Genomic DNA, 111,235 nt, shown 5'->3' with positions numbered 1-111,235 from the left:
ATATACTTTTAGGCCAGGCACCGTGGCTCACGCCTGTAATCTCAGCACTTTGGGAGGCCAAGGCGAGTGGATGGCTTGAGCCCAGGAGTTCTAGACCAGCCTGGGCAACGTGGCGAAACCCTGTCTCTACAAAAATCAGCCGGGCGTGAAAGCGCGCCTGTGGTCCCAGCTACTCAGGAAGCTGAGGTGGGAGAACCACCTGAGCCTGGGAAGCCAAGGCTGCAGTGAGCTGTAAGAGTGACACCCCTCTCAAGAAAAAAAAAAAAAGAATACATACTTTTACTCTTCAGCTCTAGTTATGTTTCTAGATTCAACAGTTTGCAATTCTCTGGGCCTTATACTTGTTTATTAACTTTTTTGGGACAGAGTTCTCGCTATGTTGCCCAGGCTGGTCTCGAACTCTGGGCTCAAATGATCCTCCCGCCTCAGCTTGTCAAGTAACTGAGATTTACAGGTGTGTGCCACCACTCCCAGCTGAACTTTTATTCATTTTAACATCATCTGATATTGCATCTTTTTACACAATAAACGTAAGAATATACTTAATATTAATTCCTGAAGCATCTCTTACACAGCAGTGACTTTCTAAGTTACTCATACAACTGTGAAAGGGCCTCTTAGTAACACCATGCTTGGGAAACTGCATAAAACTGTAGAAACTGAATAAAATATAATCTAGCTAAATCAACATAGGATTTAAATCAGACTTCTGAGAATTGGTTCTATTTCTTTGTAAGTACAGTATGTGGATCTTGTTGAACTTTGATCCACTCTTGAAAAGCAAAACTCGATTTACAGAATTTTTGTTTCTGTTTTTCTACCAGAAGTTATAAAGACTGTGGGGTTTAAATAGAATTGGCTGATGGAAAACATAATTCCTGATCATTCAATGTTATAATCAGGATAGAAATTTTTTATAGGGACTAAGAATTTCCAATAATCCTCAAAGTTGTAAGTACTTGTTTCAGTCAGCATGTAACTGGGAAAACACAACTCCAAATCTTTCAGGTAGAAGGAATACAGGGAGTTGGTTTTGCGGGTAATGGAATCAAGGCTAAGCAGCAAAAAGGGATGTTGAAGCAACCCAGAGATTAGCAAGAGTGGGAAGTGTTACCACCACTCAGATGGAAAGGACAGCAGGAGGAACTGGTGCTACCAGAGTCTTGAAGCTAGAGACAAAGATGATACTGCCACTGCCAGGGACACTCGAAGCAGAAGGGGAGTGGGGCAAAGGGTGAGAAATACCATGTTTCTCCTCTCTCGTTCTGCTCTCTGATCTTCTGTTGCCTCCCTGGAAACCAGAGTTTGTGGGTACATGGGAAACGTAGATCCCAGTGAAGCAGAACAGGGAGAGAGTGGAGAAATGAACTTGAGAGCTAATAGGCAATTGGCCAACAGTACTTATGAGGGAAACCATTGATTTGGCTTGCAGTAAAGGACGAAATATTTACTAGATAGAAATCTCAAATCTCTGCCTCATTAAATTTTTAATGGCAATATTGTGACAAGCAAAGAATTTAAAACTTCTTACCATGGAAATCTCTTACATTTTCTTTTCAAAAGTCTTTTTTTTTTAAATTCAAATACTTATTCAAGAAAGAATTCAATAAATATTAAACATCTACAAAATGCTGGACACTTTTACTAAACAGCAATATACCAGTGAATGAGACAATATTCTCAGGAAGTCCACAGTCCTTTGGGAACATAAACACAGAAGTAATTAGAGTTGTGTAAGTGCTTTTTGGGGAAGGTACTACAGAAGCTCATAGGAGGGCATTTTAGCTAAAGTGACTGCTAGTTTGGGTCCTTTGAAAAGCAGACACCAAGATGAAATTAGACATGTGGCAGTCATGGCCCCTACTAATGTGTCCATGTCCTAATCCCAGGAACCTGTGAATGTTACCTTATGTGATGAGAGATTTTTGCAACTGTGATTAAACCAAAGGTGTTGAGATCGGGGGAATTACCCCGAATTATCTGGGTGGGCACAATAGAATCACACAAGTCAGAGCAGGAGATGGGACCACAGAAGCAGAAGCTGGAGCAGTGCTGTGCCATGAGGGAAGGAAGCAGGAAGCCTCTAGAATCTGGGAAGGCAACAGATTCTCCCCTAGAGACTCCGGAATGAGTGTAGCGCTGCCAATCCATTTTAAACTTCTGACCTCTAGAACTGTCAGATAATAAATGTGCGTTGTTTTAAGCCACTGAGTTTGTGGTAATTTGTCACAGCCGTGATAGGAAATTAATACCACCTGCAACAGATGTTTTGCGGGGAAGAGTCTGGGAGGGAAAAATAGGGAGGCAGTAGAGATGGCTGGGAGAGCTGTCCAAGATGTAAGTCTGACCAATGTGGAAGAGAGGGAGGAAGACAAGAAGGCATAATAGGGAATGTCTTAGACTGCAGTGTCATTCTAAGTAAGTTTCAGTCAGGCTGATGGGGAGTGCTCCAGCCAAAGCCATTAATCACAAAAGGCCTTTGTCTCCCAGGAATGGGCCTGACTTGCAATCCCTGCTGCCAGGGGTAGGGATAGGATGAGGCAGGTATGGTAGGTAGGATAATGTTCCCCCAAAGATGCCTACATCCTAAGGCCCAGAACCTGTTAATAGGTTACGTGGCTAAAGGGAACTACGATTGCAGACAGAATTAAGATTGCTTACAACTGACTGTAGAGAGGGAAGCTATCCCAGATTATCTCACTATGCCCAGTGTAATCACAGGGGTCTTTAAAAAGTAGAAGATAGAATCAAAGACAGAACCAGAGAAATGGCAGAATGAGGATTCAGCCCCAAATTGCTGACTTTGAAGATGGACAAACAGGGCCATGAGCCAAGGAATGTGAATAGTCTCTAAAAAACTGGAAAGGCCAGGGAAACAGATTCCCATCTGGAGCCTCCAGATCGGAATGGAGCACTGCCAAAACCTTGATTTTAGCACAGTAAGACTGATTTCAAACTTCTGGACCAGAACTTCAAAATAATAAATTTGTGTTGCTTAAGCCACTAAGTTTGTGGCAATTTGTTACAGCAGCCATTGGAAATACAGCAAGCAAGGAGCCTAAGGCACAAAATTTAAGAAAGCACTCACAGGGTGAAGTCATCACTCATGGTGACACCCATGGTGATGGTTGATTTTGTGTGTCAACTGTACTGGGCCACAGGTGCCCAGATACTTGGTCAAACATTATTCTGAATGCCTGTAGTCCCAGCACTTTGGGAGTCCGAGGTCAGGAGTTCTAGACCAGCCTGGCCAACATGGTGAAACCCCATCTCTACTAAAAATACAAAAATTAGCTGGGCTTGGTGATGGGAGCCTGTAATCCCAGCTACTTGGGAGGCTGAGGCAGGAGAATCACTTGAACCCGGGAGGCGGAGGTTACAGTGAGCTGAGATCATGCCACTGCACTCCAGCCTGGGCGACAGAGCAAGACTCCATCTCAAACAAACAAAAAATAACATTATTCTGAGTGTCTCTGTGAGGATGTGTATTAGGGTTCTCCAGAGGGAGAGAACTAATGAGTATATGAAATGGAGTTTACTAGGGAGAATTGGCTCACACTATCACAAGGTGAAGTCCTGCAGTAGGCCATCTGCAAGCTGAGGAAGAAAGAAGCCAGCAGTTGCTCCATCCAAGTCCAAAAGCCTCAAAAGCAGCAAAGCCAACAGCGCAACCCTCAGTCTGTGGCTGAAGGCCCAAAAGTCCCCAGGAGGCCCTTGTGCAACTCCCAGAGTCCGAAGGCCGAAGAACCTAGAGTCTGATGTCCAAGGGCAGGAGGAGTGGAAGGAAGCATCCAGCATGGAAGAAAAGATGAAATCCACAAGGCTCAGCAAGCAAGGTTATCCCTCTTCTGGCCGCCATCTTCTAGCCGTTTGGCAGCTGACTGCATGGTGCCCACCCACATTGAGGGTGGGTCTTCCTCTCCCAGTCCACTGACTCAAACGTCAGTCTCCTCTGGCAACACCCTCATAGACACACCCAGAAACAATACCACAGGGGTCCCCAAACCCCACTGTGGACCCATACAGGTCAGTGGCCTGTTGGGAACCCAGCGTCACAGCAGATGAGCAGCAGCGTGGGTGAGCATTACCGCCTGAGTTCTGCCTCCTGTCAGATCAGCGGCCACATTAAATTCTCATAGGAGCACCAACCCTATTGTGAACTGCACACACAAGGGATCTAGGTTGTGCCGCTCCTTATGAGAATCTAATGCCTGATCTGAGATGGAACAGTTTCATCCTGAAACCATCCCCCACCCCATGGAAAAACTGTATACCACAAAACTGGTGCCAAAAAGGTTGGGACCACTGTGTTATCAGCTATCTAGACATCCTTCAATCCAATCAAGTTGACACTTAATATTAACCATCACAAGGTGTTTCTGGATCAGACTAACATTTAAATCGGTCGACTAAGTAAAGCAGATTGTACTCTCTAATATGAGTGGACCTCATCCAATCAATTGAAGACCTGAATAGAAGAGAAAGGCTAAACTTCCCCCAAGTAAAAGAGAATTCCTCCTGCCTGAATGCATTTGAACTGGGACATTGGCTTTTTCCTGCCTTTGGACTCAAACTGAAACACTGACTCTTCCTGGGTCTTGAGTCTGACAGCCTTTGGATGAGAACTACACCATCAGCTCTTCCGGATGTCCAGCTTGCTAACTCACCTGGCAGATCTTTGGACTTGTCAGCCTCCACAGTAACATGAACCAATTCCTTCCTTATAATAAATCCGTTTATATATGTATGTATATAAAATATAGATATATTATATATGTACATTCATTCTATTGGCTATTTCTCTGGAGTACCCTAATACACCCCATAGTAGGAGATCTGAGAAGCACCATTTCAGGCCCTCTATGGTCCAATTTTTAAACTACGCACATTCAGGAGAACCTCCACACAGATTTGAAAGACCTCTAAGGTCTCTGTGGGCCTCTCTTACGGAAGGGAAATTTAGAAGGGGGAGGTTAGTAGGATGAACTATAGCCCTTACCACTAGAGTTGCTCTTAGGGCCTCAGTGGTCTTCATCTTCTCCCTTTTCCACTGTCCATTTTAAATTCTTTCACTTTGGTGGGTCTTGGTGGCTTAACGGATGGAGTAACCCAAACCTTCATTCTTGAGGGGGTCCAGTCAATAAACATGAAGATAACTGTGCTTGAAATCGCCTATGGATTTGTATATTATTTGTCTTTTTAATTTTTTAGCCCTGAGGTAATCATTTTAAAATAACTTTTAATGTAATATGATTGTATAAATTAAGAAAATCAACTGAAGTAGGTCCCAGTTTACCACACCTCCAAACTATGTATTCTTTTTGAGACATGGTAGAGTCTCTTTTCTAATTAGGAAATATTAATTAAGACCTCTATGCCCTCATATGTTGTATCTCCTACAGGAGCAATAACCATACAAAAGGCCAGAATGCCTTCTGCCTCCATTTAATCAAATACTCAGTTGATTATAGATTATGTAAATAAATCTGCTTGAGAAAGGGCTTTTCTTGGCAAAACAAATCAGAATCTGTATATTAGCTCTGTCAAACCACGCAAGGAAAATAAATAAAAGCATAAACTCAATTCAGTAAATCTTTATTGAGCTCCCACAGGGTGCATGAATTTAGGATCTATAATTTACATAAGTAGGAAAGTGTTACTTTAGCCCCCTTTTTTAAAAAAAAAGCAAATTACAATTTCTGTATATATTTCAAGTGAATCATTTAATGTGAGTGAGGCTCAGTTAGATGTTATCATAAGTATTAACAGAAGAAAAAGGGAAAGCACAAACATTTTCCCTCTACCAGAAAAGGGTCTGATGTAAGATAAACTAGCCTGTTGGTTTAACAATAGCTCATTAAAAAGGCCAGAGAATCTGGGAGAAGAAGATGTACTTGGAAGCACTGTCCTCTGAGGGCCCATTCCCAACGGACAGCAAAATACTGAAAAAAATTAACTGGCTCAAAAATTATATTGAGAGATAAAAAGAGTTAGTCACAGCTTAGAAAAAAATTCCAGAATAAATGACACTAGCTAGATTAGTAATTCTGATATTTCCTTGGAGTTGTCATAGTACTCTGTGCGAAACAGAGGGACTACAAACTGGTGCCCCTTTGAACAGAGTGGTTTTAAATAATAGATTCTCCAGTGCACCAACTGTATTTTCAAGTATAATTCTGGTATTTGTACCTAGAAATACAGAAGAAAAAGCAGCAAGGAGAAAGTGTCAAGTATATAGGACATAAAATGATTTGGCAGCCTAGAATTCCCAGTATGAGTCTTTTTCATCAGGAAAATCACATTCTGGCTCAGTCCAAGGTAACACTGGAGGCAATGATATTGATGGCTTGTTATAAGCAGGAGGCAACAGTGAAAGTATTGAATCCTGGCTTTCTTCTTTCATCTGTTAAAGAAACTCAAAATAAGGCTGTTGATATATCATTTCAATACATCAGTTTTGTTAGCAATAAATAACTTTTAAAGAATTTATGTTAAATGTGTTTAAAATTGTTTTCAGGTATTTCCCCTAAAACTGCCTTTGATTCTGGTCATCTGAAAACAGGAAGAAGAGCCAAATAAACTGACTTCTTATCAGAATTATTTTGCCCTTTCATCATTTCTGGCCAACATAGAAAATGTCTCTAGATTAATCAAAATATACACCAAGCATCAGTAATGTGATGATAGTCCATTTTATTTTTACTCATTCTGTTTTGAAGAATGAAAGTATTTTAGAAAGTCTATAATTGAACTACCAAAAGTTTTCTTGTTTTTAACTTTATTTTGTAACAAAGTTATTAGTAAGAACCTTGGTAGCCAAAATATCTCATCAAGCCAACAAAATAAAGTGACTTTTTAATAGTAATTAAAAACATCGAGACAATGGATGATAGATCAGCTCACCTGTTTGAAGAAAACATGGGACAATAAACTGCTTGCTGATGGCCTGAAATTTTTAAGAAAATTATTTAAAAAACCTTTATATTAGAATGTAGATTTCAGGTGTACAAATATGTTAGAAATTAGGTTTAGAGCTATAAAACCCAATACAAAAAAAATAAAAACAATGTCTGTCAGAAGCCCAATTCTTAGCTATAACCTTGACTAAAGGAAATAATTGTAGAGGTATCCTTCAATTAATCCATACTCAACATTTACTGGACACAGTATTTACTAACAGTAACTTAGTAGGGTAGCAGCAATTTACATTTTATACTACTTAAGAGTCTTAACGTAAATGTGCTAATTAATGTCTAGAAAGAGTAACTGATTTTTACTCTGATTTTTCTTGTAAAAATCAGTTAGAAAATGGTACAGCTGAGACTGGAGCCCAACTCTTCCGATTTTTTTTTTTTTCTTTTGAGATGGAGTCTCGCTCTGTCACCTAGGTTACAGTGCAGTGGTGTGATCTCGGCTTACTGCAACCTCTGCTTACTGGGTTCAAGCAATTCTCTTCCCTCAGCCTCCCGAGCAGCTGGGACTACAGGTGCATGCCACCACATCCGGCTAATTTTTGTATTTTTAGTAGAGACGGGGTTTCACCATGTTGGCCAGGCTGGTCTTGAACTCCTGACCTCAGGCGATCCACCCACCTCGGCCTCCCAAAGTTCTGGGATTACAGGCGTGAGCCACCACGCCCAGCCTCTTCTGATTTTGAATCCAGTATTCTTCTCATCTGCTTGTTCCCACTAATTGTTCTTAGCACTGATATTTTCTAGAGTAGACAATATTTTGATCAAAAGATTTGTATTCTCCTGGAAGGGCAATGTTACAAAGCTTCTATAAAATGTAAAACAGGTACATTTTGTGCTATTTAGAAGAGATCAATATTACCTTTTCTCAGGATCTTGTTGCAAACAGAGCTGTACCAAGCTAAAGAAGGCAGGAGAGAAGGTTTTTGAGGATGGTGTGTGTAATCGGTCACTATTTACTGTGTGAGTTCCACTGGAGACAAGCACACTTTCACCAATCCCAGAGTCTACACCTGACCGGGAATTTTTCATTCTGGATTCTGATTGAGGGAAAATACTGATATCCAATGGGCTATAAGGAGGACCTTTCAGTTTCTGTAACAGCATCTAAAAGAAACAGAACTTTCCTTCAACACTTTTCAGGCAAAATATTAAAACAGTAACAACAATAAAGTTCCTAAGAGTCTATAGCAAACATGTTTAACAGAAATTATCTAGAATGTAAGCAATCTTATGAAAGGCAAGTAGCTCAGGGATTTTAGCAGCACTTACCTGAGTTCTATGCATGTCCTGGAAAGGCACCTGCCCACTGGCTAATTCACATGCTGTAATCCCAACACTGTAAATATCTGACTTCACATTATATCCATGTAAATCCTGTAGGACACAATTAATTTGAAGTCTTTTAGTGCAAATAAGTTAACCAAAAGTTATACACATGTGCTTTTTTTGATAAAGAATGGTGAACAATAATGGAAAAGAAACCCATAAGCGACAAATCAAGACACACTTCATATATGGTATTTAATTTCCTAACGTAATTTTGACAAGAAAGAGAGATAAAGTCTTGCAGAAGGCCATTCACCAATCCAAATATAAAGACACAACTGTACTTTAGCCAAACTCAGAAAACACTTGAGACACAGACAACCCAATGCAAAGGCCACACCTGACCTGTCTCAGTAGTTCTGGACTCAGCCACGGCTGCACTGATGTGCTGAACTGTGGGAAATCATACACAGCCCTATGCCTCTGTCCATGCTTAACCAAACTATGCAGATGGGACAGGCCAGAGAGGGTCACTAGGCCATCACCAGAAATGAGGATATGGCTGGCTTTAATACTCCTAGAACAAAAAGAAACAATCTAAGTAATAGGAAACTGGCCAATGAAGAAAGAATAAAAATCTGGCAGGAACAAATCCATATATTCTCTTGGAAATTAAATAACCTTTACAAAACAGCAGTATAAACTGCAAAACAGTACTGCAAAACTGCTGTTTACACAGGAAATGTTCAGGGAATAGGAATTCTTTCAGCTACTTACTACAGCATCAACACAAGTAAAGATATAATTGAAAGCTACGTGTTAAGAACTGATGGCCGGGCGCGGTGGCTCACGCCTGTAATCCCAGCACTTTGGGAGGCTAAGGCGTGCAGATCACGAGGTCAGGAGATCGAGGCCATCCTGGATAACATGGTGAAACCCCGTCTCTACTAAAAATACAAAAAATTAGCCAGGCATGGTGGCAGGTGCCTGTAGTCCCAGCTACTTGGGAGGCTGAGGCAGGAGAATGGCATGAACCCAGGAGGTGGAGCTTGCAGTGAGCCAAGACTGCGCCACTGCACTCCAGCCTGGGGGACACAGCAAGACTCTGTCTCAAAAAAAAAAAAAAAAAAAAAACAAAACTGATAATATTTTTTCAAACAAGGAATGGAATCAAATAATTAATTTCACTTTTTTTTTTTTTTTGAGACAGAGTCTCACTCTGTGGCCCAGGCTGGAGTGCAGTGGAATGATCCTGGCTCACTGCAACCTTCACCTCCTGGGTTCAAGTGATTCTCCTGCCTCAGCCTCCTGAGTAGCTGGGACTGCAGGTATGTGCCACCACACCTGGCTAATATTTTTTTTTGTATTTTTAGTAGAGACAGGGTTTCACCATCTTGGCCAGGCTAGTCTCAAACTCATGACCTCAAGTGATCTGCCTGCCTCGGCCTCTCAAAGTGCTGGGATTACAGGCATGAGCCACCATGCCTGGCCAATTTCACTGTTTGTGAATGCTGTTACAAAACACCTAATAAGTTATCTAAAAAAAAAAATCAAACAATATTTGAAATGTAAGGTTATAAAGCTAAATGTAATACTGTCCAATAAGTGTCTCATACATCATTTATAAAAATATATCATACATTTCCTTTGTCAGATAAATTACAAGAGCCTTGTTTTTCGATCCCAAACACTGAATTTGGAAACTTAACAGAGAAGGACGGCCAATCATGTGGTGACATATAATGAAACCTCAGTTAACCAGAATATAGTGTGTTGGAAATACTTGGTTAACTAGAATTTTGCTAAAAAAAAAAAAAAAAAGTAAGATGAAAAGCTTTAAGGAGATTGAAACAAACAATAGGAAAGCAAGCTTATTTAAAAGTAACTTAATTAAAAAGTAAGACAAAGTCACAGTATATCTTAGAACAGCACTGTTTTTAACATTCAGTCAATCACTTTTGCATATACACTTTGGTAACAAGAGAAGTGATATTTAGGATGATAATCTCAAGGTACTGCAAAATAAGAAATCAAAGAAAAGTTTAATTCCAATTTATGTATAAGATGGAAAGCAGATAATGAAGCTCTTCATTTGCTTAAACAAAAACAAAACGAGAAACACCCAGCTAACTAGGATCCCATTTCCTACAGCTCATCTCCTGAACATCCTCATTAGATTGAGACTGTGAGCTCCATGAGGGCAGGCACTCCACCCTAGCCCCAAGAACTGCTTGGCACAGAGGATGTCTGAACACGTTTAGTGAATGGACATAAAATGTAAGCAATCCACTGCACCTAATGGCCCCTTCCTCCCTCAATTTTCACTTACAAGTTTCCTATCCCTTTTTTCTAACATTCAACTGCTCCTTCCTAAAACCTCCTTCAAAGAGCTCTTCCATTAAAATTATTTCATTTAATAAAATACAACTAAGTAAATACCTGTGAATACAGCCATTTTGGTGCAGATAGTTCAACCCTCTCACTGCTCCAAAGAGAATGTTTCTTATTAAAGTTTCACTCATTCCTTCAGGAAAATAGGTCCTCAAGAGTTGACTTGCTGAACCTGAAAGAAACCCCTAAAATCCTTAGATGACCATTGAAAGTGATTTTGCTTCCAGCTGTATTTTAATGTTCTTTTCAACCATAAACACAAACATATCTGTTACTTTTTGGAGTCTAACCCAAACAACACTTTCCCACACAAACATGATTTTCTTTCAAGAATCTTTAAACAATTTTTTTGTAATGTCACTCTAGAGATTAGGAAAGAGAATTAATGATTTGTCAATATTATTGAATAAAAATACATTCTGTGTGTAGATATATATATATATTTTTTCTTAAATCCAGAAGCAATTCACAAAAGCTGTCCTAAAAATCAAAGCTCTAGAATCCATTCACTATTTATTCAACACAATTATTGAACACTACTTTGTGCTAAGTACTACGTGAGCACCTGGGGACACCACAAATAAAAAATATATAAATGATCCGGGCCCTCAAGAAGCACAAGTCCAGTGAGGGACATGGGAACACACAAAGATGTTTCTAATACAGTGAAATAGTTTACAATGCAGTGAAACAGGGACAGGGATGGGGTGCAGAGGTGGAAAAACAACTTCTTCCTGCAGAATAACAGTAGGTCTCCATTAAAAGAGGGGAAGGAAGCTGAAGGGAAGACACAGCTTGTGCAAAGGCACGGAATTCTTGGAAAAGCAGTGGTGGTTCACTGATCACACCAATTCTTACTTTTTTCTGCAGACTAAAATTCAACATGTACCAGATATAGAAATATACCATGAAATCTAAAATCAGTCATTAGATGTATAAATTAAATGTGGCAAATCATAAATCTAAAATCCCAACTCATCTATATAATTATAACATCTAGGCTAAGTTAATTTATTTAAAACCAGCATTCTTACCATAGGCCATAAATGGAGAAATAACCCAAAGCCAGCTGCCAACAGTGAAAACTGTCCAATAAGTTGTAATATTGGGATGCCGGAAAAAGTGGGATAGAATCACGGCTTTCTAGGATAAACACACAAGAGACAAGACATTTAAAAACAACCCTTTTTTCCTTATGACGAAAATGGCAGTCATGGTAGCTAATACTCAAGGGCGCTTATTAGTGAAAGCACTGTTCTTAGTGCTTTTATCTATTTAAATCTCACAACCACTCCACAAAGTATGGGATATTATGATTCCCATTTTTCAGAAGACAACACTTAAAAATAAGTTAGAAAACCTGTCCAAAAGCATGCAATTAATAAAAAGAAGTGGAAGTAGAATGTGAACTTAGTTTCCCTCTAGGGTCATACTCTTAATAACTGTACTATGTTCTTATCATAAAAACATTTAAAAATACATAAAAATCCCTCTATTGCTACCCCACAGAGAGCCACTGTTAACATTTTGGTATAGTTTCTCCTAGTCTTTTTTTGTTTGTGTAATATACATGTGCACATATAAATATTTTAAGAATTGGGGCCAGGCACAGTGGCTCACGCCTGTAATCCCAGCACTTTCGGAGGCCGAGGCAGGCAGATCATGAGGTCAGGAGATCGAGACCATCCTGGCTAACATGGTGAAACCCCGTCTCTAATAAAAATACAAAAAGTTAGCTGGGCGTGATGGCGGGCACCTGTAGTCCCAGCTACTCGGAAGGCTGAGGCAGGAGAATGGCGTGAACCCAGGAGGCAGAGCTTGCAGTGAGCCAAGATCGTGCCACTGCACTCCAGCCTGGGCGACTGAGCGAGACTCTATCTCAAAAAAAAAAAAAAAAAAAGAATTGGAACAATATCCAAATAAAATCCTTTCCCCCTTTATATAAAAAATGATTAGTGACGATAAAAATGGTATTATAAGATACCTGAAATGCAATTCTGTCAAAATTTGTTATTCGGAAATTAATTTTGCTTAACTGGATGAAAAGGAAACTGTTTTTGATTTCTTCTGTTTCCCTATGTGACTATTTAGGACTGACTAGGGGTATTGTAAAACTCCAGACTAGCATTTTGAATATGATATTCATTTGAAGGAGCAGCAGTTACCAAAGTTTGAATATATTTGTTCTTTCATATAATGAATCTGGCTTCCAAGTATTCTTTCCAATTCTGTAACTGCATGTTAATTAGAAGAAATCTGTATTTCCCTAACAGAAGAACTATTAGTTTGGGGGAGAAAATTCTTACAGATGTAATCTCCTCAAATAAACATTATATTAAATACAATCACCCCTCAGTATCCATGGAGCATTGGTTCCAGGACTGCATCCCCTGATCGCCTCCTACACACCACCCCATGAATGTACTAAAATCTAAGAATGCTCAAGTCCCTTGTATAAAGTGGCATAATATTCGCATATAAGCTATGCACATCCTCCTATATACTTTAAATCATTTCTAGGTTACTTATAATGTCTAATACAATGTAAATGCTAGGTAAATAGTTATGCTGTGTTTTATTTGTACTATTTTTATTGTATTATTTATTTTAAAATATATATTTTCTATTCACAATTGGTTGAATCTGCAGATGTGGAACCAGTGGATACAGAGGCCCAACTGTGTATCATTTTCTTCATATTGTTACCTGTAAAGCTTTCAGGCGTTCTCCATTGCAGTTTTCCAGATTTGTAATTTTTATAGTTACCAGTGTTCCTGTGGGAGTATGCCGTGCAAGATGGACAGAAGTCAAATTGTCAAATCCTCTTCCTATAATCAGACATAAAACTCATGTTAGTAACCAAAGAAGAAAAAAAATTGACAATTTAGACTTCATCAAAATTGAAAAGTCTTGCTCTTCAAAAAGTACTGTTAAGAAAATGAAAAGGCATACTACTGATTCAAAGTATTAATAATACTTATCAAGCAATCCAATTAAAAAACAGGCAGAGGATTAAACAGGCAATCCACAAAATAAGATATAGGAACAGCCAATATGCATATGAAAAGATGCTCAAGATAGAGAAATGCAAATTAAAACAGTGACACACCATTACATATCTATTATAATGACTAAAATTGTGACTTGATAAACCAATTGCGATATACTCACACAATGGAATGCTACTCAGCAATCCCCTGTCCCCACTCCCAGTCCCTGGCAACTACCGATCTGATTTTTGTCACATAAATGGTATCAAAAAGAACACAGTCGTCAGCTTCTTTTGTGTTTAGCTTCTTTCACTTGGCATATGCTTCTGAGACTCATCCACGTTGTTGTATGTATCAGCAATTAATTTCTATTGCTGAGCAATAAACAATTTATGGCTATACCACAATTTATTTATCCATTTATAATGCTGATGGTTATTAGGTTGTTTTCAGTTTTTGGTGACTATAAAGCTGCCAAAAACATTCCTACACAGGTTTTTAAGTAGACATATGTTTTCATTTATCTTTGGCAAATATCTGCGAGTGAGATTGCTGGGTCATGTGGTAAATGTATGCTTAACATTATAAGAAGTTGCCAAATTGTTTTCAAAAGTGGCTGAATCATTTCATATTCCCACAAACAATGTATAAGAGCTGTCACTGCCTGACATACTCACCAGCATTTAGTATCGTCAGCTTTTTAAATGTAAAACACCTAGAGTGGCACCTGCTAGCAGCCACCTAATAAATGTTAGTTACCTCCCTCTCTCCATGGTCACCAAATTTTGTCAGTTTTATTTTTGAAATGAAGTTAATCTCAAATTCATCACCTCCCCTCAGTGTCAGCATCACTGACTTAGTTTGAGCCCTGTCCTGTCGCCCTGGATGTATGCAGTGACTCCCTCATATGCCGTGCATTCTCAGCCAGGGCACACACCAGAATTACTGAGGGAACTACTGCAAAATGCCTCTGCCTTGGCCCCACTCCCCAGAAACCTTGGTTCAGTAGCTCTGTGACGGAATATAGGTGCTGTAATTTTTAAAAAGACACAGGTAATGAAGATGACACTTCTGGTTGTGCATTGCTGATCTACTACATCTTCCTGACTATTGCCTGAGTTGTTTTAAATTTGGCATTTTATCAATGGCAGGTCCTGCAGCAGCTGAGAGCTTAGATCCTACAGTCAGAAAGATCTGGTTTCAAATCACTAACTGTATGACTCAGAGCCTCAGTGTCCTCATCTGCGAAATGGGAGTGGCAAAGGGTTAAAGAAAAAAAATACATACTAAATGTTCAGCATAATGCCTGTTAGATGCTATTATTGTCATCACGATTCCACAATGTCTCTCTAGTGGAAGGACAATAAATTCCAAATCTCCACCTTAAATCCTCTGAGTAATAAGGAGGGTAGGTTGTGGAGGCCATTCTAAATCCAACCACATGAAGTCCTTCACAACGTGTTCCAAACCTGCCTTTCCAGATTCATCTCCTACCACTGCCTACTCTCCCCTTGTTCCCACTTGTAGTTACAGAGGAACTATACGGTATTCTCCCCTAACCATCCTTCCTCAGGCATTTACTGAGGTAAACATGTTTTTACCTTTTTAGAATTGGCACCATCTGAAACTCCTTTCTAATTTTGGGGCATTTGCCACTTTGTGTTATTTCAAAAAGGTCAGATCCTTACTCTCCCTTAGTCTCCTTGACTCTGGCATGTGACCTATGCTTGGCCAACTGGAGCATGGAGTGAAGGACAAAGCAGCAGCAGTCATCAGAGCTCCCCGCAGGGGGCCAGCGTCTGGCGGCGGGCAGTACATTCACTAGGCTGCTCCTATTCCACAGTCCTGGTCCTTGTCACAAAGCTTCTCTTGGCTTCTTCCAAGCCTATTTCTCTAGCAAATAATTCTGTGAGTTAGCAGCATTGTTCAAATATTCCTTTTTCACTTAAGTTAGCCAGGATTGTTTATGTTGTCTATAACAAAACCTATGACTAGAATATCTAGCAAACTCTTCCTCATTCAAGATCCAGCCCCTTTTTGCCATCTCTCTTAACTCCCAGAGGTGGTTCGTTGTATGCTCCATCTTCTCCGTTCCCATAACACTTAGGACATACCTCTACTAAAGTACCCTCCAGTGCATAAAACGAAGCTATATTGTGTCTTCATCTTCCCAGAGATGATGTCAATTCCAAGTGTTCTACCATGCTTTGTTTCCCTAGCACCTAACACAATCACCGGTGTGTAGTGTTTAATAGATGTTTCTAAATATTCAGAGCAAATGTTTCACATATGTAAAACTATAAACAATAACCCATCCTATTCTACACTTAACTGAAAAAGCTTTCTACTACAAATGATATTTTAGATAAATTTTTAAACTCAGAAGCAATTTAAAGGATTGTGACTGAAAAGATTTAGATGACTTGATTTTACTTCATACCCAGTAAAAATTATACCCATAAAATAGATGCTTCCCACAATAAACACACAAATAATATTTAGTGTCTTCCTCATCTAAATGTACTTCAATGGAAAAGTAAACGTTCTAGACAGTAATCTTGAAAAAATCTGAGTCATTAAGATAGACATAAATTAATTGAATCCACTTGACTGACACGATTAGCATCTAGTTTTATGCTGGAGGTAACAACAGAAAAACACTTGCCTACAAAATAATCTTTTTGTCATCAACTTAATTTCTAGCACTGAAGGGTCAATTAGAAATTCAGGATTATTACCTATTTCTACTTGGAGTTCGTAGTGAGAAACGTTGGTGGAACATAGTACTTCACTGGCTCTAGTTGATGGAGGTGACCAGGAAAGGGTTGGCTCATCAACCTGCATTTGTTTTTAAAGATAAAAACAAAATAGATGAACTTCTTGGTCCCCCTGCCCCAATATAAAACACTGGTGTTATATTTTCAAACACAGAGGTGCTCATTAGGAAGGTACTGCAAGGTGGCTTAAGACACTGTTTTCAGATCTAAAATGAATTTACCAATTGCTCATTGATGTTAGTTAGAAAGCTGTTAACCTATGGAGAGGGCAGGAAAAGCAGATTTACAGATAGCAAGGAATACTTCCCAGTGTAATTTCCAGTAAAATGTTTAGGAGATGCAAAGAATGTTAATTCTTCAGGATAGCTGACAAATGTACCAAGCGAAGAGCTGCAGTGACTTGTGAGGGATATTCTATGCTTGTGCTCTTGCTTCAAGCTAGAGCCATATTTTGCACAAGATACATGCTCTGCTAGTGAAGATGTTAACAGTCAAGGAACAGTTTCCAGACTGCAGCCTATTAAAATTGCTGATGAAGTTTTTTGCAAGATGAATCAGATGGGAGGTCAGAAAGAAAAATCAAAGGAGATAGACCTCCTAAGTGAATGACCAAGTACTGATAGGAGGTCTCATGGTGTGCTTTGGAGTGAGAGTCAGGTTTGCACCTGAATACAGTGACAGTGAAATAACATGGATGTATGAAAAAGAAGCCTAAACTACTGGCTTTATATGATAGCCATGAGGGTCTCCCAATGGACATAAGTACTCCAAAGGACACTTAGGAGCCTCTACAGACAGGTGGCAGGGGAAGGAAGAAAGGGGAAAAACAACATTACTATGTGCTAGGAATTGTGTTAACTCCTTTTCACATTCTTGGCTCTTTTTAATCAAGAGACAGAGATGGAGTTTGAAACAGTGACAGGATTAAATGTTCCCGAAACTTTAAGAGAGCAGGAAAAAAAGGAATCATAAACCCATGGCTAAAGATGAATAAGGGTGACTATTGTTCAAGAGGAATGAAAGAATGTAAAAAGAAATTCTACTATACGATTGGAAATAATCCTGATGAGAAAACAAATCAAAATAAAGCAATTTAGTTTCGCTTTTTTTCTGCCTCTTTACAATCTGATGGAAGCAATTCAGTTTCTTTAAAACAGGTAGTCTTCAGATAAACTCAGATTTAATGACCACATAAAAGAGACAGAAAGAACATATAACAGCTTTAAAATTTTTTAAGTGATATCAACCTGTAAGCCTGTCAGGAAGGCTAGAGATGTAATGAACTAAGGCTTACAGTTCACAGGCTTGGGAAAAAACGGCATAATGTTACTGGGTGATGGACTAAAATCACAACTAATCGGCTTCTATTTTGCTTCCACCTATTCCATTAGGGAATTAGTCTTATTTAAACTAGAAGGGACACATGTTGTAAATAAGTATTCAAAGCTCTAAACAGGTTGTTTTAAGTAGGTTCAAACCTCCAGGCCCAGGGAAATTACACTTAGGATACGAAGTTTGCAACTATGGTAGAACTCAGATGAAAAACCAGAATAAAAGTAGCAAACAATGACCCAATTTTCAAAAAGGGAAAAAACTACAAAGGGGCAAGCTTGATGCTGCTGCCCAGCAAAGTCAGAGATCAAATTATTCGACAGGTGAATTATGGGCACTTTAAAAAGCTACATGGTAATCACAAGACGACAACTCAGATTTACTAAGAGTAAATCATCCCAAACTAACCTCACTTCTCTTTTTCATTTGACCAGTTAGATGATAGAAAGCAAAAATTATGGCAAAGTCCTTGCCTTTGCTCTGTTAAACTTTTTAATGACTTCCTGAAAATGAAAAAGGCTGGCTTGAAAAAAGAAAAAGTATGGATCATGCATTGCTGGGCATAGCTAATTACCAAAAAAAGAAAAAAAAAAGGCAGGACTCACAATCATCCTGAACAGCTAGAAGAATGGGCCCAGATCAGTAAAATTTTACAAGGATAAATGCAAAACCTTACACTTAAGCTTAAAAAAAAAAAAACCAATAGCCTAAATACAAAATTGAGGATAACAGGTTTATGACTTGGAGGTTTCAGTCAGTAGCATGACAGAGAAGGTTAAATAAAAGCACAATATTGAGCTACATTTACAGAAGCAAAATTGAGCAGACTGGAAGAGACAAGAGTTTCACTGTATTCTGAAATGATTAGTTAGTATCTGGAGCACCATGGATAATTGAGACACCACAATTTAAGAGGGAATTGTAAAATGGTGATTGTAAAATGGTGATGCCTAGAGAAGGCCAACCAAATTGGTAAAGGTTCCAGGAACAATGAAGGAGTTGGAAATATTTAATCTGGAAAAGAAAATATTAAGAATATATATAGTTGCTATTTGCAAGTGGCCAAAAGACTAATATAGAAGGGTAAACAATTGTTCAGCAAGAAGAGCTGAGATCAACAGATAGAAGCTCCAGGAAGTAGATTTCAGTTCCGCATAAGAAATATGGAGTAACCGGTGCCATCCAAGTGTGGCTCAGGCATCAAGCTGCCTCTTTCCGTTATCCGCTCTCCATTGATATATTTGGAGGTTGGACGACCACCACTGACAGTAGTTGAGCTACAGGGAGGTACAAGAACTGGAAGTGAAGAGGGAATGGTCAGCAATTGGAAGGCTAGGAAAAGAAAAGTTTTGATGCCCACAAATGTCTGCTTGCAGCGAAAGGAAGTACTGTGATATGAATTTCAAGTACTTTGACAGCTGTCATTACTTCTCCATTATACACTAAACTGCTTCTAATTATGATTTGGTTTCCCATGTAACTTTTCTGTAAGAGTGGACTGATAATACAATGTAAGGGCACCATTTCCTCTGGCACTGGGAGACTGGGTTTGTAATGAGCTTGATTAATGTGGATCTGATACTGAAATATGGATCCACTCTAGGTTTGCTGACTAAATCCAGTTTATGATCCTAAGAGGCTGAGGAACAGACCCTACATCATAGTTCAATAATCAAGCCAATGAATAGCACTCTGAAGTGTTTTCAGAGAGATGCTGCCAGACTTTTACTTGTGGTGAAACATACCTTTCTGTATGTTTCTATTTTTCTATGATGACTATTCTTCTATGATGGAGCTCCTTTTATTTAAATTTCTACAATGAACTCTCAGAGATATTGTAGAGAACACTCCCTACATAAGTTGAAAATTAGACCAGATGGCCTCTCATGAATCACTGTAATGCTAAAATTGCATTACTTTAAAAAGCAGCATCTCAGCTCAAACATCACAGCCTTTCATTTGCAAAGGTTAACTATAGAAAATGAATTTTCCTACAGATAGAGGGTTTCCAAAGTTATAGGAGACATAAATCACTTGGAAAACTAGACTGCCCTCCAAACATGATATTTTAACATAAAATTTAATTCTATCTATAAAGTCCAGGCCAATGGAGAACAAGTTGTCCAAAGAAAAGACAACAGATGGTGTTTTACAGCATGACTCAGAGAGCGCACAAGGAAGTTTTTCTAGTCATCAGGCACCAGTTTCCAGCTGGTGTCAACTTACATTATACAACTTTTCCAATTCATTTTTCCACGAGAGACTTCAGATTATGCTTCTGCTTCTCTCACTGAAGATTTTAGTCTAACTCTCCTAACAGAGAGAGATGTGACATTTCAATCCTTAAATTATAAAAAGGCTCCAACCTGAAGGTTTGAAGGATTCAGGTGGCAGCTGTGAACGTTTGCTTAGTTCTAGGCCTCTCTCTGGGTAACAGCATGGAGACAAGAATCACTTTACTTTCTGCCTCACCCAAAGGGAATTACTTGAATTAAAACTCAGACTGGGAGGGAGGTGGATAAAGATGGCTGAATGGAACCCTCCAGTAATCTTCCCCCACCCTTCAGGAACACCAAATTGAACAACTATCCAAACAAGAAGGCACCTTTGTAAGAATAAAAAATCAGGTGAGCTATCACAGTACCTGGTTTTAACTTCCTATCACTGAAAGAGGCACTGAACAGGGAAGGAAAGACAGTCTTGAATAGCTGATGCCTCCCCTCCTGCATCCCCTGGGGAGGGAGAGTGCAGTGATTGTGGGACTTTGCACTGGAACTCAGTGTTGCCTGTCACAGCAGAGAGCAACACAGTAAAGAATTCAGCCAGTGCCCAAGGAGGGAGCATTTAGATCAGCCTTAGCCAGAGGGGAATCACCCATCCCAGCAGTTGGAACCTGAATTCCAGCAAGCCTTGTCTGCCACCACAGGCTGAAGCCCTCTGGGGTCCTAAATAAACTTGAAAGGTAGTCTAGGCCACAAGGACTGCAATTCCAGGGCAATTCCTGGTGCTGTGCTGGGCTTGGAGCCAGTGGACTTGGGGGGCCCATGACCTAGTGAGACACTAGCCAGGGCGGCCAAGGGAGTGCTTCTGTCACTCCTATTCCAACCCCAGGCAGTGCAGCTTGTAGCTCCAGGAGATTCCTTCCTTTCCCTTGAGGGGAGAGGAAAGGAAAGAATAAAGAGGACTTTGTCTTGCAACTTGGATACCAGCTCAGCCACAGTAGAATAGGGCACCAGGCAGAGTCCTGAGGCCCCCATTCCAAGCCCTAGCTCCTGGACAACATTTCTAGACACACCCTGGGCCAGAAGGGAAACTGCTCCCATGAAGGGAAGGACCTAGTTCTGGCAGGATCCATCACCTGCTGACTAAGACCTTGCGCCTTGAATAAACATCAACGGTACCCAGGCAGTACCTGCTGTGGGCCTTGGGTGAAACTCAGGGCCATGCTGGCTTCAGGTGTGAACCAGCACATTCCCAACTGTGGTGGCCACAGGTAGAGGCTCCTTCTGCTTGAGTAGAGGAGAGGGGACAGTAAAGGGGGCTTGGTCTTGCAGCTTGGGTACCAGCTCAGCCACAGTAGGCTAGAGCACCAAGCAGACTCCTGGGGTCCCTGATTCCAGGCCTTGGCTCCTGGATAGCACTTCTGGACTGGCCCTGGGCTAAAGGGTAGCCCACTGCCCTGAAGGGAGAAACCCAGGCCTGGCAATATTCACCACAAGCTGACAGAAGAGCCCTCAGGCCTTGAGTGAACACTGGCAATAGCCAGGCAGGACTCTGCAATGGGCCTGGGACAATGGTGGCCATGAGAGACTCCTTCTGCCTGAGGAAAGGAGAGGGAAGAATGGCAAGGACTTTGTCCTGTGGTTTGGGTGCCAGCTCAGCTGCAGTAGAATAGAGCACAAAGTAGATTCCTAAGATTCCTGACCCATGGCCCTGGCTCCCAGAAGGCATTTCTGGACCCACCCAGGGCCAGGTGGGGAGCTCACTGCCCTGAAGAGAAGGACACAGCCTGGCTGGATTCAACACCTGCTGACTGAAGAGCCCTTGGTATCCTTGAGTGAACATCCAGCTGGGCAGTGGTGGCTGCAGGCCTGGGGCAAGACCTAGTGCTGTGCTGAGCTTCAGGTCTGACCCAGTGCAGTCCTAGTGGTGGTGGCAACAGGGGTAATTGTGTCACCCCTCACCCAGCTCCAGGCAGCTCAGCATGGAAAGAGAAACTGTTTTGGGGGAAAAGTAAGGGAAGAAAACGAGATTCCCTGCCTAGTAATCCAGGTAATTCTCTCAGACCTTACCCACGACCACCAAGATGGTACCTCTGTGAGTCTGCAAGAGTCACAGTTTTGCTGGGCTTGAAGTGGTCCCTAATGCAGATAGAGTTACGGTGACCAAAGACTTAGATCACAATACTCAATTCCCTGTAAATACTTGGAAAGCCTCCCAAGAAGGATGGGTACAAATAAGTTCAGCCTTCAAAGACTATGATAAATACCTAACTCTTCAATGCTCACACATTAATGAACATCCACAAGCATCAAGAACATCTAGGAAAACATGATTTCACCAAATGAGCAAAGTAAGGTACCAGTGACCAATCCCAAAGTGACAGAGATACGTGACCTTCCAGACAGAGAATTTGAAATAGCTGTTTTGAGGAAGTTCAACAAATTTCAAGACAACACAGAGAAGGAATTCAGAATCCCATCAGATAAATTTAACAAAGAGATGGAAATAATTTTTTAAAAATCAAGCAAATTCTAATTCAACTGACATACTGAAGAATGCATTAGAGTCTCAATAGCAAAATTGATCAAGCAGAAGAAAGAATTAGTGAGACTGAAGACAGGCTATTTGAAAATACAGAGAAGACAAAAGAAAAAAGAATATGAAAGAATGAAGCACATCTATAAGATCTAGAAAACAGCCTCAAAAGGGCATATCTAAGAGTTATTGGCATTGAAGAGGAGGTAGAGAAAGAAATCAGAATAGAAAGTTTATTCAAAGGGATAATAACACAGAACTTTCCAAGCCTAGAGAAAGATATCAATATCCAAGTATCCAAGAAGTTATCCAAGTATCGAAGATATCAATATCCAGTATCCAAGAAGGTTATGGAACACCCAGCAGATTTAACCCAAAAAAGACATTTAACAATCAAACTTCCGAAGATCAAGGATAAAGAAAGGATACTAAAAGAAGTAAGAAAAAAGAAAGAACATATAAAGGGGCTCCAATACATCTTGCAGCAGAATTATCAGTGGAAACCTTACCTTACAGGCTGGGAGAGAGTAGCATAACATATTTAAAGTGCTGAAGGAAAACCTTTTTCTTTTTTTTTTTTTGAGATGGAGTCTCACTCTCACCCAGGCTGGAGCGCAATGATGCAATCTTGGCTCACTGCAACTTCCACCTCCCAAGTTCAAGCAATTCTCCTGCCTCAGCCTCCCAAGTAGGCGGGATTATAGGCATGTGCCACCATGCCCAGCTAATTTTTTGTATTTTTAGTAGAGATGGGGTTTCACCATGTTAGCCAGGATGGTCTCAATCTCCTGACCTTGTGATCCGCCCACCCTGGCCTCCCAAAGTGCTGGGATTACAGGTGTGAGCCACCGTACCCAGTGAAAAACTTTCATAGTTTATCCAGTGAAAATATCCTTCAAACATGGAAGGAGAAATAAAGACTTTCCCAGACAAACAAAAGCTGAGGGATTTCATCAATGCCAGACCTCTGCTACAAGAAATGCTAAAGGGAGTTTTTCAATCTGAAAGAAAAGGTTGTTAACGAGCAGTAAGAAATTATCTGAAGGTACAAAACTCACGGGTAATAAATACACAGATAAAAACAGACTATATAACATTGTAATTGTGGTGTATAAACTACTCATATCTTGAGCAGAAAGATTAAAAGATGAACAAATGACAACTACAATACCTTTTCAAAATAGTACAAGAAGATATAAATAGAAACCACAAAAAGTTAAAAAACAGGAGGAATGAAGTTAAAGTGTACAGTTTTTATTAGTTCTCTTTGCCTGTTTGTTTTTGCAATTAGTGTCAAGTTGTCAGTTTAAAATAACATGTTATGTTATTTGCAAGCCTCATGGTAACCTCAAATCATAAAATCTACAACACATACACACACACAAAAATAAAAAACAAGAAACTAAAACATACTGCCAGAGAAAATAAACTTCACAAAAAGGAAGAAGACAGGAAGGAAGGAAGAGGATACAAAACAAATAACAAAAGCCAGCAGTTAAGTCCTTATCAATAATAATACTGAATGTCAATGGATTAAACTCTCCAATGAATAGACAAAGAGTAGCTGAATCAATTAAAAGAAGATTCAATTATCTGTTGCCTACAAGAAACACACTTCACCTATAAAGACACTCATAGACTGAAAATAAATAGTGGAAGAAAAACATTCCATATAAATGGAAACTGAAAAAGAACAGGAGTCGATATACATGTATATCAGGCAAAATGAATTCCAAGGCAAAACTTATAAAAAGAGACATGGAAGGTCATTATATAATCCTAAGCAAAAAGAACAAAACTGGAGGAATCACATTACCTGACTTCAAATTATACTACAGAGCTATTATAACCAAAACAGCATGGTACTTGTATACAAACAGACACACAGACCAATGGAACAGAACAGAGAACTCAGAAATAAATCCATACTACAGTGAACTCATTTTTGACAAAGATGCCAAGAACATACACTGGGGAAAGGACAGTCTCTTCAGTAAGTGGTGCTGGGAAAACTGGATATTCGTATGCAGAAGAATGAAAGTAGATCCCTACCTCTTCCTATATTAAAAAATAAAATTGAAATGGATTAAAGACTTAAATCTAAGACCTCAAACTATGAAATTACTACAAGAAAACATGGAGGAAGCTGTCCAGGAAATTGGTCTGGGCAAAGGTTAATTGAGTAATACCCCAAAAGTAGAGGCAATCAAGCAAAAACGGACAAATGAGATCACAGCAAGTTAAAAAGCTTCTGCACAGCAAAAGAAAAAACAAAGTGAAGAGACAACCCACAGAACGGGGGAAAATATTTGCAAATTACCCATCTGATAAGGGATTAATAACCAGAATATATAAGGAGCTCAAACAATCCAATTTTAAAAATCTAACAATCTGATTTAAAAATGGGCAAAAGATCTAGAAATGGACATTTCTCAAAAGAAGACATACAGTTCTGGGCACATTGGCTCACACCTGTAAGCCCAATACTTTGGGAGGCTGAGGTGGGAGGATCACTTGAGGCTAGGAGTTCAAGATCAGCCTGGTCAACATAGTGAGACCTCTTTTAATTAGCTGGGTGTGGTAATACATGCCTGTAGTCCTAGCTTATCAATAACCTGAGGTGAAAGGATTGCTTGAACCCAGGAGTTCAAGGTTGCTGTGAGCTATGATTACACCACTGCAGTGCAGCCTGGGTGGCAAAGCAAGATGCCATCTCTAAAAAAAATAAAAATAAAAATAATTTTTTTTAAAAGATGACATACAAATGGCAAACAGGCATATGAAAAAGTGCTCAACATCACTGATCATCAGAGAAATGCAAATCAAAACTACAAGGGAATATCATCTCACCCTAGTTAAAATGGCTTTTATCCAAAAGACAGGCAATAACAAATGCTGGTGAGGATATGGAGAAAAGAGAACCCTCATATGCTGTTGGTGATAATGCACATTAGTACAACCACTATGGAGAACAGTATGGAGGTTCCTCAAAAAACTAAAAAAAAAAACAACTACCATATGATCCAGCAATCCCACTGACAGGTATATACCCAAAAGAAAAGAAATCAGTATATTGATGAGATATATACGCATCCATGTTTATTGCAGCACTATTGACAACAGCCAAGACTTGGAAGAAACCTAAGTGTCCATCAACAGATGAATGGATAAAGAAAATGTGGTACATATGTACAATGGAATACTATTTAGCCACAAAAAAGAATGAGATACTACCATTTGCAACAACATGGATGGAAGTGAAGGACATTATGTTAAGTGAAATATGGCAGGCCCAGAAAGACAAACTTCACATGTTCTCACTCAGCTGTGGGAGCTAAAAATTAAAACAATTGAACTCATGGAGATAGAGAATAGAGGCCAAGAAGGGGTGCGGGGCAGAGTGGAGATGGTTAATGAGTACAAAAATATAGTTAGATAGAATGAGTAAGACCTAGTATTTGATAACATGACAGAGTGACTACAGTCAACAATAACTTATTATACATTTTAAAATAACTAAAAGTATAATCGGAATGTTTATAACACAAAGAAATGATTTATGCTTAAAGTGATAAACCATTTACCCATTTAGTAATTATTACATATCATATGCCTGTATCAAAATATCTCAGGTACCCCATAAATATATACATCTTCTATGTACTCCAAATTTTTTTTTGAAAAACCCCTCAGATACTACATCCTATTTTATGAAGAGACAGGTAACTAGAAGACTAGAGTATTAATGAATAAAAAGCCAAATAACAGAAATAAAGGCAGCTGAAGATAGGACTGGGGGTTAAATTATAAGCAAAATTAACTGGGATTCACTGATTTTGTAGCGAATAAGGCATTTGCAAGGTAGGTTCCATTCTGTAGTAAAAAATGCAGTATAAAGTATGGAATAAGGAGAGGAAAAGATCCCAAAGAAATATCCTTAGATATATCTAAGATACATGGGAGCAGAGCCAAATAAAAAGTGTAAGTGGAAAGGCTTCATAGATATAATATTTGAACCAATTCTTTATGGATGAGGAAGAATTTCAGAGGCAGAAAAGAAAGAAGAGTATTTCAAGTAGAGAATGAAACTAAGACATATTCTACACCAGTAAGAGCCCTCATATTATGCTAATTTAGACCTTATCCCGTAGGCTTTAGGAAGCCAATGGAAGTTTCAAAGCTGGAAAGCAATACAAGCAGGCCTGTATTGGTAGCATTACTGAACACTGAACAGATGTGAGTGGTGGGAGAAGACTATGTGTGTGTCTAGGAGACTAGAGGCAACGAGTCCACCTGCAAGAGCCCACGTGAGAGACAATGAGACCTGAGCAGTAGCAGTGCTCATGTGAAGTAGGGGATAGACCCCAGGGCATTTCAGAGACAGATAATAAATATGGGGGCAGAGGTACAGGCCATGTGAGGATAACTCTAAAGTTTTTAGTTAGGATGACATAGTAGATGAGTTTTCATTAGACAAAGTAGGAAATACCATGAGTTGGTGGGTTTGAAAGAAGATTAAGGTTTTATTCAAACTGAGTAGAGATGCCTTAGAAAAATCCAATTGGAGGTATTCTAGAGACACGTCTGTTGCCCAGCAAAGAGTCTGGGGTTGCAGGTAAAAATCTAAGAAGCATCAGTTCTGCTTGATGCCAGGGTCCCCTCAGGAAACCTGTAGTAACTCCAGGACAATCTGAAATCTGAGCAACTGAAGTCATGGGAATAGGTGAAACTGCTTAGGAAGAGCCACTTTAGGAAGAAGAGAAATGGCCAGTTATAGACTCATCGAAAATGGCAGGAGGAATGAGAAATAGTAAAGGACACTGTAAAGAAAAAGAAATAGAAGAGAAGTAGGAGTGAATAGTATTACAGAAGGCAAAGTTAAAGCATTAATTGTACTCAACCATTTTTTTTAAAGATGAGATCTCACTATGTTGCCCAGGCTGGTCTTGAACTCCTAGGCTCAAGTGATTCTCCTGCCTTGGCCTCCCAGAGTGTTGGGATTACAGGTGTGAACCACTGCATCCAGCCTAACCATTTTCTTACCAAGTATTGATGGATACTGGTTTCAGACTGTTTTTCAGGTCTGAGTGATTCAACTTGTGTTCTTGAAGTGCAGAAGCAATCCTGGAAGTCAGAAATGCATTATATAAGTGAAAAGTAAGTTACAGGATAAGCAGGGGTGGTATGTAGATACAAAAAGGTCTAATGACTACAGTGGGGAGCAGAGAGGAAGGGCAACTTGCAGGAATCTGGAATTGAAGCCAGGATCCACATCATGGAGGAACTCAGCATGGGACAGAAGGGAGAAGTGGCTGGGCATGCAGACAAACTTCACATATGTGAGAATTTTACTTGTTGCTATCACTGATCCTTGCCCTCTTTTCTTGATGTCATAATAATTCATTTTAACTGTTGGTGTTAATTTTTAACTCTGTCTGTCAACATCACTGAGGTTTCCTTCTGAATATTTAGCCAAAGATTATTCTGCCATATTCATTATAATTATTTTTATTTTGATCCTCAGCTATCTTCTTAAGTATAGAAACCACGTTTATTCACATTAAGCCACATATTGAGTTAAAAAATAATTGTTTTTAAAGGTGATAAACATGTCTAATTATAACTCAAAGCAAATTAAAAGAGACTTACTTTTATTATCACAATTTACATTTTTCTGCATATTAACCCATGGTTCCATTATTATTTATTGCCAATAAAGAAATGTAACACCTACATGTGATTTATCACATCATCAACCAGTGGGGTGAAGCTGACCTTATACTATTTAGGAAGAAAAAGTATGTCAAAAGAAAAGTATAAACACATTGTATGAGAGGCTTTTATAACAAGATACCCTCAATATTTGAAAAAATTTCTTTCTTTTTTTTTTTGAGATGGAGTCTCACTCTATCACCCAGGCTAGAGTGCAGTGGCGCAATCTTGGCTTGATGCAATCTCTGCCTCCTGGGTTCAAGCAATTCTCCTGCCTCAACTTCCTGAGTAGCTGGGATTACAGGCACCTGCCACCACGCCCTGCTAATTTTTGTATTTTTAGTAGAGAAGGGGTTTCACCATGTTGGCCAGGCTGGTTTTGGACTCCTGACCTCAAGTGTTCCGCCCACCTCAGCCTCCCAAGTGCTGGGATTACAGGCGTGAGCCACCACACCCATTTCAAAATTTTTCATTTCAAGCACCTTATTTTTATATAAACATTAAAGTACAATATCAAATGAGTCTCTTAAGACATGTCTACCTATGTCTACTTAACACTTTGTAGTCAATTACTTAAATATAAATTTCCTTTTAAGATATGCCAGAATTTCTCACTAATCAAACTAGTCATTTTCCCAGTTAGCCTACATTACTGATTATTTTAACTTGAATTCCTACAGTCTGTATACTTTATAAATCTATTACAAAAATTTAGCATATATTCCCACTGTTTTACGTAAAACTCACCCTGAAGAATAGATGCTAACAATGTCAAGATAGCTGTACAACTGATTCCTCTGCAGAGTTTCTAATGGCTTCCTAGGGTGAATAACATTTATAATAAAACAGTTTTTGAAGATACTTATTACTGTTGTTCATATTGAAAATATCCACCAGCTGGGCAGGACATTTATATATTGTTTGGTATTTATATATTTTTACAACATTTAGCTTGAATTTTTCACAATGACCATTAATACCACTGTGCAAAAGAAGAATTAACAGCAGGCCTAAAACTGCTATTCTTAGAAAATAGCTTCTTATAAGGTTGACCCTTGGCTAGTATCTGGGAACTGGGATTTTGCGGAGGTTCCCTTCATAAGAATGGCTCACTGTGTCTAAACTGTTTGTGCAAATAATACAGTTTATGCTGAACACCTGGCTTTTTTTCTGGGAGACTGGAATTTTGTTACTTGCTAGCAGAACATGCCTACGTGACAAGTCCCCAATAAAAACCTTAAGTCCAAGTCTCTAATGAGCTTCCCTAGTAGACAACATTTCACATGTCACAACTCTGGGGGAACTGTGCATATACTATGGGACTCCACTGAGAAAAGATTCTTGAAAGCTTGTGCCTGGTTTCCTCTGAACTTCACCCCACATACCTTACCTTTTCCCTTTGCTGATTTTGCTTTATACCTTTTTGCTAATAAATCTTAGCTGTGAGTATGACTATATGATAAGTTCTCTGAGTCCTCCTGGCAAATCACTAAACCTGGGGGTGGTTTGGGAGAACCCTGACACAGCCATCAAAATATACTCAAGCATTTAAAGAGCCATTACCTCTAAAAAATGTGCATCACTTTTTTGATGAAAGAGAATTTAAGACATATTGACCCCAATATTTTTTTTCAAAGTAAGAGTTATGATCTATGTTCTCAGCTTATAAAAATACAGGAAACATTTTATAAACTTACATGGCAGGCTTCTATTGCATCATCTTTATATAAAATTTTCACAGCCTAAGAAAGTGATCACTATTAAATACAAAGACAGCTAAAACCAGCCAATATAAGGAAGATATTTTTGCTCTCCCCACGTAAAAAATGTTAGCATGTTCATTAGCTGCCCAGATTATAAAAATCACAAAATAGCCATATCTTATCATTAGCTGCCCAGATTATAAAAATCACAAAATAGCCATATCTTATCCTTCAAAACATTTTTATATCCACACTGCATCAATCAAATGCTGGTGAACATAATAGCTCATGAAGAATCTACAGGCTAATTTCTTTCAGGCAGTGTAACGATTTAAAATCATCTAGAAGAAAGCTCCCCCAGAATATTTTTGAATATAATTTCTTTATCCATTATCATAATAGCCAAGTAAAAAGTAGTTAGACCTTACAAGGAAACTGAAAGAAGATATTTTTACATATGCTGCTCCTTTGAAAACAGCATTTCTTAGTTCTCAAATAGAGGGTAAAACTTGAATGGGGAGGAATCCTTAAGTAAAAGTATCAACTTTATCCCAACTGCACAAATTTCTCGTTTAGGAAAAAAAGTAAATATTTCGATTCAAAGAATTTAAAATATTTCACCATTGCAGAAAAATGTGATTTAAAGTTACAGTCATTAACGATATAAATCACCCATTATCACATTCTATTATTTTTCACAAAACCCATAATTATGGAATAATAGGCTAAGATATTCTTTTTCCAAAATTTGAAAGCCCTGGGCAACACACAGCCCTTTGAATCTCAGAATTCTCGCCTATCAAATGAAGGGAATAGACTAAATGCCCTTTCACATCTTTTCCAACTTAAAAATTGATATAAAATTGTAAATCTTAAGTAATCCTTTAGAGTAGGGGTCGGCAAACTATGGTCCATGAGCCAAATCTGACCCCCCACCTGTTTTTGTGAGTAAAGTTTTACTGGAACACAGATACATTCATTCATTTATATATTGCCTATGGCTGCTTTCATGCTAGTATTTCAGCAGAAAAGTAGCTGTAACAAAGACCAAAGGGTCTGTAAGTACTATCTGGCCTTTACAGAAAAGCTTGCTGATCTCTCCTTTGGAGAATAAAACATTTCACCTCCGTGTATTTTCCAGATATATAAAGCTTCTCTTTCAACTGGTAAAGCTTTACTTTAAACATGTAAGTAACTGTGTTATGTATTTTCCATATTACTAACAATACAGTCTTCTAACTTCATAGTTCTGCCTCTCAGCCTTGGTAATTGATAGACTAGATTGGCAGGTATGAGTCTGGCTCCAACTTTTTGCAATCTTGGACAAACTGAAAATGAGGATAATGCCACCTGCCCTGCTAAACTTACACAATTTGAAACTATGAAAGAAACATATGAAAGTATTTGTAAACTATAAATCATCATACAGATATACTCATTCTTTTTTTTTTTTTTGAGACAGGATCTCCTTCTATCACCCAGGCTGGAATGCATTGGCATGATCACAGTTCACTGCAGCCTTTATCCCTCGTTCAAGCAATCCTCCCACCTTAACCCTCTGAGTAGCTGAGACTATAGACATATGACACCACATCTGGCTAATATTTTATACAGACAGGGTCTCACTATGTTGCCTAGGCTGGTGTTGAACTCCTGGGTTCAACTGATTCTCTAGCCTTAGCCCCTAAAAATGCTGGGATTACAGGTGTGAGCCACTACACTTGGTCTACTCATTACTTTTTTAAAAACCACATTTTAATATAAGTATTCCCTATTCAAATATTATTATTATGTATAAAACAGAAAGAAAGTCCTCAAGCTACTTAATCTAAAGTAGATACCACGGATCTAAATATAAATAGAAAACCAATTGGCAGCTATACCTCATATATACATTGATCCAAATGATTTTATATCGGTTAAGTCAAAGGGGTTATTTTTAATACTGTTTGGCTTGCTTTTGGTCAGATGGAAATTTGTAAAAGGAATTTCTGAAAGATTTAAAAGATAAGGCATAGCTAACTGGTGTGGGTGGCATATCAAAGTATAACACCTATGAGAAAAAGTAGATATGGGACAAAGGATTAGAATAATGAGCATATTGAAGTATACGAGAAGTTCTTTATGAAAGAAAGAAAAACTCAATGAGAATGTAATTCATTTCTCAAGTCCAGAAGTCAATCAGGTCAAAACAATATCTCAGAGCATAAGAATATCCCATCAGAATATGCCTTTTATTATGGCTTGGCATTAACATCCAACTACTCTGACAGAACAAAATCAGATGTATATTTACAAAAACTTACCCAAAGAGACATTGAATCACTTTAGTTCACATAGAAAGTGACAAAAATCCATCTATTCCAAAGAAGGCTTTTGTTTTATCTTCCTTTCAAGATGCAGATATATCCTACTATAAAAAACAAAAGCAAAATAATTTAGATTCACATAAAAGTTCCTTAAAGAACTAGTTGCCTTAAACCCATCCAATATTTAGGCAGCTATTCCTTGATATTCAATATTTAGGCAGCTACTCCTTGACACAAGGAGACATTCCTGAAAAGTATCTTTAAAGAGCATTTATTTTTTACTGAACATTATTTGTGATCTGACATCACAACCAAGAAGCAGAGTGAAAACAAAAAGAAGTCCTGAATATTTCCAAAGCCTCAATATATTTGCATTTCTCCTTCCCTGTCTTTTCTATACTGTTTTCTGTTTGTTTTTTAAAGAACGCTGAGCAAATTTGAAAGCAATGTAGAAAACCAATTTTTGGCCCACTTTTGATATAAACAGTGTCACTTACAATAAACCCCAAGAATTTTCAATGGTTCCACATATTATAACTAAACTTTGAGACTTTCCAAAGCCCTTTCTTATTGGATTAATTATGTACTAAATCACTTGGGGTCCCTGACCAGCAAATATGGGAAAGAATCAGAATAACAGACAAAGAAATTAATTCAAGGAGATACAAAAGCACCATCCACGGTTTCCAGACCTTTACTAATAGAAAGGGTGGCAATCTTGTAAGTTTGTGGGTTCAGAGCATTCCTTTACATCTAACCAACATCATCTCTTTCATCTAAATTGTGCTTCATTATTTCATTTTAAGTCCCCAAATCGGATGAACCCATCTACAAATATGTGAGCAGAATGAGAAAGGGAAGATTTTGTAAACCATAAAAACCATAAAGCAATATCCAATTTTATTGCTAAAGAAAGAGGTGAATTTATTCAGATGTTCACTATGAACCAAAGGTAGAGATTGGGAGGAAGACGGACCTGAAAGGCTGTGATCATTTAGCCACCTACCATTCATTACCCTCAATTTAAGGCACTGGAGTTTGCTGTGCTGCAAAAGAAAAGCAATGCCTGCCCTGCCAACCTTCCAGGGTGAATGAAATCAAATGAGTTACATCTCAAAGTGCCCCTAATTAGCAAACACTGTATCAGCTTGAACTATGCTTTGAAAGGTACACTCAAATGTACTGACGGCAGTACAAAACGATAAGGCTTATTTGGAAAGCAGGTCGTCAAATGTTTCAATAACCATGAAAATATTCACACCTTTTGACCCAGTAAAATTCCCCAGAGTGATCTATTCTAAGGAGATATCCAAGTAAATGAAGAAACTACACACCCATAGTCAATACACTGTTAATCTGTTAACAGCCAAGTAATCATTACACAAGTGTTTAATGAATGGTTACCATGGGTCAGGCACTGTGGACAACCGCTGGTAATCAGGGCAGACAAGACCCTGGCCACTTGTAGCTGACCTTCCCACAAGCAGAAAGGTTATGGGTGTCATGATTAACCAAATTTTCTGGTTATCATGATTTTGTATCCTGCTTTTTTCACTCAATGTCAACAAGTTGTTACTGATTTTGTCTTAATAATGTGAAACTCCATTACGTTGTCTATTTTTTTCTCTTTTTCAGAAAAGCTCAGAAGAAACAGACACAATCTGGTAAGAATTGTTAGTAATAAAAGGGTTGTCCCTATGGGGTGGTTTAATCTCAGAGATTTTTGCCTTAGATACACCAGACTATTAAGAGATAATTTTACAAGACATTTTGAGGTCAAGGCAGCAGCTGCACCCAGCAAAGGGGTGGGGGTGGGGGATTTGCTGTTATTATAATTTTCTCTGGCATGCTCTTTCACGAGATATGAATATAAACCCTTTCTTAAAAAAAGTCATATTTAAGAGACCTATATTTCGTATTCACAAGTACATCAGTGCAGTCCCTTGCACTTGTATCTAAAACGCTAATTACGATAAAGCTTTATAAGTAATTTCAATTTGTTCCATAATAGAATGGTTCATGTGAAGACTTTGATCTGAAAGATTAACACTTTCTGTAGAAAATAAAGGGCGCATCTTCTTATAGAACACGGGTTTTGAGTTAATTTAGGCATTCAACAGAGGCCACTGTTACAGGGAATGCAAAAATGACCCGATGTAACTCTCTTTGTTGAGCTTTAAAATTACTTTAATTTTCAAAGTGATCTTGGGAACCCATAAAATCTTAACAAAGATCATAGCGACGCACAGCTCGGGAGAATTTTCCAAGCTTAGTGACTCATGCGTTCAACAAATCTTTACTGAGCGCCTACTGTGTGCCAGGCACCGGGCTAGGCAGGCGCCGTGTTACACATCCTTATCAAGTTTTGGGGAAAAGGTACTTGACAACAGACCCAGCCGGGAAAAACACAGCGTTGAATTGAGAAACCGAAGACAAAACGACACTCGAGTATTTAATTTTGTAAAAGGTTCCTTCCTAGTCCTGCTCTGGGGGACTTTGCAGCGAACTTGCAGAAGGCGGCAGATAGAGCTGGGGTCTGAGGGTGTCTTCGGTGTGGCAACTTGCCAAGCCCGAGAGCCCGGCCAAAGGTGAGGGGTGCGGGGAGAGGGCGCCCGGGCGGCCTGGGCCCCGCGCACCTGGCACGGCCAACCCGGCAGGCACCACTGGGCGGGCTGAGAACCCGCGACCCGGGGCCCCGCTGAGCCCAAGCTGCACTGGCGCAGTGGCCGCTCGCCACTTCGGGCCGCATTCTTGCCATGGCTCCGCCAGCCGCCGGTGCTCGGGCTGGAGGTGGGCTAGCGCGTTCTGGCCTCGGGCTTCCCGGGCGTGCGCGGACCAAGGCTCACTCCCTCACGTCCCCCACCAGCCCCGACACCTTCCCTTCCCGGGCCTGCCTCCCGTCTTTACCCTAGCGGCGACCACGGCCAGCGACTCTCTTCAGGCTGCCAGCGGTGCGGACAGGGGCGGGCGCCGGAGCCGTGCTCGCGGAGGGGCGAGGCGAGCGCTCTAGGCCCGCTCCCGGCGCGGGGCGCGGGAGGGCGGCGAGGCCGCGACCGGGGCCGTGGACTTGGAACTCTGCCCCAGCCCCAGGCTACCCGCTGGGAACGCATTCGCCCCACCCGCGCCGGGTTCGCGGCCCCGCCTCCCTCCCCGGGGCTGGGCAGCGAGAAGGCGGGGCCTTCGCGCTTGGGGCGGGGTGGGCAGGAAACTACAATTCCCAGTAGGTCTTGCGCTGGGGCCGTGGAGGCCGCTGGGAGAGTGGGTCTCCTTTGGCTTCCCCAATTGTGTGGGGGCTGCCATTGACCCGGTGTCGCCGCAGAACCGAGGTCGCCTAGTGATGATGTTGTGAAGTCGCCCGCCTGTCCCTGCCACGCCCGGGCGGTTGCTGGCAGTGGGAGCATCGGCGGCAGCTTGGGCTGCTGCTTTCAGGCTGCCGCTGCATTAGGGGCTTCCTGAGGAAGCGCGGGCGGACGACAGAGGATGCCGAGCCACTCCAGTGAGTAAGCTATCCGCGTACAACCCGAACTTGCCCTTGACAACTTCCCCGGAAAGCAGAGGGACCCTCTCGTCCCGAGCTCCTCCGGTACCCGAAGGTCACGCGCCGACGTCGGAGCCGGAGGCTGGGTGCTTGCTGGAGGGCTGGGTCCGGGTCCCGCGGTGAGGAGTGGGTTGTTTCCTAAGTGTGGATGCAAAGTAATGGGCGCTGGGCGCTGGCGTCGGGATTCAGCTCAGCTGCACATCTGAGGCTTGGCAGCTTCTCATAGCGCCTTATCCTCTGCCAGACAGCATCCATCTGGAGCCCCGTCTTTTAGGATGAGTGGCTTTAGGGTCCGGCATTAAACCTTAAGCCTCAGTCGCCATCTGTGATGTAAGTGGGAGGAGAGGGTATTGGAAAGAGCTCTTTCTGGTCAAAGAGAGTTGGGCTTTTCTTGCAATTTATTTTGGGTCAAATGCCACATATCTTGAAAGAGAAAAACGGCTGACTAGTTTGAAGCGTAAATAATAGATATTGGCACAGGTCCTTTTTAGTAGCAGCCCAAAAATTGTCTTTCAACTTAAAAAAAAAATCTGCGTCATAATAATAGGGATAAGTTCAGTTACTTGCTCTTGCTCATGCACCTTTTGCTTAGACCTGCTGTTTCTACGTCAGAAAAAAAAAAAAAGTAACTTCACAGGAAATTCATCAAGTTGATGGAACGGACCATAGGAACAAAAGGAACACTTTCAGTTCTTGGTCTCCGTAAATCTTCCCGACCCTTTAGATCTTTGCTGTTGACTTGGAAGTCTGAGGTACAGTAGTCTCCAAATAGCACGTTAATGGTGGTGACATGACACTTAAAACCAAATTGTGAAGGACATTTGGAGGTGAGAAAGGTCAGGGATAAAGACATTTTATCATCCCAGCAGTTATTCCAACTTTCTTTTTTTTTTTTTTTTTTTTTTTTTTGAGACAGAGTCTCGGTCTGTCGCCAGGCTGGAGTGCAGTGGGGTGATCTCGGCTCACTGCAACCTCCACCTCCCGGATTCAAGCGATTCTCCTGCCTCAGCCTCCAGAGTAGCTGGGACTACAGGCACGCACCACCACGCCCAGCTAATTTTTGTGTTTTTAGTAGAGATGGAGTTTCACCATGTTGGCCAGGACGGTCTCAATCTCTTGACCTCATGATCCACCCGCTTCGGCCTCCCAAAGTGCTGGGATTACAGGCGTGAGCCACCACACCCAGCTCCAGTTTTCTATTTTTAAATTAAGTAATGTCTAGCAAGTCTCAGACATTTAGCAAGCACATACCATGTGAAAGACAGTGTTTTGTTATCTTACACACTTATTCATATGATGGAAGAGGTTTGTTAGAAAGAACCAACATTTGGCCGGGCGCTGTGGCTCACACCTGTAATCCCAGCACTTTGGGAGGCCAAGGAGGACGGATCTCCTGAGGTTGGGTGTTCAAGAACAGCCTGACCAACATGGAGAAACCCGTCTCTACTGAAAGGAAATACACCAGCCTGGCCAGTGTGGTGAAACCCCGTCTCTACTAAAGATACAGAAATTAGCCGGGCGTAGTGGCACGCGCCTGTAGTCGCAGCTACTCGGCGGCTGAGGCAGAAGAATTGCTTGAACCCGGGAGGCAGAGGTTGCAGTGAGCCAAGATTGCACCACTGCACTCCAGCCTGGGCGACAGAGCGAGACTCCATCTCAAAAAAAAAAAAAAATTAGCCAGGCATGGTGGCACATGCCTGCAGTCCCAGCTACTGAGGAGGCTGAGGCAGGAGAATCACTTGAACCCAGGAGGCGGAGGTTGCGGTGAGCCAAGATCGAGCCATTGCACTCCAGCCTGGGCAACAAGAGTGAAACTCCGTCTCAAAAAAAAAAGAACCAACATTTTAGTATTTGCAATCTGCCAGGCACCCCAGGTGGGAGCTCTTCATACTTTAGCTTACTTAATCACTTTAACAAACCTATCGCACTAATCTGAGGCTCAAAGACTTGCTTATGTAACAAGGGGAGATTTAAGTCAAGATCTGCCTTGCTTCCGAGTCACAGATCAGGTAACTAATATGTACTTCAGAAATTATAGACTTTGAAGGTTGAGTAGTTAAAGAGGATTGTCCAGTGTTATTGTCTAAGACTGGTCCCAACACACACCTTGGACATCTGGAATAAGTCCTGAACCCCTGCTTTAGTACTTTTGAACAAACTGATTCTCTCTGCCTACAATTCCCATTTCTTACTGAACTGCTCAGTAAGACCCTAAAAGCTCATTCCAAATCCATCTCACTTATGTAAGAAATTATAAGACTGGACTTTTATCAAAAGGTTCTTTTCAGTTTACAGGTTTTGTGAGTCTGCAAATAAAAATATGACCCTGCTGGATGTGGTGACTCACGCCTGTAATCTCAGCACTTTGAGAGCCCGAGGCAGGAGGATGACTTGAGACCAGCCTGTTCAACATAGCAAAACCCCATGTCTACCAAAAATAAAAATAAAAAATAGCTGGGTGTGGTTGTTTGTGCCTGTAGTCCCAGCTACCTGGGAGGCTGAGATCAAAGGATCTCTTGAGCGATGATGGCACCACTGCACTCCAGCTTGAGTGACAGAGTGAGACGCCATCTCTAAAAAAAATTAAAATACGAGTGGAGAAGTGTTATTCTCCACTGAAAGTTTCTTTTAGTGCCCCAAATATGTTAAATACCAGTATAAGGAATGAGCCAGATAATGCCTTACTTCATGTTTATTTTGAGCTCTGATTATATCATCTGTACCAGTTTTGAACCTCTTTAGTTACCATCCTGTTTAGTTGGTAAGAAATAGGAGGCAAAAAGGTAATAGTCACATTTAAATGACTTAGTAATTAAAGGAACTAAATTATTCATAGTTTAGTCATTAGCTGTTCAGATCTGCAGTGTTCTTATAATAATAGGAAACATTTATATAATACTATGTGTTAGATAATGTTTTACCTATATTAACTTATCCTCACAATAGCACTGAGGTGTTTTTATAGATAGGCAACTAAAGCAAAGAGAAGATAGTAAATATATCAAAGGTCATGTAGCTACTAAATGGTAGTACTGTGTGTCAGAGCAGACAAGATCAAAATCTGTAGTCTAACATTTATGAACACCTACTGTGTACCAGCCCCATAGCTGGGTGCTTTCATTATGAGTAAGTCATTTGTCTTTACAACTACCTTATTTAAAATGGAAGTTCAGCATGTAATGACTTGCTCAGAATCACAGATAAGTAAACTGTGGAACCAGGATTTGAACCCATGCTTGTCATACTTCAAGGTTCATGTTCTTTCTTTCATTTTCCTTCAATGATCAAATCTTTATTAAACACTTTCTGTGTGCCACACACTGTGCCAATGCTAGGAATTTAGTCTTTGCTCTTAAGGAATGTAGTTTTAAGAAGGAAAGAGACAATTAACATAGTGTGTTGAGCAATGGGATCACAGCTTGCCGAGGTACCTTGGGAGCACAGAGAAAGAACACTGAAGTTACCCTGGAGTGGGAAGGCTTGGACCAGTCTTGGGAAAACAAATGGGAATTAGCCTGGGCAGAGAAAAGGGGAAGGGGTTGTTATGGGCTGAATTGTGTCCTCCCAAAATCATGTTGAAGCCCTAACACCCGTAACCTCAGAGTGTGACTGTATTTGGAGACAGGGCTTTGGGGTGATTAAGTTCAGATGAAGCCGTTAGGGGAGGTTCTAATCCAGGCTGACAGTTTTCCTTATAAGAAGGAAATTTGAACACAAAAAGAGACACAGGAGTTGCACACACAAAGGAAAGACCATGTGAGGATTCATCAAGAAGACCAAGGAGAGAGGCCTCAGGAGAAACCATCCTGCCAACACCTTGATTTTGGACTTCCAGACTCCAGAATTGTGAAAAAATAAATTTCTGTTGTTGAAGCCACCCAGTCTGTGGTAGTTTTTTATGGAACCCCTAGCAAACTAACAAATAGGTGTTCTAGGCGAAAGGAATGACATACAAAAAGGCTTTAAGCTGTGGTTAGGTGATAGAGGTTGACATACGAAAAGCCTTTAAGCTGTGGTTAGGTGATTGAGGTTTTTTGGTGAGGAGATAAATGTTGAGAGAAATTAAACTGTAGACTAGGCTGGGGCCGGATTAGGAAGATTTTACATGAGATGCCAAGGGGCTTAAACTTTATCCTGAGGAAGATGGGATGGAGGTGGTTTGTAGCAGTGGAAAAGCATTAGATTTGCATTTTAGAAAGACTAAGACTTGTAAAGGATAAATAAAGGTAATAAGACTGGAGACAAGGTAACCAAGGTAGCTAGTGCCACAGGATGCTGAACTAACAGTTTTCCTAGAATATTGAAATGTCTAACTAAAACAGAGCCACTGTTAATATAACATTATAAAGGGCACAGCTAACCCTTAGGGTATACATAAGAAGATAGAGAAAGAATTTGTATATAGCTGTTTGTACCCAGAGGCTGTCTTTATTTTGACATTTTGCTTTTCTTTATATAGATCATAAAGCTTTATATAACTATCAGAATATTCAGATTTTTCCATTCTAAAAAGTGATCTTATGTGTTTAATAGACACTTTTATGGTGCTGACACAGATTTAAGCCAAATTCTTTGACAACCTTTTGAAATACCTACTATTCATTTTAAACATAAACATACTGAAGCACAGAGAGATTAAGTAGCTTGTCCAAAATCACATAGCTAACAGGCAGCAGAGTTAAGATTCAAACTCAGTCTGTCTTTAGAGTCTGTGTTCTTGGCTTTACGCTGTGCTGTTGCTATATGATATTTATCTAGATCTTTATTTGTGAAAAAAGGGCAGAGTAATACAAAAATAAGTATGTTTGCTGTAAGAGGTATGCAGTTTATCAGAGGAGATGAGGAACAGCTCTAAGGTTTTAAAAAGTGTTTTAGAGAAGAGCAGAAAGTGTTCGGAGGCAATACCTCCTTCAAGTTGGGGTTTCTGGGAAGGCCTGTTAGGAAAAGTGGCATTGAGCTGGTGTGGGAAGCATGGCTAGAATTTGGATATGTAGAATGGGGAGAGGACATTAAAATTAGAAGAAATAGCATGGACAGAGTTACAGGACTGAGAATTACCTGGTGTGTCTAGGAAGCTAGTAAATGCAGTTTTCTTTCTTCTGGCTGGAATACGTTCTGTGGTTGGGGAAGATGGAGAAGCTAGTTTGCAAGGAGGCGCCAATGTCTGGGGAAGAGAATTCTCGGGGAGTGAGGGGCAAGAGAAGTTGTAAGGTTTCAAGCCTGAATAATTGAGGCATATGCCAGATGTAGTTATCTTTTAGGAGAGGAAAAAGTTCATCTAGCCCCAACTCATCAGTTAACAGGTCCTGTTTTCACTATCTCACAAACCCGTGAATCCTTCTTAGAATTTCCATTCACCTAGTTTATGCCTTTATTAAAATAATCCATGCGTAAATGTGATAAAATTTTCTAATTATTTTTGTCTCTAATCTCTCCATTCCCAAAATTTATCCTGCATCCTGCATTTACATTTATTTCTCTCAAATGTCACTTCTATTTAGAGATGTGTTCCCTGCAGGATCAAGTTCAGACTTCTTAATCTGAACTAGTCAAATTTAAATCTCCAAATACCTTCCCCATAATTCTTCCCACTCAAATTGGTCTGTATACTGCTGCCAACCTGGCTCTGTCTGCTACTTGCTGTTGGATATTATCATTATTATTTTCTCCTACCAGATACTCTCCTCACCTATCCTAATCTTTTCCTCCTTAGGGAGTCCACTTAAATCTTACATCCTGTGTGAAGCCAGACCACTTCAGCTAGAAAAGAGCTCTCTCCCGACAATTCTGTTGTAACACTCATCAAATATTTATTGTCTGGTAGTATCTTATTTTCTTAGATTTCTTAGCTCATTGGATATTAGATCTAATCCAGATCATTAGAGCTCTCCCTTTTGGAGCTTAGACTTCTTACATCTTTAACCTCCCTTTGGGCAGAGGCTGTTGTATACTACTGTTTATCTTTTTTTAGTACTTTTGGTTTAATTCAAGTGGCATTTGTTGAAAGCTGTTCAGTGAACAGCTGTTTGACCAGTTGTTAATTGTGGTCATTGTATTGAAATTTTCTTTTTCAACTGGCTGCTTAATATTTACATATAAGTGATGTTCTAGCTTTATTCTTAGCTTTACTACTGACTCACATAACCTCTTGAAGATACCTGTTTAACTACCCTTGACTACATGAAAAACCAGTATTGTGGTTTATTCATGCTAGAAAATGAGCGTACAAAGTCTGCTGGTGGTATAGCAGTGGAACGAATTCATTTTGTAAAGATCCTTGAGGTCTTTGGAGCTTATCTATATTTATCTGTCAGTGTTTGCCAAACTTTGAGTTCTTTCTTTTTAGAAAGCTTTTTGACAAGTCACAAAAAAGGAAGGAATGATTAAATAGAATCTAATTTAAGAGTGTTATACTCTATTGTGTAACAATGGAGTTGATGAATTATGCATGTTAATGGTGAAAGAATTCCCCCACCAGTTTAGCTAATAGTTCCATTTCAACACCAATTATTTATGGAGTTGCTTGAGCTTGTGACATTTTATATTCTTCTTCTGATCAGCAAGGAGGAGAGAGAAGATGGCACCCTCTCTTTCCCTTCAAGAAAAAGTAAAGTAGCCTCCTCTGCCTACCTTTGTTCTCTAACTCGGCATCTAATTTGTTTCTTTCACACATATATTATAATTTTGTATATTATTACAAATATATTATTACAATTTGTGTGAAATTGTAATGTGAAAGAAACAAATTAGATGCCGAGTTAGAGAACAAAGGTGGGCAGAGGAGGCTACTTTAGATCAAGTAGACTGGTAAGTTTTAAACTGAGACTTAAATGTGAGAAGTAGTTGGCATATAGAGAACAAGAGAGAAAGAGTATTCCAGGTACAGTGAACAACAGTTACAAAGGCCCAGAGTTAAGAGAGAGTGTGATGAGGAATTAAAAGAAGTAACAAAAGGTCTGTGTCTCTGTGACTGGGTATGAGCAAGGAGGAGAGTGGTACAAGATGAGGGAGGAGAAGCAGGCAGGGGCCAGACTAGGCCAGACCTCACAGACTGTGATGAGAGGTGTGGTTTTATTGTCGGGACTATGAGAACCTTTGGATTTTTAAAGTACTATTATTTTTTTAATTTTTATTTTATTATTTATTTATTTTTTTGAGACAGAGTCTCACTCTGTCACCCAGGCTGGAGTGCAGTGGTGCGATCTTGGCTCACTGCAACCTCTGCTTCCCGAGTTCAAGCGATTCTTCTGCCTCAGGCTCCCAAGTAGCCAGGACTACAGGCACGCGCCACCATGCCTGCTAATTTTTGTATGTTTTTGTAGAGATGGGGTTTTACCATGTTGTCCAGGCAGATCTCGAACTCCTGAATTCAAGTGATCTGCCCACCTTGGCCTCCCAAAGTGCTGGGATTACAGGTGTGAGCCACTGCGGCCGCCCTGGATTTTTTTAAGAAGGAGTTTAGCTTTAAAAACACTATTCTTGCTGCTTATAGAGAATGGAGAAGAACCCTGTTTAAGGCCATGATTAAGCGTGGAGCCTTGTTAGGAGGTTTGTTGGTTCATAGTCTAAGAGATGATGATGGCTTGAACTAGGATGGTGGAAGAGAGGTTGGAGAAAAGTGAGTAGATTTGAGGTATATATTGGTAGTAGGGTGTACAGGATTTGTTAATGGATTGGATGTGACAGGATGAGGGATGGAGGAATCTAGTATTCAGTGGATCATAGTCAGCCTGTGGGAAATTTGAGTGGAGTCAAGAAGTCTGTCTGAAGAGCCAGATTGGGAGTCACTAACACTAAAAAGATAATTTAATCTGTGGTAGTGGTTGGTTGGCAAAAAGGTAATGAAAAAGCAACTACAACAAGAACAATACAAAATATGGTCACAGTTGGAACTCTGGAAAACACTAACATTTAAGGATCAAGGGGAGGGAATGGGATGATCCAGTGAGGAGTTTGAGAATGAGCATTGTAAGATCTCTCTCTCTCCAGGAGAGCCAAGGAAGGGAAGTTGAAATAGGGAGTAGTCAACAATATAAACCAGAGATGACATAAGATAACAATTAAGAAGTCATGATTGGATTGATTAGCAGGAACTGTTGATGACCCAAGGAGGGTGGTTTCGGATGAAATCAGGTTGTAGTGGGGTTGAGGTATGAACGAGAGGTGGGAGAGACAAAATGAGAGTATTTGAAGAAGCTTGGGTAAGGACAGAGGGTAGGTAGAGGGGAACTCAAAGACTTGGGAAAGGTAGGGGTTTTTTTAATGGTAGTTTTTAATAAAAATAAAATAATTTGAGCATGTTTAATAAGCCAAAGAAGAAGGTGAAACTGATGGAGGATAGGGATAATTAATGGAGCAAGGTTTAGAGAAGGCAGGAAGAGGACTGTTGAGTTATATTTAATTACTTTTTAACTGGGTATACATATACACATGGTAGAAAAATTGAAAGGTATATAATAAAAAGTAAGTTTCTCTCTCCTTTCTGTCTTCCAGCCACCCAGTTCTTTCTCTAAGAGGAATACTAATTTACACTCTGATCAACAAGTGTGCAAGTGCATAACTGAGATTATGTTTGTCCATAATTCTCAGTTTGGAGCGAAAGCTAGCTATAGATTACGTGGATTTATCAGTGGGAGGAATGAGAATAAGAGAAATGGAGAACAGATAGAGGGTCAGAGATAAGTGAGAAAAGATGTGGTATGGAATTGTCTCAGAAAAGAAAGGATGTTTAAGAGGATAATGGAGGGCGTGTCTATGGAGTGAGGCCCACAGTTGATGACTGAATTTGCAGCATCCCTATTCCACATGGTGTTGTGACCTTTTCAGGAGAAGTTAACTGCCTCTTTATATTTAAAATGCAAGTCAATTTATAAAATTGATTGCTCAAAAATTCATCATTTTTGTAAAGTAAATCATGTTTGGGGTCCAAGCATCAAATCTCTGCTCTCTGCTCTTTTTTTTTTTTTTTTTTTTGAGACGGAGTCTCGCTGTCACCCAGGCTGGAGTGCAGTGGTGCGAACTCGGCTCACTGCAGGCTCCGCCCCCTGGGTTCAAGCCATTCTCTGCCTCAGCCTCCCGAGTAGCTGGGACTACAGGCGCCTGCCACCTCGCCCAGCTAATTTTTTGTATTTTTAGTAGAGACGGGGTTTCACCATGTTAGCCAGGATGGTCTCGATCTCCTGACCTCGTGATCTGCCTGCCTCGGCCTCCCAAAGTGCTGGGATTACAGACTTGAGCCACCATGCCCGGCCTGCTCTCTGCTCTTATCGCTTTCTACCATAGGCACCTCTCTTTGGGGTTATTCAGGCCAGTGGTGTAAGTTGAAACAAAAGGGAGTTTGTTGGTTTAGAAAGAGCACACCATTGGCCAGGCACGGTGGCTCACGCCTGTAATCCCAGCACTTTGGGAAGCCGAGGTGGGTGGATCACGAGGTCAGGAGTTCGAGACCAGCCTGGCCAACATGTGGTGAAACCCCATCTCTACTAAAAATACAAAAATTAGCTGGGCATGGTGGCGCACGCCTATAATCCCAGCTACTCTGAAGGCTGAGGCAGGAGAATTGCTTAAACCCAGGAGACGGAGGTTGCAGTGAGCCGAGATCGCTCCTCTGCACTCCTGCCTGGTTGACAGAGCAAGACTGTCTCGGGGGAGAAAAGTAAAAAAAAAGAAAGAAAGAGCACACTGTCTGGTGGAAGAAAGGAGGAGGAGGAAGAGGCTAGAAACCAACTAAAATGACTCTGAGATGCTACTACTGTTCCCAAAGCATGTAATTTAACAACTAAAAAAACATTTCAACCATTCTTAACTTTCTCAGCAAGTACTAGGCCAAACCACTGAATTTGCCTTTGTTTTATTTTTAGTTACAAAATTGAAAGACTACAAATGAAGCTTTTATTAGCAATTATGAGTTTTTAAAAGAAGATATCTGACCATTTCTCATTTGATGTGGGGCTTATTTTAAATGCATTCATGATCAGCTGCAAATGCTCTTAGTGGAAATTGTGATAAAACTAAGCAATGAGCCAAATGAATGTTCAGTTTTGACTTTCCTATGAGACTGACAACTAGTTCTTTTTAGTTATTACAGAAAAGTGTATAGTGTGTCATTGCTATAAAAATGATAAAGTACCCTTTTAACACCAAACTCTTTTATGCAGATTTTTTCATAAAGCACATAAGTGTTTTTCTTTAGAATATTCGATCTTAGCTTAACCGTGTTTTTCAAGGCAATTCATTTAGTTGATGTTGTATTGAAAATGTATTAATATCAACTTTGTTCCTTAAATTACTTCTGTAACTCAGTGTATTGATATTTTTAATGATTAAGCTTCTAGGTAGTAGGCATGTATTTTGCAAGACTACTGTGTGTCAGTTGCTGTTAGGTTTTGGACATACAAAAATAAGGTCCCTTCCTTTGAGGAACTTGCAGTGTAGTGAGAGAAAAATGAGTAGTGGGCAGCCATCTTCTGGGATCATCCAAGAAAGGGAGTCAGTAAACACTGATTAACCCATTTATGCCAGAGGTTGTAAGTTTTTTTGTGTGAAAAATCAGACTTTGGCGATGACCTTGAGCAGTAGGATATGACTCCCACAAGCTTAGCATTCCAATAATGGAACAGTAGGCATAAATGGATTAAAAGCAAAAATTACAGTGAGGAATGTTAAGATTTCCTAAACCTTTTTTCCATATTTATAACCCACTTTATATTTCCCCTAGCAATTAACAGTAAAATTCTCACAAAAGAATAGAGGAAGAACTGTCTTTTCTTGGGAGACAGTTAAGAAAGGACACAGTGTGTTCATGTTCATAGCTAGGCTAGGTAAAAGAATACTAGGTGAGAAAAGCACTTGCTGACAGTGCCAAAGGAGGAGGAGAAAGCCAGCTTAAATCCCTGGTGCTGGAGGGATGAAAGAAAGAGGTATTTGGGAAACCAGCCAAGGGCAGAAAAACAGGTCCTGGAGTTCAGTCAAACAGACACTTTATGGGTGTTCTGATAACCTGGTTATCTGGTTTCTCAGCCAACAGCGAGTTAGAAAGGGGAGAGGCAAGCTAGCAACAGTAAAGTGTAATAGTTGATAGCCTCACAGTGAGGGAGGAAACAAAATTAGAAATGGGCTTAAAATCTTTAAAAAAAAAAAAGCAATTTGGGATAATTTAGTATAGGGAGAAAGAGCTCTTTAACTGTGGATGGATGCAGACTTGTTGGGGGCCACATATGAGCAGGTTATTTTCTATTTTGCCATCTTGGCTACACCACCCAGAAAAAGCTCTTTAAAGGTTTATAATCCTGGAGGATATCACTGTAGTCATTATATTATAATACAGTAATTGCTCTTCTTAGTAATGATCCTGAGTCATCAAATTATTTTCTGTCTGGCCTAAGGACTTTTTTTTTCCTCCCATGGCAGTTTATTGGACTTTCCTCGTTATCATGTATTAACTTCAGGAGGAAAACATCTTACCATCAATGTTTTTTAAAATAAGAAAACTATGGAAAACCAAAAAAAAAAAAAAAAAAAGTGTTAAAGATTGTGTGATATTTTTGCCACCATGTTGTCAATCCCATCTCTAGGGAGTGTTTGCACCTTCAAAGTAACCGATGAGCTTAGTTTGTATAGCCCTGCACGTACATGTACTTTACTGAAACCCGTGAGAGACCTATGTAGACTTTTGTAAATTAGGCTAAGAAAGCTTTCCATTTCCACATGTTCTAACAGTCTCGTGTTCTTATGCAGTTCATTTTCCTCCCTACTATAGACTACAAGGATGTAATTTGACTACAGCCTGATTCATTCATTTAACAGATATTTATTGAATGCCTGTCATTTGCCAGATACTAAGATAGAGGTAGACTTAATTTATTGGGATAGAGATTTATTTTTTATCTATGTTCCATTTACTGCTTTTAGCAGGTCAAAACAAGTAACAGAATGCTTCCCAATTTATGGTAATACATCTGTATTATTTTCTTGATATTATAGAATTACCCACTTAAAAACAGAACCAAAGTCATATTTGGAGTTGTCTCATTAAGAGTCGTGTGATGTACATACAACACACACACAGATTATTCTGCCTCACTGTAAATACACCCAACTCTGGAACCAGATAAGTCATTTCTAAAAGCAAATATAAATTGCTCAAGAACAAATGGTTGGGGGGAGCGGATTACTTGGTTTTTTTCTTCTTCTTCTATATTTAGTAACCACTGTGTGTTTTTAAAAAGTGGAGTAGAGACATAGGATTGTAGTAGAATTATCTGAGGCTTTTGCAAACTACACACACACTACTATCGTCACACTCCAGTCCCTTGCTAGTAAAGCTCAGAGGATAGAGGCTTCAGCTTAGGAAAAACATAGTTGGGTTCGATTCCTGGCTCTTAATATGGACAAGTAATTAACCTCTAAGCCTTAATTTTCTTGTCTGTAAAATGATGACAGTAATAACATTCACCTCATGGAATTGTGAGGATTAAAGGAGGTGATCATACACAGAAAGCATTTAACATGATGCCTGGCATCTAGTAAGTACTCAATCAGCTAACTATTATTATTAGGAAAGACTGATTTGCAACAGAATTGAGAACATATTTCTTTATCATATGCATTTCATTTGAAACACAGAAGGCTCTTGTGTCTTTATCATAAATTGTTTACCATCATTAGCTGGTCTTAGAAACCTTCTGAGTGCTAGTTTCATTTGTTTTATTGTTCAGTAAAGGCACGAATTTCACTAAAATGTTTTGATTTTTGCTTTCAGTGTCAAAGAGCTAGTTCCTTTTGCTCAGGAAAAGTTTCACAGGGCAGTGGTGTCTCCTCTTCAATTGTGTAGATCTGGGAACTGAAGTTTTCTCACTGTACTGAGTTGATAAGGCCCTGAGAAAATGATACACTAATCAAACACATTAAAGAATAATAAATAAGCCAGGATGTGTGATCTTAATATACAGTACAACTGCCGAGTGGACTACATATTTGGGTCCCCATAGAGTTAGTATATTTTTCCCTTATAAGAAAGTCTGCATGAAAAACCAAGTTGCTAGGTTTGTGTGTACATTTAGAGGTAGAGGACATTTGAAGCATAAGGACCGGTATGCTGACAGTGGGGAGGGTGTGCAGAATAGCAGTATGCGTTCTAAGAGCCACATCAGCTCAGAGTAGAGAGGGTTAAGACTGGAGGACACGGTAGGAAACTATAGCCAGGGACAGAGAAGGATTAAACTAGGGCCATAGCAATAAGTTTGAAGAATAAATTGACAGAACTGGTGACTATATAGAAAGCAGGTATTTAGGAAAGGAAGGATGACTCTTAGATTTTTGGCTCTGCTGATCAGGTGAATTGGTGATATCAACTAGTTAGTGAAGCAGAAAAAGAAAAATATTTAATGGGAGAGGGAAGAATGAGTTCAGTTTAGAATGTGGTGGATTTATGGTAATGATTATAAATTAATACTGAGATTTCCAGTATAAAGTCACAAAATGCCTATTTGGGTTAAAGATAGTGACTTGGAGAGTAACTATAGTGTAGTTGGAAATTGAGGCCTTTGAAGTAGATGAGATTCCAGAGGAGACAAGGAGAGAGAGGGGGCCCATAAGAGAATCCTGAAGAACTGGGGAGAATAGCCATTAAAGGCAGGTAGAGGAAGAGAGTTCTCAGATTTCCACAGCCTCCTATTTACTATAGCCTTCAAGCTCTGAATCTAATAACCTCCTGGATTGCAGATAGCCGGTAGCCATATCTCAAAAAATTTACCTGTTCTTATTTGCCCTGAATTTCATGGGCAAACCAAAGGCATCTATTGCATGTTAATTCTCCCTCAAAAAGTAACCTTATCTTCGAAGCCCTTGAGTTGTTTGTGACAACTGGTTTTGAAAAACAATGAGTCTTATGTCTAAACATACTGTAATTAGAAAGTCTCTCGCCTAGTAGAATTACATTACTAAAATAGGTATGTCTTTAATATGCAGATAATTCTAGAATAAATCTAGAATTATATGTGTTTATAATACTCCTCCATCCTGACCATCACTCACCGCCATTTTAAGTTACCCTCTGTTCTGGTCATATAAGATGCCATGTCCTGGTGCCACTGATTACTTCGTTGACTTGAAGAACTATATTGCCTACAGTTTTCCTTTTGACACTGATCATATGGGGACTTCTGCTTCTGAAGGCCTTAAGGACTATAATTTGTAAATAACTGAAGGATTTAGAATCATCTTAAGCCACCAAAAGCAAATTTGTGTTTTATTGTTAGAGAGGACAAAGAGAAATGAGGACATAGATTTTCTACCTCTTCTTGACTTGTTGCTGTTTTTAAAATTTGTATTTTCCTTACTGCTATGTGAAAGTGGAGTTTCAAGGGGTCTTCCTAGCTATTTGATTTGAGGATAAATTCTGAAGAGCAGATTATACAGAAATATTCTTAAATCTGTTAGCACAATTGTCATCTATTTAGTCTGTTTCTAATCTTCTGTGAAGTATTTCCAGGTTTTCAGCCAATGGTATCTTTTTATTGAAACTAGTGCCTAAATTTTGCCAGTTATCATTGAAAGAAAATTCTGACTTGTTCAGGAAGGATTTATTTGGTTCTAGAAGTACAGTACATATTTTAGTACCCACAGATTCTATTGTATAAAATGCCTCTGCTTGAGATGTTTTCCCCCATTTTTGGTTAAGAGAACAGGAAATCCATGAATTCTATGATGCCATTTACTCTGCATTACTCATTTTTGAAGACCTATACTTGTTTTCTTTCCTGTTTTAATCGTTACTTTAGTCAAAAGGACATAATTTTCTGTTGAAAAATAAAAAATATGGTAACTATGATATTTTATTAATATCCTGGAATATAAATTATTGACAGCAACTGCCCTTGTGAAGTAATATTTTAATATGTCTAACCCAAGTGTCAGCTGAGTGTCCAGACCCTTCAAGAGTGAAATAGTTGCCGTAAACCTTCGGTTGCATGTGAAGGTTTCATATGGGGAAGCCAAAACCCTCCCTATGATTTCTGCAGATTCCTCGTGTTCTCTCTGAGCTCCTGCCATCTCCATGAGACCTCTCTCTCTTCCCTCTCTCTTTTAGGAGAAAGAAAAAACAGTTATTTCCCTGTCTCTTGCAGAGCAGTTTAGCCTTCTTTTTGATGCTATGAGGCCTTACCTTCTACCTTAAGAGACTTTTCCAAGTCTTTTCCCAAACAAAAAGTATTTCTTTCCTAAAAGAAGCACTGTTGTCAGCTGTTAAGATAATAAAATGGGTACTTTGTTAGGTATGATTTGGTAATAATAACCCTTTTATTAACACTTATTTTCTCCATTAATCTAACTTTCAAATATTTAAATAATGCATACTAAACCCAGTCTCCGTTCTTGAAAAGTTATGAGAAAACTTATCTTGAAAAGGCTTTTGCAATGTTAGATTTGAATATTATTATATAGCCTTGGGTAGCTTTTATGCCAAATGGCAGAGAGAAGATATTGCTCACTTAAGAGACTACAGAATTTCAGGTAGAGTTTATGTCAAGTTGCTCTTTCTTTTAAAGAAATAAATCAAGGCCAGGCATGGTAGCTCTTGCCTGTAAACCCAGCACTTTGGGAGGCCAAGGCAGGCAGATCACTTGAGTTCAGGAGTTCAAGATCAGCCTGGACAACATGGTATAACCCCATCTCTACAAAGACATACAAAAATTAGCTGGGCATTGTGGCAGGTGCCCGTAGTCCAGGCTACTTGGGAGGCTGAGGTGGGAGGATCGCTTGAGCCCAGGAGGTGAAGGTTGCAGTGAGTGGAGATCATGCCACTGCACTCCAACCTGGGCAACCGAGTAAGACCCTGTCTCAAAATAAAAAAAAAAAAGAAAGAAAGCAAGAATGCCTTATGAATGTGAGACTGAAGTCTACCTGTTTGAGGTTTACTTTTAGTATTATTGAGCTATCTTATTTCCTTTGACTAAACTACATATGACCATCACTAAATTATTTTTGACTGGCAAATAATAATTTGCTTTGTTATTCAGATTTCTAAGCCAATCATGACCTTTTATAGAAACAGTGAATTTGAAAACAAATGGATGATGGGACAAAGCATAAAACTAGGGATGTATAAATATTAGCTAATGCTGTATTAAGCATTTTTATATATCTCCTGTCTCCTTTGATACTGTCACTCTGGGACATCAAGCAAAAGATAGAATTCTTGTCCAGAAGTATAGTTTGAAAACATGTTGATATTGCTTATTCAGTTGCTTATGCAGTTTCTTTAAGAGTTTGGTGTTCTTTTATTCTATAATCCAAAAATATCATGATTTTAGGGTATAAATCTATAGGACAGAAGGTCTTTACATGGTCTTATAAATCCTTTGAAACTCTTCTACTTAAAACTTGTAACTTATGAACTTTATGGATAGGGACAAAGTATACTCCAGAGCAAGGGATTTAGCTGTGCTGACCACCAACAGATGAATATTTTAACTCGGCCATTATTATTATTTATAGCATGTTTGTTTTATATGTGCATAGTTTTGAGGTATTCTATATTACAAATCCCATTTTTGTCCCTGAAAGCAGTGCTAGTGATAGATTACTGGGCACAAAAGTAGAAATTGTGTAAAAATTTGATAGTGAGAAACACCGATTTAGATATACCATTGGACAATAAGAATGATTATGGGCCGGGCGCGGTGGCTCACGCCTGTAATCCCAGCACTTTGGGAGGCTGAGGCGTGTGGATCACGAGGTCAGGAGATCGAGACCATCCTGGCTAACACGGTGAAACCCCGTCTCTACTAAAAATACAAAAAATTAGCTGGGCGTGGTGGCGGATGCCTGTAGTCCCAGCTACTCAGGAGGCTGAGGCAGGAGAATGGCATGAACCCGGGAGATGGAGGTTGCAGTGAGCCGAGATAGCGCCACTGCAGTCTGGCCTGGGCAAAAGAGCGAGACTCGGTCTCAAAAAAAAAAAAAAAAAAGAATGATTATGAAGGGCAGTCCCATGATGTGTGACAAAAGATGTACCCATGCAGCTGACAGTCAGCCAGAGGTGAAGAAATGTGACTGACTGAAATGGTTTTGGCAGAGGATTGTTGTTAAAGTGGAATGCCTGTTTAGTCAAATGAAGGTTAGGAGTTCAAGAACTTTAAGCATGGTGAATTAAAGTGCTGCTGTGGAAACTTATCAAAAAACCACAGTTGGCACCATGGGTTCAAGGCCTTTTCTAATCTGCAGGTGAAGCTCTGATAGGGATTCCTTAGCTGCCAGAGGTTACTGCCCTTTTCCTGTTGGTGAAGATTGTGTCAGGGAGGGGTTGCCTGCCTCAGCAGATATTCATTATAAACAAACAGGGCAGTTTTTAAAATGCCCTAAATATTCAACTAGGAGGAAATACTGACCCCATAAACCTAAATCTCACACATGGTTTTGGACGTTTAAATGAATGGATTTAACAGCCTTTTGGAATTCAGCCTGTTTGTAAGTAGAGCAACCTCCATGTATTTCATATTCTGAACACCCTACTTATCTTTAAGTCAAATGGCAATTAAAAAGAGGGACAAAATATTTGCTGGTCACAAATCCTATTTCCTCAGGGTCAACTTTACAATTGCTAATAGAACAGCTGTGCTGAATGTAGCCAGTGTAGCTTTCCCACGGCATCGGTGCAGCTGGATAGTGATATGTGGCCTCTGCCTTCCTGACGTCTGCTGCTTACTGTCCGGGCTGGGTTTTGCTGGTGATGCTCCTCCCGCCTTTTTTTCAGCTCTTAGCACTGAAGCCACAATAGAGTCTTTAAGTGGTTTAATATCTGGTTTGTAAATTACTGTGGTTTTTTGGTAAACTTTATCTGTAGTGTAGCCAGATACGTTAAAATTAGTGAGTCTCTGTCTTTGTCAAAAATATATTATTTTATATAAGGACATGGTAAATTATCATTTTTTAAATTAGCTTATCTTTTGTCTGGATTAGGTTGCCACTGCCTAAGAGAGCTATTGCTGAATTGGTGATTGGCACTGTTCCTGCGTGCATTTCAGCAGCCCACATGTGTTTTAAATTAATCCCCAAAGTATTGCTTATAAAATAAAAATTTTGAATATATTTCCAGTGTAAATGTTTCACTAAATAATTACATTTTTTGCAATCCCAGGCTCTACGCCCAGCAGAGGTGAACTTTCCCAGAGTTGTTTTAGCCTTCTCAATAAGGCTGTTTTGGCCAGAGTATCCTGTTTTAAGGAAGTAGCAAGATTTTTTTAGGCACAGGGCCTATATTTAGGCATTCACTGTTGACCAATTAGTTCCGTGGCTGGGCTAAACTATCTAAGTCATTAGCCATGTTGTGTCCTGCCAGCAATATTTATGTCAATGACGTGTTTTGGTTGTTCTTTTTAAGTCTCGTGCTTCTTAAAATAAGTTACTTGATTATTTTGCTCTATTTTCTTCTTCTTAATGTGCATGGATTACAAAGGCTGGCTTCTTGTTAAATAATACATGCCTGATTGGTTGTTTTATAAAGAAAAGCAGTGAAGTTGTTCCTAAAAAGGTTGAATAAAGATCCGGCAAAGAAAGTAGATGGCCCTGAAAAAAGTGCACAGAATACGTGTGCACAGACTAGGAAAGGCACTGAAAATGTGTCATTTGTGTTTGCCAAAGTTTAGTTTCTACTGCATTTAGGACTCTGTGTAAGCCTTTGGTTTATTCATGCATCCGAGAGACAGGAAGAGAATGATTAATCACACTAAGCTAACGTCACTCATCAGAAGGCAGGAAGTAAATTCTTTCTTAGGTTGAAAGAAGATGCTATCAAGCAATTGAAAGTAGGCCGTAGATTGTGCCCAACATTGTGTAAGGTACAATAACAATAATAATAATTATAAAATAGTACTTTGGTGATAGAAATACTAATAATAACCAGTACTTGCATAGCATTTACTATATTCTAAGACATTATTCTAAGACCTTTACATGTATTAACTTGTGTTATTTCCCAATAACCCTCTGAAGTAGCTGCTACTATTATCCTCTCATAATTCACTTAATCCCCATAAAGTAGATCCTGTTATTAGGCCCACTTAACAGATGAAAAAATGAGGTCAAGTAATTTGTCCAAGATCACCCAACCAGTAAGTGGTGGGGCTGGAGTTCAAATTTAGTCACTCTAGTTCCAGAATCCACATTCTTAACCACTGAGGTAGGCTGAATACTGGCCCTCAAAGATATGCAGTTCTTGATCCCCTGGATCCTGTGAATATTACCTTATATACCAAAAGGACTTTGCAGACATGGCTACATTAAGGATCTTGAGACGGAAGATTATGCTGGATTATCCAGTTTGACCTTAAATGTAATCACAGGTGTCCTTATAGGAGTGAGGCAAAGGAGACTTGACAGCAGAAGAAGACAGTGTGACAGTAGAAGCAGAGAGAAACTTGAAGATGCTACGCTGCTGGCATAGCAGATGGTGGAAGAAATCCTAAGCCAAGCAATACAATTCTAAAAGCTAGAAAAGGCAAGGGAATGATTTTTCCCTGGAGCCTCCAGAGGGAGGGGGCATAACCCTTCTAACACCTTGGTTTTGGTCCATTGAAACCTTTTCATTTTTCTGACCTCCAGAACTGTAAGATCATAAATTGGTGTTGTTTTAAGCCACTAAGTTTGTGGTAATTTGTTGTAGTAGCAATAGGAAATGTGTAGCCACACTGCTATGGAGAAAGATGCTAAGTATAGTTAAGACTTTTTTGTTATTAGCAAACTTTCCTCAGACCCATGAAGGAATGAGCTTTAGGAATCATCACTCTTGATAATCCCAGCTTTATGGCACTTGAAACTTTATTAGCCGGAGCACAGTTTCTTAGTCCTTATGTCCTTCTATGTGAAGATTACTCAGAGGTCATCTTCAGACCGCATCTACTCCATACTCAAACGTGGTAGTCATTCTGGGTACACAGTTGGCTGTTGAGCCAGAAATTTAAGAAATACTAGACAGGGAGGGGTTCCAAGATGGCCAAATAGGAACAGCGCCAGTCTACAGCTCCCAGTGTGAGCAACACAGAAGACAGGTGATTTCTGCATTTCCAACTGAGGTACCAGGTTCATCTCACTGGGGCTTGTTGGACAGTGGGTGCAGCCCACGGAGAGTGAGCCAAAGCAGGGCAGGGCATCGCCTCACCTGGGAAGCGCAAAGGGTGGAAGAATTCCCTTTCCTAGCCAAGGGAAGCCATGACAGATGGTACCTGGAAAATCGGGACACTCCCACCCTAGTACTGCGCTTTTCCAACAGTCTTAGCAAAGGGCACACCAGGACATTATATCCCCCACCTGGCTCGGAGGGTCCCACGCCCACGGAGCCTTGCTCACTGCTAGCACAGCAGTCCAAGATCGAACTGCAAGGTGGCAGCAAGCCTGGGGGAGGGGCGTCCGCCATTGCTGAAGCTTGAGTAGGTAAACAAAGAAGCCGGGAAGCTCAAACTGAGTGGAGCCCACCGCAGCTCAAGGAGGCCTGCCTGCCTCTGTAGACTCCACCTCTGGGGGCAGGGCATAGCTGAACAAAAGGCAGCAGAAACTTCTGCAGACTTAAACGTCCCTGTCTGACAGCTTTGAAGAGAATAGTGGTTCTCCCAGCACGGAGTTTGAGATCTGAGAACAGACAGACTGCCTCCTCAAGTGGGTCCCTGACCCCCGAGTAGCCTAACTGGGAGACACCTCCCAGTAGGGGCTGACTGACACCTCATACGGCCGGGTACCCCTCTGAGACAAAGCTTCCAGAGGAAGGATCAGGCAGCAACATTGGCTGTTCTGCAATATTTGCTGTTCTGCAGCCCCCGCTGGTGATACCTAGGCAAACAGCATCTGGAGTGGACCTCCAGCAAACTCCAACAGACCTGCAGCTGAGGCTCCTGACTGTTAGAAGGAAAACTAACAAACATAAAGGTCATCCACACCAAAACCCCATCTCTAGGTCACCATGATTAAAGACCAAAGGTAGATAAAACCACAAAGATGGGGAGAAACCGGAAAAAAAGCTGAAAATTACAAAAATCTTCTCTTCCAAAGCAACTCATCTGCTCGCCAGCAACAGAAGAAAGCTGGACGGAGAATGACTTTGACAAGTTGACAGTAATAACAAACTTCTCCAAGCTAAAGGAAGATGTTTGAACCCCTTGCAAAGAAGCTAAAAACCTTGAAAAAAGATTAGACAAATGGCTAACTAGAATAAACAGCATAGAGAAGACCTCAAATGACCTGAGGGAGCTGAAAACCATGGCACAAGAACTATGTGACGCATGCGCAAGCTTCAGTAGCCAATTCGATCAAGTGGAAGAAAGGGTATCACTCATTGAAGATCAAATGAATGAAATGAAGCGAGAAGAGAAGTTTAGAGAAAAAAGAGTAAAAAGAAATGAACAAAGCCTCCAAGGAATATGGGACTATGTGAAAAGACCAAATCTACGTCTGATTGGTGTACCTGAAAGTGACGGGAAGAATGGAAACAAGTTGGAAAACATTCTTCAGGATATTATCCAGGAGAACTTCCCCAACCTAGCAAGGCAGGCCAACATTCAAATTCAGGAAATACAGAGAACGCCACAAAGATACTCCTCGAGAGGAGCAACTCCAAGACACATAATTGTCAGATTCACCAAAGTTGAAATGAAGGAAAAAATGTTAAGGGCAGCCAGAGAGAAAGGTTGGGTTACCCACAAAGGGAAACTGGCACAAGACAGGGATGCCCTCTCTCACCACTCCTATTCAACATAGTGTTGGAAGTTCTGGCTAGGGCAATCAGGCAAGAGAAAGAAATAAAGGGTATTCAGTTAGGAAAAGAAGAAGTCAAACTGTCCCTGTTTGGAGATGACATGATTATATATTTAGAAGACCCCATCATCTCAGCCCAAAATCTCCTTAAGCTGATAAGCAACTTCAGCAAAGTCTCAGGATACAAAATCAGTGTGCAAAAATCTCAAGCATTCCTATACACCAATAACAGACAAACAGAGAGCCAAATCATGAGTGAACTCCCATTCACAGTTGCTTCAAAGAGAATAAAATACCTAGGAATCCAACTTACAAGGGATGTGAAGGACCTCTTCAAGGAGAACTACAAACCACTGCTCAACGAAATAAAAGAGGACACAAACAAATGGAAGAACATTCCATGCTCATGGATAGGAAGAATCAACATCGTGAAAATGGCCATACTGCCCAAGGTAATTTATAGATAGATTCAATGCCATCCCCATCAAGCTACCAATGACTTTCTTCACAGAATTGGAAAAAAAACTACTTTAAAGTTCATATGGAACCAAAAAAGAGCCTGCATTGCCAAGACAATCCTAAGCCAAAAGAATAAAGCTGGAGGCATCATGCTACCTGACTTCAAACTATATTACAAAGCTACAGTAACCAAAACAGCATGGTACTGGCACCAAAACAGAGATATAGACCAATGGAACAGAACAGAGCCCTCAAAAATAATACCACATATCTACAAGCATCTGATCTTTGACAAACCTGACAAAAACAAGAAATGGGCAAAGGATTCCCTATTTAATAAATGGTGCTGGGAAAACTGGCTAGCCATATGTAGAAAGCTGAAGTTGGATCCCTTCCTTACACCTTATACAAAAATTAATTCAAGATGGATTAAAGACTTAAATATTAGACCTAGGACCATAAAAACCCTAGAAGAAAACCTAGGCAATTCCATTCAGGACATAGGCATGGGCAAGGACTTCATGTCTAAAACTCCAAAAGCAATGGCAATAAAAGCCAAAATTGACAAATGGGATCTCATTAAACTAAACAGCTTCTGCACAGCAAAAGAAACTACCATCAGAGTGAACAGGCAACCTATAGAATGGGAGAAAATTTTTTCAATCTACCCATCTGACAAAGGGCTAATATCCAGAATCTACAAAGAACTAAAACAAATTTACATGAAAAAATCAAACAACCCCATCAAAAAGTGGGCAAAGGATACAAACAGACACTTCTCAAAAGAAGACATTTATGCAGCCAACAGACACATGAAAAAATGCTCATCATCACTGGCCATCAGAGAAATGCAAACCACAATGAGACACCATCTCACACCAGTTAGAATGGCAATCATTAAAAAGTCAGGAAACAACAGGTGCTGGAGAGGATGTGGAGAAATAGGAACACTTTTACACTGTTGGTGGGACTATAAACTAGTTCAACCATTGTGGAAGACAGTGTGGTGATTCCTCAAGGATCTAGAAATAGAAATACCATTTGACCCAGCTATCCCATTACTGGGTATAAACCCAAAGGATTATAAATCATGCTGCTATACAGACACATGCACATGTATGTTTATTGCGGCACTATTCACAATAGCAAAGACTTGGAACCAACCCAAATGTCCATCACTGATAGACTGGATTAAGAAAATGTGGCACATATACACTATGGAATACTATGCAGCCATAAAAAAGGATGAGTTCATGTCCTTTGTGGGGACATGGATGAAGCTGGAAACCATCATTGTGAGCAAACTATCGCAAGGACAGAAAACCAAACACCGCATGTTCTCACTCATAGTTAGGAATTAAACAATGAGAACACTTGGACACAGTGGGGAGCATCATACACCAGGGCCTGTTGTGGGCTGGGGGGAGGGAGGAGGGATAGCATTAGGAGAAATACCTAATGTAAATGATGTGTTACTGGGTGCAGCACACCAACATGGCACATGTATACATATGTAACAAACCTGCACATTGTGCACATGTACCCTAGAACTTAATAATAATAATAAAGAAATATTAGACAGAAGACATCATCTTTTTCTCAGGCCTGAGAGCTAGGGGGAAGCCGACAGGAGTGCGCATTTGAGTGTCTACTGTATGTTGGGTACCAAACTAGGAATTTGTCATTTTTATTTAGTTCTCATGTCTGACCCTTCTTATAAAGGGTAGTTATTAATATCCCCATCTTGAAAATGAGGACTGAGACTCAAAAATGTTAAATAATGGGCCTAAGGTCAGAAAAGCAGTAAATAAGCATAAAATTCAGACTTGTCTAATGTCAGGCCACATCCATGGTACTATGTTCAGTACTGCTACTCCAAACTGATCTTTCTGAGGAGCTCAGATTTAGACAGGGCATTTCCAAAGGGCTTATTTAGATCTAAAAAGTCCCCAGGAAGAGCATACCATTGCCAGATCACCCTTGACCTGGTGCACAGTCTGCAGGCTGAACAAATTCCTGAATTGCCCTGGAAGTCAGCATTTTTCCAGCATGACTCTTTAGATGGACTTAGTTCTTAGTTCAACTTGGTTTTCTCTATTCTGGTATGCAAGAATTAAGACTAAACCATTAACAAAACCTCCAAAGTTAATTTAAAAAGCAGTTTTCTAGAACAGAGATCCCCAACCTTTCTGCCATCAGGGACTGGTTTCGTGGAAGACAGTTTTTCCACAGACCAGTGGAGATGGGGAGGGTGGTTTGGAGATGTTTCAAGCACTTTACATTTATTGTGCGCTTTATTGCTATTATTATTACACTGTAATATGTAATGAAATAATTATACAACTCACCATAATGTAGAATCAGTGGGAGCCCTAAGCTTATTTTCCAGCAAGTAGACGGTCCCTTCTGGAGGTGATGGGAGACAGTGACAGATCATCAGGCATTAGATTCTCATAAGGAGTGGGCAACCTAGATCCCTCGCATGCGCAGTTCACAATAAGTTTCGAGCTCCTATGAGAATCTAATGCCCCCGCTGATCTGACAGGAGGCAGAGCTCAGGCAGTAATGGGAGTGATGGGGAGTGGCTGTAAATGCAGATGAAGCTTCACTCACCCACCTCCTGCTGTGCAGCCTGGTTCCTGACAGGCCACAAATGGGTACAGTTCTATGGCGCAGGGGTTGGGGACCCCTGCTGTAGAACAAAGATGTGGAGTCCTTAGGTGAAACATATATAATTTTTGTGTTCCTGTGTGATATATATAAAAACAAAAATAGAAACTAAAATAAATGGTAAATGTATAATCAAATCAGCTAGTGTGTAACAGAGTGGTGGGCATAGTTCTCAAAATTATCATTAGATTTTCACAGTGGTCTTTGATTCCAATATGATTAAAAGAACCGCAGCTCTGTTTGAGAATCAGTGTGGACCAGTATGAGAGATACTTTGCTTTTATCCTGTTCCTTTTCATTCTTCCCTCCTCACTATCTCTCTCTCTTTTCTCTCTTCACAAACAAGTATATAACTTATTACTTTAAAACAAAAAAACAATGCTTTCTGGAGTGGGGCACGGTGGCTCATGCCTGTAATCCCAGCACTTTGGGAGGCCGAGGCAGGTGGATCACCTGAGGTCAGGAGTTTGAGACCAACTTGGCCAACATGGTGAAACCCCATCTCTACTAAAAATAAAAAAATTAGCCAGGCGTGGTGGCAGGAGCTGTAATCTGAGCTACTTGGGAGGCTGAGGTAGGAGAATCGCTTGAACCTGGGGGGCAGAGGTTGCAGTGAGTCAAGATCGCACCATTGCACTCCAAGCTGGGCAGCAAGGGTGAAACTCCATCTCAAAAAATAAAAATAAAAATAAATGCTTTCTTAGAAATTGAAAATAATATTTAAATGCACTTACAGATGTAGAAAGTAGAAGTCTGTTTTTTAGTTTACCTAAATTCTGTGGAAATAGTGATCTAATTACAAGTATGTAAATGTGGAAGGAAACCCTGTTTAAGAAGTTAATCTAGGAAATCTTTGATTTAGGTAGATGGTTATTTTATGACTGAACTATTTTTCTACTGTAGAACAGGTGTTGGTCAACTTTTTCTGTAAAGAGACATAGTATTCTAGGCTCTGTGGACTATGAAGTCCTTAAAATCACTAAGCTCTGCTGTTGTAGCGTGAAAGCAACCAATTGACAACACTTAAATAAGTGTGGCTGTATTCCAATAAAACTTCCTTTGTGGACACTGGAAATTGAATTTCATAATTGTCACATGTTACATAATATTATTCTTTGCCTTCCAGCCATTTGAAAGTATAAAAATCATTCTTAACTCATAGGTTGTACAAAAACAGGTGGCAGGCTGGGTGCGGTGGCTCACGCGTATAATCCCAGCACTTTGGGAGGCCGAGGCGGGTGGATCACGAGGTCAGAAGATCGAGACTATCCTGGCTAACATGGTGAAACCCCGTCTCTACTAAAAAAATACAAAAAAAATTAGCTGGGCGAGGCGGTGGACTCCTGTAGTCCCAGCTACTCGGGAGGCTGAGGCAGGAGAATGGCGTGAACCCGGGAGGCGGAGGTTGCAGTGAGCCGAGATTGCGCCACTGCAGTCCGGCCTGGGCGAAAGAGTGAGACTCCGTCTCAAAAAAAAAAAAAAACAAACAAACAAACAAAAAAAAACAGGTGGCAAGCCAAATTTGGCTGTGGGCCAAATTTGCTGACCATGCACTAGATAGCCTGTTATACACTAGTGCATAGTTATAAACTAGTGCACAGTTACAAACTAGTGCATTATTTGCTGATCATTCACTAGATAGCCGGTTATACACTAGCACATTTATTCTTAGATTTCCATTGCCATTCTGTTTTTTTAAAATGTATCACTAGATTCCTCACTAGATTCCTAAACTATAAATCTAGGTCTTGGAGTGTTAGAATTTAAAAGACCTTGATGAAAATTATATGTGACATAAAGACTTACATAGCAGGTGATATTTGGTTCCCTACTCAAAAATGATCATTTCCCCCTTCTTGGTTGGCAGAGGCCCTAGTTCAGATTTTGCTCAGGTAGCCAGTGATTGTGTACTTCAGGGAAGATTGCTTTCTTCTTCCTTCCAAGTTCAAGGTGTGACTCTTTTATTGGTTTGATTCATTATAATTCTATTTCCTTTATAGTGACTGGTTTAGGGATGACAATTCTGGACAATACGATATGTGGAAAAGAATTCAGTTGCATACAATGGACTTTTCCTGGAATATGAAAAATGAATTTTTGACAACTGGAATTAAAATTAAAGTATCTGAATTAATATATTAGAGTTTTACTTCATGTTGCACTGGCTAACACAGATTACTATACTGGCAAACATATTTCAAGAAAATAGTTATGTATATAAAATATACTCTTTTTTTTTCTTTACCAAGACTGATTTTATTTAAAATACACTTGGAATTGATGACTATTGATCTAAGCATTTCCCTATCACTTTTAAAATTGTGTTTTATATACTTTGTATTGTATAGTACAGTATTTAGTTGCAGTAAAAGACATGTAAAATTTGCCATTTTAACCACCTTAAAGTGTATAATTCAGTGAAATTTATTATAGTATATTTACAGTGTTGTGCCACCATCACCACTAATTCATCAAATTTTTAAAAAATTTTATTTTTAAGCCAAATTTAGCAGTGAGGGACTATATACCAACTTTAATGACACTAATGTTAATAAGTTCTGATAACCCACTGCCATCAAACCAGCTGTAATTGATCAAATTTTCATCATCCGAAAAGGAATCCCCATACGCATTAAGCAATCACTCCCTATTCTCCCCTCTCCCTAGTTCCTAATAACTACTAATTGGCTTTGTCACTATGGATTTGCCTATTTTGGATATTTTATATAAATGGAATCATGTGGCTGCTTCTTCCACTTAGCATGTTTTTAGGGTTCACTCACATTTATTCAGCATGTATCAGTACCAGAATCTTAAAGTATTTATTAAAATTTTCTGAGTTCAAATATAGAAAAATTAGAGCTGGGTGCAGTGGCTCATGCCTGTAATCTCAGAGCTTTGGGAGTTGAGGCAGGAGGATCACTTGAGGCCAGGAGTTCAAGGCTATAGTGAGCTATGATTGCACCACTGCACACCAGCCTGGGTGACAGAGCAGCAGAGCAAGACCCTGTCTCGCGTGTGTGTGTGTGTGTCTGTGTGTCTGTGTGTGTGTGTGGTGGTGGTGGTGGTGTTGCTGTTGTTATTCCAACATAAAATTACAAACTCCTTTTTTGGGAAGGACTGCTATTTATTAGGTCTCTTTTTTTTTTAGTAAAATGTTTTATCATTTACAAAGTAATAGAAATTGGTAAGAAATGGAAACCCCATGCCAATAACCACAGAAGTGTTTGAAATTTTACCAGTCTGTGGAGATCTGAAAGTCTAGGTGTTAGGAAATCGTGGTCTGTACTCACTAAACTCCACTCTTACCATCTCACTTACCGACACCTTGCAGCCTGTCTTTGGATCCAATCTCTTGGCTGAACTGGTTTCTGGAAAGTTATCATTGATTTTATGGTCCCTTACCCCTTTTTTAATAAACCGAATTTTCCCTTTGACTTTTGTATAATGTTTAATTCTGTTCACATTCTATCTCTGAAACTCTCCTCACTAGGATTTGTTCAAAGTGCTTCTCTATTCTTCTGCCTCAGTAACCATTTTCAGTCTCCTTTATTTACTTTGTTCCTTTCTACTTCTTGAGGGTAACTCTCTTGTAAAACATTGAATATTTATGATACCTGTGAAGAGCAGACATGAGAATGAATTAACTGTAAGTAGAAGCCACAAGTTGCCAAGCAGAGACTGTCTTGATATAAACCAAATAAGTAGAATTGAACAGTTTTACTGATGACAGTTCCTGATTTTTTTAAGTATGCACATATATTTAGTACGTTATATTCCTTTGTATGTTCCACTGTTATTAAACCATTTATTTATAGACATTTAGTTCCAGTTGTGTGGTATGTGCTTTTTTTTTTTTTCCCCCCCCAAACCAATACTGTATGGGCATCCTTATCCCTACATCTTGGCACACTTCGTGAATATATCCATTGTGTAAATTCCTGGTGGTAGAACTGTTAAGTTACAGCATGTGTGCATTTAAAAGTTTGGTAGACATTGCCAAATAGCCTTCTGAAAGCTTGTTCCAATTTGCACCTTTTTTTTTTTTTTGAGACAGAGTCTTGCTCTGTCACCCAGGCTGGAGTGCAGTTGGCGCAATCTCGGCTCACTGCAACCTCTGCCTCCCAGGCTCAAGTGATTCTCCTGCTTCAGCCTCCCAAGTAGCTGGGATTACAGGCACCTGCCACCACACCCAGCTAATTTTTGTATTTGTAGTAGAGACAGGGTTTCATGTTGGCCAGGCTGGTCTGGAACCCCTGACCTCAAGTGATCGGCCCACCTCAGCCTCCCAAGGTGCTGAGATTACAGGCATGAGTCACCATGCCCAGCCCCAATTTGCACTTTTATCAACAGGGTATAAGAGTGCTTCTTTCTCCACACCATCTCCAGCAAAGAATATAATAAAACTAATGTTTGCTAATCTAGTGGGTGAACTTTTTTTTTGTTTATATTTTTGTTTTAATTGTGAGTGAAGTTGAGCATCTGTTTTATCAGTGGTTCTCAACCAGGGATGATTTTTGCCCCCCCAGGGGACATCTGGCAATGTCTGGAGACATTTTGGATAAAACTGGAGAGGGTCTGGGGAAGCGATTCTGCTGGCACTTAGTGGGTAAAACATCCTACGATGCACATGACGAAGCAATAACTGGCCCAAAATGTTAATTTTCCAAGATTAAAAAACCCTGTTTTGTATTATTCCATTTTGTTTTCTTCATTGGTTTATTATCTGTAATTCTTGAGTTTTTTAATTGGTTGGTTTCAGGTTTATGGTATACTTCTTTAACTTATCACAGTCTATCTTCAAGCCATATGTTACTATTTCATGTGTAATATAAAAGCCTTACAACAGTATATGCCCATTTCCCCCCTCTTGGCCTTCATGCTACTGCAAAACATTCTACTTCTACATATGTTACAGACTCTACAATATGTTATTAGTGTATTACTTTAAACAGTCTTTTTAAAAAATTAAACACCTTTATTTAAATATAATTAATATTCATCAAATTACACATTTCAAGTGTACAATTTAACCACTTTTGATATGCATTTGTAAAACCATCACCACAGTCAAAATAATAAACATATTCATCATTCCAAAAACTTTTCTCCTGCCCCTTAGTAATTCCTCCCTTAACTCCAGGCAGCCACTGATCTGCTTTCTGTCACTATAGATAAGTGGACATTTTCTAGAATTTTATGTAAATGAAGTCATAAACTGTGTACTCTTTTTTTGTCTGACTTCTTTCTTCCAGCATAATTATGAGATTTATCCATGTTGTATATATCATTAGAAAAACATTTTTCATGATGGACATTTTGATTAATTAGATTCCTGTTGTTAAAGAGCATGCTGAGTTCTAATCACTTGATATGTTTTTGTTTTAGGTCATGACTGTCCAAAGTATGATAATCACATGAGAGTGCTCATTGCTACGGATGTCATTTGACTCATCACAGAAAATCTGTCTAAAAGAAAATATCCATGTGACCAAATCCATTTCATTATTGAATGGCTTGATGGATTTCCTTTACTCTGATTCATACCAAAGCTGTCCTTCTCAACCAAAGCAAGAAAGGATCCTGCATGAGTCAATCCCAGAATGCAATTTTTACGTCACCAACAGGTGAAGAAAACCTCATGAATAGCAATCACAGAGACTCGGAGAGCATCACTGGTAAGTCCAGTTTAATAAATATTGAAGTGCTATCGCTTACAGGAGAAAATGCAAATGCCTCAGTCCAGCATATATGACCTATCATGATGAAACCCAAGCCTCCCTTTCTAGTCTGATGTCCTCAGGGAAAAACTGAATTAATCTCTCCATCCCCCGTGTCTCCTGACGCATTAACAGAATCTGCCTTTCATGTTGTTTCTTGTCTATGTCGGACTGACCTGTACCCTGTGAACCCCTGGTGAGTAGTAGATGCATCATATCCATCTGATCTCCACAGGGCAAGGACAGAGTTACCTGTGTTTGTATACCCTGCAGGTACCTAACAACAATGCCTGGCACACAAGACTCTTGGGGCGTACAGCATATAACAAACATACATACAGGCCCATAACACCTTATCTGTAAGACTAAATCAAAAAACTCTGAGCACTCAAAGTTTTTTTCTACACTTTTATTCAAAAACTCATTTGCCCACAAAACCAGACTTTGGCTGTTTCTAGACTTAACTCATCTAGTTTGAATACTCATATTTGCTGAAGATGTATTTATATATTTAAATATGAGGTGCTGCTGCAAAACCAGTTGGGGATGTTATATAACATACAGTTAATGTACAGTGCCACTTTTCTAAAAATCTGAAAAATTCTGAATTCTGAAACCCATCAAAACCCAAAGTTTTTTTTAATTTATCATCATTGGAGGTATGTTTATTAAGATACAATAAAATACACTCATTTTAAGTGTACAGTTTGAGTTTTGACAAAAATATGCATTCAGTGTAACCACCAGTACAAACAAGTTAGAGAAGTTTTTATTATCCCACAGAAAGTTCCCTTGTACACAGATCTCCCCACCCCTCACCTCCAGTTCCAAACAACCACTAATCTGCTTTCTGCCACTTTAAATTAAATTTGCTTGTTCTAGAATTTCATATAAATTGAATCTGTGTCTTTTGTGTCTGCCTTCTTTTGTACAGCAAAATGTTTTTGAGATTTATCCACTTGTGATAAGTGTCAGCAGTTTATTCTTTTTATTGCTAAGCTGGAACTTACTCATCTCTGCTATTGTAGCAGAAAAGCAGCCTTGGACAGTACATGAGAAAATGAATGTGACTGTGTTTCAATAAAACTTGATTTACAAAAACAGGCGGGGCAGCAAGCCGAAGTTGGCCTGTGGGCTGTCGTTTGCTGACCTCTACTGTACATCAACACTTCGTAATGTCAGTGGTTTTGATTTTAGCCATTCTAGTAGGTGTGTACTGGTATCTCTGTGATTTTAATTTGTATTTTCCTGATGACTCATGATGTTGAGCACCTTTTCATGTGCTTATTGGCCATATCTAGATTTCATTTTGAGTTGTTTATTCAAATCATTTGCCCATTAAAAATTTATCTTACTATTGAAATGTAAGTGTTGAATTGTAAGTGTTTTTTACCTGTTCTAGATGTAAGTCCTTTGTTAGGTAAATGGACCGTATTTTCTCCCAGACTTTTGCTTGCCTTTTCATCTTCTTACTGGTGTCTTTCGAAGAGTGGTTTTAAATTTTGATGGAGTTTATCAGTTTTTGCTACTATAATTCATATTTTTGTGTCGTTTCTAAGAAATCTTCACCTAAAAGAAAAAGTTTTATAGTTTTTACTTCTACTTTTAAGTCAGTAGTATACTTTTTTGAGCATGGAATTAGGTTAGGGTCCAAGTTTTTGTTTTTTGCTTTCCAATTGGATATTTCATTGTTTCTTTACCATTTGTTAAAAATGGTCTCTTTACCCTTATTGAAATACCTTGATAATTTCATTGTCATATATGTATGGTTCTATTTCTGAACTCTATCCTGTTCCTTTAATCCCTAAGTCTATCTTTACAGAAATACCACATTGTCTTATTTGCTGTAATTCTATAGTAAATCTTGAAATCAGATAATATAAATTCTCCAACTTTACTCTTTTTCAAAAATTATTTTGGCCATTTAAGATTTTTCACATTTTTATATAAATTGTATAATCTGGTTGTCAACACTTGAGCCGAGGAGTTCAAGACCAGCCTGGGCAACATAGTGAGACCCCATCTCTACAAAAAATAAAAACAGCTGGGCGTGGTGGCATGCACCTGTAGTCCCAGCTACTAGGGAAGCTGAGGCAGGAGGATAACTTGAGCCCAGGAGATTAAGGCTGCAGTGAGCTATGATTGTGCCATTGCACTCCAGCCTGAACAACAGAATGAGAGACCCTGTCCCTAATAATAATAACCAGCTTGTCATTTTCTCCCAAAAAAGAATGCTGGAATTTTGAATGGAATTATGTAGACTCTGTAGAGAATTGATAATTTAAGAATAGTGAGTCTCCTAATCCATAAACTTGATATATATCTCCATTTACTTAGGTCCTCTTTAATTTCTCTTACCAGTATTTTATAGTTTTTATTGTATAAGTCTTGCACATATTTTGTTAAATTTAGTCTTAAGTATTTTTTTAAATGGCACTGTTTATTTAATTTCATTCTCCTACTGTGTGTTACTACTATATAGAAATGAAATTGTTTTTTTAATGTTGACCGTGTATTCTGCAACTTCACTTAACCTGCTAGTTTTAGTAACTTTTTGGTAGATTTCTTAGAGTTTTCTACATACACCATAATGTCTGCAAATGGAGACAATTTTACATATTGCTTTTCAATCTGGATGCCTTTTATTTATTTTTCTTGCCTTATTGAATGAGACATGATCTCAGTATATTGTTGAATAAAAATGGTAAGAGGAAACATCCTTGACGTATTTCCAATCTGAGGAGAAAAGTTACAGTATTTGACCATTAAGTCTCTTGAGAATACCCTATATTAAATTGAGAAGATATCCTTCTCTTCCAAGTTGGCTGAGAAGTTTTTAGCATGAAGTTTGTCAAATACCTATTTTGCCTCTGTTGAAATGTTCATGTGGTTTTTCTTCCTTTGTCTATTAGTGTGGTGAATTCTGTTGGTTTAGTTTTGAATTTTAAACCAGACTTGCATTCCTGGAAAAAACTACTTGGTTATGATATATTATCTTTTTTATATATGACAGGTTATATTTCCTAGTGTTTTGTTAGGGAGTGTGTGTATATGTGTGTGTGTGTCTGTGTCCTTCCTAGTCCCATTAATAAGGGTTATTGGTTTGTACTTTTTTCTTTTTTCTTTTTTTTTTTTTTTGCAATGTCTTCGCTTTATTTTGATATTGAGGTAATACTGGCCTTGTAAAATGAGTTGTGAAGTATGCCTTCCTCTGTGTTTGGAAAAAGTTTGTGTGGAATTGGTATCATCTTATTTTTCATGTTTTTACTTTTTAAACTCATCTGAATCTTTATATTTAAAAGGCATCTCCACAGATAACTTATAATGGGGTCTTTTCTAAAAAGAAAATCCAGTCTGATCATCTGTACTTTCTATTTGCAGTATTTGGACCATTTAATTTTAATGTAATTATCACTTTAGTTGAGTCTACTGTACTCCTTTTTTCTTTTTCTATTTGTTCCATCTTCCGTTTTTTTCTCATTTTCTTTTTTTAAACTTTTTTTATTTTAATTCTACTGTTGACATATTAGCTATACCTCTTATTTTTCTCAGTGCTTGCTCCAGGTTGCAATACATACCTTTAACTTATCAAAGCCCATCTTCAAATAACATTATATTTAATAAAGTGACACTCTTAAAACAGTATTCTTCCATTTCCCCTACCATTCTACATATTATTATTACTGTGCCTTTTACATCTACATATGTTATATACATAATACATTATTACTTTTGCTTTAAATTGCTAATTATGAATTAAATAAATTATGAAAATAAAAGGCCTATGTATTACCCACAGATTTAGCATTCTATTATTTCTTTTGTTGAATGAAGTTCCCATTCCATATCCTTTTTGCCTGTATAACTTTAACATTTCCTGGGATATGGGTTAGCTGGCAATGAATAGCCATAGTTTTCTGCTTGTGTGAAAAATAAAATTACTTTTTTTTGAGAAAGGATCTCATTCTGTTCCCCAGGCTGGAGTACAGTGACTCCAGCGTGAACCTCTTGGGCTCAAGTGATCCTCCCATCTCAGCCTTCTGAGTAGCTTGGACCACAGGCATACGCAAACCCAGCTAATTTTTACTTCTTCCTTTTTTTTTTTTTAATGTAGAGTCAGGGTTTCACTATGTTGCCAACCTGGTCTTGAACTCCTGGGCTCAAGCAGTCCTTTCACCTTGACCTCCCAAAGTGCTGGGATTACAGGAGTGAGCTACCATGCCTGGCCTGTTTCACCTTTTTTGAAAGATGTTTTTCACTGGCACATGATTCTAAATTGGCTTTTTGTCCATGGGTTTTAATGGTGCTGTTCCGTTGTCATCTATCTTGAAATGAATAGTTTGCATTCACTGTTTGTTCCCTTAAATGTAATGTTCTTTTTTTCCTATCTCTCTGCTTTTAGGATTTTCTTCTTTATCACTGGTTTTTAGCAATTTTGCTTTGATGTGGTTTTCTTTGTATTTATCCTGCATGGAGTTGGGATTCTTTGAACTATAGACTTACTGTTTTAATTCAACTTGGAAGACTTTGGCCACCGTTTTTTCAAGCATTTTTTCTGTTCCTGCCTCTTTTTTCTTCTGGGACTGCAGACTGCTTGATATGACACAGCCACTGATGTTCTGTTCAGTTTTCTCCCCCCAGTCTTTTTTTCTCTGTGCTTCATTTTAGATAATTTCTATTGCTATACCTTCAAGTTTACTGTTCTTTTCTTCTGGAGAATATCTAATCTGTTTATCTTATCTAGTGAGTCTTTCATTTTAGATACTGTACTCTAGTTCTATTTGGGTTTTTAAAATGCAGGCATATCTTCTATTTCTCTTTCCATTACGTTCTTATTTTCCCCTTAAATCTTTGAGCATATTAAAAATAGCTGTGTTTAAATTGCTGCTTATTAATTCTGTTATTTCTGTCATGACGGGTCTGTTTCTGTTGACTCATTTCTCTCCTGGTTATGGATTACATTTTGTTTATTTTTGCATATCTAGTAATTTTGTATGGACTGGTGAATATTATGAATGTTACATTGTTAGGTGTTTAGGTTTTGTTGTCTTCCTTGGAAAAGTGTTAAAATTTATTTTGGCAATACTTTAAGTTATTTGCTGATAAGGTTAACCCTTTGAGGCTTGTTTTTCATCTGTAGGTCTACAGATCATACTCTAGACCATGCTCTAGTATGCTTGATTCTAGCACTGATTTAATTCTCTTACCGGTAGGCATGACTGGGAAAAAATGGACATATGGAAGAGACATTTGGAGGATAAAATGGTAGAGAAGGAGTTGTCAAGCCTGGGCAAGAGTAATAAGTGGAACATTATCAGACTATGGAAGCAAGGTGGAAGAGCTAGTCTAAAGAATATTTAGCTTAATCTACTAAGCCTGGATTGTACACTCATTTTTAATATTACATTTTGGAAGTAGGGAATTATTCTAGTCTAGAAGGGATACTAGGGACTAGTATCTCTTGTAATGAATGTCACTTTTGTTCTTCATTTCCACTATACCGTTGAATACCTAATAGTCTGTTTTTAGCTCTGCATGTATTTATAGTCAACTTCTCTTCTGAGTATTAAAATGACAATCTCTATGTAATATATGTGTGGCAGGAAAAATTTGGATAATCACATGGAACTTGTAATAATAGAATTTGGATATATGTTCAGGTCTCCTATTTAAGAGATCTGTAAGGATTGAGAGCTTATTTAGAACCATATTTAAGGTTTTAAATCTGCCTCCTCTCTATCTCATTGTGGTGATCAAGCCACTGCTTCTCCTTCTGGGTGAATAGGGATGTCTGATATTGCCAGCCTCCTTGTATTAAACTTATTAAAATGTCATTGTGAAGTCAAGGTCAAGTCATAGGAATTTACTCTCTTAAGGATTTGTTTTCTTAACCAGTACTTTGTTGTTCTTTGCCAGAGCTAGAGCATGTTTCATTATACTACCCACAAAGGAAATACCATATCTCTTTAAAAGTGAGAGGGTTGATATGACATCCTGTACTTTCTCTATTTTAAGCCCTAGTATTTTAAGCATGTTAACAGAAATAACTCTCCTTTTTTGTAAACAGCTAAGTTTGGGAGGTGTTAAATGATGGGCAGTACTGGGAACAGGAAGATAGTGGCAGATACATAAAAACACAAAAGCTCAGTTTGTTCAGAGATGGGGGAGGTGGTGTTGTAGGTGTGCAAGTGAGAAAGTAGTGATGTAAATAGTATTCAGTGAGTACCTATGATCTGCCAGATACCCTGGATGCCTTAATTGTTTATTTTAGTTACTTCTTACTACTGTTGTGTGTGATAAATGATCTTTATTTTACAAATGAGAGAAATTAAGGCTCTGAAAGGATAAATCATGTGTCTAACAATTAGTAGAGGAGTCAGATTCAGAAGCTATGTCTGATGCCAAAACCCATGATCTTTCTAATATTAAGAATGAAAAATAGGACAATAAGTAGATTAGACACCTGGAGGAATTAGGAGATATGTAGGACTAATACTGTATGTTGGAGACATGATGTGTAGGAACTTGCTTTCTAGGACAAGTTGTCAGCCTTTGTCCTGTAAATGGCAGATAGCAACAAGAATCGGTACAGTGCTGGATAGGAAGTCGAGACCCAAGTCTGGTGGTTCTAGTGTCCTCGGCAAGTTACCCATCTTTAAGTCTCAGTTTCCTTATCTAGGAGGCAGGATTGGATGGTTTCTGAAAGTGTCTTCTACCTTTAATACTCTGTAATTATTTAGATACTATAGCAACCTTATTTTAGCAGTCTTGATTTGATCTCTAGGTGTAAAAACTCAATAGTAATACAGTAATAAAAATAGCTGACAATAGGTCTTTCAGTCTTTTTCCCCCTCCCTTAGTCTTCGTCCCCAGTCCCTCCCCTCCCTATCCCTTTCCCTCCTCTAGCTCAGGCGGTGTTTGTGCCCGCGGGGGCAGGTGGAGGCCATGGAGTAAGCAGGAGGCAGCTGCCAGGTGCGAAGGCAGAGCAGGAAGAGCCTGTGTTTAGGGGGGCGGGGAAAAAGAGGCCCAGTTCTGCCCCTCCTGGAAGGAGAGGGAAAAGGTAACTATAACTACCCAATATTGCAGCCATGGAGTCCATGCTTAATAAATTGAAGAGTACTGTTACAGAAGTAACAACTGATGTCACTAGTACTGTAATGGGAAATCCTGTCACTAGAGAATTTGATGTTGGTCGACACATTGCCAGTGGTGGCAGTGGGCTAGCTTGGAAGATTTTTAATGGCACAAAAAAGTCAACAAAGCAGTGGCTGTTTTTTGTCTTTGATAAAAAATGATTGACAAATGTCAAAAATTTGAAAAGCATCAAATCATTGATTCTCTAAAATGAGGAGTCCAACACTTGACCTCAACACCCTCGACTTCTTACTGTCCAGCATCCTTTAGAAGAATCCAGGGATTGCTTGGCATTTTGTACAGAACCAGTTTTTTGCCAGTTTAGCCAGTGTTCTTGGTAACTGGGAAAATCTCCCTTTCCCTATATCTCCAGACATTAAGGATTATAAACTTTATGATGTAGAAACCAAATGTGGTTTGCTTCAGGTTTCTAAAGGATTGTCATTCTTGCATAGCAGTGTGAAAATGGTACATGGAAATATTACTCCTGAAAATACAATTTTGAATAAAAGTGGAGCTTGGAAAATAATGGGTTTTGATTTTTGTGTATCATCAACCAATCCTTCTGAACAAGAGCCTAAATTTCCTTGTAAAGAATGGGACCCAAATTTACCTTCATTGTGTCTTCCAAATCCTGAATATTTGGCTCCTGAATACATACTTTATGTGAGCTGTGAAACAGCCAGTGATATATATTCTTTAGGAACTGTTATGTATGCTGTATTTAATAAAAGGAAACATATATTTGAAGTCAATAAGCAAGATATTTATAAGAGTTTCAGTAGGCAGTTGGATCAGTTGAGTTATTTAGGATCTAGTTTACTTACAAATATAACTGAGGAAGTTCGTGAACATGTAAGGCTACTGTTAAATGTAACTCCAACTGTAAGACCAGATGCAGATCAAATGACAAAGATTCCCTTCTTTGATGATGTTGGTGCAGTAACACTGCAGTATTTTGATACCTTATTCCAAAGAGATAATCTTCAGAAATCACAGTTTTTCAACGGACTGCCAAAGGTTCTACTGCCAAGCATGTCATTGTGCAGAGAATTTTGACTTGACTTCAGAATTTGTAAACCCTGACATGGTACCTTTTGTTTTGCCCAGTGTTCTGCTGATCGTTGAGGAATGCACCAAAGAAGAATATGTCAAATTAATTCCACCTGAACTTGGCCCTGTGTTTAAGCAGCAGGAGCCAATCCAGATTTTGTTAATTTTCCTACAAAAAATGGATTTGCTACTAACCAAAACCCCTCCCAATGAGATAAAGAACAGTGTTCTACCCATGGTTTACAGAGCACTAGAAGCTCCTTCCATTCAGTACCAGGAGCTCTGTCTAAACATCATTCCAACCTTTGCAAATCTTATAGACTACCCATCATGAAACATACTTTGATACCAAGAATTAAAAATGTCTGTCTACAAACGTCTTCCCTTGCTTTTCCTGTAAATTCATTAGTGTGCTTAGGAAAGATTTTGGAATACTTGGATAAGTGGTTTGTACTTGATGATATCCTACCCTTCTTAGAACAAATTCCATCCAAAGAGTCTGCAGTCCTCATGGGTATTTTAGGCATTTACTAATGTACTTTTACTCATAAGTTGGGAATCACCAAAGAGCAGCTGACTGGAAAAGTATTGCCTCATCTTATTCCCCTGAGTATTGAAAACAATCTTAACCAGTTCAATTCTTTCATTTCCATCATAAAAGAGATGCTGAATAGATTGGAGTCTGAACATAAGACTAAGCTGGAGCAACTTCACATAATGCAAGAACAACAGAAATCTTTGGACATAGGAAATGAAATGAATGTTTCTGAGGAGACAAAAGTTACAAATATTGGGAATCAGCAAATTGACAAGGTTTTTAACCACATTGGAGCAGACCTTCTGACTGGCAGTGATTCCGAAAATAAAGAGGATGGGTTTCAGAATAAACATAAAAGAGCATCACTTACACTTGAAGAAAAACAAAAATTAGCAAGAGAACAAGAGCAGGCATAGAAGTTGAAAAGCCAGCAGCCTCTTAAACCCCAAGTGTACACACCTATTGCTGCTGTTAAACAGACTAAGGACTTGACAGACACATTGATGGATAATATGTCATCTTTGACTAGCCTTTCTGTTAGTACCCCTAAACCTTCTGCTTCAAGTACGTTCACTTCTGTTCCTTCCATGGGCATTGGCATGATGTTTTCTACACCAGTTGATAATACAAAGAGAAATTTGACAAATGGCCTAAATGCCAATATGGGCTTTCAGACTTCAGGATTCAACATGCCCGTTACTACAAACCAGAACTTCTACAGTAGTCCAAGCACGGTTGGGAGTGACCAAAATGACTCTGGAACACCTCCCACTTTGCCAAACTTCAGTGCTTTGAATGTTCCTCCTGCTGGTGCGAAGCCGACCCAACAAAGACCCACAGATATGTCTGCCCTTAATAATCTCTTTGGCCCTCAGAAACCCGAAGTTAGCATGAACCAATTATCACAACAGAAACCAAATCCGTGGCTTAATCAGTTTGTACCTTCTCAAGGTTCTCCAGCTACGGGCAGTTCAGTAATGGGAACACAGATGAACATGATAGGACAATCTGCCTTTGGTACATAGGGTAATCCTTTCTTCAACCCACAGAACTTTGCATAGCCACCAACTGCCATGACCAATAGCAGTTCAGCTAGCAATGATTTAAAAGATCTTTTTGGGTGAGGTGTCTATTTTGAAGGATTATTTCCGTTTCAATCATGGGTGAGCTGATTTACATCTTTATATAGTTGGCTTGGAGGAACTACTTTTATGGGACAGTGAATGGTTCTGTGACAGAAAACATCTGTGTCCATGCCAGCATAGTAGTTGTATGGACTTCTAACCAGTTGAGCTTTTTTAAAGCATTGAGGATTTTTTTCCTCTTACCAATTCCTCTTCAGGTTTTTTTTTTTTTTTTTTGAGACAGAGTCTCACTCTGTCACCCAGGCTGAAGTGCAGTGGCACAATCTCGGCTCACTGCAAGCTCCGCCTCCCGGGTTCACACCATTCTCCTGCCTCAGCCTCCCTAGTAGCTGGGACTACAGGCGCCCGCCACCACGCCCGGCTAATTTTTTTTTTTTTTTATTTTTCGTAGAGACAGGGTTTCACTGTGTTAGCCAGGATGGTCTCGATCTTCTGACCTCGTGATCCGCCCGCCTCAGCCTCCCAAAGTGTTGGGATTACAGGCGTGAGCCACCGCGCCCGGCCCCTCTTCAGGTTTTTAAAGACCCAACCCTTCCCAATCTCAAAGAGAAAAAGGACAACTGAGTTATTTTGAATAGCTGAATTTTTTAATCAAATGTTTATTTTGGCTTGTGAATCATGGTGTTATTTAAAAAATTGAGTTGATGGTCATTGCAAGCTCATCTATTAAATACTACATGGTACACAGTCTACCTTCACAAGTCATTAGTGTTCATTTTAATTATGTAAAAAATCTTGATGCTGTATTGATTTGCTTGCATTTAAGATGACAGTGAGAAAATGATAAGCATAAAGAGATCAGGTTATTTGCTTTTTCTGAACTTACTTTTCAGATGAACTAATGTTTAGTACAAAGAGACTGAACAAATATTACGATATTTAACTTAACCTACATTTCATTGGCTAACCATCTTAAATGCAAACTAATCATTGTAAATTATATTTTAGCATGGTCTGCCTCAAATGGTAATGTATTTTTCTGCATTCAGTTGGATATATTTAGAGTCACTTTGGTGTATGCTGATTTGTTTGGATATTTGACAAAGCACTCTGATGTGACTTCTCTGACTACTAACTTCATATTTCATTTCAAATTCAAACTTCTGAGGTTGCAGCATATATGAATTGCGTTTTCAAAAGGAGATTTGTAAGAATTAAACTATATTTAATGAGTAAACTTTTGAGATGCCTGCTGTATTTTTTCAAATGTAATAAACTTTACTTCTCTTAAAAAAAAAAAAAAAAAAAGCAGACATTGATAGAGTGCCTCCACAGTTTGCAAGGCATTGTGCTAAATACAAGTATTTTTCATGCATTTGTTTCATTTAATTCATATAACCTAGGAGGTAAGTACCTTCTCCATTTTACAGATGAGGAAACTGAGGGTTAGAGTTTAGGCAACTTACCCAGTGTCACATTGTGGTATATGCAGAGTCAGGACTCAGACCAGGACTATCACTAGACCATAGTAAATTTATATTATGTGAAGGATAGGGAAGATTTTTTTGGAGGAAACTTTTTTTTCCCCTCCCCTGTCCGATTTTCTTCACCTCACATGTTTTGGGATTTAGATGTACCGCTTCTTTAAAATAAAAATGATAAAGTACTTATTTCAGTGCCAGTGCTCAGTAAAATTTAATGCATTTTTTAAAAAATTTTAGTGACTGTGAGAATATACTAAAATGTAATTTTTCCAGATTTTGAAGAATCCTCCACAGAATTCAAATTTTGTTATTACAGAGCATATCATTTTATCCCTTTGGAACTATTTTCTGCTGGTTGCTTTGTATTGCTTTTCCCCCAAAGCATGTAAGTTGAGATCAGACCTCTTTCACTTTATTTTTAAAAAGTATATATCCAATTATTTTGTGTCAATTAAAAATACCTTTTAAAATTAAGCAGGCTGCTACTGCTTCAGAGACACAGACCTCTTAACAGTACTAAATAGATTGATAGGGAGAAAATATGAAATTTCTACAAATTAATTCTAAACTTTAAAAGCCTAGTTATAAAGACAGGAACGATAGACGGGCGTATGTGAGGGATGAGCATGGGAAGAGGGAGAGGATCAGAAAAAATAACTGTTGGGTTACTAGGCCTAGTACCTGGGTGATGAAATAATCTGTACACCAAACCCCTGTGACACAAATTTACCTACATAACAAACCTGCACATGGACCCCTGAACCTAAAATAAAAACTTTTAAAAATTAAAAAATTAAAAATTAAAGAAAGCATAGTTATAGTCACTAAGCAATATATTTAGATAGTATGTAATTCAGATTTGTGGTATCTGCATGTTCTCACTCATGTGGAAGCTGACAAAGTTGATCTCCTAGAAGTAGAGAGTAGAATAGTGGTTACTAGAAGCTAGGAAGGATAGCGGGAAGGAGGGATCAGGAGATGTTAGTTAACAGATACAAAATTACAGCTGGATAGGTGGAATAAGTTCTGGTGTTCTTTAGCACCATAGGGTGGCTATAGTTGGTAATAATTTGTTGTATATTTTCAAATAGATAAAAGGATTTTGAATGTCCTCAGTGGAAAGAAATGATAAATGCTTGAAGTAAGGAATGTGCTAATTACCTTGATTTGATCATTATACATTGTATACAGGTGTCAAAATATCACATGTACCCCATAAATATATCCAATTATTTTGTGTCAATTGGAAATACTTTTTAAAAATTACTGTCAAAAAATGTATGCCGTCATTTTTACTTTAGAAGTTCTCTTACTAAAAGAAAAAAAAATCTGGAGAAAAAAAACTATACTACTAGGATATACTAATAAAAATCAGTGGAGAAATGATCTTGTCTAATATTTCTTTGGTTGTCCTACTTTAGAAAAACTAATTTTCATCAATTTTCTCTGTAGCCTAGTAAAAGTTGAAATATATTGGATTCATTTACATAGACTCTCCTCTTTAGATGTCTGCTCCAATGAGGATCTCCCTGAAGTTGAGCTGGTGAGTCTGCTAGAAGAACAACTACCACAGTATAGGCTAAAAGTAGACACTCTCTTTCTATATGAAAATCAAGACTGGACTCAGTCTCCACACCAGCAGCAACATGCATCTGATGCTCTCTCTCCAGTCCTTGCTGAAGAGACTTTCCGTTATATGAGTGAGTATTTTTTTACTCTTTTAGTTTGTGCATTGAAGTAATGATCATGGGTATCTTGGTATTGATTTTTAAAGCATTGATGTTTAGTAGTTGTTGTTCAGTGTATACCTACTTTAATTTGAACTGATTTCACAGGAAGAGATAATTCTGTCTTATGTCTGAAGGCAGAAAGTTTGTCATCCTTATGACTCTTGGTGTCCAGTGTTGCAGACATACTTAGACGTTTTCATTACTTGATATTTTCCTCAGACTGAGTAGAAAAGGGAACTTTTTAAAAAGCGAAGTGATTTAAAATTTTAATATTCCTTTATAACTGTCAACATTTATTATCCCAGTAGTTTGTTATCCTAAGCTATCAGCTTTTGACTTTTATCTTTATTAATATCTTTAGTAAACACAGTCACAAGAATTATGTCAGCATAACTAAGCATAGTTCTTAGGTACATAAGTAGTTTTAATAATACCAGAAATAAATATGCACTATATAGTAATCTTCATTATTTAAGGATTCCTAAGTGAGAGACTGAGCCAGATTTGTTCTGAAAATAGGTCTGTTTTACACCAAGCTGTTAGAAAAGACAAAGGAATTTTTAAACTTTGAAGTGTGGAGACCTTTTTGCATTTGATTTCATCCCAAAAATCAGCATTAAGGCTGAAATTACTTTTCTAAAAATTCATTTGGTAAAAAATGTGTGCACAGTAGCTGTTAGAATTTATAATAAAAGCTTATGAGTTCAATACTGATATGTTTGTGAAATTCCTTTAATTAGAATTAAGTAGGGGATTGCATCAGATCCTGGACATTTTCCCAGTGAGTGCTTTAGTGTTTTAATGCCAGATTGTCGTTGGAGAATGACTGTTGTGCAATACTCATTTTCATAGTAATCATTAACTTGTTTTCAGCACTAGTTTCCTAGAATTTTTTTCTAGTCGTTTCTTAGAACTTATTACTGCTCAAAAAAATTATAAACATTGTTTCAGCTGAAACTGAAACATCAAGAAGCCCAGTGAGTGTTGTGGTGTTTTAATGCCAGATTGTTACTGGAGAATGTCTACTGTGAAATACTCATTTTCATAGTAATCATTAACTTGCTTTTAGCACTAGTTTCCTACAATTTATTTCTAGTAGTTTCTGAGAACTTAACTGCTCAAAAAAAGTATAAACATTATTTCAGAAACTGAAATATCAAGAAGCCCAAATACTATCGTGTTTTTGTCCTTAATATTTCTTTTAAATAGCTAAATTAAGTTAAATTAAGGCTCCAAAGGCTTTCTTGACATTTTAGTTTGAGAATTTGCTTGCTTGAGATTTTTCTGGAAAATCATTTTTAGAAGGAACAGTATTTCTTATTTCTAGTTCCCTTTGTTCTTTGAGTGTTTAAATTTCTGAGAACTTTCTTTTCTTTTCTTTTTTTTGAGATGGAGTCTTGCTCTGTCGCCCAGGCTGGAGTACAGTGGCACGATCTCGCCTCACTGCAACCTCTGCCCCCCCGGGTTCAAGCGATTCTCCTGCCTCAGCCTCCTGAGTAGCTGGGATTACAGGCGGGCACCACCGTGCCGGCAAATTTTTGTATTTTTAGTAGAGACGGGGTTTCACCACGTTGGTTGGGCTGGTCTCGAACTCCTGACCTTGTGATCCGCTCGCCTCGGCCTCCCAGAGTGCTGGGATTACAGGCGTGAGCCACCGTGCCCGGCCTAAATTGCTGAGAACTTTCAAACTGAAATTTCATCTGGATAAATTTAGTTTGTCATTATTTTGACAAAGCGTCACAGAAAGTGCCCTTTAGTTTATTTGTTCTTTGTCCTCTCGGCTACTGAGTGGCAAAACTATAGCTAGAAAGTGGTCTTAGATCATGATTTAATGGAGTTAACTTTTAGGATGAATTATAAGTAAAAAGCCTAGAAAATAAAAGGTAAATTCTAATATACTTTTCAAGACTTTTTATAAAACGATAGTGTCCAAGGGAGCAATTTAAAACGAGATTAATAGGATGATACTGACCCATACTTCAGGGTTCTGGAAAACTATCCTATTTCTTTAGTGTAATGGTACTATTTTCACTTCAACAGTTTGAAAATTGAACTATATATGATATACCTAAGATCATGAAGCAAATAAGCTAGGATTATACTGATAATTTACCTCTGCACTGTACTTAAAATTCCACTGTTCTTTTAAAGGTGTTAATTCTTTGGGTTAATAGTTAAATCACATATAAACTTCATTATGAATTTGCATCTTATGAATGTAAAAGCCAAATGATTTGTTTTATTTAGGAAATTGACCAAGGTTTAAAAAGGAAGATACAAAACATTCTCTCACCCTTTCCCACAGTTTTCTATCCCTCTGAGATTTCAAGATTTGTGGTTTTGAATAATTACTGTGTACCCTGGCAGATCGTCCTAGAGCTCAGCTCCCTGGGTTACTTTGGGCATATCTCTACCTCTCACATGCCAGTGGATATTTGTGCTTATTAAAATGAATTTTAACACCTAGTTAAAAAGGTGGCACTGGCAAAGGCACTTTCTTTCTTGTATAACACAAAGAAATTGAAAGAGCTGTGAGAAGATAGTGATTTGGAAGGATTCGTAGCCAGCATTTGAGCTTCGGAGCCTATCTCACAAGAAATGGGGGAGAGTGGGTAGTTCTCTGAAGTCACCCAATCCAGAAAGAGATTGTTTACTTTTAAGATAGAACACTGGGAGAGCAATGAGTGGGCAAAAAAAAAAAAAAAAAAGCAATCAATCAATCAATCCCAGTCCCTGCCACACACATGTAAAGTTTAAGAAAGTCAAAAAGTGTTTTACATGCAGAACAGGCCACCCCAGAGTTTTCTTGATTTTATTAAGACTGAGTCCCAGAGTGAGCTGTGGGGGAGCCATGCAATCAGAACACGTTACAGACTGTACCATTTGTTCATTTAAAGGCTAACGTTAGAAACCTGATTCTTTCAAGGGGTTTTATTTGGTAATAGAGGATCACCTTTACCTCCTAAGGCGTAAGAGGCGGAAAATGATTGATTATGTAAGTTTTATTTTAGGCAGTGGTTCTCAAAATGTGGACCCCTGCAATCAATGTCACTTGAGAAATTGTTAGAAATTCACATTCTTGGGCCCCCTACTCCACCTACAAAATTAGAAACTCTAGGGGTGAGACAGTCATAGCTGTCTGTGTTTTAAAGAGTCTTCCTGGTGATACTGATGCACACGCAAGTTTGAGAACCACTGATACAAAGCATTGCCAACCAAAGCAAATGGCCATTTCACAGTGACATTAATTGGAGAATTAAGGAATTGGGGAGAGTGTATATAATTTTGCAGATAAATATGGTCATAGAAATTATTACTTCTAATTGGTAGGTATACTTTTCCTCAGGCTCTGCCCTCAAAAATTATTAACCTGTGCTGGCAGAAAAGGACATATGACTGATGAAGTTCAGGAAACATTAACCATAAACCCAGTCATAGAGGTTAGCCGATTTATTTTTCCCCTAGATAAGCTCTCTCCTTCAGTTCTACAAGAGAATTAAGCTATATACCCTAAGACACTTAGCGTTTATACAATGGATTACCTTATCACCCATGCATCATGTACTAGCTTTGTACAATCCTTGGGAGAATTGAGAAAATTGTCATTCAAATGGTCTGTAGGGCCTGATTCTCCCCTGGAATCCTGTTGAGAAAGACTGCCCTAGATGGTGTGTATCATCAGTTTCTCTCAGTCATTTTGAAGGCAGAAATGTTTGCTGTATTGTAGCAGCAAGGGCTGTGGTCACTGCTTTAGGGTTAAAACCTCAAGACCTGCCTGTAGGTGTCAGGAGCTATTGTAGCTTTTACTGTGCCATGTGGGCACTGTTTGTGTTTCATTTCTATTTTGTTGTTGTTTTTGTTGGTCTTGGTGTGAGAAAGTTGGAGAGTGCTGCAAGATGAGAATTCTTTTTGAAATTCAATAGTTGTGGTAAAAACTTTAGATCTTGAGAAGGGACATATGAGAGAACTATCAAGCACCATCTCATGTAAATGACAGATATTAGAATGGATTATCATTGATGTTTCCCATCCTGAAAATAATGTGAGATTTAGCTAGTTAATGTGAAATTATGCAGGGATAGAACATAAAGTAAGGATTAGTGAAGTGCTTATGTATGTTAAACTCTCACCCCATATTTTCAGGAACATTAGATTCTCCAAACATTACACCAAAAATGTTGAACATTAATTAACAACCTCTGGAAACAAGTTGCAAAATTGTTCTGTAAAAATATCTATCATCTCCCTGATGTATAAATACTTTTTTAGAGAGTTAGGAAAGTCCATGTCTGGAAATAAGCAAGGATCATTGCTAATTTCTGTATCATTTAACATATTTTCAACAACTGAAAACTGACGGGAAAATAGGTTTTGATAGGATTGATTTTAACAAAGACAACCTGCTTGGCTATCTCTACCTTCCTGGTTACAGAATTATGGTGAAGAACTAGTCTGTGGTTTTTGAAGCATTTAATTACAATGTCTAAATGCCAAGACTTTAAACACTTAAGAGTTTTGCCCTGAGTACTTTTGGAATCATTCCAAGCAGCATGTCTTTATCAGGAGTATTGTGTTAAGGAAGAGAAGACAGAACTGTTTCCACTGCAGAGAGAAAAATCCATTGTGTTCCTTTCTGTTTTGTGCCTGACATCTTTCTGTGCAATTGAAGAGGCCCAGCCTTTGTGGATTGGTAGTATCTAGGTTGCGCATTCGACATAAGAATTTGAAAATTGTGATTACACTATCTAACTTCTTTGCCATAACAAATACTTAGGCATTTTAAAGTTCATTTTTGCTTTTTGAAACTTTTTAACAAGGGTTCCTGGGTTTTTGTGGGTTGTTTTTTTTTTTCTGTTTGGAAAATAACATTTGTTCTTTATGGAAAATTGGCAAAACACTGAAAAGAAAACAGATCAGCCATAATCCTTACCCAGAGATAACCACTACTAACATTTTAATGTATATCCTTCCAGGCTCTGTTGAATATAGATATTTATAGATATGCTCACACTTTAAAAAGCAAAATTGAGATCTATGTTGTTTTATTATATAACATGCATTCACAGGTGTATATGCTGGTATTTCATTAGACAAGGTCTTTTTTATGTTCTTAGTGGGGCTGCGGTAGAAACAGCAGCACAGTGGAAAGAGCTCATTACTGGACTCTTACGTCATCTGAGTTTTTTCTAATGACCTCGTGAGATGAGCGTTATTATCATCTCCATACTAAAATCCCAGCTTTGCCACTAATAGCTTTCTTCGTGGTCTTGAACATGCCACATAATTTCTCTCAGAGAAGATTGCTCATACAAGAAAGTGAGATCACTAAACTAGATAACTTCTTAAGGTTCAGCTTTAAATTTTTACGCTGTGACAGATGGTAAGCATTTATAGGAAATATATTTTCATTTCTCCTCACTAAAACATATTTTATTCTAAATATTTCTTTACTGTATTACTGTGTCCTTCATTTTTTTCTTCCCCTTTCATCATATATGACTTGTGGTTCACAGTTGTTTTTTATATCCTTAACTTACTGGTCTTACTCCAAGTTAAATCTGCCACTTCATCTTTAACTCTGGTCGGTCATGTCATGTGTTTGTTAAACTAGTTGTATAAAAACTGATTTTAACTGAGCCTATAGGATGCCTGATTTTTGCTTTGGGTGTTAACCCCAGATTGGTGGTTTTAATTCCTGGCTCCATGTCATTTTCAACACCTGGAAATCTTCTACATACTACCAGCACCATAGGGCTCCCTGAAATTAATTAAATCAGAATCTGGACTTAAGAGCCATTGCTCTATATTACATTTGGGTTTACAACCATTGTCTGGTTTTCTGTAGTTAGTTTAGAGCATGGATATATTGATTTTATATTTTTTCCATAATTTTGTTATTGAGACCAGAAGTAAAGGAGACCATTCACTGTAAGTATTTGCCTTAATTGTTTAATCCTTTGTTCCTGCTATGCTACCAAATTATATTGTGTCTATTCCTTAGGCCCAAAAGTCTGTTTCCCTTATCACTGTGGTTAAATCATTGTTAGTTTCTCTATTTGTAAATATAAATTCTCTTGGAGTACAAATGTTTATTTCTAGGTTTTAAGAAAAGTTTTTATATTTTCAGTTTAAATCTTTTTTAGTTATCTCCTCATACCATCAAGCCAGCACTTTGTTTTACTTTTAACTAGGAATAAGGCTATTATTAATAATTAAGCTATAGGTAATTCCCAGATTCATTTTAGTCAGTGGTGCTAGGGAGAAAATAAAAAGCTCAGATAAAAGTAAAACATATCTAATGATATTCCTTCATACTCAGTCGTGGGCACCCTAAAGTGTTAAGATGGGACTATGGAACTACGAATTACTGCCAATTCAGAGAATTTAAAGTCAGAATCATTTCATACCTACCAGTTCTGTTTAAGGAGTAGTAACTATAAACAGTTATATGATACGTAGCAGTTACCGAATACTTTATTGCTCAGTAGATTATCATGTTTGATCCTCTTAATAACCTCATGAGATGTGTTATCACCTCCATATTTATTATCTGAATCTCAGAAGGGTTAAGTGACTTGTTCCAGCTCACTAAAATTTATGAATTCGGCTTTTCTACTCCAAAGCCCCTGTCCTTTTCACACTTCAAGGCAAACTAGTTATAATAAAACAGTCTAAGTCAAACACAGAATTATGTTCTGCAGTAACATATCATGTTCAAAGTCAAAAGAGCCCTCTTTTGTTATGCATTATTAACTTTAAGATACTGTTTAGTGTGACTGGAATCATTGGAGTCATATTTGCCCTTCTCTTTTGAACTAAATTATCCAGATACATTGACAATTCCTGAACTTGTGAAGTGCAGAAATACAGGGCTTGAATTATACGACTAATAATGTAGCATACAATTTATTTTATAGCTGAGACCTAGATAGGAGAAAGAATTTTATACAGGTAAAGGGTTTTTAATTAAGCTTAAAGGAATTATGGTTCATAACAGAACCAGAAAAAGTCCTTCAAATCCTGTTCCTTGTTTACATTAGCTCACATGGTAGATGATCATAGATGGTTATGATAATCACAGCAGAATTCCAATTAAATTCCTTTATAACAGCATAACCCCTCACTAATACCCCTTAGTAACTTTAATTTAGATTAGACTGTAAAGCAATCATTAACTTAATCCATTCTCCCAGCCAAGATTCTCATAAGTGAGTGGCCAAACTTCCTGTCTTACCAAGGGAGGAGGAGATAGTCAAGATGTGACTGCCTTGTGATCATTTGATGCTTTCTTAATTATTGTATGATATACACTTTGTTTGCAATGATTGGACTATTTCTTGAGTGTCTAATACATGAAACATTTCTTTTTTTCACATATATTTTTATTCTCCTGAATGACTTTTTGTAAAAGGCTGGGGTTTTTATTGTTGTTATCTCTCAATTCTTATTAATATTTAAATTTTTCCATTATTGCTAAAGCCTATAAATAGTTGTTTTTAACTATATTAGTTCTAGGCACAGACAGGGTGGAGCAGATGACCAAAACTTACAATGACATCGACATGGTTACACATCTCCTGGCAGAGGTAGGAATATTTTTTCTTTCTCCAGTACAAAAAGGTAAAACTTGAGGATCATTTGGAATCTATCAAATTTGCACATCAAATGGAAAATGTTGTACGTGCTCTGGGTTATTTTGTATAAGGTTGTTGCTACTGGAACAACTGACATTTCAAAGTAGAATGTTTCCTGAAGTTTATTATTGTAATGCTATAGAGGATTTTTAGTTAATTATTTATTTAATGGTGATGGCTTGCCTCCACTTCCTAGAAAAGCATTAATCTTCAAAAAAAAAAAAATCATTTTAAAATAATGCCTGCTGTTACTTACCCTACAGCAGAGCTGCCCATTCAGAAAGCAGTATCATTATCATTGCAAATCAATACCTACAGTTTGGAGCATCTCCCCTTTTTTACTTTTAGTTTGGGCTATGATTTGAGCTCACTTTGTCTCTGGCATTTTTAATATGTATAGTATATCTCCTTTAGTTGGCAATCAGTAGAGATCTCCCTTTGTACCTGTTTCAGTTGATCTTATGGAAGACAGTCTTTCTTTAACATGTCCTTCTCCCCTCTCCCCCCAGCTCTCCAGAATGATTTCTATGTATGCCACTTAGCGATTATTTAAAATGAGCCTTAAAAATGTGGAGATAATCCCTCCATCTTCATATGCCTATGGAGAGAAAGGATAGAAGCTTAATTTTATTTATATAATAATTACTGTAAGCAGATCATATACAAGGCAGTGAGATGTATATTGACAGTTTTCTATCCTACAGAATACAGTCTTCACCACTACCACACAGATGGAATTCCTATGCCCTTGCGAAGTATCACTATCTGCCCAGAAATAATAACTCTGGGTGGAAGCCTATTGCTTGACTTTTCTACAGACTTTCCTGCATCATTACCACCAGCTTCTTGAGACTTCTTTCTTCTCTATACTCTAGGCAGAATCCTGTGGCCTCAAAATTTCCAGTCTTTTATCTCCTGTTTTATTGCATATCATCATTCTTCAACCAGTTGACAACAGAGCTCTTGGCTGCACTTCCCTCTAAACTGCTGAATGCACATAAGCTTTGCCTGAAATGGAACTCTTTTTTTACATACCTACCTGATCCATATCTTAAAAACCTAATTCTGTATCATTACTGTGCTTGATACACAATTGTATTCAACAAATATTTGTTGAGCTTTTACTGTACAGACCGTATCCTCATTTTTAAAGACTATGTTGATTTTCCAATTGCCCAAAATTGTAAGTTTAAAGTTTGGGTTGCTAGACTCTTAATTTACTAGGATGATCAATAAATCTCACTTGATATCAAGAAAAGAGATGTCCTCTTGCATTTAGAACAGTGGTGGTCATCCATTTGACCAACATTTTAAAGCACTACGTGTGTGCCAGACCCTGTGTTTATTCATTTTAATGAATGAATGAATCTTGATGCTTTCTAGGACATTGCTTTTGATTTTACCAAAACTGACCACAAAATTTCTGAACTGCCATTTAATCTTGTTTATACTCAAAGAAAAGGTGTATTTGGTATTTTAACAGAGGGATCGTGATCTGGAACTCGCTGCTCGAATTGGACAAGCTCTCTTAAAGCGGAACCATGTCTTATCTGAGCAGAATGAATCCCTGGAGGAGCAACTGGGACAAGCCTTTGATCAAGTAAGCCTTTGATCAAATGTCTGCAGTATGAAATAATTAGGTTTTATGAAATTGAAAATTTATTTTCCTAGGTGTCCCTGAAATGATGACAATAGATAAATAACACCAGTACTTGTTGACTTTGTTGGTGTCCATTAAACTAATCAGTAGAGAAATTAAATGTTAATTGTACAGAGGAGAGCTCACGTAACTACCTTGGTCAACTTAAAGTCTATATTAAGTACCTGTAATACCTGTGGCACCCTGCTTAGATATTAAAACTATCCATACCCTTTTGTGTAGACTTTGTGTGTGATCTTATCTGAAATTTATTTTTAAAAAATAGGTACCCAAATATGTTGGTATCTTTATTCAAAAACCAAACAAAGGAAGAAAGTAAAAAGAAACTTTGAAAATACATTTATTCTATAGCAATAAACGTTTGTAGTGAGAACTGATTTATTATTAACTTGAATGGTTACATTTCAAATTTTCTGTAACTTGTTATTTTTATCTGGTTTCGTTTGTATTTTATGAATGCATTATGGATGATAACATTTGAGCCTTTAGGTTGAAACTATTTGTTCCTAGAACTAAATCAGTACTCCTAGGAAGGCATACACAATGATATACATCTTAAAATTACAAGCCCTTATGATAAGAATTTGAAGTAGGGATCTATTCTGATACTTTGAAGGTTCTTCAGTTTTGTCATGTTTTCAACTATCAATGTATTATTATCTTAGGTGAATTTTTCTCCTATATTCCTATCATATATATACAATAAGAAAATTAGCTTTTCTTCTCACCTAGGATAGAAAAAAAGGTGTACTGTTGAATTAGTGCTCTAAAATTGTAACTTAGGAGGCATCTGGGGTTTGTTATTCTCTTTTTAGTATTTGTTGCGTTAGTCAGTGAAACCTAGCAGCTGATTTTGTGATTTTCTTTTATGATGAAAAATAATTGTTCCATGAATTAGAAGCTGTATTGCTATAAATAATGCAAAATAAAGAACATGAAAATCAAGCATTTTATATGGACAGGTTAATCAGCTGCAGCATGAGCTATCCAAGAAAGATGAGTTACTTCGAATCGTCTCCATTGCTTCCGAAGAAAGTGAAACTGATTCCAGCTGTTCTACACCTCTTCGGTTCAATGAGTCCTTTAGCTTATCTCAAGGGTTGCTACAGTTGGAAATGCTGCAAGAAAAGCTCAAGGAACTGGAAGAAGAGAATATGGCTCTTCGATCCAAGGTACGTTCAACCTAATTGCCATTTTCCTTTACTTTAAAGGCTATAAAGTTCAAGTCCAGGTACTATTGAGGTGAAATATGGCATAAGTAAGGATTTGCTATTGGCATTCCAATTAGAGAGTCATGGACAAGGAGCTGTATTTGTCTTGCCTTCCATTGTTCTTAGATCCCACTGAAAAGTGGATAGTAGCAGGTTGACAGTACAATAGTGAAAGTTACAGGATAGAAAATGTATTTTGTGGAGTTTACACAAGTAACTAAGTAGTTACAACTGTGATAAGAACTATCTCAGAAAATCACAATATTCTGTGAACTTGTATAGTATGGGCATCAAGGAAGTCCTACTTAAGCAAGGATCATTTTAGCCAAGGCCAGGGATGAGCCAGGTAGAGATGTATGAACAGGTTGTTGGGTTTTTTCCTTTGTAAGTGATGAAATTTAGTCTTCAAATGAGAATTAAAGGTTTTTGTAGTTATTTCTATAAAATCACTAGAAGGTATTGTCACATACTGATTTTTTTCTTGAAGGCTTGTCACATAAAGACAGAAACTGTTACCTATGAAGAAAAGGAACAACAGCTTGTCAGCGACTGTGTTAAAGAACTTCGTGAGTATTAACATATTCTGTTTTGTACCTTTTGGACAATTCTTTGGTAGGGTATCTCCACCTCGGAAGTTAGATCACTGGTTTCAGTAGAAGCATCTCAAGAAACAATTTTAAATGGTTACTGAAAATTTTAGAATATCACATTGAGCCTACAGCCCTAAATAAGATACCATATGTATTTTTAAGAAATATATTTGTTTCAAATTGCAATTATCATTACAGACCTATGTTTCATAAGTAAGTTATAGCATGTTAGAGTGAAAGGAACCAAAGCTCTCATATTGTTGACGAGGAAATAGTCCTATAGAGGAAGATGATTTGCCAAAGTCAGAAAACTGATAAAGTGGCAGAGCCAGGGCTTAAATGATGGCATAAAACCTAACAATCAATGAGTATAAAGTACCAGTTATGTTTCTTTAAAGGAATATGTTTTAGTTTGAGCTAATGTTAACTAATTTTTTAAAACAAATCAGTTGGTAAAAGATTGGCTTCACTGCAGAAAGATAAATTTAATTTCTCCATAAATACAACAGTCGTCCCTTACCTGCAGTTTCACTTCTCATCGTTTCTGTTAACTGTGGCCAACTGCAGTCTGAAAATATTAAATCAAACATTCCAGAAGTAAACAATTCATGAGTTTTAAATCGCAAACCATTCTGAGTAGCGTGATGAAATGTTGTGCCATCCTACTCCATACTTCCCAGGATATGAATCATCGGTTTGTCCAACATCTCCACGCAGTATATACTACCTGCCTTCAGTCACTTAGTAACCATCTCTTAGTAGCCGTCAGTTACCAGGTCAACTATCGCAATATTGCAGTGCTTGTGTTCAGGTAACCTTTATTATACTTAGTAATGGCACCAAAGTGTGCTGGTATGTTGTTATAATTATTTTATTATTAGTTATTAATCTCTTACTGTGCCTAATTTATAAATTAAGCTTTATCACCAGTATTTATTTGTAGGAAAACACATAATATATACAGTATAGAGTTCAGTACATGGTTGCAAGTATCCACTGCAGGTCATGGAATGTATCCTCCACAGATAAGAGGGGACTACTGTATATAGCCTTTTACGTTGAAAGCAAGATATGAAAATATCACATCAATTCATTTGGGCTATGGGCTTCAAAATGTGATATCTTAGAATAGCAGAATACTAGAGAACCAGAAGGAATGTAAATTGAATTTTCTCCTCCACCATGAATCCATTACCCACCTTTTACACTTTAAAATACAGGAAATGACTTGCCCAAGAGTTCTCAGATCCAGATCTCCTGCCTATGTATCGCCATCCTTTGAAATATTAGAGGCTGTCTGTCAATTTTACAATAGCTTTACATGACACTGAGAAGTAGCTTTTCTGCTTGTATTTACATATCAAATTTTTCATATGAAATAGAGAGTGAATAAATTCCTAGTGGAATTCTAAAGGCTCTATTTTTGTGTTCGTAAGAAGGCCAGGCTATAAGAATTGCTCTAGAGGCTTTACTCAGTTTGCCACGTATCCCTGAAAGGGGTATGCCAGAAAGTCTGTCTCCTACAGAAGCATTTCCATAGCTTTATCACATTCTGTTATAGACTGTGACTGTTCCATTCTGGAAATGTTCCTTTGTTAGATTTGTTAAGATTAATTTTCATTGCTTGTGGGATTTTACGTCCCTAAAGAGTTCTCAAAGAAATGAATGAGATTATCTCTTTGCACTTGCCCTCCTTTCAGCCTTCTTTCCTTCATAAAGAAAAAGATTGAGCAAATATCGTTTTCATAAAGAAAACGATTGAAGCAAAACCTTTAGCCTGCTTGCCTTTATAAGTCATCTCTCTTTTTAGCTTCATTGTCTCCTATTCTATTCCCAGCATTTGCCTATTTCAGAAGAACTTTTATTTTTCTCTATTGGTTTCTCTGGATTTTTTTTTTTATGTTAAAAATCTATTCACGACAGTCCAGTGCTTGTTATAAAACAAGATTTAGCTCACAAGTCATAGTTTGCCAACTCCTTCTCTACATTTATATTAATTAAAAAAAATTTTTTTTGCTCCCAAGGTGAAACAAATGCTCAGATGTCCAGAATGACTGAAGAATTGTCAGGGAAGAGTGATGAGCTGATTCGATACCAAGAAGAGATTTCCTCTCTTTTGTCACAGATTGTAGACCTTCAGCATAAACTTAAAGAAGTAGGTTTCATTCATTCAACAGATATTTGTTAAGCACCGACATAGTATCTTGCACCATGCTAAGTGCTAGATACAATAAACAAAATAAACATTGTCCCTGCCCTTTTAAAATGCCCTAATCTGATTGCTGTTTTAATCATCTTTATGTCATATAATATATCATGAATAAGTACTTCCAAGTCACTATTTCTCTTTGTAAAATGGGGCTAGTGCTTCCTCAGAAAGCGGTATAAATTATTGACTCATGCCCATTGTCCTCTGAACACCTTGATAGATTTTGTATTCGAATGCCCATCTTATTTAGCATTTGAAAGGTTAGCTTTTTATAGGCTTTAAGATGATACCTCAGAGAGAAATTCTTCACATGTCTTTATAAGAAAGAGAATAGCTATATTTTACTTGGAAAGGCTTCACATGTCTTTTTTAATATGTTGTTAGCATGTGATTGAGAAGGAAGAACTAAAACTTCACCTGCAAGCTTCCAAAGATGCCCAACGGCAACTGACAATGGAGGTAATGAAATCTTTATCTTGTGTAATTCAGGAGGGGAAAGAGTGACTAGTTTCTTTCATCTTGATGAATAAGAATTATTAAAGGAGAATTACCGGATTTAAAAAGCAACAACAAAAGGTTGAGATGATATTATGAGATATAAGAAGTAAAGCATTTTGGCTGGGTGTGGTGGCTCACGCCTGTAATCCCAGCACTTTGGGAGGCCGAGGTGGGTGGATCACCTGAGGTCAGGAGTTCAAGACCAGCCTGGCCAACATGGTGAAACCCCATCACTACTAAAAATACAAAAATTAGCTGGGCATGGTGGCGGGCATCTGTAATCCCAGCTACCCAGGAGGCTGAGGCAGGAGAATCACTGGAACCCAGGAGGTAGAGATTGCAGTGGGCCCAGATGTGCCACTGCACTCCAGCCTGGGCAACAAAGCAAGACTTCGTCTCAAAAAAAAAAAAAAAAAAAAGAATAAAGCATTTTAAAAGGCCTGTCTCTAAAACTAGTAACGTGGTAACATCCTTCTTGATTAATAGGGAAAACTTCAACTTTATAAGATTCTTTAGGAGTATATCACTCTTTTACCAGTCGACCTAAACTAGCTCAACAGTTTTTAAAATAAGATAATTTCTAGTAGTAAATCTTTTTGCAGGTGTGTCAGGAGAAGAAGCAAAAAATCTCTTACTTTCTATCTACATAAAATTTTATTTATTAAATATAACTTAGTGATTCTTTAGCATGCATTAGTATCACCTGGGGCCAGGCACAGTAGCTCATGCCTGTAATCCCAGCACTTTGGGAGGCCAAGGTGCGAAGATGGCTTGAGCCCAGGAATTTGAGACCAGCCTGTACAACATAAGAAAACCTTCGTCTCTAAAAACAATCAAAAACTTAGCTAGGTGTAGTGATGCACGCTAGGTGTAGTGGTCCCCGCTATTTGAGAGGCTGAGGTAGAAGGATCACTTAAGCCCAGAAGATTGAGGCTGTAGTGAGCCATAATCACACCACTGCACTCAACCCTGGGCAACAGAGTGATACCTTGTAGAAGGGAGGGGGAAAGAATCACCTGGGAGAGCAAGTTTTAAATGGCGATTTCCAGGCACCATCCCGAGAACTTCTACTTCAAGTGGTCTGGAGTGAGAGCCTAGAATCTGCATTTTTAATAAGCATCTTCAACCCTGGTGATTCTGATGAGCTGGGGCATGTACTGCACTGGAAGAAATTTTACAGTTAAAATATACTCTGAAAATTATGTACTCTTTTATCAGATATGTATATCTAGTTGTAAAGAAGGTTCTGAAACAAGGGGCGAAAAACTACTTGTTTAGGAAGATTGAGCACCCTGACATTGTATATAACACTTTGTAGGCTTTTGATCGTCACTTACAGACTTCAGAGTGATGTTGTTTAAAAAGATTAATATTATTCTAAACCTAACTTGACTATAGCTGTTATACTTCCTCCGTTAAGTGTATGAAGCATTCAATATTAAATTGACAGTTCTGGTAGTCTAGCTACATTTCAGACTTTCCGGAAGTCACATTCGTGTATAATTTTGGCCAAGACACCCCTCCCTAATTCTGGTAGCTCAATATATATATACTCTTCTTGCTTAGTTTGTTTTAGTCTTTGTATTGAAATGATATTCATAAAGTTAGCTAGCCCTCTGGATAAAATTAATACTTATCACAAAAGTTTTCGGGTTTTTTTTTCCCTAATGTTGTTTTGGGAAGGCAATAAAGTACACTACCACCCTTTCTTTTAGCTGCACGAGTTACAAGACAGGAATATGGAGTGTCTAGGAATGTTACATGAATCCCAAGAAGAAATAAAGGAACTTCGTAGTAGATCTGGCCCTACTGCTCATCTCTACTTCTCCCAATCATATGGAGCTTTTACTGGGGTAAGCAACTAAGAAAGATGGTATGTATTTAAAGAAATTTGTTTAAGATTAATTTGTCCTAAAAGTTGTATGGTTTATGATGGTATAAAGCATCCTGAGGAGATTATATGATTTTTCCTTGTTTCTGGACTCCAATTATTGATTTAGGCCCTAATTTGTATATTGACATCTTCCTTAATACTCTTATTTATTCCAACAGGTGACTTTCCAGATATATTGTATCAATAATACATAAGATGAGCCCTAAGGAAATTCAGTTTAGGACTGTGTACCATAGAACTAGTTAAACTTGAGTCATCCTACCCTAGGCCCACGATCTGCCACTTACTTAAATGGTGCTTTGAATATCTAAAACCTCTTTCAATAAATCTTGAGTCTCCTGATATTTTTAACTTGTTAGAATGTAAGCTTCATGAGAACAAGATTCATCTTTGTTTGATTCATTTATAAATGGTATTTTTTGGATTAAAAAATTAATAAAAACTTCTGAATTTATATTAGAATTTGTAGTGTTGGTTCAAAGAGTTGTTTTAACAATCTGATACTTAAACTTCTGTGCAATCCTGTGAACTTTTTTAAAAGACTGAAACTATACATTTTAGTAGATTTTCTTAAAAATAGGGAGACATAATTTTGTTTTTTACGTTTGAAATAATTTTAAACTTAGAATAAAGTTCCAAGAATAGTATAAAGAACTTTTGTATATCCCTCACATCGATTCTTCAGTTTTTAACATATTATTGCTTTTGCCATATCATTCAATCTCTCTTTCTCTTTCTTTTCCCCCTGGGCTATTTTAACAGTAAGTTGCTGATATACCTTATTACCCCATAGTACTTAAGTGTGTATTTACTAAAAACAAGGACATTTGGACACTCTTAAGGACACTGTCCTACATAAACACACTACAACCATCAGCATCAGGAAGTTGAAGTTTATGCAGTATTATTATCTAATCCACAGAGCCCATTCAAATTTTTCCAGTTGTCTCACTAATGTCCTTCAAAGAATACATTGAATTTTGTTGTTTCCATCTGGGACAGTTCTTCTGTCTTTATTTCTCTTTTATGACTTTTGTAGGATGTCCTCAGTTTAGGATTGTCTGATGCATCCTCATGATTAGATTCTGGTAATGCATTCTTGGCAGAAATCATGCCATATTCTCAGAGCATGGTTTCAAGAGGTGCATAATGTCTGTTTAGCCCATTGCAGGTGGTATTAATTAACTTTGATCTCTTGGTTAAGGTAATCTGCTGGTTTTTTCGACTGTAAAGTTAATGGTAATTAACAGTTAATTAAATTAACACTACTAATTCACCATGTAGTGATGAAAATCGGCAGATACTACCCCAACCAAGTGATCAAAGTAAACATTTTATGAGAGATACTTTGAGACTAAGTATCCTGTTCCTCATCAAACTATTACCCACTAGTTTTAGCACCCATTGATGGTTCTTATCTGGCAGAGTTATTACAGTGATGACTGCCAAATGGTGATTTTCAAATTTCATCATTTTTCAACATTTATTAATTGGCATTTTTCTTTTGTAAGTTAGTGCATTTCTGTCTCATTTATTTGTTCATTTGTTCACTTAGGTATGTCATAGACTCATGGATTTCTATTTTATTTAATAGATTACAAGCCATGATTATTATTATCTATTTTGATATTCAGATTGTCCTAGATATGATCAGTAGGATCTCCTTTAAGCTCGTCTTGTACTTTTTGTCCCAGCCCTGGAATCAGCCATTTCTCCAAAGAGCTCTGGTTACTTTTATTGAAGAATTGTATTTCGAATCCAAGATCTGGGTGCTAGGTGTGCCCATTGATTGCTACTAGAGTATTGTGGCTTCTAGGCCCTCTCAGCAGGTAGGACTAGGAAATATATGTATTTCATACTTATACCTATACTATATATGTATATATGTATGTTTTCATCCATACATATATATATAAAATCATGAGTTCACACCATTGCCTCCAATTCCAGTCATCCTCAGCTCAGCCCCACTGAGCATGTCACCCATATTAGTTGAGTCCTCATCCCTGACCAGAGGAAGAGGAAGCTTGCTTTTTTTTTTTTAGTGATTTTTAATATTATAAAAGCTATGCATGTTTATTATAGAAAAGTTGGAAATTACAGAAAAGCAAAAAGCAATTGTTAAATACCATTAAATCCCACCCTCTACAGAATCACTGTCAACACTAGATTTAGTCCTCATCCCTGACTAGGGGGAAGAGGAAGCTTGCTTGTTCTTTTTTTTAAGTGATTTTTTAATATTATAAAAGCTATACATTTTTTGTTGGTATTTTTGTTTTTACTTTTCTTTTTTTTTTTTTGAGATGGAGTCTCTGTCACCCAGACTGGAGTGCAGTGGTGCGATCTCAGCTCACTGAAAGCTCCACCTCCTGGGTTCATGCCATTCTCCTGCCTCAGCCTCCCGAGTAGCTGGGACTACAGGTGCCCGCCAGCACACCCGGCTAATTTTTTTTTTTTTTTTTTTTTTTAGTAGAGACAGGGTTTCACCATGTTAGCCAGGATGGTCTCGATCTCCTGACCTCATGATCCACCCATCTCGGCCTCCCAAAGTGCTGGGATTACAGGTGTGAGCCACCGCACCCGGCCAGCTATACATGATTATTATAGAAAAGCCAGAAATTACAGAAAAGCAAAAAAAAAAAAAATTGTTAAATACCATTAAATCTCACCCTACACAGAATCACTGTCAACACTGGGTTTATGGCCTTTCAGAACTTTTGTTTTTGTGTGTCTGCACATATATTTTCTATTTATCATATTAGCTTTTTCCACTACTTTCCTATTTGAAAAAATTATGAAAACGTAGTTGGTTCTTATTTAAAAGTTATATTTCCAGAATTTCTTTTTTCCCCTGAATGTTAGCCTTGACTATTTCCTTGTATTTTATTATAACACCAAAAGTATAGGGTTGTAGAGACTCTGTTAATTTAAGGGCAACAATCACTTTAGAAATCTCAAACTCTTTTTCTTAGGAATCTTTGGCAGCTGAGATTGAGGGGACTATGCGTAAAAAGCTGAGTTTGGATGAGGAATCTTCTCTCTTTAAACAAAAGTAAGTACAGATCACGTGTTGTTAATCATTGGAATACAAATTAAAAAGAAGCCACAATCCAAAGTGGCAAGTATTATGAGATTCAGTAGTAATTTGCTTACTATTCAGTGTTTTCCTCACAGTGTCCTTTTTTTGTGAGAGAGTTCTCTTGTTTGAAAGCTTATTTTCTGATTATTTCTCCTAAATAGCTCCTCAGGGTGGCTTTATTTCTGATGGACTGCGCATACACGTCTCTTCTCTAGATGCTTTAGTGTCTAGCAACGATAATAATGAACACTTCCTTTTTTGACAGAGCCCAACAGAAGCGGGTATTTGACACCGTCAGGATTGCCAATGACACACGGGGCCGCTCTATCTCATTCCCAGCTCTGTTACCCATTCCAGGCTCCAACCGTTCAAGTGTCATCATGACAGCAAAACCTTTTGAGTCTGGTCTTCAGCAAACAGAGGACAAATCACTCCTGAACCAGGGGAGCAGCTCAGAGGAGGTTGCAGGGTAGGAATCCGATGATAACAGTGATTCTGCATTTCTTTTCACATTGCCGCACCAGATTCATATACACGCATTCCAGCATTACTCTACTATCCCAAGAAGGTTCTGAAACTGTGAGTTTCCCTTCACTTATGATGCCTTGTATCATTATTCATGAGACAGATCATGCCAAAGTCAAAATTTTTTGAATCTATTTGGTCACTAGCATGAATACATCGGATGACACCTTCTCATAATCCGTGCTCATAATCTCAACCACTTTGGTGATTTTTAGGATAAATGTAAGTTTGAATACATCTTGAGGACCATCGAGGTGCTGTCGATTTTCTGTTTATTTAAACTTGATTTTTTTTCATTCTTTTTATTAATTCAGTATGTTGAATTCTATATAACTAGAAGGTAAACAACTTTACTGAAAAGTGAGCTGAAAGCTTTGAAAGATAGATGTTTGGCACCAAAGGGAAATGTTTCCTAACATAAAAATTCATCACACTAGGTTTCAGTTGCATTGCCTGGTCTGTCCTGGGCAGTGTTCTGCACCCACAGTAGCTTTGTGTCCTACCGCCTCACTGTTACGCAATTATCTTAGGAGAAGATCTGAAACATGTTTATGTGGATTTACCCCAGTATCCCAAAGTACCCACAACTTAGCTTGCTACTCTTCCATTTGATATCAATTATAAGGTAGCTTCCAGTTTCAAAAGTGTTGAAGTCAAAAAATGGGCATCAGAGAACCATAAAAATGTAGTATTATATACAAATTTTGTTATTTTCTTTTAAATGTTCTGCAGTGTTGATGGGTGATTCTGTGGCCCAAAGCAAATTTTTTTCATATTTTAATATTTTTTAAATTATTATGTTTTGTAACTGATAGTATGCCTTAGTTTAATCGGTAGCGTTTTTTTCCTTCTTCATGATACATAAAATAATGGTACCTCTTGCAATCTATGATACAGATTCAGCAAAATATAATATTTACTTTTGTGACCACCTAATATGAATTTATAGATGGTTGAATGTGTAGTTTCATAAATTAAATGAAATATAAAATTCAGAAAACACAGAATATCAATGAAGTATTATCTTGCCTTTCAAGTCATTTGAAATGATCTGTAAAAATGATATATAGTGTTGTTGGTGATTTTGGTTTGTTGTTATTACTTCTATATTCCAGGTATCTAGGAAAATACCATGTTTTTAATATCAGCCTCTTGAATGCTTACCATTATAGAAAGGAGAGGTCTGGATCATGCTGATGATCCTCAAGATCTAATCAGTGAACGCGATTTTCCTATAGGAGCTCCCAGAAGATGGGCCAACCAGGACCCTCTGGAGATAGTGATTTGGCTACAGCACTGCATCGCCTTAGCTTGCGTCGACAGAACTATTTAAGTGAGAAGCAGTTCTTTGCTGAAGAATGGCAGCGGAAGATCCAGGTTCTGGCGGACCAGAAGGAAGGGGTTAGTGGCTGTGTCACCCCGACAGAGAGCCTTCCCTCTCTCTGCACCAACCAGTCAGAGATCACAGACCTCAGCAGTGCCAGTTGCCTTCGAGGTTTTATGCCAGAAAAATTACAAATTGTCAAGCCCCTTGAAGGTAATAAATCAGTAAGGGCCCTTACTAAGCCACGTGACTTACTGGAAGTTCCTTTCCCTGGAATTGAGATTTGTGTCTTAATTATAGGAACATTATGTGCAGATGATCTTTTTTATCCCTTAATCTTGCTGTTTGGGTGGCAAGACTGTAGTACTTTGTGGAAAATTAATGAATGAAGAAAGTTGCATTCTCTGAATCATCAGCCAGCAGTTCTCTTCTGATGTTTTTTAATATAAACGTGAGCAGGGAGGAGGAGTAATCTTTTTCTGTCCGTTGCTAAGGAATATCATTGACAGCAGTTTCCATGGTTAGATGAATAAGATGATAAATGATAATGGTCTAGAGATAATAATTCATCTCCACCTTCCTTTTCAAAAGATTTCAAAAAAATTATACTTTTACCCAAAAGTATAATTGACTTAGAGGTGTGTGTGTACCTGTATTTTTCCTTTTATCAGTTCAGTTTCTATTCTCTCCTAAGAAAGAACTTGAATTCAAAATAAATTCCTTCGTTTTCTGGAATAATGACAATCATTGAATGATTCTCTGATATTATCCTAGAAGAGTTCTGCATTAAATAAAATTTTGAGTATGTAACTTATAAAGACCCCTCAAACTCAAAGATTTTATAACTTAGTTGTATTCATTAATGATCAGTGCAGATATTTGTCGGAGTTGCCATTTTTAGGATGAAATGACTACAGTGACATAATTAGGCATTGCATCTGGTGCAATTACTTGGGATGATCATTCACCAGGGTTCTGTAGCCTGGAACCAGTAGAACATATCCTCCTTTTCATTATCTTCTTCATTTTCCTGTTCTCCCTGGGAGCCTGGCTTTTGACTTTCAACTGCATAGGCATAGTTCCAGGCCAGAGAAGTATTGACTTTTTTGTCACCTGGGAAAATACAGCCCACCTCTTAGGCACGTATGTTCCATCACTGCCTCAGCAGCTAAGCTCCTTTCCTATTAAGGGTGTCTCCTTGGGGTTTTTTCACCACTTTAGGTGTCCTTCTCAAAGTTAACTATTAAAACAGATTATTACTCATACCTTCAACATCTTGTCATCTTCCACTGAAAACTTCAATTTGCAGCTTTTACCAAATTAACACCAAATAAATAGTTTTATTGCTGTCATTATTGTTATTACACATATAATTTTAGCTTGTGTTTTAAGATTTGTGGGAAATGTAAAACATGCCTTTTCCCCCTCCTTCGTTTTGCATATTCAGGATCACAAACTCTGTATCACTGGCAGCAGCTTGCTCAACCAAACTTGGGAACCATCCTTGATCCACGACCAGGTGTCATTACTAAAGGCTTTACCCAGTTGCCCAGGGATACCATTTATCACATCTCAGATTTAGAAGAGGATGAAGAAGAGGGTATTACTTTTCAGGTTCAGCAACCTCTTGAAGTGGAAGAGAAACTTTCAACATCCAAGCCAGTAATGGGTATCTTCCTGCCACCCATTACTTCAGCAGGTGGACCAGTTACAGGTGAGAAGAGTGTCTGGTTGAATATGGTATAATAACCAGAAGTACTTTGCATTCTGACTTATTAGACAGTCAGCTGGCTACCTCTGCTTACTGGAGGGTACTTAATCTTGGATATCAGATAATGAAAATCTATAGCATTAGTGGCATTCCTAATTCTCTCCACTTTATCTTAGCCAGCCTGCATTAGTAGATTGGGTAGAGAGCTGGATTAATTCAAGTCAGTGGTTCACAAACCTTTTGGGCTTAGGAACTATTTATACTCTTAAAAATCATTGAGAATTCCAGAGAGCCTATCTGTGCAGGTTATATCTATTGACATTTAATATATCATAAATCAAAACTGAGAAACTATAAAAATATGTATTAACTCATTTAAAATAATTGTGTTACACAAATATGTTTTATGAAAAATAGCTATTTTTTTTACATAGTGAGAAAAACAGTTGTGCAAGTCTCTAATTTTTGACTTAATACAAAATAGCTTTATTCTCATTATCAGCGTCTGCCTTCAGTCTGTTGCAATATGTTGTTTCGGTTGAACAATATGAAGGAAATGCAGCCAGGCACAAACATGCAGTTGGAAAAGGAAAGAATGTTTTAATAGTCTTTTCAGATATTTGTAGCTATTTTTTGATATTACACTAAAACTAGGTAAGTAGTAGTTTCTTGAACATTTGTAGAAATGTGAGATCTGAAACCCTAACAATGAACTTTTCATTACTTTGTTAACATTAAAATGCATTGGTCAGGCTGGGTGTGGTAGCTCACACCTGTAATCCCAGCACTTTGGGAGATCGAGGTGGACAATCACCTGAGGTCAGGAGTTTGAGACCAGCCTGGCCAACATGGTGAAACCCTGTCTCTACTAAAAAAATAAAAATAAAAATAAAAATAAAATAAAATGCATTGGTCGTATCCTACATTTTGAATATATCTTTGAGCCGTGCTTGATTTTTAAGATCATGCGTTGATCATTTAGAAAATGTTGATTGGTTCATGGAGTTATGCAGATTTTCCAAATATTGGCACATTTTATTACATAAAAATATTAAAATCATATTAATATCACCACCTACTTATCAGAAGAGTCTTCAAGGATGTTCAAGCTTTCAGTAGTGGATACAGGTTTTCCAAAACTAACTTTTTCTTGAAAGCTTACATTTTGTTAGCTGTTTTTCTTGAAGGACAGGCTCACTTCATTCATTTTTAACGTGTCTGTCTTACACCCAAGTCTGAATTACTATAGTTTGTCTGTTCTTTCAAGTAAAAATCGTATTCCATGAGAAAATTTCAAATCAGTTGCACAAGTGTTTTCCTCTAGATAACCACTGTATCTCAGTGTGCAGCAAGAGTGCTTAATACATCCTTCCCATTTCATCACACAGAACAGGAAAAAGACTCAAGGGCCAAGATTCAAAATTTAATAGATAATTTTTACTGCTACTTCAAGGACATTCTTAAGTGAATATGGCTTTTTAAAAAATACCAAGTGCATAACAAGAAGACTAGTACAACTTGGTGATATTGCCTTGTTTTGTGCTGAGAAGCCATCAGTTTTGCTTTCCATTGCTTTTGCACCAGCAGTGCAAATGTCAACCCAGTCAAAAAGAAAAGGCCTCTGTCTTAACATTACTATGAAAGTAGCTTTGACCTGTAGACTCCCACAGAATCTGCAGACCACACTTTGAGAACCACTAGAGTAGATAAATTTGGCTGAATCTTTTGGATACTGGATCTTGATTTTTTTAATGTATTTTTTCAGTTTTCTCATTTCTAATCTTTGTTTATGCCTTTTGCTTTACAGTTTTAAAGTATTGGGTTCACCTATATACTAACCAGTTGATCCTGGTACAGTCTTTATGTATATTTATTTCATTTCCAGATTTGGGGATTTTTAGTACAAAAGGTACTTGATAAATGCTATATTATTAATAAATAATGATGAGCATTTTACATTATTAATCTAGTCTTTCAATCTTGTATTTGCTCCCTAAAAATCTATTTCAGTTGCAGCTGCCAACCCAGGAAAGTGCCTGTCATGCACAAACTCAACATTCACTTTCACCACCTGTAGAATATTACATCCCTCTGACATCACTCAGGTTACCCCCAGGTAAGAGTGCCTGGGAAATCTGGGGCCTCACTTCTTTCCTCAGCTATATTTTCATGAATTTCTTTTTAAAATTACCTTCATTTTAATTTCCAGAATGTTAATTAATGTTCTGTGATAATGTGTCTCAGAATATTTTCACATTGCATTTTCTCATTTGATTATCATAAAAGTAGGCAGGGCAAGTGAGTATGTATTGTGTAAAGTAAACTGAGGCATGGAAGATTGAGGTGACTGGTCCTAGGGCAGACAACTAATAAGTAACCCAGCTGGGGCTATATACCCAGAGTTAGCCAAACTGCAAGATTTACAGGGCCAGTCCTCTGCACAAGCTCACCTTCACTTCTGACAACACCTGGAAGTGCAGAGGGTTCCCAAAACCGCTTTCAGGTTCAGTAATTTGCTAGAAGATCTCACAGAACTCACAGCAAGTTGTTATACTTGTGGCTACTGTATTACAAGGAAAGAATACAGGTTAAAATTATCCAAAGGAAGAAAGGCATAGGGCAGAGTCTTGGAGGATTCTACACATGTCCTTAGGATTCATTACTCTCCTGGTATTGATATGTGACAGTACACACAGAATATTACCAACCAAGGAAGTTCACCCAAGTATTAGTGTTTACAGTCTGTCTGTATTGAGGCTTCATTGTGTAGGTATGATTGATTGAACTCAGTTCAACAGAGTTGAACTCAGCCTTCTGGCCAACTGATACCGTATGACTCAAAGGCCCTACCCTAAATCACATAGTTGGTCTTTTTGGCATGGCCATTCCTCACCCTAAGACTATTGGGTGTGGCCTGGCCCACCCTAAGATTTAGCGTGATCAGCCTCCACTCTAGCCAAAGACACTCCTATTAGTTGTGAGCGGAGGGCAAAGGCCAGACCTCTCTAGGCAAGGCCAAATTATTTACTACATAGGCTAGAACTTGAATATTGTAATATATAGTGCCTTATTAAGCCATATTGATGCCATTTCCGTCCTAACAATTCCCAAAAGGATCTAAGGTAGCTTTTAAAGATATGTAGAACATGTAACAGTGTACAGTTACTGATGTTTTTGTTGCCTGTTCCTTTATATTTACCAAGGATAACTACTATAATTAAGTGCATTAAATAATAATGTTAACTAGAAGTAGAAAAGAAAGATGTTGTAAAGGGGAATCAAGAGTAAGGATATAAAATGGGTAAAAGAATAAAGCTAGTGTGCAAATTGTACCATAAAGTCTTATGTTAGCCATGTTAGCTTGCTAAGGTTAGCCATGTATTTGAGTCTTAACTTTCTAGCTGCCAGTGTGGAGGGAAATAAGATTATGATTCACCATGTCTATAAAATAGAAACAAATGGGTTATTTAGGGAAGCATTTGGATGATATCCACTAAAGATCCCAATAAAGTCTGTAACAAAAAAAATATGCATTTTTTTCTACATTGTTCTTATAGTCATCAAGATAACAAGTTTTACAAAATTGGTTCTTGAGGAGACTCTTAATACAGGTTGATGCCATTATATGAAGTGTACAATTTGGGTAAGGACAGGCAGTTCTAGAGTCTAGTAGAAATAGGGAGATTAGAGACTGGCAATACAATATATAGACTGTTCCGTATCAGAGGCTTTTAGTTGGACTGGTTTGACCAGGGAGTCAAACTTATTTGAATTTTGCTGTTTCTATACAAGTTGGTGCTTTAGAAAGTTTGTTAATTTTAAGCTTATATTTTGTTCATAATCTTTAAAATTTTTGATATCTTGATATTTAATATATTGAGTATTTTGTGTTGAAGTGAAAGTTGATCTATTAAATACTGGTAACATTTGTTTTGCGGGGAAATTGGCTAAAGAAGTACCATCTCTGTTTCATCACCGTTTCCTCAAGTACATGATTTGTTAGTTTTTCTTTTCGACTAAGCATAGAATAAGAATTTTCTCATTTGATTATTATAAAAGTAGGCAAGGCAAGTATGTATTGTGTAAAGTAAACTGAGGCATGGAAGGTTGAGGTGACTTGTCCTAGGGCAGACAAGTAATAACCCAACTGGGGCTATATACCCAGAGTTAGCCAAACTGCAAGATTTACAGGGCCAGTCCTCTGCACAAGCTCACCTTCACTTCTATATATTCAATAGTATTACTAAATACTGAAGTAATATTGAAGAAGTATTACTGAATAGCTGTTGAAGCTATTAGTTATTTTTAATTTCCTAAAAACACATGTTTCAGGTCAAGGTTGAGAAAAATTCATTCTATGGATATTTTTATACTATTATTGTTTGAAATTAACATTTCTTGAGAAAATGAAATTTAACAATTAGAAGTTTATTATTTCTCAACGAAATAAAATTAAAAGATTAAAAAGAAAGAAACTTCTCCTAGAAGAGCTTTCATGTTTAATTGTGAAAGATTGTATTTTTTTAAAAGTTGGTAAACTGTTTACCCATGGATTATTGTCTCAGTGTATCTCACTTTATGGAATGGATATATGAATAAACATTCTAAAGGTTACTTTCCTTAATCTTCTAATTTCTTTGCCGTCTATCATAAAATTTAACTGTATTTCTACAGATGTACATTTTAGAGTTAAAATTTAACAATAAAGTTATCTAAGAGTACAGCAATACCTTTCATGTCCCACTGAAAAGAAATCTTTTAATAAGTTAATTACTAAGTTACAAATTACAAATAATTAATCGTTGAAGTATCATGTCAAAATTTTCCTTCCCCAGATCTGTTCCACAGCGTACAGTTACAGATGTGTTTGTTGCCTGTTACTTTATATTTACCAAGGATAACTACTATAATTTCTTTAAATGCCAGCTTGGAGCTTGCTTTTTATTCTTAAACACTGTCTCCCACTTTTTTTTTTTTTTAAGCTCTGGGTTCCCTTCATTATCCTGTGGAAGTAGTGGTAGCAGTTCATCCAACACGGCTGTGAATTCTCCTGCCTTGTCCTATAGACTCAGCATTGGTGAGTCCATCACCAACCGACGAGATTCCACTACAACCTTCAGTAGCACCATGAGCTTGGCCAAACTTCTACAAGAGCGGGGCATCTCTGCCAAAGTGTACCACAGCCCAGTTTCAGAGAACCCCCTCCAGCCTCTCCCTAAATCCCTGGCTATCCCTTCCACACCACCAAATTCACCATCTCTCTCACCTTGCCCTTCTCCTTTACCCTTTGAGCCTCAAGTGCATCTCTCTGAAAATTTTTTGGCCTCTCGACCGGCTGAGACATTCCTCCAGGAGATGTATGGCTTGAGACCCTCCCGGAACCCTCCTGATGTTGGCCAGTTGAAGATGAACTTAGTGGACAGGCTGAAGAGACTGGGGATAGCCAGAGTGGTCAAGAACCCTGGTGCCCAAGAGAATGGAAGATGCCAGGAGGCAGAAATTGGTCTTCAAAAACCAGATTCTGCTGTTTATTTAAATTCAGGTAGCAGTTTATTAGGTGGACTAAGGAGGAATCAGAGTCTTCCAGTCATAATGGGTAGCTTTGCTGCCCCAGTTTGCACATCCTCACCCAAAATGGGTGTCCTGAAGGAGGACTGAGGTTCAGCAGTTAACTGACCTCTTATACAAGTTAGCACATGAAGGATAGATATGCACTGAAACATGTGGTCTGGTCTGACTTGAGAGAAAAGGAATGTTGCACAAGGGTTGTGAATGTGAAAGGGGGAATGGAGGAATGGAAATAAAATTGGGATGAGCCCTAATGGAGGAAGTCGGGCAAATTGAAAGTATAAATGAATGGGCCATGAGTGTTCAGAGGGAGAAAAGAAAGGTTTAATACACTCCTTCGGTTGAGTTTTCTTGTCTTGAACATAAAAAGTGAATACAAATAAATTCAGTAATACTAAAACATACAGAGATACTGAACTTGCTGGCACATTTACTTCTGGTAAGCATAAAGCAGAAAGAACCCAGGTTAGAAGGATGGGAAGAGAAAAGGAGCAGTTTTATTGCTTATAGAAAGCCGTTCTGAAGGGTTGGTGGGGTAAGCTCAGTCTATACTGAGACAACAGTGAGATGGCTTATATGTTTCCCCTGTTGATATCTGGTTAAATTATGTATCCATCAAATGGTATGCTCGCAGCATTAGCAAAATTAGGAGTTTCATCTTTTTCATTGAATCACAGGTGGAGACTCCTATTTTCCTTTCTGTTTTCAGGCCTTTGAGCCCCTGGGAGCCCAAATACCACTCAATTATTTTGTATTTATGATTAATAAAAGTTCATTTTTTAAATTTGTATTTTTATACAACCTCCAAAAAAAAAAAAAACTGGGTAGAGGGTGGGAGGGATTTACTTTTAAGAAGCAAAATGTGAGTAAATTGGAACCAAGAAAACTTGTTTTTAGACTATTTCGTCTGAATAAGTACAGTAGCCAAGGAATACAAACATAATTGCATGTTTTTAAAAATTCCTTGGAGGCTGGAAGGGGTTAAGCCAGAAGTGCAATCAATAGGAATTAGGGAATGTTGTATATTTATATATGTAAACTTTTTTTGTAAGAAAAGTTGGTTACAACTAAACCAACTTTTTCCAAAGTGCGCTATGCATGTTTTTAATGAAAGATGACATGTATTTGCACAAAAATTCTCAGGCACATTAAATTATTGTAAACTGAAGTAAAACCCAGGTGCTTGCTTTGAGATTGTGTGTTTTTTTTTCCCTAATGTAAAATAAAACACATCTGCCTTCTTGATACTTATAGAATTAGAGAATACACTTTTTAATGGGGGAATCAAAGCTTTTTCTTTTTCTCTAAGGTTCTTTTTTTTTATTCAATCTGTATGAAATGGCAAAGTGAGGCTCTGGGGTTAGATTTCAGCATTCAGCATTTGACACAGGCTAAGAAATGGAAAGAAGTAGATCTGTTTTTTCTCAGCGTTACTGAGCAAAGTCTGCTTCTCATCAGATGACGTGGCTTTGTCTAGACAGCACGCGGTTCAGAAAGAAATGTCTTTATACAAAAGACATGATAGAGAAAAGATGAGAGAGGGGACTAATTATTTTGTTTATGAAAATGGCAAGTAAATTACTTGATCTTTTTGGTGCTTAATTTGCAAATGTTTTGTCCTTTGTCCTGACTTAAAGGCAGTTTTCTGAAGAACTCTTGACTCTTGCTCCTATGGTTCCCATAGGCACACCTATTCCCAGGCCAAGGAGAGTCCTTCCTCTCCCCTTTTGAGGTGTCCCCGCCATCCCCCTACTTAGAGCTATGTGCTCAAAAAAGCCAACATGAATGCAGTGGTAAAAATGTGTTAGTTTCTTATACTTTTTAGAATCTCTTAATAAAATTTTTCTAAATAAATTCCACAAAAACAAAGAGTGAAGACGGTCTCTCCCTTTCGTTCCCCTTCACTCAGTTGTGCTGAGGTCAATAGAGTGTACACATTCAGAAAGGATTCAAGCAGGTTTATATGTGAATATAAGTGGCCCTGAATGGGGCAGGCATTAAATAGAAGAATCCCTGCTGTTTAAATTTCCCGCATATTCCAATTCACTTTTAAAAAATACCATTTGAATTTGTATTTCATAAAGTGACTCTGGGGTGCTTACTTTAGCCAATTCTTAAAATTTTTTATTTGTTCCCTAAGGAAGTAATTAATGTTTCTGTTGCCTGGACAGTTAAAGTTTCCAGGAAACATCAGGAAGTAGGAAACTGTAGGGCCAGAGAGTAGTACAACGTTAAATTGTCCGATTTATGTGTATTACATAAAGCTATGAATTGAACTAGATCTTGCCATGCTCTGTATTGAGTATAATTTGTATACTTTTTTATAATTAATGACTAAATGATCACTTTGGAGGCAGGATGGTTGGGGGTGTATTAGCAGCCAAATAAGCACATCTGATTAAAAAGAACCAGACTTAGATTTTTTGTAAGTACATTGTTGTTGATGTTCCACCAGAAACACCTTAATTGTATACTGTTGTGTAATGTCTCTAGAAAGGAATCCTGTCTTAAAACTGGGTTTTGCTGTTTTTTGAAGTTTCTACCTAAAATCATTTTTGGTATATCCTGATAATCTCTATAATACTAGAATTGTCTGCAAAATATAGTAAGAAGAATTGGAGCCTAATAGCTGGTTCCTCCCAATTTATCTATTATGTTTTGGTACTATTCACATTTTAGTTTTTTCTATGATAAAAATTGTGTGTGTACTTTCATGCCAGTATAGGAAACCTCAATCCTTTTTTTTTTTTTCTCCTTTAAGAAGGTTTTCAGTGATTATACCTCAGGTATTTCTTGAGTGTCCTATTGTCTAGTAGGAGAAATATCTTCCTGAGCTCAGAATTAAAAGTTCTCCTAAATTATGAAGATCCCAAATCTTATATAAATAACCTTAGGCATGAGTCCTTAGGGAGAAGTTAATGACCATTGTTAAAGTACTTTTTTAGAAAATGTTGTGCTATATGTTCTTGATTTGGCATAAATGAATAGACTTTGGCAAGGGAGGAAATAAGTTAAAAGGCAGCTTACAAGAGCCTATTCCCTATAAAAGGTATAATTTTACACAGTACTCAAAGCTTGTTTTCTGACCATTTTAGTACAGAATTAGTACTTGGTGGTTACTAACATCAACTTGTGACATCTAGAACTAGGGCTGTTAGTGTTCAGTGGGCCACTTCTCTGATGTCAGATGCGTGCAGACCTGTACTCCACATGCAGTCCAACGGCAGTGCAGTGTGATAACTGAGCCGTCACATGGCAGAGGACATCCCCCTCAGAGTGCGCACAAGTGCCCTCTAGGGGAGCCAGAGGATACTGTTGTTCGATACCTGGGATTTGACTTTGTCAAACAGCTCTTTGTGCACCTATCTTTGTTTTGTCAAATGTAGATCAGTTAATAAACATGAGTAGCTTGAATTTTCATTTGTCTCCCTGTGTCTTTGTCCCAGCTGTTTGCACAGGTAATCCTGTACTAAATCTTTTCTGTTATGTTTTTGGTTAGAAAACAACCTCTACTTGTCAAACCAACACATACACAAGAAACCACTAATAGTAATAATAAACAGATCTTAATGTATTTTCCTAGATATTTTTTAAAATAGAATAGACAGTATCTATGTATACCATAATACTTCCTTAGCAAAAGTACAGCAACATAAAAATAAAATCTAAAGTCATTGATATGCAGATACGAAGTTTGAGAAGATTCGGGAAGTATGAAGCAGTTCTTTTCCTGTAGTCCACAGTTTTCTGTTGACGCTCTTAGCTATTTAAAAGTTGTTTCCAAGAAGCTAAATTTGAACATTGTTAGACTCTAACAGAAAAGGTCTTTTGATACTCTGTCTTCTTCACAATTTAATTTCTTTTTTTTTTATAATTTCCATTTTTATTTTAGATTCTGGGATATATGTGGAGGGTTGTTACCTGGATATATTCCATGAGGCTGAGGCTTAGAGTATGATTGATCCTGT

The 111,235-nt window shown here is 38.2% G+C and overlaps 2 protein-coding genes and 1 pseudogene across 4 annotated transcripts; 2 read left to right on the top strand and 1 right to left on the bottom strand.

The window, feature by feature from the left end:
- Positions 1 to 5,579: 5,579 nt before the first annotated feature.
- Positions 5,580 to 35,369, bottom strand: STRADB (STE20 related adaptor beta). The gene is made up of 12 exons (XM_002812740.6): positions 35,120 to 35,369; positions 32,210 to 32,316; positions 27,532 to 27,612; positions 16,360 to 16,459; positions 13,338 to 13,459; positions 11,666 to 11,774; positions 10,680 to 10,803; positions 8,646 to 8,817; positions 8,244 to 8,348; positions 7,834 to 8,078; positions 6,904 to 6,946; positions 5,580 to 6,403 (listed from the first exon to the last, which is right to left on the bottom strand). Exons 2-12 carry the CDS (start codon positions 32,219 to 32,221, stop codon positions 6,260 to 6,262), a joined length of 1,257 nt encoding a protein of 418 aa, XP_002812786.3. The 5' UTR covers positions 32,222 to 32,316; positions 35,120 to 35,369; the 3' UTR covers positions 5,580 to 6,259.
- Positions 35,370 to 35,450: 81 nt separating this feature from the next.
- On the top strand, positions 35,451 to 110,685 carry TRAK2 (trafficking kinesin protein 2). 3 transcript variants are annotated; one of them, NM_001133492.1, is given in 16 exon segments: positions 35,600 to 35,708; positions 66,009 to 66,298; positions 79,140 to 79,334; positions 86,874 to 86,950; positions 88,482 to 88,598; positions 89,621 to 89,830; positions 90,357 to 90,435; positions 92,484 to 92,614; positions 93,053 to 93,127; positions 94,882 to 95,019; positions 98,033 to 98,112; positions 98,405 to 98,608; positions 99,903 to 100,201; positions 101,436 to 101,702; positions 103,710 to 103,815; positions 106,682 to 108,087. In NM_001133492.1, coding segments are annotated over 15 exon segments (2,745 nt in total). In that variant the 5' UTR covers positions 35,600 to 35,708; positions 66,009 to 66,207; the 3' UTR covers positions 107,358 to 108,087.
- LOC129058099 (SCY1-like protein 2) lies at positions 69,595 to 76,512 on the top strand (annotated as a pseudogene).
- Positions 110,686 to 111,235: the final 550 nt, after the last annotated feature.

Source organism: Pongo abelii, chromosome 11 (genome assembly GCF_028885655.2).
Source record: "Pongo abelii isolate AG06213 chromosome 11, NHGRI_mPonAbe1-v2.0_pri, whole genome shotgun sequence".
In the NCBI taxonomy this organism is placed as follows: Eukaryota; Metazoa; Chordata; class Mammalia; order Primates; family Hominidae; genus Pongo; species Pongo abelii.
Note: the sequence above shows the minus strand (reverse complement) of the source record. Positions and strands in the feature narration are given on the sequence as shown.

Bases quoted from the DNA above. Each gene is read 5' to 3' on its own strand.
- STRADB (XM_002812740.6), bottom strand. The intron at 11,775-13,337 runs GTAACAATATGA...TGTTTATCCTAG, and splicing joins AACGCCTGAAAGCTTTACAG to AAAGCCGTGATTCTATCCCA. The intron at 8,349-8,645 runs GTCAGGTGTGGC...TGTGTCCTACAG, and splicing joins GTCCAGAACTACTGAGACAG to GATTTACATGGATATAATGT.
- TRAK2 (XM_054548767.2), top strand. From the start codon at position 66,208: ATGAGTCAATCCCAGAATGCAATTTTTACGTCACCAACAGGTGAAGAA. The intron at 90,436-92,483 runs GTGAGTATTAAC...TTTGCTCCCAAG, and splicing joins CGACTGTGTTAAAGAACTTC to GTGAAACAAATGCTCAGATG. The intron at 95,020-98,032 runs GTAAGCAACTAA...TCTTTTTCTTAG, and splicing joins CATATGGAGCTTTTACTGGG to GAATCTTTGGCAGCTGAGAT.